Source organism: Haemaphysalis longicornis, unplaced genomic scaffold (assembly GCF_048455015.1).
Source record: "Haemaphysalis longicornis isolate Haplotype H1 unplaced genomic scaffold, Haemaphysalis longicornis Haplotype H1 scaffold_1, whole genome shotgun sequence".
Classification (NCBI taxonomy): domain Eukaryota; kingdom Metazoa; phylum Arthropoda; class Arachnida; order Ixodida; family Ixodidae; genus Haemaphysalis; species Haemaphysalis longicornis.
In genome coordinates, this window is record NW_027526203.1 from 328,492,190 (window position 1) to 328,636,368 (window position 144,179).

General features: G+C 48.0%; 1 long non-coding RNA gene across 1 annotated transcript; it reads right to left on the reverse strand.

The window, feature by feature from the left end:
• Positions 1–83,877: 83,877 nt before the first annotated feature.
• On the reverse strand, positions 83,878–88,169 carry LOC144151981 (uncharacterized). Its single transcript, XR_013319027.1, has 5 exons — positions 88,034–88,169; positions 86,654–86,795; positions 86,306–86,465; positions 86,096–86,218; positions 83,878–85,607 (listed from the first exon to the last, which is right to left on the reverse strand). It is a non-coding gene; the product is annotated as an uncharacterized LOC144151981 (long non-coding RNA).
• Between the last annotated feature and the right edge of the window lie 56,010 nt (positions 88,170–144,179).

The window sequence follows — 144,179 nt, forward strand, 5'->3', positions numbered from 1 at the left end:
GGCGCAATCGGATAGATGCCGGCTTAGTGACGCGAAGGACCCAATTAGGATTCCGCCTCTTTTTTTTTTTTCTTTCACTTCGGCATTTTGGCGTTACAGGCGCCATCAGTGAGAACATTAAACCTTCGCTTTAAAAGCGAATAAAGACGGGTTCAGACTGTTGTCGCAACTGTCGTAATATCTCTAAATAATGACGTCATTTCACGTCTGAGCCAACCGAACTGTGTGAAACGCCGTCGTTTTACGTCCATAGCGCACGATATGGCTGTTACGTCGGTAGTCTGAACATAGCCTAATGGAGTGGTATGCAGGTTTGTGTGCTGGGTTAATAGGTAGGAAAATAGTACCAATATAATATGCAACCAATTCTAACACAGTAGCATATAGGAAATACGTTCTCTAGCTCTTAAACCAATCGGCGATCGCACAATTGGATTTGGGGGCAGGTTCCAGTAGTTTATGCTATTGAGACAGATTAATATTTGAATACACTGATACGGCACTACCATGGTTTAACTTTTTCTAAATTGTCTTTTCTTGCTGACACATAATCAGGTGGTTTTAAATAAGTATATCTACCAATTTCATTTAATCCATTCCTATTGTTATAGAGAAGCTGAAGTCTGAAATTTTGGCTTCAAGTGCACAACGTTTGCAACCCTAAGTTATCTTAGATCGCAGAGCTTCTTATTGTAAAGTTGAATTTCTCTGTAACCAATCGCGCTACGCGCTTTTCTACCTTAACTTTTTATATACAGTTCCGTATACGGATCCCGTGCTGCACATGCGTATTTGGCGGAAATAAAGTTTCTTTTAATGATTTGAACGAATATTTATAATTTATATGAAAAAGGTACAAGAGCCGAGAGGCTTTCGTAGCTGTTGCAAGAAAATGGTCGGTCCAGACTAACCTAGTGTTCAATGCCACACACAGATATTTCACTTCGCCTCCTGGCAGAAGTTTCATTTTCGAATTAAATTTTACACGGTAGCATTTAACTATGCTCACATTTATCTGCCATTGTGCACACATATCTGAGACTTTATATAAATCTGATTGCAAGACAGATACAACATCAACTCTCTCTAAACTTAACAGGATAGTACAACACAGAGTCGCCAGCGTACATTTTAACATTCGATCAAATTTCGCTAGGCAAATAATTGACAAAAACAAGAAAAAAATGGCTCCGGCTTAGCTCCGATAACCTTGGATATGCAAAGCAAAAGCTGGGCTTAGTCTGGCTTACTCTGGTTGAGTCTTGGTTTTGCTTGGTTAACCTTAGATTTAGCTGTATTGTCGACCACGTCTCAAAGCCGTTCGGTTCCGTGCAACGCTCACAGAAGGAGGCCGGGCGAACGTGGCGCTCCTTCATGGCGAACCCACCGTTCCTCTTCGCAGGGCGCGAGACGAGTCACGTTGCCCGAAACGACCCAGCGCCTCATGCATGGGAGGCTGCGGGGGTGGTTGGCTGCCTCGGCCGCAGCGGCGGTGGCGACCGCAGTAGGCGCCCCCAGGCGCCAACAGCGGGCCCGGCGAATCACGCGATGCGCTTCGAGGGGTGTGTGGCCGGGGGTGTGTCTCCGGTCAAAACGTCATTTGCGCATCCTCCACGAAATCGCTGGACGAAAGTAGTAGAGCTTTGCTTTAAACTCGAGTTAGAAGTTTGAAGGAGAGAGAGTCTCAGTGGCTAAGGCGTTGCGCTGCTGAGCACGAGGTCGCGGGTTCGATTCCCGGCCGCGGCAGCCGCTTTTCTAATGGAGGCGAAAAGCAAAAACGCCCGTGTGTGCGAGATTTCGGCGCACGTTAAAGATCCCCAGGTGGTCAAAATTAATCCGGAGCCCTCCACTACGGCGCGCCTCATCGCCTGCGTTGCGTCGGCGCGTTAAACCCTACAATCAATCAAGGAGAGAGAGTGGGGCTGCATTTATTTCGCTCGTAGCAGAGGGGGCGGTTAGGGAGCTACTGCGTGAAACAAAGATCAAGTGATTACGGTGGGCATCTACTAGTTGTTTTATGCCATCTGCACCATTGTACATATGCTTTCGTACGATTTTCCGCATCCGTTAAACTTGTTATTTATTTATTTATTTATTTATTTATTTATTTATTTATTTATTTATAGTACCCTCACGCCCATAAGGCATTGGAGAGGGGAGTGGTTAGATACAGCAAATAATGATAAAAACAATAAAAAGGTGGTTAAAAAAATTTGTTCGAGTCAAACCCTGCCGTAACCGGCATGTAGTAAGTGAAACGATTCTGGCCAATCACCCAAGTGGGTATGCGCCACAAACTGCGCAGGAGGCCGCCTGGTTCTTGCTGCGGCAGGAAACTAAACATCCCCCTCGCGAGGGGCACGATCAAATGCAGAGCATTTCCGGGGGCGCACGACGTTAGGTAGTTTGCGTTACGTTAATGTTGTTGCACTTGTTGCTGTTGGTCGTTGTATTGTAATTAAATGAGGAGACATAATTACGTGGTCACGTGACATCATTGATTAGCAGGTGGGTATGATTATTGTGGCGCAGTGGGAAGAGCACCATGTACCTCTCGTTCCGCCCACAGGTAGTGAATGCGTTGTATCAGCAGCTTCTTGACGTAGTTTGGATGAGTCAAGGATATAAGGCGCGTTCGTAGCCTTCCATTCGGTGTCGGCTTTGTGGCGCAGTGGGTAGAGCACCATGTACCTTGCGTTGCGACCGCAGGGTCGTGGGATCGAAGCCAGGCGCCGGTAAGTATTCTTTTTTTATATAGTGTAGGGGGAGGGGTGCGGACTACGATGGACAACTAAACTAGAACGGATGACATCGTGAGTTAAAGAAATGCTCTGCATTTAAAAAATGGCTTTAAGACATACAATCATAGCTGACGCAAAGTAAGGCAAGTCGAAAGATAACAAGTTCTGTTATATTTATACAATATTGGCTAATTCATAACAATGTGACAGAAAAAACAAAAGACCCTGTAATTATACAATGTGAGCTGTTGAGTTATTGAATGACTTATGATCAATAATGGCAGAGGTTGATGGAAGAAGGTGGTTCCATTCGACTGAAGTCTTGGGTTAAATGACTGAAAAATGCATTTGTGGTTGACAATTTCATTTCGACTTTATTAGCATGATCCAACCGAGACAAGGTAAAACACAGAGGCAAAATAAGCTGATGGCGTAGTTGTGGGTGATAAAATATTTTGTAGAACAGGCAGAGACAGCACAATTTTCGGCAACAAGATAATGGTGGCAGTTGAAGGCTACATTTCATGGAAGTTATGATAGCAGGGCCATTAAAGTTAGAAAGAATGAAACGAACACAGTTATTTTGTACCATTTGTAGTGATTATGTTAGAGTCTCGTAACTTGGACCCCACACTGATGCGGTATATTCAAGCTTGGAACGAATTAATATTTTGTACATTAGTAATTTATGTGGTGAAGAGGCTTTTGAAAAGTTGCGTCGGAGGCATCCTAACGTGCGGTTAGCATTGACAATTACATACTCTGTGTGAGTGGTTCATGCGACATCGGCTGAAATGGGAACACCAAGGTATTTAGAAAATGACACATTATCTATACAAGAGTTATCCATATAGTAAGTTGGTTACTCGTGAGCTGTTCTAAAGACACGTTAAGGCTTACATTTGTTAGCATTCAGTTTCAGGAGCCAGACTTCTCACCAGAAAAAAATGGCGTTAAGATCGGACTGCAAGGCTGTTATGTCATGGTCACAAGTTATTTGCTGGTACACAACACCGCCGTCGGCAAATAAATTAATGTTCGAAGAAACCCCCCGGCTGTGAAGATCTTCGCGAATGGAACGCAACCCATCCCCACAGTGTCCAGTATACGGGTTCTCGGTCTCCGAATAAAGGCTCAATGGGCATAACTCGGAGACCCTCCTCGCACTAGAAAAAAGCGTCCATCAGACTACCCGACTCATTTCGCGAATCGTTAACCGACATCACGGTATGAAGGAGAGCAATCTCGTGCGATTAATTGAGGCCTTCGTCCTCAGTAGGATAGCGTATGTCACCCCTTTCCTACACCTAAAAAAAGATGAAGAACTCAAAATTGACGCCCTCATTAGACGGGCCTACAAGCAGGCCCTAGGCATCCCGTTCACTGCTCCGACCGAACGTTTCGAGGCACTGGGGCTTCACAACACCCTTAGTGAACTAAATAGAGGCTCAAAGGCTAGCTCAATGGGAACGGCTTAGTTACAGCCAGGCGGGTCGGCATATTCTCGGCTCCCTGGGGATCAAGTACCCTCGAACCGGCACACACAAGGTACTCTTGGCACCTGAAGTTCGGGAACAAATTCACATTCCACCGATCCTTTAAAACATGCACCCGGTCCACAATCTGGAGCGCAGACAGGCAAGGGCGAAAGCCCTACACAAAATTTGGAGGACGTGGTTTATGTGGACGCGGCCGTTACCCTCGTCGCGATGCCATGGCCCTAGTGGTAGTCAATCTGCAGGGTAATTCCATAAGGTCCGGGTCGGTCCGCGCGAGCGAACCGGAGGTGGGCGAAGAGGCGGCCAATACCTTGGCGTCCATGACGTGCTCCGCAAAATCAAATACGTGGTGAGCAACTCAGTCTGCTATTATAAATTACACAAGGGGGCGCATCTCCCCAGAGGCGTCCGTCTCAGGACTGGACTTCACAATGTTCAGCGGTACGGCAAGATATATCTAATATGGTCACCTGCACACTCCGGCTTGGTCGGGAACGAATACGCGCATGACGTCGCTCGAGGATTTTCAATCCGAGCTGGTGATGACCACAGCACTCATTCGCTTCGCTGTTCAGGCAGGGATCGGCTCGTGTCCTTTAGAGATATCACTCATAACTACAGGCTAGAGCGGGCCCGCTTCCCCCCAGCTCATCCTACACTCAGCAAATTTCAATCCGGTAGCGTACAGCCACTACTACCCTGGGCAATATTATGATAAGTGTCACCGGTGTAAGGAGAGGGCAGACCCAGCACACATGTTGTGGGCCTGTCCACAGGCGTCAACGTTAGCCAGAGCTTGAAATGGGGCTAGATGGTTTTTTACTCGGAACATTGCTGGCGCTAGGCGGGACAAGGACGACGAATTGCGCTTCATTTGTGTGCAATTCGTCGTCCTTGTCCCGCCTAGCGCCAGCAATGTTCCGAGTTAACGTTAGGTCGCTAAATCGTTAATGTAGAGCAATGGGAGACCGTATTGCTCATCTCGGACACAGCGGATCACGTCTGGCCGTTCAGCTGGCTGAAGACGCTGCCAGAGCCCAAGGGCTCTTGGCCGACGTCTAGGATAACTGGCTGTCACGCAATGAAGTTATTTCTCTCTCTAGGGAGGAAAAGCATGCCGGTACATCGTTAATGTAAATAAGAAAAAGAAGAAGATTCAGCACTGAGCCTTGTGGGGCACCGGAGGGGACAGGTATTAGCTCAGAGTTAAAAATATCAGCGGACACAAATTGAGAACGGTTGGTAAGAAAAAGCTCAAGCCAAGATGAACGTTTGGAATCAAGGTTAAGCTCATACAGTTTAAACGACAATAATTTGTGACACACTTTATCAAATGCCTTGGAAAAGTCCAGAAAAATGAAGTCAGCAAAAAAGGCCTGGTCAAGAAATGTGTGCAGTTTATGAGGGAATATTGCAAGCTGCGTTTCACATGAATTCCTAATTCTGAAGCCGTGTTGTGATAGAGAAAAAGAAGAGTTGGGTTCCAAAAAGTTTACTAGATTAGAGAACAATATATGTTCAATTACTTTGCATGGAATACTAGTTTGGGAAACAGGGTGGTAATTAAGGGGTGTGTGTCTGTTACCGGATTTGTAGAGTGCAACCACTTTCCAGATTTTAAATTGAGCTGGTAGGGCCTCATCATCAAGCAACTGCTGAAAAAATCTTTGTTAGTATTATGGAAGAACAGGAAATAGTACAGATAAAAAATTTGAATTCGTCAGGTCGCAACCAGGAGCAGTTGATGCTTTAATGACGTAATAAATTTTTCTACACCACAAGAGTTGATGGTATGAGCAGGCATCTGCCTGTGATTGTGATTGCGAGGTAAGGGTAGTAGGGCATTACTTTCCGAAAAGTTGAATGCAAAGACTTTGTTCAAAACCTCAGCACACCGGTTAGATGGAATTGAGGTATTACTATTCTCAGAAACGATAAAAGCCGCCAGCTTTAGCGGGTTTACAACGCGCCAAAAACGTTTTAGCGTCCGTCGTTAATATCGACGCCAACGTATGAATAAAAAAAGTTGCAGGTGACATCTACGTTTAGGTGTTAAGATGTAAGACGCGATAGCGTTACTTCGACTCCCAGGAGCGTTTTTGAACGCAGTTGCTGTATTTACGATCTATGCTTCACGATAACTGAAGGTAAGCGAAGAGAAAAGGACTAGCAGAGAGGAATTTTAATCGTCGTTGCCGAGGAAAGACAAAGGCCCTCTGCGCTTCTGTTACTTAAGACGTGAGCGTGAAAGGAAGGAAAATGTCTACGATAATTCCCAGGGCACTGCTTTGCTTTTTGAGGCTAGAGCAGGTTGCTTGCGAACCAAGAGCTTTGTGGGGAAGTATTCACAATATGATGGGGCATGCGTGGTCTGCGGAAAAGAAACAGAAACTATGCGGCACATAGTGTTAGAATGTGAGGGTATCCATCCAAATCTACATGAGGGAAATATTCGGCTTCCAGAAGCCCTAGGATTTAAGGGTAGCACAGAGGAAGTTAACTTCAAGGCTGTCGAGGGGACGAAAAGATTAGAATGCTGGTGGACGAAAAGCAGAGAGGGGAATATTGCCTAGGACAGTTACCACCTGTAACAGAAAAAAAAGTATTTTGTGCCTAATAAGCTTTTTGTGCCTGCCCTAAGCAGCGCTAGTATTAAACCAAGAGTATAAAACGTAGGTATATTAGACCTTAAGATAGGTATATTACACCTTAAGATTAGGTAAGATGACATGTCATCACCGCGCTACAAAGGGGAAACCAATAGCAATCATCATCAATCATCATCAGGTTGCAGCTGCAGGGCGTTGGTCAGTTTGAGCGAGAAGGTGTCAGTGTCAGTGTTTCAAAGTGTTCATTGTATCATGTCTAAGCCGGAATGAAAATTTTTGTTTTTTGCGGAGAGAGACTGAAGATCTCTGTTACGGAAGAAATAGTTGGAGTAGAGAAGCGGGTAAATAGATGGCAGGGAGCTCAAGGGTAAAACCTGAAGTCTAGGGCTCTGGATGGAGCAGTTTCTTCCCTTTCCCTCTCACCAGCTCGCGCTGATCTTGAGGTAACAAGCTGGTAAAAGCTGTCTCCCATGTCTTGATAGAAGTAGAATATGTAGCGTTTGAGTTGCTGTCCATTGAGCAAACCCTTGGACTTGGCTAGGTTGCGTGAAGAGGGTCCACACAACCTAGCGATTCCGTGATTTTAGCAGTACTGTGTGATGTTCCCACTGGACATCTTCGCCCATATATATTCCCACTGGACATCTTCGCCCACACATATATAACTTGTGGCGAGCGTTTTAGTGTAGGCAAACCAAGGAATAACGCCGTAAGAGCGCGTTCCACTAAAGAGGTACAACGCCTTCGAGAATGAATACGCACGCCTCGATTGCGCGGTTTTAAATTTTGGCACTTTCGTCGCGCGCTCAACAACTGTCGCACGGATTGAACATGGCCGCAGCAGCCTCCAGATAATAGGCACGCCTATGGGGCGTTTCAAAAGAAAGAAAGCAGGAGGCAATACCGACAGCTCTTGTCAAAGCCTCGTGACAAGGAGCAGCCCCCAGATGCCTGGCTTCCTCGGTTGTATTTCTTTGTGACTCAGGTTTCGACCGTCCCGATTCCGTTCCTTCTAACAGCAGAGCTGTTTAGGCCGAGCTTTGTCCGACCGTCGCTCCAAAAATCCTGGAAGCCAGGCATCTCCACTAACCAAAAATCCTGGAAGCCAGGCATCTCCACTAACGTGAAACCTGGGTAGGGGGCGAAGCATGCAGTGTATACGTGCGTTCTTGGCGCCTAGGCCTTTTTACCCATGGAGATGAAACCGTTGGAGGGTAGAGGATATAGCTTTGGTGTAAAAGTCCCGTGTCTTTGGAGCACAAAGCTTTCTAGCGCGAGGCATTGGAAAACGAGTGTCCCGGTGTGTTTTTAGTACGCGTTTTCGACCACGGAGATGAAACGTTCTAGCGCGAAGTGTTCGATTACGAGCGTCCCGGTGTGCTCTTTTAGATCGCATTAGGTTCTAGCGCGAGCCGTTGTAAGACGAGTGTCCCGGTACTTTAGTACCATGACTACATCATACGAGATACGACCACGACCACAGGAGACGTCGCCACACCGAGCCCCCAAGGGGTTTCGCCCCTAACAATGTGGTTAGGGAGGTCACGGGAATCAAACTCGGGACCTTTGCGCCGTGAAGCCGGCAACCAAACAACTGGGCTACCCCGAATTCCCGAGGGGTACGGGGTTAGCAGCGGTGGGAAACAACAACGTATGCAGCCAATTGGAAAGAAAAACATGGCCGCGTATCTGCTCCTTTCGTTGCAAATGTCGACAAAAGACGATATCGACTGGCGCCCCTGCCATGTAAACACCTCCGTTCTCGTACCCCCTCACATCTCATGCTGTTCCTCTCGGCCGTCTCGTTCCTCACAAGATAACACGCTAGATGTTTGCTCACATAAATTTAAATTTAGCGCGTTCTACTGCTCCAGGCCGGGTGCCTCGATGCCAGCTCTGCAGTACGGCGGAGACGCGCGTGATTCGAGGCACCCTACTACAATGTTTATAGAACCACGTTCCCCTGCTCCACGTGCATTCCAAGCGGAACGTGGAATCTATCTAGAGGAACCTATCGTTACTGTTGCAGTTTGGTTTCTGAAGATTCCGCCTGCAGCTATAGTGGCGCGGAAACAGCAGGTGACGATTTTCTGCAGTTGATGTAGTATTTCATTTGATATCGGAAAAACACAGCAGCCATGAAATGTTTAATAAAGGAACACTGGAAATATCACTTATGTATTGATTATCTGCATCACATGTGCGTAATGTTTTTTTCTTGTTCAACAATGTTGACAAGTATGAAGATTGCCAGTGGACTGTGGGTATATATATTCGGCTGTGGGTATAGATTCGGCTGTGGGTATATATAAGGCTATTGCGCAGATTCAGTTCCGAGCACGAGGTCACGGGTTCGATTCCCGGCCGCGGTCGCCGCTTTTCTGATGGAGGCGAAAAGCAAAAACGCCGGTGTGTACGAGATTTCGGCGCACGTTAAAGATCCCCAGGTGGTCAACATTAATGCGGAGACCTCCACCACGGCGCGCCTCATCGCCTGCGTTGCGTCAGCGCGTTAAACCCTACAATCAATCAATCAGATTCAGTTCCACTTTGGCCGGGTGGCTGAATCGAGTCACCGATAGGAAGACCATAATTTCTGCGTTTAAGCAGCCCAAGAAAGACTATCATCTTCAAAAAAATTGACTGGTGATTACGATACTCCCTACTGCGATATTTGGACGCAGCGCTGAGGCAGCACTTACTCGTGGGTTCTCTCAACGGCAGCAGAGAGAGAGAGAGAGAGAACGAACTTTATTGAGAGCCTGCAAACGGTAGGGCTACCCTAACATGGGTGCCGAGTTACCGCGAAGCGGCCTGGACGTCGTCACGTCAGCGCCTTTAAGACTGCATCCGGATACTATCCGCGGGTTGCGGAAGGTTTGCGCCCTCCACCGCTGAGTTTCCCGGTCGCTGTCTAGCAAGGGCCGCCGCGACCTGCTGGACGGCCTGAAGTTGGGTGTCGTAGTCTCCACTCCGCGCTGCAGCTTCAAACTGCGGCGGGATCGTTGTCATCGCACTTACCTCACACGGATTAAGTTCACAGTTCCACAGGATGTGGACCGCAGTGGCCCGCTCCTTCGCGCATAATCTGCACACGTCGCTCTCATACACCTCTGGGCATATATGTTTAGCAAGCACTGGAGTAAGTAATGAACCTGTCTGTAATTGTCTGTAGAGCACTGCCTCCGACCGGGTGAGACCCGGGTGTAGAGGCGGCATAGTTCTCCTGCGTAAACGATGCCATTTCGCAAGGTCGTTGTAGGTGGTCATGGGGTCCTTGTTAATATCGAAGGGCTGCCACTCCGAGGGTCCGGTACTCATAGCCGCCGCGCGGTTCGCCAGTCCTCGCTCAACAGCGTTGGCCGTCTCGTTGTGGTTTGCGTTCCCTTTACACGAAACACTGGGACCCATATGGGCCGGGAACCACTTGATATATACTGCACCATCACGCACACACGCACCGCAAAGGACACGCGCCGCAACGCTGCACACATTGTTCCGAGCATAGTTCAGCATGCTGTCCGAGAGTCACTTAACACCGTAGTGCACTTCGGTTCCGCGATGGCCAGGGCGATCGCCACCTCTTCTGCCTGATGTGCTCTGCTGGCCCGGAAGCTCGCAGCAGACTCGGTATTGACCGTCGCAGCCGCAACTACTGCAGCCACGAAGGTACCGGGTTGGTTCTGATGTTTCGCCGCGTCTACGTACACGGCACCGGTGTCGTTGGCATGAAGATCGACCAGAGCTTTCGCTCTAGCCAACCTCCGCTCGTGGTTGTTCTCGGGGTTCATATTCCGAGGGAGGGGACAGACAACCAGACCATCCCGTATCTGATCCTTGGGCTCCCGATTGTCTTCTGTGGATAGTAGACCCAGGTGTTGGAGAATATGACGACCCGTCCGTGTACCGGATAGGCGTTCGATCTGGGCGATTCGTTGGGCTTCAGCTATCTCTTCCAAGGTGTTGTGGACACCCAAGGCCAGGAGTTTTTCAGTACTTGTGCTCTGGAGAAGTCCAAAAGCCGTCTTGTATGTCTTGCGGATGATGGCGTCCACCTTCACCCGCTCGCACTGCCTCCAGTTATGGAAGGCAGCCACGTATGCGATATGGCTGATGGCAAATGACTGTACGAGGCGGGTGAGGCTTCCCTCTTTCATTCCTGCTTGACGTGTGGAGATACGACGGATAAGATGCACCGCCGCAGCAGCCTTCGTCGCTAACTTGTTGACCGTTGCCCCGTTGACGCGGTTACGCTCCAACAGAAGACCCAAGACACGTATCTTGTCGACCTCGGGAATCACTTGGCCGCCCGCCGTGCACACTGTGATGGAAGTTGTTGACTGTGTTTTCCGCCGACCCTTAAGTGGAATGATGAGAAGTTCTGATTTAGAAGGGGAACAGATGAGGCCCGTCCCGTCGATTTGGTCTTCGATAACATTCACTGCTTCCTGGAGTGTATCTTCGATGTGGCCGTCGCTGCCACCCGCAACCCACAGGGTAACGTCGTCGGCGTAGATGGTATGCCGGACGCCCTCCATGTGTTCGAGGCATTTGGCGACTCCAATCATGATCAGATTGAAAAGCAATGGGGATATCACGGAGCCTTGTGGAGTGCCTACACTGCCTAGCTGCTTAACTGGTAGTTGTAGATTGCCGGCGCATATCTGCGTGTAGCGACCCGTGAGAAAGCCACGGATGTAGTCGTATGTTCGTTTCCCCATGTTCAACTTGGACACTTGTGCCAGAATCGCAGAATGCCGCACTTTGTCAAAGGCGCTCTGGAGATCGAGGCCCAGTATCGCCTTGTTGTCTCGGGTGTTCGTGACGTCGTCGATGATTTCGTGTTTGAGAAGGAGCATTGCATCTTGTGTACTCAACTTCTCCCGGAACCCGATGATAAAGTTGGGGTAGAGTTCGGTGTCTTCTAGATAACGTTGCCAGTGATTCATTAGAACATGCTCCAGGACTTTTCCCCCACACGAAGTGAGCGAGGTCGGTCGGAAGTGCTCTATGCTGGGTGGCTTGCGTGGCTTTGGAATTAAGATAGTCTTAGCCGTCTTCCATTGTCATGGGAGTCGACCCTCTTGCCAGCACTTGTAGTAACGCGTGAGGGCTTCGATGGCGTGATCGTTAAGATTCTTAAGGGCCTTGTTCGTTACGCAGTCGGGGCCCGCCGCCGACTTGCAGTTGAGGGCTTGCAGGGCTACTCGTACTTCCCAAACTTCAATGTCACGGTCTAGCACATCGTTGTCCGTTCCGGCGTATTCCGGGTGACGGTCTGTGGGGGACACTGGTAGATACTTGGCGTCCAAGCGCTTGCCAACTTCCCGTTTTTCCAGTTCCGTGATGGCTCTGTGTAGACTCCGGGCAAGAGTGTTGTGGTGACAGCTCTTCAGCTTAGTCTCGGCGAGTAAGTGCCTGAGCATACCCCACGTACTGCCCTTGTGGAGTTGCTCATCGACCTCGCTACACACTTTGTGCCATTGCTGGGTGCATAACACCTTGCAGTGTGCCTCGATCTGCCGGTTGAGAATCGCAATCTTCTTGCGGAGACGTCTGTTTGTGCGCTGTGTTTTCCAGCGCGCTTTAATGGACCGCTTGGCCTCAAGTAGGTGAGAAAGTCGACTATCCATCTGATCGATACTGTTGTCCGTCTCGATCTCTTGAGTTACAGCTGAAGTAGTCTGTACGACGGCCTCTGCCCACTTCTCGATGTCGTCTATATCCATGCGTTCCTCCGGGAGACACCGGCGAAGCTCATTCAGGTCTGTAATACGATGTTTTCGGGTAGTGGGGATACTCTTGGGATCGATGAGTGGGACGACAACTTCGAGGACGTAATGGTCGCTACCGAAATCGTCGCCCGTGTTCAGCCACAGAGCCCCTCGCGAGGTTCACCTCAATCTTGATGAAGGTGAAACGGCAGCAATGATGACCCTTTGCGTCGGCGGCGCGAAGTGAGGCTCAGGAAGGGACCGGAAACTGCGTCTTAGGCGTATGCACATCACAGTCACGCGAACGCCCCCCCCCCCCCCCCCACCCCCCCCTCGCCCCCTTTCTGTTTTCGCGCCGAGGGTCGCGCCGTCGAGCGCCTTGTGCGGGCACAGCATACTTCCCCCTCCCGATCCCCCACCGCGCACTTTCGGAGAGCGCTGGCTCGCGCTGCCACAGCGAACCGCCCTCCCCTCCCAATTTCATGACATTTTCCTGCTTTGCTTTCTTTCTTCGTTCGCTTTTTTCTTTCACTCGTCGGTATTGCTTTCGTTCACTCTGTTACGCCGACAACGCAGCTCAGCCCAGAGACGGCCGCCAAAGGGCAGCGACCTAAAAACGCTTCCCGTGGTCGGAATCTAGCTTGAGTCGCTCGCGTTATAAAACCCGCGTCTATCCGATTCAGCTGTCATCGAATCCCGGGCGCACGGCATTTCCTTTGGGTTCGTAGTGGCTTCGTAACGCGGGCGTTGCGCCTTTGGATTGGCCACGGGTTCTAGCGAATGCTAACGCGGTCCACTTTAGGAGAATTGTGAAAGCCTGCGGACGAAACGATCCGGGCATGGAGAACTTTCAGCGGCAAGTTCGGAAATAAATGTGAGGTGCAACAATCGGGTCTCCGACGAAGAGAGAGGGGCGCCAGCTCTGCTGTTTCTCCAGCCTTGAACCTATAGTGCAAGCTGCGCCAATTTTTTGTGTTGCACATTTCCTTGGATGAGGTATCGGAAATGCCAGCCTTTCAAATTTGTGCGCTTGGATAAAGTACTGCTGAGTAAAAAAATAGTGCAGCAGGGCAATCGCATATTTTTTGACGCAGCTAAATGCCTGGTAAAGCTCCAGTGTAGATTTGCCTTCCCGGGTGCCAGTGACGCGGTTTTTTTCGGGGTTGTTCTCATTGTCTTTTGGCCGTCTAGCCAAAACCATTGAAGTACATACTACATACCTACATACATACATACAAACATACATACATACATGCATGCATGCATGCATTCATACATACATACATACATACATACATACATACATACATACATACATACATACATACATACATACATACATACATACATACATACATACATACATACATACATACATACATACATACATACAAACATACATTTTATTTGTGCTTCGTGCCGTGACCGACCCGATAGAGCTGCAGCACAGTGTTTTCAACAGTCACATGTAATACCAGTACAGTGTCTGTCGGCCCAGGCTTAGGGTTGGCGTCTGCCGAGGGCGTCTCATCAAGAGGATCCCTCCGGGCAACGCTTAATTTCGCTTCCTTGGCGGGGATGTACAAGTCGACTGCGGTGGGTGGGTGTGTTGTCGTGGCGTGCACATCTCAAAAGCGCATAGCCCGATTTGCCATCGGATTTTAAGTGAAGAGCACGTTATGGGCTCGTCTTGTCGTCTTGGCTTGCTAACGGTCGGTGCGACTGCCGGAATCAGGCGGCGCAGCGAGATAACGGACCCAAGTAGAGTCTTGTGTCCCGGCGTCAGGGAGTCACGCTGAGGCTTCGAAAACCACGCGGTTTAAATAGTCATAACCGTTCAAACCTCGAGAACCGCTGGCGCTTGTCATACATCTCACTGTTATTTAGCTTAAAGGAAACTGCAGGTACACGAGGCAAAATCTGTGTATATAACCGGCAGCTCCGCGTTTATTTAGTAAAGAACGCTGGCTGGTTTGGTTTTGACGATAGTAAGCGAAAAAGCGGCCGCGCAAACATGAAATGGCGCGTTCGAACTGACGTAGAAAGGCTCCAGCATACGAAATTAAAGCAAGCGCAAAAATAATGGCCGTGTTCTGCTCCTTTCATTGCAAATGTCGCCGAAAGACGATAGTCGACTGGCGCCCCCTGCCAAGTAAAGGCCTCCCTTCGCTTTCCCGCTCACCTCTCATGCTGTTCCTTTCCCGTCTCGCTCCTCCCAAGATAACACGCCAGAGGTTTGCTCAAGCGTATTTAAATTTCCCCCGTTCTACTGCTTCAAGTCGGGGGTAGCGATGCCAGCGCTGCCGTACGTCGGAGACGCGCGTGAATTGAGGCACCCTACTACAACATTTATAGAACCACGATGCCCTACTGCACGAGCGTTTCAAGCGGAAAGTGGACCCATCTAGTGGAACCTTTCGTTGCTATTGTCGTTTGATTTCTTAAGTGCCACCAGGAGGGTGCACTTCAACAGCAGGTCAGGGGTTTCTGCCGTTGACGTAGTATTTTATTTGCTATCGAAAAACCAAGCATCCATTAATTTTAGGGGCGAAGCTCCTTAAGGCGTGGGTCTGTCCATCCTCGACGTATGTATGTAGCCACCTCTAGTTTAGTTTAGTTCTTGGATTGTTTACTAGATGGCGGTACTTGTATATGATGAAAAGATGCGCTTGGATTGTTTACTAGATGGCGTGGCTACCTCTAGTTTAGTTCTTGGATTGTTTACTAGATGGCGGGGAGCGTTGTAATAAAATCCGTTCGCTGTTGGCGCGCGCTCGGAGTCGCCCGATGGATAAGGCTGCAGATGTGCGAGCCCGCGAGGCAGAAGCGCTCCGTGAAGCTGCGCGACGCCGCCGCCAAGATCCTTCCGTACGAGAGCGGGAGGCCGAAGCGTGTCGTCTGGCTACGCGACGCCGCCGCCAAGCTCCCAGCGTTCGAGAACGAGAGGCCAAAGCGTCACGGCAACGGCGCGACGACCCTGCCGTACGCGAAGCGGCACGGCTGCGGCGCGAAGAGGATCTCCAAAACGTCAGAGAACGGGAAGCGGCGAGAAAGCGTGCGTATCGGCAGGCAGACCCCGATGCAGTGAGAGCTCGTGAGGCGTCTGCAAAACGCATCAGGCGAGCTCAGCCCCAAAGTGCCGACGCGCGGTTAAGGCGAGACTTTCTAGACGTTACGTTCGGACACAGATGTAGTGGGTGAACTTTCACTGAAGAGTCACGGTTTTACCGATGATTTCCCCTCAGGAGCTTCGCCCACTCATCATCATTCACCCCGTGGATATGCTGTGAATTTTTTTAATAAAGGAACACTGCAAATAGCAGTCATGTATTGCTTTTCTGCCTTATATTTCTGTAACGTCTTGTTCTTGTTCAACAATGACGACAAGTACGAACACTGACACTGGACTTAGACGTTTAGATTTGGCAATGAGTATATAAGACTATTGCGTAGACTTTATTCACTTTGGCCGGGTGGCTCAATCGAGTCACAGACAGACAGGCAGACAGACAGATAGACAGACCAAAATTTCTGCGTTTTAAACATAACTCCCGCTGGCGCAGTTTCAGGCGGGGGGCGCGCGAGCACTGCGAAGGCGGGAAATTTGAAATGCATTGGGTGGCAGCAGTAAGCAGATAACGGCGCTGCAGCCCATTATGGCGAATCACTGCACTGCACTTCAGAGAGCTTTCACTTTGAGCGGAACGGCTTTAATTTTTTTTTTCATGGAGGCTCAGCGGTCTGCGTGGAAGCCCCCATTCTGAAAGAACACATCGTCCTCACACGCCCCGCCGCGCAAGTGACCTCGAGATTGCCACGCGGCCCAAGAACCCTCTTGGGCATGCACGGGCTAGGCTGTTCGCAAGGCTGTTCGCGTTATCTGACGACTCATCGCCTCTACGCCTCAGTGAGAGTTCTTTTGTTCGTAGGCATTTGACTCTGCTTTAAAACTGTGGAGGCAAATTTTGTGCGTTCAGTGGAGACTGTAAACGCGCTAGTCTTGGGGAGAGCGTGTCGGTGCGTCTGACACAGAGCTCGGGGTCGCTACTCTGCCCGTCTGAGTTTTCAGGTATTGGGCACGCCAGTGTGCTACTGTAGCATTGTTTTTTTCTCTACTCGCCATGCATGAAATAGTTAAGCTTGGCCTTTGGCACATCGTCGTCACTCTCCTGCCACTCTCCTGCAAGTCACTCTCCTGCAAAGCCACTCTCCTGCAAGTCACTCGCCAGCCATGCTGCCACGACGGGACGGGCCGTTCTAGTGCGCCTTCAACCTGTTACAATGGATGATAGGTTATCTGAATTCCTAAATATTCGTAAGACGTAACCAGAATATTTGGAACCTTGCACGGGGTAACTACAAATATAATTAGCGCCATCAGTTGGCAAGCTCCTCTTGTTTGATGTTCATTAGTAGTTAAGGGGGGCTCACCTTTAACATCCATATGGGGCTTGCTGTTTAATGATCCACGGACTTAGAAACTGTCGTGCACGAACACGAAAAGCTTTACAAATACATATCAATGTTCACAACGGCCTAGCTTGCTTATTTTAGAGATACGCGTATTGTGTACAAAAATAAGAAAATAAAGCGCTTGCTAAACAACTAGTGCCATCTAGTGAAAACTGGATAAACCAAAATGCGTCTCTTGTATAATTTCTGTCTCAGGAAATACGTAATATATGTCTAAAAGAAGCAAACTAGGCTGTCAGGAACATTTCTATGAATTGTTATAGCCTTTCTTGTCGGCACACGATGCTTTTTAAGCAGGTAGGTTACGAATTAGTAAGCCCCATGGGAACATGATCAGGTGAGTCCCCCCTTAAAGCGATTTTACACGTGTTATGGAAATTAAAAAATATTATTTAAACGAGACTGCGTATTTGAAGTCAATTGGGCAAGTCATTTGAGGTTGACAATGGGGCCCTGTTAGAACTAATTTTCCCTGTGAAAAGTACACCGGCCTACTTTATCCGGTTGCACTGTGGTGAAACAACTGTTGGTGATGCCTCTCCTATTTTCCATGTCAAAACTCCCTTTGGTGAAAATTTGATGCCCAGTAGACAAAGGGAACGACGCAGAAATGCGACAGCCCAATGTTAGGTCCAACGTCGCGCCTTGAAGTCTGACGTCGTAATACGGTATCCGCGGCTCGTCACGCCATGAGTAGGATGTTGCTTGCCACGTCACAAAGCTCAACGGGAGTGCTACCTAACGTCAAGCTGGAACATGGGACATTAGGCCTAACCTCGCACTTTCAGACCTAACGTCCTCAAACCGGTACTTATTAGGAAAAGTACCCATTCTAGACACTGCACTTTAAGCAACCGGTACCGATTCAAGGCGCAAGGGTTGAAATGTCCACATTACATTTGGCGTTTTATGTTTAGTACTAACGTTACGTGACCATCAAGTTCAGCATTACGACAGGTCAAGAAACGTCATACTCGATTGTACATCGAGCTACCCGGGCCCCGGCTGACGACGTTAGACCTGAAAGAATGACGTTGGACCGATCGTACGGCGGTCGCATCTAACGTATATTATTACAGCCAACATCACGGAGGCCGCATGTGGGCCGGCACATATTGGGAAGAAACATAGCACAACACAGCGGCATACACTTTATTAAAGGCATTGCCAACGTACAATACACGCAATACACAACATCACAAGCATAATACACGTATACGTATACACCACAACATATAGTACACTTTTCACATGTCCTCATGATCCCAACCCACAACTAAACATTGCAACGGTGACAAAGTATTTATAACCCTGATCGCCGAGAACGCAAGTAGGAACAATGAGCTTGTTGCTTGTTTCGATAACCCACGGCAGTGCGTAAGCCGTAGGTGGGTTTTCTTATTTCATCAAATGTATCCCATGAAATTGCAACCTTTTATTAATTTGAGGTTTTGTAAGAAGCAGTAAAATAGCTCAAAGAAGAAAAAACGTTTCACGAAACAGTATGGCAGGCATGTTTGGGTAATGACACTCATTGCCTCGCCTTCGCTCGTTTAGCGTAGAGCGCACCGCTGGTCTGGCAACCATTCAGCCGAGATGTTACCGAATGGGGGCCTTTTGTTGTTGGTAACTGATGCGTCAGTATGCTTCGGTCCGTGCTCGTTGACAAAAAAAGGGTCAGTTTGCTATCATCGCTGACCTCTTTTACCCTTGGGCGTCAGTATAAAACGTCCACAAATGCAGTGGTGACGTTGAACAGGGCGCAGGTGAGTCGCACACAGCAAGCATGCAGCGGTGCCCACAAAATGTGCTTCAAACACGGCTGGCGAGCCGTGCGTTAGCGTGGCGAGCACATGCTAATAATAAAGTAAAGCCGGCGAGAAAACAAGCAAGCAGCACACCGCAGGGGTGGTGTTGCTCGTAGTGGTCGTATGCGCCCGATCGGAGAAAGCCACAGTGCAACGATGAACGGTTTAGTTTTCGGCGTCGGTGCCGACAGCAGATTGCAGACGACAGGGGGGAATATTTGCTCCCTCGTTTCGGTGTTTCGTAGAGGCCGTACAGAGGACGCTACGTGTAACGAGCTAAAGGGAGAATCTCGCTGGTCCGGGGGAGAAAACCCTCGATTTTCCCCTTTTTTCTACCCTTTTTTCTTAGAGTGTATGCCCGCATAGTTTTTGGATACATGCGACTTCCAGGTGCCATCCACGTTTTCCGGTGTTTTCTGATTAGTTCAAACGTTAACGTTTTCTGATATGTTGACAATGACCGATAAGCTGACGCTCATGAAACGCCGGATCGCCACGAAGACACGTGGCATGCAAGAAGTGGACCTGCTTCGGCTCGCCCAGGCCTTTGTCGTGTCAAGGATTATATGCGTTTTACAACACGCTCTTGTGACGTGCGGACGTTGCCCCCGGGGCCACCGTTCGTACCACTCCACGTGCGTACAATGCCGTCCTCAGCGGAGACGAGCCCAAGCCGACCTTGAAGCACCCGAAACGCTGGTGAAGGCGTCTGTCATGAAGTGGAAGGGTACGACGATGACGAAGACGCTCTCTACGGGGTATGTGCTAAGCGCCCCGAGGCCACCATTCTCATCAGCGTCTTCCAGGGTCATCCATCCCCCACTTACGAGCCGGCAAATGAAAAGCGGCCAGCGACAGCGGCTGGCGGCAGTGGCAATCTAGTAGGGGAGAACAGCGAGATCGTGCTGAAGAGAGACCGGAATGCTGGCGGCCGGGTGCCCTGACCCGGGCCACATCTAAGAGGTCCTTCACAAATGAACCCCTGACGCCCTCTCCTGCAAGCGATTGTGTCGTCCGACATCGGCAGAAGGCAGGGACGTTCCAAGAGAGCTGCCTTGACTCTTCAGCGACGGGAGCTCGGAGCGCGTTGCCCTGTATACCTTCAGCCACGAGATGTCATGCCCTGACTGTGCTCCCGGGAAGTGAGGTGCGGCGGGCCATTTACGGTGACAAACACGTACTTTCTCTCCTTTTGTTTGAACTGCAACGTTTTGCCGATAGTTAGCCACGCTCACCTTTCGTTATTCCTTCATCACTGTATCCGTTTCTGTTGTGTGTATTTTGGGTGGTTTGGAGCAGTAGAACTTAGTCTCGTCTAAAGTTTTTCGTTCTCTTATTATTATTGTCCCGAACCTGGCAGCGTCACGTACTCGCGGGGAGTGAACAATCTCCGGCCGGACCTCCTTTGTCCCCCAACGCCCCGGAATACGGCCCGTTCGTCACATGGCGTTACGTCATACGCCGGTTCGTAATAGGCCGTTTGTTCACAAAGGGTCATTCGTCATAGGCAGGTTCGACACATGGGAAAGTTCGTCATAGGTGCACAAAACGAAAGTCCACGTGCTTTATTTTTTTTTTACGCACGTGGGTCTCAGGGAAGTAGGTAGGATGGTTCAACACAAAAGAAAGAAGCGAGGCCTATATGTTTTCTTTTTTTCTCACTTTTCGGCCGTACATCTGGGAAAGCTCAGCAAAGAATGCAAGCCGGAGTGGGCAAGTAGGGTGGTCTGGGTGGATCAAGAATATCGATACGAGTTCACCAACCCGAGACAGAAAAGTGAGGCAGGGGCGTAGCCTAATGAAGTTCTTGGAAGACGGGCTACAAAGAAGAACGCGCGCACCCCTCTTCAGTGTTGCGGCGGGCTTGGGCACCCTCCATGGCAACATGCCCACTCGTCAAAGCCGACTAGTCATGGTAAAACCGGTCAAAGAGGCATCTAGTTCTAAGTGGTCCCGTAACAGGGAAAGTGGTGCCACTGACCTTCTCGTTCTTGGAAATTTCGTCTAGAAGTTTCATTTTGGGCGGATGTCAAGAAGTGGGGGAGGGTGTTAGTGGCTTAAACTCTGATAATTCGTACCAGGTTGACCCTTTCGCAGTTGGTGGGTAGGCCTTCCATTTTACGTTTTTGCAGGTGGTGGTGTAATTAATTTTTTTGGTTTAACACGCTCTCGTACCTTACTTTTCCTTCCAAAAGAAATATGTCACACGGGTAGGGAAAGATATAGTACAAAACGTCTTAACTCCACATTGTTGAAAAAGGATTGCGAGAATCACGTAGTTTGTGAGAACAACGTGTGCAAATTAGTGATAATTACACTTTCTTACTCAGCAACCATTATGCAACATGTACAAACCACAATGAGTGATGCCTCATCCCCACTTACGTCTAAAAACACGCTGCGAATTTTGTTTTACCATTCCTGTGGAGAACTTTCCTAAGTGACAAAATGTCCTATGACGAATGTTCCTATGTGACCAAACGGCCTATTACGAACCGGCCTATGACGAAACGCCATGTGACGAATGGGCCTACACCCGTTTCCACGCCTTCTTATACCATCCCCGGGTTGCGTGGGAAGAAGGGATGGGGCGTTGGGGTGTAGGCCCGTTCGCCCAATCCCTTTTTCCCACGCAACCCGGGGATGGTATAAGAAGGCGTGGAAACAAGCCCCCGCCGTTCCCTTCTCCACCTTACACCAAGCAATTCCGCCGGAGGAAGCCGCCGTAGCAGAAATCCGTAGCAGAAATCCGATAGAAATCCGATAGCGCTTCTGCCTTTCGGCCCGAGAATGAGCCGGGAAGAACGCCCCTCCATGCACCTTCCGTCAACACGGACCAGCGGGCCCGCAGCTGCACTCTGAGATCACCTCCAGAGCCCAGCGGAGTGCGCGTACCCCGGGCTCGAGAGTTCGAGCCCCCAATCCAGCGCTGAGCTTGCGCCTCCCGTACACCTGGGCGCGAGAGTGAAGGGGTCAGGTGGAGAAGGGGACCCCGGAGGCTTGTTCCGACGCCTTATTATACCCTCCGCGGGTTGCGGGGAGAGAAGGGATGGCGCGTTGGGGAACAAAGGAGGTCCGGCCGGTCATTGTTCGCCCCCGTGCGTACGTGACGCCTCCACCAGCATAGCGGGTGCTTCAAGGTCGGCTGGGCTCGTCTCCGCGAAGGACGGCATTGTACGCACTTGGAGTGGTACGAACAGTGGCACCGGGAGCAACGTCCGAACTCGAGACCGGTGAGGGAGCCGGCACCATTTAAAGCCTGAATGATTAAACTTAACTGTTATTTGTTTATACCCGTTCGTGTCTGTGTCTCTTTTCCTCTCAACTCTGCGTGGACCCACCCAAATGGGAAACAGTGATCCAGCCGGGCCAGCCCCTTAAGGGCCATGACACTCTGCTAAACATCACTGAGATGCAGAAAGTCAACACAATGATCTGCAAGGCATACAAACAGGCACTCGGGGTACCGGTCTCCACCTCCACATTAAGGCTTCTTCGGCTCGGTACCCATAACACTGCCGAGGAGTTAATCGAGGCTGATCTCACCAAACAAACAGCGGGGCAGGGGGTAACTGAAACGGGGAGAACGATGCTCTCCCGCGTGAGACTGTCGGCTCCCATAGACCACCCGCCTACACTCATGGGAAACCTCCCCTGCGCGCACCCCGTGCACCACGTCGATAGGAGGGAAGCCAGAGAAAAAGCCATATACAACATCTATGGTCACCAACCAACTACGGCGTATACGGACGCGGCGTCTTATATGGGTGGGTCCGATATGGTATCCACCGTAGTTGTCAAAAACGAGCACCTTTGCAGTCGTAGTGTTGCCGGCGCCAATCCTACACAAGCGGAGGAAGTGACTATCGCCCTCGCCGTTGTACAAACTAGCGCATCGGTCCCTGTCCTTGACTCGCAGCAGCATTGTCGAAATTTCACTGCGAAACAACGCTACCCATCATCCAGCAGCAGCCCCCGAAGAGGCGAATCAAGATTGTACGAGCTCCGGCACATCACGGCATCGCCGGCTGACGCCATCGCTCGAGAATTGACCCACCGAGCGGGCGCCGAGAGCGGCGTTGCCGAACCCGAGCGCATGCAGCCCTTGACCTCTTACGCAGACATCACACAGCACTACAGGCTGTCACGTCAGACACTTGCTAAGCTGAATTTGTAGATTCCGCGTGTCGTTCGCAAGAAATGGATAAAGCAGGCGTTCGTGAAGCGTTTTCTGCCTTCGGAAACAGTCCGCGCACACGGCGGCCGCGCCTGCCAGCTCGGCCGCACACTCAGCGGCTCGAACCGGCGCAGACCACGGTAGCAACCGCTTTTCGCTGCTCTTCCGAATCAATCTGATCGCTAAAAAGAAGTTCCACATGCGAGAAAGAAAAATGTTGCTAGGGATTGTTATCAGGGCTTATTTTAAAGGCGGCTATCAAATATCTGCCGCGATCATACGCTGACCGGCGGCGGAGATCAGGTCGCCGCGGCGCGCGCTGCGCCCATGGGCCGAGATATGGCGCTACCTGCGCGGAAGCATCGAAAGAGGCTACGCAGATGTCTTGGTCACCGATCCCTCAAACGGCATTTGCAGCTGAAATAAAGTTCCAAATGCGAGAAAGGGGATGATAGGGTGGTGAAAAGTTGTGTTACGGATTGTCATTCGCAGTTGCACAGGTAGCGGCGGTCAAATATCCGCCAGGATGCTAAGCCCAAAGTTCCCATCTCCCGAGCCGACCCGAGCAACGCAAGCCGGTTGCGGGGTTGCGGGCTCATAGGGCTGTCATTGGCTGCGGCCTCACGATAATCGCAACGATGGCACGACTGCATCTGGCTTGCCAGTCGCACGACGTAAGTCTCCTCCGACCAGCGAACGACGCCAAAACAGGCCCTAACGATCAATCGTAACGATCAGTAGCATGCGAATATCGTGCACTAGTCGTACATGTATCTCGCGCTTTATAATGCTACTGCCGAGCTCTGGGAGAGCGCCTTGGCGAGCACCGGCCTGGACGACCAGCTTCGGCTGGCCCAAAGGGCTGTCGATGCCATCCGCGCTCAAGGCATCTTGGACTGAGGACGCCGCTTTGAAGCTTCAGTACAAGCCCATCTCTTGATTTTTAATAAAAGTTTATTCTCTCTCTCTCTCCCAGATAAGCGCGCTTGGTCATGCCACCTGGGATTACGAAAGGAATACTCCCATCTTATTTTTCTTACACTTTCCAAAAGGCACTCCAGCATTGACTCGATCATGTCCTTCTGATTCGACAACGAGCCTTGGCGTTTTCTTGATCAATCCACTTAGAAGGGCAACACCGTCCCGGTAACCCACCCCTTTTGTTGCGTAACAAAAGACACCCCTCCTACAAATATTGTTTAGGAACGGTTTTATGCGTGAATGGGATTAGTGCAGGCAAATTTTTACCGGAGACGCTAGATACAAGGACAGTGAAGCAGTTTCACTCACTAGCAGTGTACTCGATACGAACTAACTTTGTTTCCACATGGCCAACCATGCGAGTTGGCAGCGTATCGACGAAATTGGCACCTCATCCACGCGGCGCAGATATAGGCGAAGAGCGTTACTTGTATGTACCGATACGTACACGGAATGTTAATAGCTTTATTTTTAAGGAAGGCACAGCATTCACATAGTCAAAATGTTACAAATATAAGTGATCGTAAATCTTTGGAGTGTCGTGTCTGGCTTTATACAATAACATTCTCCACCTTGCGACAGCAGAACAAATTCTTGAGCAGTGGCTCACTCTAGCTCCCTGTTTCGCGCTGCCGAGTGCTAATATGTTGTCTTTTCTTCAACCTAGCGCATCCCAAAACGTCACCCTCCTCAAGACTTCCACGAGCACCTTGAAGGCCGCCTACAGGGGCCTTCGTCCGTTGCGTTCCGACTTGCGGACTAACTTAGCCCAGAAACTGCAAGCGTTACCTTAATTTCTTTATGTGCTTAAGCTTATTTTCCATCTTGCGTTACTAATTATTTTTATTTCTTGCATTATTGCATAACTACAGATAAATAGGCCCCTTTTCTGTTACCGCGAAAAAAACAGTGGTTGGCAGCGACGTGATCGTCAATTTCGAATTATTTCATGAAAATACGGTCTCCGACTACAGCAATCGCAGCTCCAACTATCATGTTAGAATGATCCCAACGACCTTAAAACCTTGCTACATGTATTTGTCCCGAGAAGGGACAGAGATCATACATTTCGTGTTGTTACTTTTTAAAAGTACGTTCAAGCTTTACCTAACTTCAGCATACAAGGGAAGGAACTCATATCATTGGTGCCTTACGAGGTCCCCAACTGCCTAATTGCCGAAGCAAGTCCCTGCAAGACATAAAAAAGGAAATTTTATTAAAAATACGACTGGCAAAGATAGCAGATACAAACGTTGATACGTAAGGATGAATATATGTTTATATATACAACAAGAAAGAGGTAGCAACTGCGACGCTGTCCCGGGAATTTTTCCCCATTGCGCGATTGTTATTAAACTTTCGCTCTCAAAGATCTAAGTGAGAGGGAAAGGGCTCAAATAAATGCTCCCATTAGGGGTGCGGTAATCAATAATCCGAGAATTTTCGCTACGAGCGCAATACCTTCTTTAAAGCAGAAGGTAATAACAAAAAGGAAAAGAACAAGGTCTGCGCGAAGCAATCGGTCTAAGTGTCTCTGCCCGGAAGAAATGACTGGACAAAGCTTATCGGCTACACGGCCGAGTGCGTGCGCGGATCGATGAGGGGGAGTAATTGAATATATTGGTAATGTATTGCAGCGATTCAAACCCCCCTCCTTTCTTATTAAAATAAAAACGCGACAGGAATATGCCGACCGTATCGGAGCACAGCAGCACCGAATGTATAGGATGATATGACGTGCATTATTTTCTTTTCAGAAAAGAGTTGTACAACTTACACAGCTAAGCAATTTAAAGGTGTATCGTTTCAGCGGTTTAGGTATTCAACATTGGGAGCAAAAAATAGATTAGGGGAAGATTTCGGCACGGTGGTATTGAATTGGTGAGTTACTTGCCTCGCTAGTATTCGTAGCACACTTTTACTTACTATAAGAAAGAGACAAATACACAACTTGAAACATGTCGGGGTACTCTTACGAGCGTTTACAAACTGACTCGGAGACAAACATGGGTTGAAATGCCCATGTGCTCGCAGATTATGAGCACAACGCCGCCGGTTGGAACGTGGTTGTTATTGAATATTTTAGCGAAGTAAAAACAAGCCCTGCCTATTGAGAAATTTGTAACGATCAGGAAGAAAAGGGCAGATTCCCACCAACTTGTATACTATGAGGCAAGCATTGAACCAGTCAAGCTGAAAAAAAATGCCGTGCCTTTCCATTCTGTAAAGAAGGATGACCCATATCGACAACAGGCGCGGAAAGACGTAGACTAAGAAAGAAATACACAGGAAAGAAAGAAATACACCGCCTGCAGTTCACGCCACATGGGCGTAATAATCGCTCGTATTCTTACACGAGAGACACCATCACCTTTGATGACCAGACTCTTGGCAACTTCATGTGGTTCTTTCGGTCACAAGTTGGTATTAATGAAATTTCTTGCTCTCCATTTGAATCCACGAGTATGTGCGTGCGTTGAAATATTTTCCCTGGAGTGGTTGTTAAGCGGTGGCGCTTCTCTAGCATGCGAGTTTGATTTCCAGCCACGGCAGCCGCACTTAGATTGTTTCGACGTCTAAAACACATGTACATAGACATAGGTGCACAGCTCCAGGATGGCTTAATTAATTCCTTCCCCGCTGGGGCATTCCTTGTAACCGTATCTTTGATATGTTATACACCAAAATATAAAATCTTGATGCAGTACATGAAATGTCATTAAAGTTACAGTATAGTGACTATCAGCCCTAGCAAAACACGTGTTTAAAACAATGTGTACAACTAACATCAAGAAGCGCGTAAAAGTATACTCAGAATATTCAATTTTATGCTTTTTTCTACACTTCACGTCGGAACTATTAACGGCCAGGCCTATAAATTCAAGCCCGAGTCCGGCCCGGGCCCGTGGCGTCGAGTCCGAGCCCAGCCCGGGCCCGTGGCACTGAGCCCGAGCCCAGCCCGGGCCGGGCCCGCCGATAATCGACTTCGGGCGGTCCGGCCCGGCCCCCGGGCCGGGTCAGGCCCGGGCTTTCGGGCCGGCACGGGCCCGTGCAGTGCTCTAGTTAGAATATGGGCAGAAAAAGGCTATACGGTTCATTTTTAATCGTTATGATCGAGACTTCTCACCGTCTTCACATGCTCACTTGATGTCACTTCATTCACTAGAACACCGCCGTACGCGTGAGAGTGTTATCCTGTTGCACAAGATTGTAGACAAAACAACCTGCATTCACACGCCCTTACCTTTCGCTGATGTACCAGTGCGCACAACAAGTACTACAGATGCTTTGAACCTTGTACCCTTCAGGCCTCGTTTGGATTGTTTCAAATTCTCTTTTTTTCCACGCGCGATGAAACTGTGGAATAAGCTTGATGGTGCTTTGCGTAGACTGAACACTAGAGTTCGGGAAAAATTTGATGTGTTAGTCACAAAATTGTGTGCACTATTGTTTGCTTCTGTGTTATTGTTGGATTTTTCTGCACCCGCTCCTGCAATGTCCCAGACATGGGACAGCAGTATTTGTAAATAAATAATAATAAATAAATAAATCCTAGTCATAGACAGCTTGGCTTTAAGGAGCCCTTTCCGGTATCCGGAATTTGCCATCGCACCGCTGGCAACCAGTTGTTGCATACGAAAAGGCATCCCAGCACCGAGGTCTGTCGTCTCCGCCATGCGAGGTAGCGTGTAGGTCAAGCGGCCAGCAAAAGTTGCTGCCTTGGTGACTACGACAAGAAGCCAAAGGCAAACTTAACTGGTTTACTGCATGGCGAGGGATGAGCCGAAGGAATACAGGAACAATACCATTCTGTGAGAGGCTGCAGTACAGGACTCGAGCAGAGTGACAGCATTGATTCGCTGCTCCAAATCGAATGCAGTTCTGCACCCGGGGCCCCGTATGTATGCCCAAAGCGCTATCGGTAAAACAACGCTCCTCCGGCTTTTGCACATGACGCGAACATAGTACAGACTCACAATGCTTTTTCCAGAGTGCGTGCGGGGTCGGTAGTCTGAGTCTGAAAGAGTGGAGGCGGAGAGGAGGTCTCGGCTGCGGCGTCCGCCACGCCGGGTCAGGTCTCAAATTGCAAATCCATTGGCTGTCGCTGCAAGCTTGAGTGACCCACAGAGAGGCACCCACTCTGAAGACACACGTAGAGGTAGGCTCTGCCATAAAGCTCAAGAGCCCTGCACGGAGCTTGCAGCACAGCGGCTCACTGAATCGTAATACCGGTCTGCTATTGAAATTGTTCCCTATAAAAGAGAAAGCGAAAACTCTGTCGGACACGTAATTGCAGGAACACCTAAACAATTCTATCCACGCTTTACGACTCTTTCAGATCTATCGTTTGCTCCTCGCAGGAACTGCGTTAGTGGGACGTTAATGCGCTATATATCTATGAATCCAAATGGTTCAGCCACCAATTTGATCCCATGGTTATCCTGGAACTGTACCATCATTGATGACAATAGCCTATTTTTGATGGGGACCTTTCACTGGATTAACGTCACAGTAGAGCTACACTATTTAAATGTCTCTGGACGCCAAGAAAAGAAAAATTGCTCGGGCACTTTTGTCTGCTTAGGTGATTTCAAGGCGAAAGTCAGCGTTTATAAGACTTCCCTAATACCTGATCGAGTTTGCGTCTCTCCTTTTCTGTCATTTTTTCATCTTTTGGCACGAATAACCCCGAGAGGCAAACCATTAGCAATTCACACGGCATCTTCCCCACATTGGGGGCTCTCCTCCGCGTGCACTTTTTCGACACACGTGCCGTCACGTATATCAGTCACGGGGGACGCACCAGGCTAATTCTTGTTTCATTCTGGCACGGTGCCTGCTTAACGCTGGGCTGAGTGCAATTGGCTTCTGCGCCGGCGACCTGGGTTCGAATCCTACAGGAACGTTAATGTGGGTTTTTTTTTCATTTAGGCAGTCTTCGGCAAGCCAGTATTCAGTGCTGACCAATGATTTTTCGGCTGGTAGGCTCCCCAGGCGGCAGACGTGCGTCAACGTTGTCAAGTTTGGCTGCACCCACGCAGCCACATCGGCCCTTCTTGGAAGCGCACAGTTTCGCGCATGCGGGCAATCCATCGACTAACCAGCCAGTCACCAGTTGGTCATCGCCTGATGCCTGTTGTACATGGAACCTTCAACCACGTCCCCTGGCGGTCAGCCTCGCCTACTTATGCGGCGAAGCCACCATGCACCCCTGCAGTCAGCGGCAAGCCAATATTCAGTGCTGACCATTGATTTTGCTGTTGGCAGGTGAGATAGTTACGCCACCAGTTTGCTTTCATTTTTTGTACATTCGCCGCTCACTGCACTGCCATGTCGTCGTGTGCAATATGCTCTAAATTGGTACCCGCTCATGGAAAATGTTTGACATGTTGTAAATGCGGAAGAAGCTTTCAACTTTGAAAGGCGTGCTCGGCTGTTTCCGAGTCGTCGTCCTCGAAAATGAGCAACGTTAAACGGGAAACGTGGCGCTGCCAGCCATGTAGGTCGGATTCGGGGGCTAGTGTGTACGCAGACACCCTTTCCCATGACAGCTGTTTTGCAGAGCAGTTCTGGGGTGTGAATGAGAGGCTTCATAGCCTCTTGTCCACTGTAGAACGACTCGCAACAAAACTGGAAGATTTGTTGTCGCTCAAGACTGTAGTTGTAGAAATACAGGAATCGATCGACCCTCTGTCCGCCAATTATGACAAAGTAGTTGCTACGATGAATGCTAACAAGGCAGAAATCGCCGTACTCAATGCACAGGCACAGTCAGTGGCTACTACAGTAGACGACCACGCAGAACCTTTGGAACGGCTGACCCCCGAACTTAATCAGTTAGAACAGTACACCCATCGATGCAACTTCGAAATTCATGGACTCGTCTTCCAGCCAAAAGAAAACCTGTCTTCTATCGTGTGCGAGCTGGCTCTGAAACTTGTCTTAAATGACATCAGTTCAACTGATATCGCAGCGGTTCACCGTCTTCCTAGTGGTCCTAACAAAATTGCGCCCATCCTTGTGCAAGTGCACAAAGGTAGGAGAAAAGAACAGTGTATCTGCGCGCACAAAGCTTTCTCAGCTGGCGGAAGAGGATACGTTTCCTCGCCTTTACATCAACGAGAACCTGACTCGCGCTAATAAAGAGCTGCACCGCTTGGCTCGGCTTAAAGGTAAAGAAAAAGGTTTCAAGTTTGTGTGGACTAGGAACGGCAGCGTGCTCGCTAGGAACGAGTAAGGTCGACCCATCGTTCATATCAAGTCGAAAGCGGACCGTGACTTCATCGTATAAAAATGAATGAAGACCACTTCCTAGTTTCTATATCATTTCCTGCAGTCAAAGAGTTTTTCAGCTGTGATTTTAGTTCGGCTCAACTTTTCCACGTCAATATTCGAAGCATAAGAAAATACTTGGACCAGTCCTTGGCTTTAACTTCATCGTATAGGACTTTCTATGATGTTTTTGTGCTAACCGAGATAAATGTTCCTTCAGACACCCTTTGCAGTTGCACACTTCCTGGTTCTTACTTACGCCCCATTGGGAAATGGGTGAGGCATACACGTGGTTGGTTTCAGAAATAACCTTTTCTTTCACTCAAGCTGAAGTGGTCGCATTGCGGTTATGTTCCCCATTATTATCTCTTGTGTTGATAGCGGTGTACCGGCCACCTTGGTGTAATGGGCGCATATTTCTGCAATACGTGAATGTGGCCATTTCTTCCCTGTTGTCTGGTGACAACATCTGTATGACAGGTGATATAAACATTGACACATTACGTCCCAACTTGCCACTAACTGGCGACTATTTGGATGTGTTGTCAAAAAGGGGTGAAGACTGCAAGCTACACGTGAAGAATTTTTGTCCAGTAAGCTCGTGACGTCTGGCTTAGGCAACATCAACGTACGTGTTCACAACTTTCAGACCCTCTGCTGTAATTGAAACTATACTTGCGGACCATTATTTTGTTGCGTGTTCTTTCTAACCGAAGTCTTCACACATGCGCAGAGTCGCAAGTAAAACAACTATTTCAGCCGTTGATCCGAGGGCACTTGATAGGGAAATCGCGTAGTACGACTGGCAGAACTTTATATGTATTACATCTCCCAGTAACATGTACGAAAAGCTCCTAACCTTGCTCGATAAATTAAAGAAAACTGCGACACGAATAGTTAAGGTCAGGCAAACCCACTCTAATGAAAAATGGATGACAAAAGAAATCCTTGTCGCCATTAAAGAAAAGGATATGCTTTGGGCTCAAGCAAAACGTGCCCCAAAAAATTCAATTCTCAGGCCAAGCTTTAAACAAAGTCAAAATAAGGAAAATACGATAATTGGTCTAGCTAAAAGCAACGACATGCGGAATAAGTTTGAAAATGCGTGCTTCGATTCTAGGAAGACTTCGTCCCTAATTAACGGCATGAGAGGTTCTAATGTACAATCTAGCGAGGACGAAAACTTTTTTCCCCATTTTTGCGGTGATGGACCGAGTATTCCCAATGGTTACAACGAATCTTTTTCGCGGGTTATGGGTGTTGCCCGGGCAATCCCCTACATTTGTGCGTTCTAGTATAGCCTTGCTGATTCGGCTTATCTACCCAACGCAGTCAAGGTGACCTCAAGTCAATTTTATTTACGCAGAAAGCTAACAAGTCGCCTTGATATGATGGTATTTTGATAAATGTGCTGCGTGGAAATTTTGACTACATTAAAGGGGTCCTGAAATACCTTCCGCCGATGCATGGATGTACATGTACCCAAATAAAGCAATGTCTTTGCAATCTCCTCCCGCAAGAATTTTGTTAAAGCGATGAGTATTAGCTGAGAAATCGTAAATCAAAAACCGCGCATTTTCGTCGCTCCGCGTTTCCTCCTCTTTTCGACTTACTCTCCGCTGTTGACGGCGCGCGAGCTTTGCCTACCATGATGCTGCGCTCCGCAGCGGTGACGTACTTCCGCTATTGCGCTGCTACGTCGTCTGCTACGGGCAAGCTTTGTTGACACCATGAATCCCGCACTTCGCTCAAGGCTGAAAAACCGAACGAAAAATCTGGCCGCATGTGTGCGGCGGCCTGGCCTTGCCCTTTCGCGGTGTTCGTTGGTGCAGTTGCTATCGGTGGCACTTGACTTTTTATCGGCGGCGAACTCGCAGCCGTACGGGGAAGATCGTGCGCTCGTTCCCTTTGATGCACCGACACTGTTTATCCAAAAAGTGCCGTATCAGATGTGGCCCCGCTGGTGCCGGGTCTTATTTTGCGGCGGTCGTAATTCCTGCCGGCGGCATGTGAAAAAGACATTTTAAATCGATACAGAACCCGTGCACAAAACCCTTCAATAATGTGACCAGTTCAGCTTGGGGCGACGCGTGGTGGAGAGCGGCAACGTTGGCAAAGCATGCTCCACCGCGGCTCTGAGCTTTCTAGCGCTGGAGCGAGCGCCACTTCTTTGAGAATCTCAAACATCGGTTGCCTTGACAACAAGGCACAAACCACTGTAGAACTCAGTTACAGTTGCGTGTTCCCGGTTCAGCTCGGGGACCCACCTCGCGACATGTGGGCACTGCAGGCGTACCACCCACTCCCATTGGGAAGTACGAGATGCGTTTGACATTACAGGAGGCGATGGTGTGTGTGTGTTGTGGACGTCTTTGTTTCGCGATGCAATGCGACGTTGTGCTTCTGCGGGTGGATAGTGCTTCCCATGGTCTGGGTTATCTTTCTCGAGCGACGTACGACTCAACTTCGCATGGGGTATGTGCAGTGTGCGTGGCTAAAAGCCATCTCGGCTTGTGCGCCGGAGTTAAGTGACTTGCTGTTCGTCCCCGCAAACCGCGCGCGAGGTGAGTGCCGAAGTTACGACGGGCAGGAGGAGGCAACCCATCGTCTTTCAATCGCGGTTCAGACTTGCAACGCATGTTGTGACGTTGTGTTCGTTCGAAACCCATCTCTGGATTGTTTTGAAGTAGAATAAAATGTATGCGTCAAACCCGGGCATTCGGCTCAGGGCGTTCTCTGCGATTGCACGAAAGAAGTGCCACGGGGCTTCAACGCTTTCTTTACGGAACGTACTCAGGTAAGGGAATATCCATGTCGTGTTATGGCCGTGCTGCATTTGATACAAACGGTTAAACGTTTGTTTACACTTGTTTCGTTTGTCGTAAAATGTCCAAGTACTCCGGCACTCCGCCGGCAGATCAGCCGGCAAGCCGACGCTGAGCAGACGACTCATCTCTTTGCCGGAAGTGCGTGAAAAAGCCGCCCAATAGCAGGATGTCTAGCTCATGACGAACATCTGGGAATCGATGATGTAGACATGTGAAGATGGCGGCGTCCAAAAACATGAAGGAAAGGGTGAGAAAAAAGCGACAAACTTTGCAACAAAAGTGTGAGCTTTCCGCTGCGCGTAAAAGAGTAATACTTGGCACAGATGACGTTGACGACTCAATCTAACGATTGCGCTAGTTCATTTAGTGTGCTCAAAACGCCTTTCAGGGCCCCTTTAAAACTGTTGTTCTTTACCTTTTAACCCATATCATTGAGAGTGACATCATTCCCATACAGTTGAAGAGGGCAATGGTTTTTTCTTTGTTTAAGTCAGGTTCTCGCACGAAAATTGAAAACTATAGACCTATTTCTGTTCTCTCTTGCATAGTTCAGATAATGGAAAAACACATGTTAAATGTTATGACCAGTTTTTTACCGACTTATGATGTTTTCTCCCCATCTCACTATGGGTTTATTGGAAGCCGAGGTACTCAAACTTTGCTCGAGGATTTTTCTGATTTCTTAAATTATACTTTCCATCGTAACCAGATTGCATGTGAATCATTTGTCTATGTCAGTAAAGCTTTCGATAGCATGTGTCATACCCTCCTGCTCACCAAACCACAAAGACTAGGTTTTCGGGGAAACTTTCTACCTCTACTTGACAATTTCTTACTTGACAGAACTCAGGTTGTTTGCATTGGTGAATTTTCAAGTAATGTTTCTTTTCTTAAGTCAGGTGTACCACAAGGGTCTATACTGAGTCCACTGCTGTTTAACTTGTATGTTAGCGACGTCGCTTCTGCTATATCGTCTTCAATATTTCAATACGCCGATGACACCGTGCTTGTTTTTTATGTTTCTCATTATTCTGACGCCATAAAGTAACTTGAAATTGCCGCGATGGAAACTATGAATTCGTTTACGGCCAATTCCATTGATGTTAATACAAAAAAAACAAGCTGATTCGCTTTCATAATCCGTTGAAAAAAGTTCACTTAACGCAATCTTTATTTCTAGACTCAACGGCCTGCTCTTTTTGTTCTTGTATTCCTGTAAATTATGTGTGTACAACGAAGTATTTAGGTTTGTATTACGATAGCGACCTTTCTTGGGATTTCCACCTAGCTTAGGTGTGTAAGAAAATTCCTGCTGTATCATCTATGTTGTATAAATTAAGAACATTTATTCCGTTTTTGCTGCGAAAACTCATTTTACATTCCTTATTTTATAGTGTGGTTAGGTAGACCTCGGATAGACCGAGTCGATTCATTTTGCGTTTTTTGCTGCATACCATTTCATATGACTTGTGCATTGAAAAAGATGACAATTTATTCAAAACCTTGATGTTGCCCGATTTTACCTCGCTCCTAAACGAAACTGTTATGTTAAAACACATTTGGAGTAATACATTCAAAACTTTTTACACTCCTGCTCGGTCCCTTAGACCGAAGCAACCTAACGCAATTCCTTGTTGTTCCAGAAGGTACGGGCAAAAAACACGCCATTATTATGTGCCAGCTATATTTAACACTTAGCCACCTGACGTTTTTGCGCATGCTTCGAAATATAAACTTAAAGGCTTTAAGGAGCATGCGTTAGAGCTTTGCACAGATTTTGTGAATACCGCATGGTTATCGGTACTTGGTTGGTATTCTGTGCTGTAAGGGTTTTTTACAATAACGCCTGTCGCCTGCCAGGCTATGCCAGACAAGCCCGTTGCGGCTTAGGTAGGCCTGATATATGTACATGACTTATGTGTGACTAAAAAATATTATCAATAAATGTTATTGTTATTTATTTATTTTATCTTTACAGCAACCTCCGTTTTGGTACCATTTGCGTTTACGCCGACGACGACAACTACGGCAACTTTTCGCCTTTTATGAGACATCTAAGGCTTCCGTCGTAATAAATACTCTACAGGATGTGGCAGCGCATTGTACTTTACGCGCCACTTTCAGGCTGTAAATTTAAAATAGCACTGGCCAACGGTCAAGAAACGTTTTGTAGACGGCTTACTTCACCAAATTTCAACTGTGCCAAACACAGTTTTTTTTTGTCCTTGGAACTAAAACTATCTGCTTGTGCACCGCTGTAGTCATTTTGAGGGGTCTTGAATCACCGAGAAGTGCAATGGCAATAGATTAAAGGATTGTGGAAAAGTGTAAAAGCTGTTTCAATCCTGTTTTCGTCTGGTTCCACGTGTGTGTCTCAAGGGAGGTCAAATGGGACACACACCAAAATACCTACAAGACTGAAAAGGGAGCCTGCCACACTTGCCATTACCGTTTTCACTCGTCCCTTCGTGCCTGAAACCACTGAAAAAGCTGTGGCTATGGCCATTTGAGAGCGACACAGCGGGATTTGACTCGTCCGAGCAAATACGCCTTATAGTTTTACTTTTAGCTGCGGTTAATGGGAATGGAACTTGTTTTAATGGAACAAGTAACTTGTAAGTGTTCCGCTAGTGAATGCCACAACCTTATTTACGAGTGTTCTCGGAAGAGAAAACACGCCAATGTTCGAGGGACCCTACAAACTGTTTTAAACTATGTTGTAAATCTAAAACGCTTTCAGAACAAACAAGTGCATTCAGTACTTGGATTATAGGGTCACAAAGCACTTCAACCAAAAATTTCACCTCCACAGCCGTCAAAGAATTTATAAACTTGCTCAAAAGAGTTCTCTGTTTTCCGGCATTTTGTTTGAGGGAAAATGACAGAATTAAGGAACTGTCGTATATATATATATATATATATATATATATATATATATATATATATATATATATATATATATATATATATATATATATATATATGCCGGAAAACAGAGAACTCTTTTGAGCAAGTTTATAAATTCTTTGACGGCTGTGGAGGAGAAATTTTTGGTTGAAGTGCTTTGTGACCCTATAATCCAAGTACTGAATGCACTTGTTTGTTCTGAAAGCGTTTTCGATTTACAACATAGTTTAAAACAGTTTGTAGGGTCCCTCGAACATTGGCGTGTTTTCTCTTCCGAGAACACTCGTAAATAAGGTTGTGGCATTCACTAGCGGAACACTTACAAGTTACTTGTTCCATTATACACTAGGTACTTAGTAACTGAAGATAGTAAATGCAGCACTAGTTAGGGTTACTAACTGAAGCGAGCAGTAAGCACCACTACCTTCACTACTAAAGTCCTAGCGATAACATACGCTAAGCTACATGCGTTTACTAAGTGGTCATGCATAGCCAAGTCATAAGCATCACGTTAATCTCCTGCGTTCTCCTTCCTACACCCAGTTAATTTCGTAACCATGCAGTTACTAGTGGCAGTGCCTGTGTACCGTACCGCGGCGTAGTAAGGTTCGTAAGGAGTTAGTAAATACCGCCGTTACTACCCTTTTACGACATTTTTACTGTAAAGCAGTATATTCCTAACCCCCAGTTTTCATTCCGGTGTCATCGATTTACTTGGCGCTGCTCCGGGTCTCCTCCTCACCACCGCTGACACCTCTTTCAAAACTCTTTCCCCCTCGCCTCCACCGATGACCATTTGTAAAGTTGCGCAGTCGGCAGATAACGGTGGTATTGCAGTTATGAGATGATTGTGAAAAATAATCAGAAGCACGGATGGGCGTAAAAAATGCACTGACGATTACTACACTCCCTCATATGAAATTTGTGCGCAGCTCAAGCTGCAGTCTTCTCAGTCACGGGGCATTTCTGCTTCATCGCAGGAAGCTTGTTCGCGTGATCAGCGAACGCACGGCGGCGTGCGCTATTCCTTGCTACATCACAGAGCGCCGCCGCCGCCGGTCAGCATGTTCCAAATCCTGTTTGAACCACCCGCGCAAATGGCACGTGGTTCGGCTTAGCCCTGCACAAGGGAGCAGCGAGCATTTGTTGCATATCGTGTTTGAACCTCCCGCGCCAACGTCACGTGGTTTGGATTAGCGAAGAATGGAACAGCGTCTGGGGAAAGTGTCAGGGGGAGTGCGCTCCTTGGTGGCAACGCATGAGACGTGTGAAGCCCGTTCTACATGGTGCCTTTTTCGCCTGCGAATTCGGTGGAACGAACATTCGCACTTGCGAAGTTCGCAATGCCTGGAAGTGTCGTCTACATGGCCTGCAAACGTCGCGATTTTCGCACTTCAGAAACACATTGTTTGCAGACCGAATTAGGTCTGCCATGAGCAAAGCTTGTTGAGATGTTAAAAAATAAGTTTCATTGTACTTTCTTGGGAACTTGTTTCAGATTGTTTTGCAATAAATATGAGTTTATTAGCGGGTTCATTTAACAATCGCCAATGATTTTTCAATATCCGCACACATAGCAGAGAAGGCTAACACAGCAAGCAACCCTGGGTTTGCTTGTTGTGCGTGCCTAGCACATTTTGGTGTACCTCGGACGGGACTTCTTCGGTTCTTATGTACTTCTTCCGAACTGCTGTGATGTCCGCGACATGCGCGGACACCGATTAAGCATTCGTTGAAAACGGCGCGCGACATCGTGTTGTGAAGACGCGTACGTTTGTGTTGGTGCGCCCGCGCTTACGCCGCGCGTATGCAAGCAACGCCATCTGGTTGCCAAGCGTGCAAATGGTGATGCCGTGACGTGGCCGTGGCGTTCACCTAGCTGTGTTCCTATTGGCCGCAAGTTCCGGCCCCTCTACCGCCTCCACGCCGCAAGAGCGGCGTTTGCCGGGGGTGCTCGATCGTTCCAAACATTTGGCACTTTGCCGCAGCAACGAAAAAGGTCGTTTTGCCGCACGAGCGGCGCGGCATCTGCGAATTCGCAGGGAAAATCACACCATGTAGAACGGGCTTGAGGGAAAGGCCGTGAGAGAAATGACGCCGTAGCCGCACGCGTCGTACTCCACCTCACCCTTCGCTAGGTGCTCCTGTCCAGTTTCTTTCTTTCGTCGCTGCTGCGTTCGCTCACTCGGTTACGCGGACACAAACAGACGCCGCTCCCGCGAAGCCCAGGTAACGGCTGCCAAAGGGCTGCCCCGAAAACGACCGGAACCCGCCGTCGCCGTTTCCGCTCAAGTACTACTTCGCCAAGTACCAGCGAAACTTCTCCAGTTGGAACGCCGGCTTGAGCCCATATTTCTTTTTCAGCGACATTTTCCCCGGTGTCTTTCACGCATGCGCCATCGCCGGTTGCCGGTTTATGCGTGCACGGTTTGCGGGTGGAAAAGGGGGGCATGCACGCACAGCTAGGCTTCATACCGCTACCGATTAAATGCTGGTTGTGCTGGTGGGAGATGTTGATGTTTAAATTACATGGTTTAATGTGGTCAGTCGGCTGTTCTCCCTAATTGAGTGGTTCAGGTGCGGGTTGATGTGTTTTACAGGCATCTTACACAAGCAGTAACATGCATACGAAGGGGAAGAAAACGGACAGCCACATGCTTGTACGGGAGAATAGAGCTCGAGGACTTCCAGGTTTTAAATCGTTATGAGATGGATGCATACCATTCGTTTGGAAGAAGAGCAAGAATTGAAGCGTTGGCCCGAACACAAGCGCGAATGGGCGCAAAAGCGAGGGAATGCTGCTGGCGCCATTGTTACCGCCTCAAGTTCAGCTCGTCGAGTAGTGGCTAATTCCTCCAGGTTGAACAGTAACTTGCCCTCTTAGAACGCCGGCGTGAGCCAATATCACTTCTTCAGAGGGCCATCAGGGGATATTTTCGACAGCGTCTGTCACGTCTAAGCACGCGTATATGACCATTTTTTTCAACAATAACTTTATTTACAGAAATAAATATGAGTACAGTTGACACGGGGGAAGGAGATAGGACGTGAAAGTGCAAGAGCGCCTACAAGGCTTATTTGTACATGGACATACAGGCACATAGATATACAGTAGAAAAAGGTCTGGGCTACAGGTAATAACAAGGCTTGTAGCAAGAAAAACAAATTTCACAAGGCAGCAAGAAAAAATGCCAATAACAGGTTGCGGACTCTGCGGTATATATACAAAGCATGAATCATACTAGATGAGAGAAATCAAAAGAAAAGAAAACGGAAATAAAGAAATGGATAAGGTAAGTACTGCCACCTGCAGTAACTCGCGTGCGTGCCTTCAATGCCCCTTGCAACCTATGTGCTAGACGGGATAAGTAGGCGAGACAGACACGCGTTTATCTCGGCGGATGGCCTCTTTTGTTTGAAAGGAACTCGCCGCCTGACCACCTTTCTGCAGTGCTTCGCGCAGTGTCTCGCCCGACTCGGGTCCCTCCAGCGCACTCGTCATACAGCTTACTTTTTGAACGAAGTGGCGTTGGGCTGGTTTTGGGCTCACCGAGCACTCAACCGAGTCTATCCGTGCCCTCTAGAGAGAGTGGAGGCCCAGGACCGGAAAACGGTCGCGAAGGACTGGAAATTCCGTCTCCGCGCTTAGATACTTGTGTCTCGACCAAGTTATCTTTAATCGGGTACCATAGAATGACTAAAATTTTCCCAAAAGTAGTGGGCAGTTTTGCATGCAAGGAAGGCATGCTCAGGCATCTCAGTTTGTCCGCACTGGATGCATCGTGCGCCATAAGGCATAAAGAAGCCCCACAACTTGTGCCGCCGCATAACGGGCAAAACCCCGACGTGAAAGAAAAAAAGAAAATCTTTAGACCCGGTGGGTACAGGAAGAGCTCGCACACACCTCAATACGTTCGTGCCTGGCGCGCTCTCGGACGGCTGCCCATAAAGAGGAGGCGGGAGGACTTTCGCCAAGGAGTCCCAGGAAATCCTTCGTAGGCTAGCGGCCAGGAGGTATTCGCAGGAAAATTGCTCCTCCAAGGTCATGAGTGCAACGGTTACCTCTGTGTAGCCCGTGGTTAAGCTTCTCTGACGTGGCGACCCACCTGGCTGGGTTTCCGGAGCCGAGGTGCTCCAATACCGCGCGGAGGAAGGAGTCCGGCTGGTCGCGGATATACAAGAAGCGCTGTACAGGTGCCGTCAGAAGTAATTGGAGCACGGGAGCTGTGGCTGAACCGCATAGGAGCACCGTGTAGCTGCACCGGCTACAAATGAAAGGACGAGAACACGCATGCGCGCCTGCCGATGGCGATAGCCCACTTATACATCTCAAAACACTTCTTTTAACCTGGCTTCGAGCATTCTTGGCAGCATACTGGTCTCGGAAATGGCGCTGATAGCAGAGACACATCTGACAACTTCTTTGGCACACTTCCAGCGCACGCGAGCTCCCGGAGAAGCGGTGCTTTCACAGGGATATGCAGTGACAGTTTTTTTTGCTCAAATATTTTCAGGTGTGTATGCTATCAGCGCCATCACCGAGACCAGTACGCTGCGAAAAAATTCTCCAATGCAGGTTAAAAGAAGTGTTTTGAGATGTATAGGGGGGCTATCGCTGTCACCAGATGCGCATGCGGGTTCCCGTCTTTTCGTTTGCTGCCGGTGCAGCTACACGGCGCTCCTATGCGGTTCGGCCACAGCTCCCGTGCTCCAATTATTTCTGACGGCACCTCTACGATCAGCTTGAACTGCACGTTCACAAGGCCTACACCTACTTTCTCCAGGCTCCAAAACAGGTTGGACCGACGCATAGGTTCAAATGTTCAACGCCAGGAAAAGACGGCCCATAACCGGTGGAGTGTGAATTGCCGGTTTATGCGTGCGCAGGTTTGTAGTGGAGAATAGTAGGAGGGAGGAGAAAGGCGCGCCCGCTGTGCTGATGGATGGTATGCCCGTTGCGCTGGTGCGAGGTTTAAACTAGCGTCACTAAATAAGCTACGCTTATGAGTACTGCCAATTCGTTCACCCGGAAGCGTCTGGGGGTCATTTTGTTACTGCCTTGCAGTGTTGTCATCTCTCCCAACCAAACCGCCGCCGGTTATGACGGGCAGAGTTCGACTGGGCGTTCTAGCGTCCGCGCAGCAGAGAGAAAGATAAAAGAGACGCCCAGAAACAAAATGGCTGCGCTCATATGTAAATAAATATCACGTGGTGCCGACGGACCAATAAAAATCTTGGCGACACATAACAATGAGAGAAAAGAGTGCTCATATTCTAAAAGCCTTTATTTAGTGACGCTGGTTTCAACGCGGATGTTAAACATGGGACCTGTCCGGTGTCCATAGTGGTAGAGCGGATTGGGTTTGTGTGTTAGGCTATGTTCAGACCTTAACGCAAAAGCCGTATCGTGATCTATGGACGTAAAAAACGGCGTGTCACGCAGTTCGGTTGCCTGAGACGTGAAATGACGTCATTCTTTAAAGTTATTACGACAGTTGCGGCAACAGTCTCACCCCGGCCTTACACGAACAGTAAGATGCTTACCAGGCGGTAGGGACACAGGGAGTTCCTTGTTTATCTGCAAGAACAAAGCTTCGATCCTTCAGAGGTTCATTCAGCTAATTGGATAGGAAGTAAGCTCCTCCATCGCAAATTACGACAAACGTGTTCTGTTTCATGCACTACGTGGACTGCGTCCAACTTTGCAGGTCATCCTTCTTCACAGAGTAGAAGGGCACTAATTTTTATTTACTTTAGCCATGACCGATTCCACATCTCCGTAGAAGTGTTCAACTACCTGGTCGTCGTGGCTGGATGTAGGTGCGTAGCCCTATATGACCTTGAGTTTGTACCTCTTATTACGCCTAATTACAAGACCGGCTACCCTTTCGTTAATGCTATAGTGTTCTTCGATGTTACCAGCTATGCTTTTATTGACTGGAAATCCCACTTCCAGCTATCTTTTGTCCACGAGATGATAACGTATAGGGCATGTCCATTTTCAGCACCGTTAAGGCTTCACCTGTCCTTCCTAACCTCACTAAGCCCTATTACATCCCATTTAATGCCCTCTCATTCCTCGGACAACACCTCTAGACTCGCTGCGCTAGATGAAGTTCTCGTGTTAAACGTTGCCAGGCTCAGATTTCAATGGCAGCCTGTCCAGCTCCAGGGATTCTTAGCACGCTCTCCTGCGTCACAGGTCTGACCGCCGTCATGGTCAGTTGCTTCGCAGCCACTGGAGACTGACGACCGTGAGTGAATTGGCGTATTCATGGTAGGTTGTGGCCATTACTACACCAGCGTGGCCAAACCTGCTCTGGTGAGGGAGTGCGTTACCGGCAATGGTTGCCGGGGTCAGGCCGCACCCCAAGCCTCATTCTGCAATTCCATCAACACGCGGATATTTTTTAATCCGGTAGGAATTGTCCGGCATCGAGATTCGAGCCACAGTCCTTCTGCACGCTAGACAGATGCTCTACCTCTACGCCACCGCTGCAGTGCTACGCTAAAACGTTGAAGTAGAGTGCCTCAATTCACGCGCGTCTCCGTCGTACGGCAGTACTGGCATAGAGACACCCGATTTTGAGTAGTGAAACGCGGTAAATTTAAATTGACTTGAGCGAACCTCTAGCGTGTTATCTTGGGAGGAACGAGGCGGGAGAGGAACAGCATGAGAGGTGAGCGGGAAAGAGAAGGGAGGCCTTTACTTGGCAGGGGCGCCAGTCGACTATCATCTTTCGGCGACATTTCCAACGAGAGAAGCAGATACGCGGCCATTTTTTCTTTAAATTTTATTCTTGGGGCTTTCGTATGTCTAGTCTCTATTTCTTCGTTTATGGAAGAACATATTCGTTACACTCACATCAAGACCCACCGCATATCCAATCAGTCGATCAGCTCAGGTGTTCTGACTAGTATTCCAAAAATTTCCGCAGTGCTTTCACCCCGCTGCCTCTCTGCTATATTTGCATTAAGGTGTCCCATCCCTGTCGTGTACTGAGAGATCACCTTATTCACCGCCGATTATACGTCCTCGTAGAAGCGGTCGATAGCCCCATCCTTGTAGCTAGACGTCGGTACATAGGCCTGTACTACCTTTAACATTTAACTCGTTTATAGCTTGATAACAATGACCGTGAACTATAGAGAATTCCTCCATATTCCGTGCTTCTTTGGCAGACCAAGAATCGTGACCTGAGCTCCTTCCTTTGCCCATGCCCGAGGTACAACCAATATGCCCGCTGTTCGACGCTTTCACGCCCTCACCCGTTTCCCTAACCTTGTTATAATGCTTGAGAGTCTTTGAAAGTACATAGCTGTGCAGCTCTCGCTCCTCCTACTTCCAGTGTTGAACGTTGTCAGGTTCAAATTCCAGTTGGCGCCCTGTTAGCACGCAGAGGTTATTTGCACTGTCTGTAGTATCGCTGATTTTACCACCGCATGCGTGAGAGGATTCAGCTTCTGGGAACTGAGGCTGCCAGGGCTGCCAATACTAACCAAAGCTGCCAGATCTTGTTCTCGACAGGGGAGTCATGCTTGAGTCCCTGAAAGCCTTCCGTACGATTGGACTATCCAGTGCAGCCTCACTGGTACCCGGGAACGTTATGAATGCCAAGGATTGAATGGCTCATCGATAAAAGGCCGCCGGCCAGAAGCGCGGCAGCTAAATTCTCACTAAAGCGGAAGCCTTAGGGGTCTCATGAAACGCGAAAAGTTACCTTAGTCGTTCTCGCCGTCGTCGTCGTTGTCGTTCTCGGTGTCGGCGTTATCGTCGCCAACGTCAACACGAGTAGTACCAAAATGACCAACGCCGTAAAGAGAAAATAAATTGTATTAGAGGGCGATTTGCGCCCGGGTCGCCGGGGCAGCAGCCAAGTGGTCTAACCACAGCTGTAACCATACCCTGAGGCGTGCGCCGTGACAAATGCACGTGGCGGAACATGCATAGAACGGTTGCACGAGAAAGATAGTTTTGACTGTTGGGAAGTTGCAGCACGAAGTGCGGCCAACCAGCCTGTCGGCCTATTCATCTTAAAAGACGAAAAAAAGGGAGGGCCGTAAACATGATATAGAACTAAAGAAATCTTAGCTAATTGCTATGCTTTCGGCTTCAAACCACGTAAGGAGACTAAGTGCATGAGGAATGTGTGGCTCTCAGAAACGCGGCTTCAAAATTCCCATTCCCATTCGTGGGCACTAATTAACATTGGCTGTTAATTAACATTAACAGCCGCTTGAATTCGGGCGTAGGTTGATGCGCAACTGACGTAGTGGGCGACTTGCGTATACGACGGCACCAAGGTAGGTCTGACGTCCCGCTTTGACTTCAAACATCGTGACCTGGCACCAGTTTTCAAAAGCTAAAGTGTACATCAAACTATACGTGCACGTAACGTTAGGCCTGCGTAACGTTAGGCCTGCACTAGTAAACTCTGGCGCTTACGCGACAGTTTGTGCTGTATATACCCAAAGAGTGGCACATGCTCGCAATAGTGTAGGGGAGCACGCTTCATAAGAAACATGTGCCGATACTCTGAATCGGAAAGGGTGGAGATGATAATGAGAGTAGAAGTTGAGAAATTGGACCATAACGCTTTCGTATTCACGTCACAAGCAGCTTCTGTAGTTTCAGCGCACGAAGAAAGACATGGACAGAGCACGGAGCAAACGAAGATAAGCGCTGAAACTAGAAATGTTTTCGCGCGCTCAAACTGCATATATGGAATACTGACTAGCTCGAATCCAAGTCAAGCATAAGGAGTGCTCAGATGTGCTAGGATGTTTTTCGGCCAGACCAGAAAATATACCCCACAGGATGCGTTCCTATGACCTCCGGTGTTTTGAGGGGGTCTTTTTCCTAAACTGTATTCAGAACGGAAAAAGTGAGGAACTATGCATTTTTTTCCAGAAAAAATGGGAGTGAGGATCTTTGCTGCTAGCATGCTAGCATCAAAGTTACCCCTGCGCATGCCTGTTTTGCTCAACTCCTGCCGCTCACTATACGCTACGAACAACGCCTTTTCACCGCGCCTATGTTCTGTGGATTTTGCTGAGTGGAGACTCACTGCCACTGGAGTCTCTAATAAACAAATTTTTAAAACTGGATCCGAGCTTTTTTTGCCGTAGCAGAAGTGTGCGTAATGCAATTGCCTTCCCCCTTCCCCTCTTTATCGCAAAGAAAGTAAAAAAAAACTAGTCTGCCAAAACCAACGTCTGCCAAAAGCACCGAGCTTCACCGTGCAGCCAAAACTAGAAAACCTATCAGCACAAACCCGGTCAGTGGCCTATTTGTACAGGTTCCCGACTGTTTACCGGCACCTGGAGTGCAGCCAGGCGGCGCTTAACTCATCGGCGTAATTGAGAAACGACGCATGGCGGCGCGCCGTTCACCCTTGAAACCCCACGCCGCGTGTTTCGCCACTGGCGGGCCCATTTGGGCGCTGACTGAGACGGGGCCCTGACGCGCACATGCGGCACCGGGGATCGAAGCTGGGCCGTCCGTGACCCGAAGTCAGATGACGGGTGGCCCAGAACCTGACATCCGTGCGACGCTGCGGAAACAAATGTCAAATCCCCGCACCTCTCACCAGCTTTTCCTCAATAGTTGACAACGCTCCCCAAGGCGCTGGCTTGACAGCAGCGCACGCAATATGTAAGCGGGAGAGTGTGCCTACGTGTCCGCAGCGCGAGCTTTCCAACACATGTACGCTTATAAGGAAATAAAAGAAGGGTATGATGGCACCACGCTCCCTAAATTCTAGTGAAATATTCCAGGTGTAGGATGTGGAGACGCTAAAGCTTGTGTGTGAGGGTTGCTATTGTACGGGGTTAGTGAACAGGCATAACTGTGACAGTGTTACAGTCTTGCTTCCCTCATTTTAATCTGGCTGCGCCAAATTTTCACAATATCGGAGGGTGGAGTTTAAACAGGAGCTTACATTCCCGGAGAAAAGAGGTTATTGTCGGCTAATAATACCCATGACATGATGGGTGTTATTAGCTGGCTATGTGTGTCAGCGTGGTCGCGGAAGAATCCATTGAGATGAAAAAACCCGCCCGCATCTTCCCACAGGGGGAACTCGAGTAAATTCGTCGCAGAGTGGTGGGAGTATCGCGTGAATGTTGCGTAACTGGGTATGGTTTGGGAATGCTTAATTGTTATTTCGTATGTATTATTCTTATTTATTGAATGAAGGAGAAGCGAAGGCAAGGAGTGTAAAATTAAAGTCTGTCTTTATTGCTTGGTGCCGTCAAGCAAAGCGTTAAGTCAAGCGAAAGCCAAGAAAAGACGCCCTTGACTGAATTCAGAACGCGCGCTCCGCCGCTTATATACACACCGCCCGCATTCGAGGGAGAGGAGTACGGGGGAGAGACGCGCATGCGCTCACTTCCATACACAAGCGCGCGAACTTTCCACGCACCCACCACGCCGTTATCACGTGTACACGCCCTGCCGCCGTCACTGTTGAGCGCGACGCAGTGCACGGGTAGCTACGACTCATGCGCGCACAGACGCGCTCCCCCCGCACCGCCGCAGCTGTTGTTGAGAGCGACGGAGCGCACGGGGTACACGCTCTCCTCCCGCACCGCCGCACCTGTTGTTGAGAGCGAGGAGGGTACGGGGGAGAGAGGCGCACCTGCGCCTCGACGTGACGCGCATGCGCAGTGAGCGTGTGGACGGCGCCGACAACATCGACGAGTGACATCGCGAGCCTAAGAAATGCTCCGCATTCAAAAATGGAAAGCCATTTCTTTCGCAGCGGACGGAAATGATCCACCTTAAAAAGGGCAGGCTAGGGACGGCGGTCCCAATGAGCAATACGAGGTGCTCCACAACAGCTGGTCTGGGAAGCGACCTCACTGGTCGGTTCATAGGGAGGTTGGGGCCAATAATTTCACGAAAGTTGCCACCTACTGGGCGAGTGTGGGGTTGGTCATTTGTGTCCAGGGGTGCATTCGTAATGTCATTCCACCTGATTATAGCTAAGCCTGATGGTATCCACAATGTTTTTTTTACGGCATGGCAGTTATGGAAAACACTTGGGCTGTTCATCATGTCACTGTCACTATAATAATCATATCCCTGCTTCGCGTGGAGAGGTGAAAGTGATAATGACTCACGTAATGTATCAAAATCTACTTAAATAAGAATGGTAATTAATTTTCTTATAATTATAATACATGCTGGATGCATTGGAAGCTGCAAGGCAGTAACCACGCTGAATAAAGGAATTATTGTGTAATCGTCCGGTCAATTATTTTAAGCACCAGGCAAAACCCTTCACGCTCAGACAACCTGTGGTGCGTGACCGATCACAGCATATTAACCCGCGACCACCATCACACAACTCTGGCATCAGCCCTTGCAGCGCCGACTTTCAATGCCCGCAGAGCAGGAACGGACCTGCGTACATGACGTGACTACACTGCCTGTGGGCGCGACAGAACAAGGACAGGTAACTGACCAAGCCTCATGTACTCAAGTCCCTATCATCCTAAAAGCCTCAACGCTAGCTTCGCACCCCCACCCCCCATCATCATCGTCCAAATTCACTCTCAACTAATATAACACATCTTCAAACCTACCCTCTAGCGCACCCTGGCCCCGCTCCTCAAAGCGAATGAAGAATATCTGCGTGTCTCCAAGCGGTTCAAGAAAACTTCCAAGCTCACACCCCCGTCCTGAGTAACACAGCCGTCCCCACAACCTACGCCTGCACAAGACTGAGAATCCGCCCACAATGGCTCAAAGTTCATTATTTTCGAGCGCATCCCCCATACTCCCCTACTTGATATTACGCCAGTTCAATTGTAGACCACTCAGAAAATGGTCTTTCTTCATCGCCAGACATGCATTCTGTGAGCGTGTATTATCCTCCGCCTCCCCGGGAAGAGTTGAAAGTGGCATTGATAACCCTTACTTGGAACTCGTTGTTCTACATTACGGTACTTTTTAAATCAGTACTTCTAGTTCATCTAGGTGGACCAGGTTACATTGTGGCGTGCACAAGTATTTACATCATTCAAGGCGATGACACAACAAAACAATCCGATCGAATATTGTGGCAAAAAGTGTCAGTATACCATGGTCCTCAATAAAACTGGTGGTCTGCTGACAATTGCTCCTCACATACAACAAATAAAATGAACAACCAACTGGTCTCCTACTGAAACGCGCATCCGGGCCCTTTAATTTACGCGGGAACAAGATGGTACGAGCGCGCTCGAGACGGCAAAGATCCTCCTACGAATTGTAAAACCCCAACACATGACCAAGCATAGCCTAAAGAAATACTAACTAAAAAACACAGTGAAAGTAACCATAACTATGCGAATGTTTCTCGCGTATCTCTACCGCGTATCCGAAAATTCCAGCTCTCTATGATCAAAGCCACCCTGAACAGATGCATTTGTGTGGAACTCAGGGTACCGTCGTATTCCAATCTTTTCACAGCGTCGCTGTTATTGGCCGATTCCCCCGCTTTATCCATCTTTTCTTTTTTTTTCTTCTTTTTTTTTTGGGGGGGGGGGGGGGGACCGATGCGGCGAGAGGGATTCGTAGGTCGAGAAATGATGCTCTCATCCTCCTCCTCTCGGAACACCCTGTATCTTAGGCACGAAGTAAGAACAACACAGGAGAGAAAACATAGCTTTCTAGGGTAGCCAGATAACAAGCACCTGGAGCAGGTTAAGCTAGCGGAATCTGTTTGAGAGAAGAAATTGCGCGGGCGTCGTGATCGGCATTCCCTTGCCCAGCCACGGAGCGATTTGCAGCCCCTGTCATCTTGTCAATCACGTGCCGCTAGTATCTACTTCGCCATCGCAGCAGCGGAGCTTGGTAGTCCGCTTTAGTTTTCATGGTGGCATTATCCGGTGGCTCGACCACGCCCGCCCCAATGGGTGTTTCGCCTCTCATATATATTGTTGCTCCGTCGCCTTCGGCCACCTGTTCGCCTCCGGTGCTTCCTGTTTTGGTGTATGATGGGGTATACTGCCGCAGAAAAAATGTCTTCCCAGCAAAGCATGCATATTTAAAAGTGAAGCCAACTTCAAGAAGATTACTGTAAGCTGGCTTTCCCCCATTTCTGTTGTACAAGGAAGCCCAGTCATTGTTCCTCGCTTCGGCAGATCCCTTCCCCCCGGCCATCTGTTTGGCCTCGGCGCTCCATATTTTTTATATAAGATGGCGTATATTGCCGCCTAAAATGTCTTCCGAGCAATGGATTTGGGTTTAGAACTGAAGCAGAATTTAAAGAGGTCGGTGTACTCTTGGTTTTTTTGTAAGCTGGCTGTCCCATAGTATGTGCTGCACAGTGAAGCCTACTCACAATCCCCCTGAACACTTCCCCAGCGCTACGGCTAGCTTAGAGCGGGAGCTTGTGGCCGACCAATAACACACATGCAGCTCAGCTGGTTGTCCCCCTTCGCAGAGTGGAAGGGCACTGGACTTGTTTTAATCGAGAGCAATCCACTACGTGGTACTCGGGTGGAGAAAGCAGCAAGACATCTCAAAGGCCAGAGTCATCATGCAAGCACATAACTTTAAGGCTGAGATATCCTGGGGAAACTAAGATACCTCACCTCCCGCCTATATGCTCCAAACCCCACCGCCCTGGAATGATTTACTTCGTATCGGAGTTCTTCTGATACCACAAAACATTAAAACCGCATAGTCAATCAGCCCAGAAGTGACTCTGAGCTTGCTGCACACATACTGGGCTCACTCACACTTACTGCCCCGATGCTTTCTCAAACCCAGACGCCCAAACTGTATACGACTCAATGCCACGACTGCATTTTACTTTTACCTGGATCAATTCCGTTCTCTTATTAATTCTAGATTTTATTTAGTGCCTTTCAATTTCTGCTCACGTTGCAGATATTTCACGTTTCTTGAAAACGCACAATAGTGTTACCCGCTTTATTTTCTTTAAAGTGCGCCAATTCCTCTTTGACGGGTGGTATATAATGTTAAAAGATGAAATTGGTTGCGCTGGAGTTATTCTGCAAAATTCCCGAAAAATCGAAGCATCAAAACGTCCCTTAGTTCTCGAAAAAGGTCGGGGCTTCAACAGTTGCTTCGCCCCAGGCTGTTTAAACCTCTAGTTGACCCCTATTAAAAAATTCAGCCGCGCAGAAGTTAGGCGAAACGCTTTTCTTCGGCTATAATCTTGAAACCATCTTAGCGTGTTTCAAAGATTGAAGGAAAGAAGGAGAGCTCCGCAACACCCTGATACCATATTTATTTGAAATTGCAGTGGCATGGCCTGGGGTTTCAGCTGGTGCCCACATTATGCAACATGATCACCGAAAACGCGTCATACAGGTTGGAACCAAGAATTTTCTTAACTGGCCATACAATATTTTGCGGTGTTCTATTGATCGAAGTGGCTCCACATGGTTCCGGACTGGTCTCAGCCTTTTCGTCTGCGATGACTGACATGCAAGGTAGGAAAAAGCCGGACTTAACTAAATAAACAAATCAGTCGACATTGAGAGCTGTATAATGTACCAGCTATGCGAGAGAAATGCATGGGATGTCGCCGATGGAGTGACCGCACGGGGGCGAAATACTCAATTAGGTTGTAAAATTTTCATTGAGACAAATTGCAACTGGACGCGCCAGCGACGGTGATGTCTTAGCAAGCGCGCCCCATGGCGATTTCTCATTCGAATTGTACTCGAATGAGAAAGCTAAGAAATTCTTTCTGATTTCCCTTTCTACATTTTCATTTAACCTCGCTGGATCATACCGGTAGCCAAGCGCACGCCGTCAAACGTTTCCACCTGCGTCTCCTTCCTGCAGCGGTGTCGCTGCTAGCCGCTGCTTCGCCCTCACATAAGCTCTCAAGCAATTAGTTCAATTTCGCCAACAATGTGTTCCACTCGCAATTTTCGGGTCGCTGGTTTAATGCCAGCCAATAATAGCTTTTATTTTAAGGACAATAGGATTCCTTTGGCTGCCTAAACGCAAAACGCTTGGTCAGTCAATGTGCGTCAGTCGAATCTGTAGCCAGCCAAAGTGACAGTCTTTGAAGACGGGATATATGTAGGCAGGACCGTTTCAAGCTATTAAAAATGCTGGCATGCTTCACATATGTCTATATTATTGAAATCAAAGGAAGCTTCGGGCATATTTGACGTAAAATGGAAGTGCATAACCCACAGAACACACGTTAATGAGAAATACACGTTGGATTGGTTTTTACCATGGCACATTTAAAAAAAACACCAATTACGGTGTCAAAGACAGGCGAAATAACACGAAATACTAAAACGAAATACGCGCGCTCCTGTTGATCCAAGCGGAACGAAGAAAACAACATAAAAAATGCAGGGGTGCACCCAGTAGAGGGGACGCGAGCAGCAAGGCCGAGGAAAAATCGAACAAACATCCATTGCATTGAGCATGGGAGGAGCATGAGGGGGGGGGGGGGGAGAGGAAAGGGGGTTACGTGGCAGGGGCCGAAGAAGACCATTGTCTTTCAGCGTCATCTGCAGCGAAACCAGAAGAAACACGGCCAATTTGTTTACGCGTCAGGGTTGGAGACTCAAATCCGCGGGATCTGTAGGTGAGAAGTGGCGCCTCCGGAGCGGGGGAAGCCTCCGCCGCCGATAATCAAGAGCTGTAATCAAAAGCTGTTCGGAACTGATGGCGGGAGTCTAGTGTTCAATTTAAAGCGATGCCGCGGCCACACTTTACGGTTACTGAATCATGAGCTTGTGAGAGCCTTCCCAGTATGGTTGCACCATATAGTATAGCCTTGCTGGTATACGGGAATGTTATTTGCCGCGTAACAGGCAACACAAAGTACTACCCAAGTAATACTCCTTCACAAGTACTACTCGGAAAAAGAAAAAGACTTAGAACGCATAAAACCCCGCATAATTAGAGCATATTTTACACAGAAAGCGGAACCTATCGACCAGCTTTAACATTAACTGACTAAGCGGGTATTCATATATCTTAACTACGACCTGTCACACTCCGCTTCTCACAGGCAGGGACTCAGGGAGACGTAGACGAAATATCGGGTAAACGGCAATCGGAACGCGAAACTCAGAACGCAAGAACCACCATGAATCAGGTCGTTTTTGCGCACTGAGAAAGAAAGCTAAGAAATGTTTTGCTGCCAGGATCACAGCTAACTAAGCAGGTGCGTATTTGGGTTCGCTACGACCACTAAGACCACTACGACCGCAGTGATAAAGAGAGAGAGAGAGCTCTTTATTAGAAGAAAGCAGAGAGGTCTGCAGGCATGTATTCGCCTACATGCTAAGCTGCGGGGATGGGGTGAAGGGAATAAAGGCCCTAAAGGAAGCAGGGCGAAAGAGAGGGGAAAAAAGGAAGACATAAAAAATAATGTACCATGGAGTGTTCCGTGGGTCACGTAAAAGTCCAGGTGGTCTTACAGGATGACGACGCATAGTTCTACATTGTAAAACAGTCCATCTAACACTTTTCGCTGGGATGATGGAGATGACCATGGTCCAAGAAGAGCTTTCAATGAGAAAAGTCCGTTGTTGAGGCACTCGATCTTCTGGGCGAGGTGGTTCCTTTCCTCGTTGTACGCCGGAAACTCTAATAAAATGCGACCACCGTGAATACAGATTGAGTGGAAGATAAATATTGAATAAACGGCCATTGCCGATAAAGAGAAATTGTAACGAAAAAACTATGATGGAGAAGGCAGTGTTTTTATAGAAAGACGATAAAGAGGGCCCTGGCTGTAGGCTTAACAATTAACTAACCAGGTACACGCATTTGGCTACACCACAACATCTCACTACGTGCTGCTAGTAAACGAGAGTGTGAAATGCAAACTGATTTAACGGACACCAAAATCTAAAAATACCATATAATGCGAAAACAAAATGCGATGTAACAGGCCGCATTTTTGCGGGGAAAGATTAAAATGCGGATCCTTGCTCGCAGCATCGGGTTGAAGTAAACAGGTACAGATTTGGGTCCACCAGGACCTCTGGATCGTTGCTGCCAGCATGCAAGGCGTTAGCAAAAACGTGCTGATTCAACGGCCATTGGAACCTGAAAATAATTTGGAACGCGAAAAACGGGACGAATTTGGCCATATTTTCTCAGAGGTAGTTATTTATTATGATGTCTTACCGTGGGGTTCTTTGCATCAATATGAAGGTAATCGTATTTTTGAAAGCTAGGTGTTTCAATAAAACAAGAACATGATATGTTGCCCTCGCGGTCTCTTTATTTCCCTGGGTTTTGGAAAAGAACGAGCGCACTGTTTTTTCTATTTCATATATTGTAATTATGTTCTTTCTCTACATGGGTCATGCCAGCTCCACCACTGAGAACTTAACACCGTCTTTTCATTTCAGCGTCAGTCAGCTAAATTTTCCGTCGAGAGCTTTTAACAGATAACTGCATTCACTAATGATTTAGACTTGAAATTGGCTTTCCGATTTGATTGAAAATCAATGCGATCACCCTTACACAGCTGCTTATAACGCGTTTCAAACCGCATTGTTCCTCTGTATGTTCGTGATATGTTCTGCATAGAGATTTTTAATGTTCCTTTACTAAGCTGTGTTTAATATTTACCTTCATGGTTTTCAACTGATGGTCTATACTTCACCAGACCACCTCCACCTTTGCACGTTATTACGTAGCACCCCGTGAGGGGTACAGTGCTAATTAATAATCATAACGATACACGGGGCGGGACAATGACTGTTTTCCGTATACGCCCGAAGACAGCTGTGTTGCCCGTGCACCAGTCACTCAGTTTCTGAGGCGACGCGGACTCTTCGGCGCGTGCCGCTGTCTGACCACTGCGGCACGGCGCCGCCAGCGTCTGGGTCGTGTGCCACTCTTCTGCGGCTCATCACACGTACGGTGGGGGCAGCAACCAGTTGTGGGCACAGGCCATGGGCCTCTAAGCAGCAGCTAACCGAGCGCCGAAAAAAGACGGCTTGTTTACGACCCCAGCCGTCCACGGTGGCAGCGACACTACCGAGGCTTGCGCGCCGGACATCTGAGACAAGGAATTAGTGCTTGCTCTTGCATCTCACTGATCGGATTTACACCAGCGACACCAATTGGACGCCCTTGCGCCCCCGTCATGCGCCGACAAATAACAGCGGCCCCTACTGCTCACTGAACCCTTGCTCTTTCATCAGCCGCCAATTCGTATAGCTGCTTTTTCTTTGCCGCCTTCGATAGAGGGCATTTAAGGTTGTTGCAATGAACTGCGGTGTCTCGCTTGCCGCGTTGTTTAGTGGCGTTATCATTTTTCTGAGGGAGCCGGATAGTAGCACGCCTGAAATCAATAATGTGAGACATTGAGCCAATACTGCCCTGAAAGTGTAGAAAGAAAGGTGGCAATGATTTAAACAGGAATGTGCCTGTCTTAAAAAAATTGACCGTGCATCCGCTGTTGGCTGCAAATGATGTGGAAAGATGATAACGTTTCTTCCACTGCTACTGGTAACGCCCTTCCCCCATTCTCCTCCTCTTCTGTCCCCCGTCCCCCTCCACCTGTTCCTCACGCTCAGCTCCTCTTCTCTCCCCGTGTGTGCCGTTCCTCCTTGCTTCTTTTGTTTTTCTCCCATCTGCCTTCCCTCACGACCCGCACTCCTTTTTCTTCCTTCTCCATACCGCTGTTGCTCTCTCCATACATCTTTCCCCTTATCTCCCCCTCTCCTCCTCTTCCGCTTTGTCTTCTATTATTCCCTCCCGATTCTTTCTTCCCTCCTCAGACTTCCTACTCCTCCTTCCCTTTTAAGTCGCCGCATAGCGTTACCCCGATACCTTCCTCATTACTTCCTTCAACCCCCGCTCGCCTCCTCCCGTTTCTAGTTCCTCTCCTCCCGCTACACTCGTACTCCTATGCTCCTCTTCCTCGTTTTCCCCCTCTCGCTACCCTTCTCTACGCTTCCCCTATCTCACACTGCCTCCTCCTGTTCCCACTTTCCCCTTCTCTCACTAAAAGAGTTCCTTCCTCCCTCATCTCGTGACTCACTGGTGGCGCACGGGTGGGTCACTGATTGGTCACTTCTGTTGTGAACCAGCGCTCCATAAATTGCAGCGAGTAAGTGACCCAACAGCCAACAGCCACACCAGTACCATTTCTGGCTCATTTCGGAGACGGATGGACGGACAGACAGACAGACATAAAGCTAAAGGGCTATAATATAAAATAAAAGCCCAACCCGTACCAGATACGTATCACGGGTGACGCCAATTAAAAATAAACAAACTGGACCGAGGTCAACTAGAGTTTTGAAGAGAAGGAAATACCCACCGAAGTGGAAAATAAAAGGGAAAAATGCTACACAGCGACACCACAGCCAGGAGAGCGGGCCCGGAGAGACTCCCCTGATCTCCCCTGGGACGGTAGCAGGAAAGGTTGGGATGAGGGATGCGGATGGTGGTAATAAGGAATGGGTTATGGGAAAGAGGGTGAGAATGGGGACAGCGAGGTTTTTGTTCTAATCCTTAGATGTCTGACTCCTAAAATAGGCCTGAAAACTCAGGATGGGCGTCAGACGGTGCCAATTGGAATTCAGCGGACCCCACTATAGGTTCCAAACATCTGAGCTCCGACATCGAAGAACAGGGAGAACCTGCGACGGAGTGACGACACCTAGTCTCCGGACCCCTTTCACAACCAGCCCCCCAGCTAGCACCCACCAGGTCCCCCGAGTACTCAAGAGACCCTGCCCAGCCTACATGGGTACTAATCCCCCTCGTCTCAACGGTTTCGGATACTGGTAAAGCTAACTGTCCGACAGACGGGGTAAACTGTACCCTGTACGCATCCGTCGATCCCTATCTGCACCTGAATCACCTATCTCCATAGGAAGGCCTATGTGACTTATAGGGTTTCGGTGGACCTCTTATGTGCTCCTATGCCAACCACTCACCCACCAGGGAACCCCTCCCCATACGGGCAGCAGTCATCAGGTGGAAGGAGTAATCCTTATAGAGTACGACCAGCCCTACTCCCGATACTGAGTTCGAGAAGCTTCCCTAAGAAGTGAGCCAATCCCTCTTTCCTCGGTCCTAGCAAGTGCGCGCCTCCTAGACTGGTCGCTACTAAAGACCAGAGACATTGGCCATCATGAGCACCTATCGAAGGCCCTGAATCCTGTTGTCCAGGAACCGTCGTGTCGGCAGCGAGGTCGTGCCCGCGTGGGGTGACTGCGGTGGTCCTTTAATAAAGGAACCTTTTTCACCGCTTTTTGCCAAGTTCCCAGAGCCAACCTCGGTAGCCACCCAGGCTGTCCGGGCCTGCCTCCGCGTCCAGCATCGGCTCTGGGGCAGGAACTGGCCCATACAGTTCCAGGGAGTCGCTGCCACTCCCTTGGGGTTTTGCATCCCCGGGTGAGACCTGGCCCTCACCCACCGCTGCCGTTGGCAACCGACCAAAGCTAGGCAGCCGAAACCGCCTTTGCCCAGCCAGCTGGCAGGGGGGACTACGAGCAGGTGGCAGTCAGATTTCCCCCCCAGACAGACAGACAGACAGACAGACAGACAGACAGACAGACAGACAGACGACAGACAGACAGACAGACAGACAGACAGACAGACAGACAAACAGACAGACTACAATTTTCGCCTATGAATAGGCGAAGAAAGACAATCGGCTCTGAAATGTGTAGTTTAGGTCGAATGCTTATAACCGTTATAATTCAGCGCAGCTTTGTCTGCTATTTGAAGGGGCCATTTATCTTTGCTATTTATTGCTCTGCTATTGCTCTGCTATTTATCTTTGCTCAATTTTATCTGCTTGAAGAACCTTTTAAGGAGGTAAATCCGAAATATTTACACAATCTGTTGCTTCTGGAATTCAGGAGATGCCTTTAAAATCCTCGTTTTCAGGCACATCGTAAGCGACCATGCGAAGTCGTAGGTAGGTAGCGTAACTAGCAGTGACCTAATGTTAAGAACATTCGAGAGTTAAACGCTCCTTGTGCATAATATTTTTTTTAATCTATAAACCTATATTTTAAAAATAATGCATCTTTTATTGGTTGCCATAAGAAGTTTTACATCCACGTGAACGGCCGCACAACCGCTTAAGTTGTGTGGCAACTATTGCAGCCGAATCCCGACCTACTGGCTGTTTGTACTATGTTTCCCTGCTCAAGTTCACTTTATCTTGCCAAAATGTCTTTAAAATCTTACCTTTTTCGTATTAAACGGCACAAAGCCGATCAAGCAAAAATTAAAAAAAAAAACTGTTCCACGTGTGATCCGAACTTGCGGCCGCCGGGCCAAATTGGAAATAAATTCGGACACTTTACCCACTCGAACACAGACGTAAACAGCATTTCCTTGGCAACAGTAACTTTATTTACAAATATAGATACGGGGCCGTATGGAGTGATTGCATTTACTCCAGAGTACAACAGAATATGGCTTTACGAATGCATAAAAAAAAAACGTACGCGTTCTTGTATAATGCGAGCAAAGGGGCAGCACGTTTTTCCAGGTAAGGGCAAACCAGTCGACGAATAATGCTAATGAAGCCGCATAGCGTTGGTGAAATCAATGCTAGAGAGATTAACGACAGTGCGACGGTGTCATTTGAGTAGTTTGGAGTGATCGGGAAAGAGGCAAAGAGAGGGAAATGGAGCTTTTGAGGAAAGTCATGGCTGGGTGGTAGCAGGCTCCAGTGTTTCCCGGTACCAGCCCTCAAATATCATTTCATTTCATTTGTTGTACCTTCAAGGCCCGAAGGCGTTACAGAAGGGAGTGGAGTTAATACATAATGCAAACACAGGAAAGGATATCAAAAACTGGAAAAATCGAGAAAAAAACAAAAACGCGGATTAACGCAAGTGTTTTTCTATAGCATTTTTAACTGCAGACAAATCGGTTATGCTAGCAGTTGAGGTGCTTCCATGCAGTGGTAGTTTTTGGAACAAATGAGTAGAAAAATAAATTCGAGCGGCACTGCGGAAAGAACAATTTATGGAGGTGATCAGTTCGAGACGATATATATGAAGGTGCAGAGAAAAGTTGACTTCTTAATTCCGGACGTTAATAGTAAATTTTGGGCAGTAGTACTAATCATGCTAGTTTCCTATGGTGTGAGAGGAGAGGAAGGTTTAAGGTAGCCTTCATAGATGTTACAGTTGCTGTCCGTGAGTAGTTAGGTAGAATAAAACGTACACTACAATTTTGAGCAGATTCCATTGCATTTGTTAGATATTCTAGTCCAGGGTCCCAGACAGAAGAGGCATATTCAAGCTTAGGGCGTCTTAGTGTTTTGTAGAGAAGTACCTTTAAGTTAACTGGGGCCATTGAGAAATTGCGACGGAGGTAACCTAGCATGCGTTTCGCATTGTTAGTGATATGGTTAATGTGAGTTTGCCAGGAAAGGTTAGATGTTATGTAGACGCCTAGTATTTATAAGAGGTGCCCTCTTCGAGTGCACAATCCATAATGCGATAATTGTGTAAGTTAGGCGGAGCAGTACTGCGGGAAATTCTCATTAGTTTGCCCTTTTGGCTGTTAAGACGCATCTTCCAAGTATCACACCAGGTAGAAATCTTATCTAGGTCAGACTATAATGTTAGAGTGTCAGAATTTGATGATATTACACAGTAAATGACACAATCATTGGCGAATAACCTTATTGAGGATGTTACGGAGTTAGGCAAGTCATTAATATAGATCAGAAAAAGCGAAGGTCCGAGAACAGAGCCTTGCGGAACCCCGGAGGTGACAGAACAAAGCGCAGAATCAAAATTGTTAGCAGAGACAAATTGTGTTCGGTTGGACAAAAAGTTTTCAATCCACAAGATAATATTATGGTCAATGTTGAGGGCACTTAATTTATGACAATGTAATTGGTGAGAAACAAGTTCAAATGCGTTAGAAAAGTCTAGGAAGATGGTGTTAATATGGAATCCATTTTCTAACGCGGCACAAAATGCCCTGCCCCTATTGCTGCGGTGACATTAGAACACTTGCTAGGGACGTGTTCAGGGCTTGAATCAACCCGAGCTCGACACATGGGGCCCACAGGACATCGTCCAGGCCGACCTCCCGATGTTCATCGGTGGACGCACGGCCCACTTTACAAGAAACTATTGGAATTTATTTCCGAAACTGGACTCTATAGTCTCCTGTAGTGCGCCCCCCTCACATTGTGTGTTTTCTTTTCTTTTGTTTGCTTGCCTTCTGTGCCGTACCCCTGTTGTGTTTTGTCCATTGTTTTCATGTTACCTATGCCCTGTGGCAAAATGGCGCAAATTAAAAAAAATTACACGTGTAAATGAAATAAGCTGGGTATCACAAGAAAATTATTTACTGAAGCCGTGCTGACTGGATGAAAAGAATGAATTGGTTTCTAGAAAGTTAATAAGCATGGAGTATATTGTCACGAAGACAAGGACGATGCAGTTGTGTTGAATGAGAAACACGTTTATTGGAGCGAACTTGTGCTCCCCTAACAACTCAAAAGAATACAGAGGCGGCGAAGCAAGGGTCAACAAAGTGACTTGCACAGGCGAGTGTCGTCGAATCGAATGCCCCGGCGTCCGCACTGCAGGCTTTTTATCTTTTGGCGCGCGTGGTTCTCGAAACGTCGATTCGCATCGAGAACATAGTAGATCCAAGAAGATTATTCTGGGCTGTTCACGTTAGATCGGAATGCTCTCCCTATCACAACAGATAACACATGCGGCACAGAAAGAAAGAATGGAACACGCGCTTCCCTTGGCGCAGAGATAACACAGACCGGCGCAGCCGGGCGGTAAAAGCAAAACACAAATAAACAAACCCAATGTATGGTTCGCGGCATTACCCCCCCCTCTAAGAGTGCATCGACCCGATGCTAACATAAGCGACAGTCCGGACAAATGAAAATAAAAGTTCGTCATCGTCCGTAGAAAGGTTTTAAGCGAACCACGTGGACGACTTCAGGCCGCGTGCGTCGTCGTGATGTGCCGGAGTCACCATCGGGGATCACTTCGTAGGTAAGTTGGCCAACACGTCGTAGAATCTGGTAGGGTCCGAAATACCGTCGCAGGAGCTTCTCACTGAGTCCGCGTCGTCGGATGGGAGTCCAAACCCACACACGATCCCCTGGTTGGTACTCGGCGTCTCGGCGTCGGAGGTTGTAGCGGCCCGCATCCACCAGCTGCTGGTCCGTTATACGAACTCGAGCGAGCTGGCGGGCCTCCTCCGCACGTTGAAGATATCCGTGGACGTCGGCGTTGAGGTCGTCGTCTTCTACGTGCGGAAGCATGGCGTCGAGCATCGTAGTCGGCCTTCTACCGTAGACGAGCTCGAACGGCGTCAGCTGTGTCGTCTCCTGGATAGCCGTGTTGTACGCAAACGTGACATACGGGAGCACTTCGTCCCAAGTCTTATGTTCAACGTCAACGTACATTGACAGCATATCTGCGATTGTCTTGTTCAGACGTTCTGTTAGTCCGTTCGTTTGGGGGTGGTACGCCGTCGTTCTTCGGTGATCCGTGTTGCTATAGCGTAATACTCCTTGCATCAGCTCCGCAGTAAATGCCGTTCCGCGGTCTGTGATTAGGACTTCCGGGGCTCCATGTCGCAGCACAACTTGGCTTATAAAGAACTTCACCACTTCTTGTGCAGTCCCCCTCGGAAGAGCGGCGGTCTCTGCGTAGCGCGTCATGTAGTCTGTCGCTACGACAATCCACTTGTTCTGTGATCGTGACGTAGGGAACGGGCCTAAAAGGTCCATTCCAATCTGTTGAAATGGTCTCGATGGGACGGCGATCGGTTGCAGAAGTCCGGCGGGTCTTGTCGGCGGCGTTTTTCGTCGCTGGCAGTCACGGCAGCTCCGGACGTAGTGGGTGACGTCAGAGGTAAGGCCGGGCCAGTAGTACCTCGCCTTGATTTTTCCAATAGTGCGGGCTGTGCCCAGATGTCCGGAAGACGGGTCGTCGTGGCACGCTTCCAAAATTTCGTCACGAAGGTCCGCGGGGATGACGAGAAGGTAATTCGCTCTTGTCCCGGGGCTGAAATTCTTCTTCACAAGGACGGAGTTTCTCAGGCTGAATGCTGGTAAGCTGCGTTTGAAGGTCCTAGGAACGGCAACGTTGCATCCCTCGAGGTACTCGATTATGACGCGTAAGTCGGGGTCGGCACGCTGCTGGGCGGCTAGGTCGCTCTCCGTCACGATACCGAAGAACGCGCTGTCTTCATCAGAGTCTTGTGGTGGTGGGTCGACGGGGGCGCGGGACAGGCAGTCGGCGTCGGAGTGTTTCCTGCCGGATTTATAAACGACTGTAACGTCGAACTCCTGCAGGCGCAAGCTCCACCGCCCAAGACGGCCAGAGGGGTCCTTCAAATTGGCGAGCCAACACAGCGCATGGTGGTCTGTTACAACCTTGAATGGCCTTCCATACACGTATGGGCGAAATTTTGAAATCGCCCATATAATAGCCAGGCACTCTTTCTCAGAGGCAGAATAGTTTTTCTCCTCCTTCGACAGACCACGGCTAGCATAGGCGATTACCCTTTCGCAGCCGCTTTGCTTTTGGACAAGGACGGCACCCAAGCCTATATCACTGGCGTCCGTATGCATTTCCGTTTCGGCATTTCCGTCGAAATGAGCGAGCACGGGCGGGCTTTGCAGGCGTTTTTGCAGCTCGCCGAATGCTTTTTCTTGGTCGTTTTCCCAGCTGAAAGGGGTGCTATCTTTCGTCAAGCGCGTGAGTGGCTCTGCAATGCGTGCGAAGTTTGCGACGAAGCGCCGGTAGTATGCGCACAGCCCGAGAAATCTCCGCACGCCCTTCTTGTCTTTCGGCCTTGGGAAGTTCGCAATGGCTGAAGTTTTTGCCGGGTCAGGTAGGACTCCCGCGGCGTTGACGACGTGGCCCAAGAACTTGAGTTCCCCGTATGCGAAACGGCACTTTTCAGGCTTCAGCGTCAACCCCGACGTACGAATGGCCTCGAGTACAGACTCCAACCTTGCAAGGTGTTCGTCGAAAGTCCGGGCGAATACCACTACGTCGTCGAGGTATACGAGGCAGGTGTGCCACTTAAGGCCAGCTAGCACAGTGTCCATGACTCTTTGAAACGTCGCTGGTGCTGTGCACAGCCCAAACGGCATCACCTTGAATTCGTATAGGCCGTCTGGGGTTATAAATGCAGTCTTCTCTCGGTCTCTCTCGTCCACTTCAATTTGCCAGTAGCCGGTCTTCAGGTCCATCGATGAGAAGTACTTCGCGTGGCAGAGGTGGTCGAGGGCGTCGTCGATTCGGGGGAGGGGGTACACGTCCTTTTTCGTGATTTTGTTCAGTCGCCGGTAGTCAACGCAAAACCTTAATGTGCCGTCTTTTTTCTTTACGAGTACGACGGGCGCAGCCCAGGGGCTTTTCGATGGCTGTATAATGTCATCGCTCAGCATGTCGTCGACTTGAGTCCGGATGGCTTCCCGTTCGTGTGACGAGACGCGGTACGGTGACTGTCGGGTAGGTCGGGCTCCATCTTCGGTTCTTATTCGGTGCTTCGCTAGAGGGGTCTGACGTAGTTTTGCGCTCGACGAAAAACATTCGCTATAGCGACGCAGCAAAGCCAATAATTTTTTTCGTTGTTCTTGCGGTAGCGCCGGATTCACGTCGAATGGCTGCGGGAGCTTGAATGTTTCTACGGGTGTGCGTTCAAAGTCGGCGACTGCGATCACATCACTTGCTTCTTGCGTTTCTTCGAGGAACGCAATTGCAGCTCCCTTGTTTAAATGCTGGTACTCTTCGGTGAAATTAGTGACCAAAACGTGAGATTGGCGTTGCTTAAAGTGCGCAATGCCTCTTGCGACGGAGACACCGCGGTCGAGAAGCAACCTTCGATTACTCTCTACGATAGCGTCGATGTCAGAAGCAGCATCCTCACAGTAGACGGCGATCATCAAGCTTGCGCGGGGTGGCAGGGTGATGTGATCGTCGGCGATCCTGACAGCAGCACGGTGATCGGGGTTCGGCTGCGGCGTCGTGGAGTGATTGGAGGAAAATGTTATCGACTTGGTCTGCAGATCAATTATTGCGCCGTTGTCCGTCAAAAAGTCCATTCCGAGAATCACGTCGCGGGAGCAGTTAGGCAGAACGACGAACGCCGCAGGGTACGTTGTGCCGTGTATGGTGACGCGCGATGTGCACGTTCCACTTGGCGTCACGAGGTGGCCTCCTGCTGTGCGTATGTGCGGACCGTCCCATCTGGTCATAACTTTCTTCAGTTTAGACGCAAATGGTCCGCTCATTACGGAATAGTCAGCTCCCGTGTCTACGAGGGCGACTACGTCAAAGCCGTCGATGGACACCTTGACGTCAGATGCAGTCGTCCTCGAGTTCCGGGTTCGTCGGGGCGTCGTATCTCTGCTTGTACGTGTTGATGGTCGGGCACTGTGCATCGTCGTTGTCGTTGTCTTCTCAACGAACGTCTCGGTCAGGTCGGGTACGCGTCGCGCCGTGTAGCTGTCGCCGTGTTCGGGAGTCTCGTCAGGGTTAGGTCGGGTCGTCGGGATGAGGGCATGTCGTGAATCACTGTCTTCAGCGCGTCCTTGCGTCGTTGGAGGGTTTCTAGTTTTTCGCCGTAGAGCAACTTCACCTCCAGAAGTTGCCGCCTTTAGTTTCCCCCGCGTGGGCTGGGGGACCTTCCACGGGCGAAGTCAGCGTTGCTACGGCGGTTCGGCGATTGGTAGGGGTAGGGCGACGGCGAACGGTTGAAACGCGCTGGGCCACGGCTGGTTTCAGATAGATACTCGTCGATCTCACGTGGTCGTTGGCCAGGGAGAGGGCGAGGTGCGTCGACGGAGAAACCACGCAGTCCGAGTCTCTTGTATGGGCAGCGACGGTAAATGTGGTCGGCCTCTCCGCAGTGGTAGCACAGAGGACGGTTATCGGGAGTTCGCCATACGTCCGTCTTCCTCGGCGTCTGGTTTCGGGCTACCGGGGGTCGGGCGGGTGACAGTGGGCGGCGGTACGGCGGGGCCTCTTGACGGCGTGTTGGAGCAGGGCGGGGTCGACGAACAGCCGCGGAGTATGTCATAGCTTGTGGCTCTCGGGGTACCTCGGATGGCGTAGAAGTTCCCAACGCTTGTTGCACTTCTTCTCTAATCACGTCGGTGAGGGAAGCGACTTGGGGCTGCGGCGGCGTTGGGAGAAGTTTCCGCAGCTCCTCTCTCACTATTGCGCGGATAGTCTCGCGTAGTCTGTCGGCCGGGATCCGCGTGCTGCCAAAGTCGTTCGCATTGGCCGCGCCAACAAAGTTGCGGTCATACTGCTTAGCGCGCATTTCGAGGGCTTTCTCAATGGTGCTGGCTTCGGTCACGAATTCGGCGACGGTTTTGGGCGGATTTCGGACAAGTCCAGCAAACAGTTCCTCCTTCACTCCGCGCATTAAGAAGCGCAACTTCTTTTCTTCCGTCATTTCGGGGTCCGCGCGGCGAAATAGCTGCTTCATCTCCTCAACGAAGATCACGACACCTTCGTTGGGGTGTTGCGTGCGCGTTTCCAACAAAAGGGCGGCTCTTTCTTTCCGCACGACGGTAGTGAAGGTCTTAGTAAACTCGCTTTTGAACTGAGCCCAGTTTGTCAAGGAGCTCTCGTGGTTCTCGAACCAAGTGCGAGCCGAATCTTCCAAGTAAAAGAAAACGTGCCGGAACGTTTCTGCGTCGTCCCACCTGTTGAATTTCCGGACGCGCTCCAGTTTCTCCAACCATTCTTCTGGGTCTTCTGCGGGGGCTCCTCGGAACGATGGCGGTTCCCGGGGCTGCTGCAGGACGATTGGCGACGTTGTTTCTTGCACCATGGTGTTGGTTGCAGCGTTCCTTTTCTTGGGCCCTTCTGGCATCAAACCGAACTCGGGCGGTAAATCTTGCAGGCGGGGGCTGGCTCTTGTTGGACTGGCTTGGCGGCTTTTCGAGGTTGTAGTGGGCATGAAGGGTGCGTACCCAGCACCTCCACCAGATGTCACGAAGACAAGGACGATGCAGTTGTGTTGAATGAGAAACACGTTTATTGGAGCGAACTTGTGCTCCCCTAACAACTCAAAAGAATACAGAGGCGGCGAAGCAAGGGTCAACAAAGTGACTTGCACAGGCGAGTGTCGTCGAATCGAATGCCCCGGCGTCCGCACTGCAGGCTTTTTATCTTTTGGCGCGCGTGGTTCTCGAAACGTCGATTCGCATCGAGAACATAGTAGATCCAAGAAGATTATTCTGGGCTGTTCACGTTAGATCGGAATGCTCTCCCTATCACAACAGATAACACATGCGGCACAGAAAGAAAGAATGGAACACGCGCTTCCCTTGGCGCAGAGATAACACAGACCGGCGCAGCCGGGCGGTAAAAGCAAAACACAAATAAACAAACCCAATGTATGGTTCGCGGCAATATTATATGCTCTAGAATCTTGCATGGAACACATGTTAAAGAAATAGGACGGTAATTTAGAGGTGAATGCATGTCGCCAGATTTAAACAATGGAACCACCTTGCCGGCTTTAAAATCTTTCGGCAAAGAACGCGACAAAAGAGACTGCGAAAAAATATTGTTCATAATTATAGATGAGTACACTTCAGTATTTTTCAAGAACTTTGAATTGATCCATCTATTCCTGAAGAAGACTAAATTTTTAAATTACGGATCAACTTCGCGACACCATCATAACCAATATTCAAGAGATCCATTGCCGAGAAATTGAGTCCCATCTCCTCTGCTGTTGCACCGTGAAATTCAAAGAGCTCGCGAGCCCCGCGCCTGGGCATCGCGCGGCTCAGGCTGAATCAGCCCATCAAGGGCGGCCACTGCCCCTTGTACTTTCGTTGAAAACTTCGGCATAAAGCCGCTGCATATTTGTGAAGTCCAGTATTCCGCTTTGTTTTCGTAAATTCTAATCTACCGAGAGCTTTAACCGCCAACTTGCGGTTGAACGCTTCTGCAGTAAGCCATAGGGGGGTATATACAATTGACGAAACAAAGTTACAGCATTGTTCATTGCAGGAAAGCAATCGAACTGCGGGATGGTGGGCCTCGTCGAGGGGCTGTATCACTGTTTACCGCTCGTTATTTTTACGCTTGAAAAGTAAAACACGGGTTGAATTGTAATTTCCTACTGCTCGAAGTTCCTTCGATAAACGTGTTCATGCAGCAAATTCCCATTTTAAGCTTTCGGTCTTTCACCTCGTCAGCTCAGGAAGTTCACGTTCGCATATCTCACGTTAGAGGCTATTGTTACGATTGAGTGCGCAGCTACCATGTACGCACGTGCTGAAAGTTGCGAAGTGCTACGGTGCCGTGTAAGAAAGCTGCTTCGGACAGGTTACAGCTTGTCGGAGCACGGCCGGCGCGTTGGCGCCTCGATCGCTTTTGGCCTGAATGTCCAACGAAACGAAAGATGCAACAAGTCGAAAGGTCCCATTAGTCACGTGATCGGCGAGACGAAAGATCCAACGAGTCTGAAGGTCCAATCGAACCTGAATGTCCATCGAGATGAAAGATCTACCGAGACGAAAGGTCCAACAATGAGACAAGTTTAGTGCGCTCATTCGGATAAAGCAGACAGCATGGGTTTGAATCAGTTGTGTAAAATATTTCCCCATCAAATTTAACTGACCGTTCTGACAATATTGTTATTCTTATTCATGTAGGACTCAGTTTTGCGTCCATGTAACCTGTTGCACGTGAGCGTATTGATTGCTTGATTGATTGAGTGTGGGGTTAATGAGCCGACCCTACACAGGCGATTAGGCGCGCCGCAGTGGAGTGCTCCAGATTAATTTTGACCACCTAGGCACCTTTAACATGCGCCGAAATCTCGAATGCACGGGCGTTTTCGCTTTTCCCCTCCATCTGAAAAACGGCCGCCGCGGCCGTAAATAGAACCCGCGACCACAGGCTCACCAGCAGAAACGTGAGCGTATTGTCCCGCGATATTCAGTGGTCAATTTCAGCAATATGGTCTGTCAATAAAACAAGCAGTAAAGTTTCGTTTTGAGTACTGCAATTCGTCAGGGTCTAATTCGTTGGGTTCCTCACACACAGAGAGGTATCATCACTAAATACACGTAAACGTTGTTGTCAGATAATCATATTTGGATAATTTCCCGTAGGCTAGACAAACAAACTTCTGGCACTTGCCATTTTCTTTGAAATCAACGCATGATCTATCCTATTGAGTTGGCCGGTGCACCAAAAAAACTTGATTCAAGTTAAGCTTGACGGGAGTTAACGTGCAGACAAAATCAGCTCGAGAGACAGCGGAATGCATAATTGAATGGGTTCAGCATCGGCAACCAGCCCTGTAACTCTTTCGCTCCGTTGCTTCAAATAGAACTGCCCATTATTTTACAGTTGTAGTGTATTACATGGGCGGAAGGCGAAAAGTGATCCGAGGATGACAAACATGTTCAAATTGTTAACATTCACTTGAAACTGGAAATTTCCGTGTAAAAGATACTGTGAGGCTTTTCGGACAGCCGTGGGAGGGAGAGGAGGGGCTACGGACCAATTTATGACGCCTAACTGATTTGAACGTGCTCAATACTTGAGGTACATATACGTTTTTGCTGATGGTACTTTATCATTCTGTTGCCTTGTTTTTACTTGATGGGAAAAGCGACTGTCATTGCCAGGAACCAAGTCGAAACATCGTGTTCACTAGTGCAGTACCTTGTTCATGCACTGAGCTGCCATATTCTAGAGATAAAATGGTTTAAAATGATTTTGTTATATAAATGCATTTCTAATATCAATGTTTGCAAAGCCAGCAATACCGTTACACTATTCTGTGCTCCGCGCCGAATCGTCACATGAATGTGTGACTTTCTCGCATTTTCGCCAATCATTGAGCTGCTTGGTGATAGTTGAGCCCACGAAGAGTACTGTGAACATTGCACGCGACAAGAAAAAAAAATCGAGTTGGAATTTTTAAATTACCACACACCCGAGCTAATTGGTTTCTAAGTAGCAACCAACCACTTTTTTTTTATTTGTTTAACTTCTGTTTGTGTTTGCATTGCTGGACGGATGCAAATAAACATGGTTTTCTTCGTTTATGCAGTCGCTAATACCGTACTTGAGTTTTAAAGTCCGAAAGAAGAAAAAATACCCTGCGAAGTCTGCGGCGGCCACAACAACTGCAGCAGTAACACGAAATGACGCAAACCCATCTTGCGATGTAATGGACGACGGCCAAGATTTTAGAGTTCATGCGTGCGCACCTGCGTTTGTGTAAAGAATATTTTTTTTTAGGAAATACTTTAGTGCAATTCGCAACAAGCGTGGGTCGGAATAAAGTTATTGTGGTTTATTTTCGGGGAGTTCGAACTAGTTTCGGTTTTTGTTTCACCGGGAAACACGCCAATAGTTTCCAACGATATCTGTGATCGTGCATTAGCCATACTTCAAGAGTCACCATGACCCCCTAGTCACATGTTTTTGATTTCAGAGACGGGCTGGATAAACCGGATGAAATAAAGAAATTCGGGGGTAAACAGTGGACTTGAGCAGCGCAGGACAGGAGCGGTTGGAGGTCAACGGGAGAGGCCTTTGTCCTGCAGTCGACCTGAGTAGGCTTATGATGATGATGATGATGACCGTTTCTAGGGAGCAAGTATTGTTTCATATAACTGGCGTACAACGCTTCGCCGTAAGCTGCATATGCCTGTGCGATGGGTACGCCTGTAGAAAATCTAAAGAATTAAAAGCGAAGTAATATACGTAATAAGGAAATGAAACCAACTGAATTGGTTTATCGTAAACCGTAAAACCATTTCGCAGGGTGAAACACCAGACCGGTCTTGAGCACGACCACACATTTCCGTTCGATAATGCTGCCAGAAAAAGCGTAATAGCTGCTCATCAGATATTTGCGGGGGCTAGGGTAGAGCCTATTGCACAAACGTTATTCAATCAATGCTCAGCTTAGCAGCTCAAAGTACTGTAATCCAACAAGTAAACATTAATGTCCGATGCAATGTTGGAAGCGCCTGTCCTGTCCTCTTTCTTGCGTTCGCCTATTGTTACCACTAAAAACATGTCGCAAATGTCCGAAATGATGGAGGTGGGCCTCAACATATCTACTTGTTATTTGTAAGCCTCGTTGCATGTTACCGAAGCCTAATTTAATGAAGCACGAAGCGTTGGCATCCACTGTGTGGGTTCAAATCTAGGGGTAGAGGCCTTTTTTTATTGGCCAAATGTGTTTAATTGGCCGATTCGCCGAGGATGCGGCGGATAGTACGGAGAAAAGGCCGGCAGGTGAGATCTGTAGCTGCGGGAGAGACGCCCCGCGATTCACCATCTCCCATGAACCGGAGCACCGCAGTTCAGCCACTGCGTCCATCTCGGCTCGGCCTTACTGCATGAAACAATACTTGTTAGCTTGAAGCGGCGCAAGGACGTTTATGCGGCCGATTTTCTGCAGTCAATAACATGTGAATAGCGGATCATGTAGATTTCTGAAGTCTGACCAATGCGCGATTACAGATAACGTCAGAACCCGTAGACGTATTGCACGGCGGAACCGAAACCAAAACTGTCTCGAACCCCAACGAAATGTACCACAAAACTACATTCTTACAATTTCACTTCATGCCAATAGCACTAAAGGTTTTCCTAAAAAAATAGCATTGACAAAAGCGCAATTGCGTATGCATAAAATTTAGTTCGCTAAACAGCGTCCAATCGTATTTCAAGACAAATTCGCCTCACAGGAAACGTCACGCGACGTGCTTGGACGGCGCCCAGGATTTTAAACATTATGTATACGCAGATGATTGCTTGTCAATGTTATTGTTTTAGAAGTAGCTCTGCTACTACTGCAACAAGCACATGTATAGGAATGTAGTTGTTGTCGTTTATTTTTGGAGAGTTGTTCAAACCAGTTATGGTTTTGGTTCACCGCAGCAACATGCTTGACGTCCAACGTTAGCGCTGGTTGGATGTCGTTGTCGGCTGCATGATAGGTCAGATAAGGATGCCAGACGCGCTTAAAGTCGTAACGTGTGCTAGATGAGGCGTTCCCAGTGGCTGCACGCCCGGCAGTCGGCGGATTCGGCACTGTGCCTCCAAGCTGCCGGTGATATATCAACACCACGCCAACGAAAACTCGCCAGCGCGTCAGTATCTGTCTGCACGCAATCTTTAAACCCGCTAACAATGCAATCATGATTGCATCGCAAAATGGTGAATGCAGTAGATAAAACGTTATCTATACAAAAAGAAATAAACTGCCCTCCCCCCCCCTCCCCTCCAAAAAAAAGAACAAAAACAAATTCAACCGGAGATTCGAAACTCGTGCTACGATGCACTGCATCTAGTGCTTCAGAGCACTCGTCCATGCTACATTTCTTTCTTTTCTGCATGAAAAACTTGCGGTTATTATGCAATACAAACGTTAGCAGTTATCCAAGAAGGATAACACCACAGCAGCTACAATAAAGCCGCCAAAGCTTCAACAAGCAGACACGCGCGTCCAACAGGTGCAGCCACTCTGGTGGGTAACTTTCTTCGCCTTGCGAGACAACGGATAGGGTGAACGCGGGGCTAGGACGAAGACATGGAACACCACAACGAAGAAGCAGCAAGACTACCCACAGAGACAAGGTCCAGCACGTGCCACGTTCCCCTAGGAGCGTGAGACGACCGGTGCTCGCCTTCGGGCTCGCAGCACGGCCGCCGCCTCCGTGGGGCAAGCGGGCACGCAAGAGTCTCCCCTCCCACACCCCCTCCCCCTGAACTGCCGGATCGATTCAATGAAGTTGTTTCTCTCTCTCTCCGCATAGATGCTCTCCACCAACGCAGCCATAGTTGGGCGGGGGAGTTCTGCACGCCGGTCAGTCATGCGGCACTTCTACAAGCTATACAATACCATCAAAAAATATATCATAGGGCACTTCAGTAGTATCTAGAAAAGGCAAGAACCGCATTGTGTGAAGGGACATGGACACGTAAACGTGTCCTAGTCCCTTTTAACAGTTTGTTGCAAAACATCCCGAAAACCACCGCATCCCGGCACAAAACAAAGCAACGATTAATGGCTTGTAGTTGATATAAGCGGCAATTATCCGAGCAAGAGACAGACATTCTTTTGTCACGCAAGTATGTTTTCACTAAGTGTTTCGATGTAAGTCGCTTAAAGGAAACTTTTTTTTTCGTCCGTCAAATCCCCACTAGAGACTGCTTTCTTCAAGCGGGAATAAAGAGATCGCACATGTGCGATCCTGCTGCTGACCTCGGTGCTTGCTCACCCTGCGTAAAAAGTGTTTCCTGTACGTTGGATTTACGCTTTACAAAAAGAGTATTTGTTGATTTTTCGGCTTATTACTTACATTAAATTGCTCGGGGGGGGGGGGGGGGTCCCGCGTCCGTACCTCGTCCGCAGCGCCTATGATGATGATTGTGGCAGGATGCCCCTAGGGAGTGGCCAATCAAAGAATCCATCACGGGATAGCTTCGCGTTCAACCACCGTCATCATCTTCCCGTAGGGGAACCGCTGAAGACGAAGAAGGCGAAGACAAAGCTGCGAAGAGGAGGGAGTTTACGTTGCTCTCGCCCCGTCCGCAGCGCTTCTTATGGTGATTTTGGCAGCATGCCCCTAGGGATCGGCCAACCAGAGAATCCATCACGAGACAGCCTCGCGTTCAACCACCGTCGTCATCTTCCAGTAGGGGAACCGCTGAAGAAAAAGAAGGAGAAGATGACAAAGCTGCGAAGACGAGGGCGTGTACGTTGCTCTCAGCCGGTGCACCAACGTCAACAACCTTTACCTTACCAACGCTGACGGAGACTACCGATTCTACCACAGAGACGACAACATCGGCAAGAACATGATGGACGAGTTTCGTCGCCTCGAGCATCACCGCCTACTACCGTAACACAAGAGTACTTGCGTGCCTTTGCCACCGGTGTGGACCCGGACGTAGAATTCCCTCTGGCGCTACTAAGCACCAGATCACTCAGCATAACGGCAACACGCCAGCTGCGCTATAAGCGCGCATGCGCGTCTCCTCTCTCATCTCCTCCTCTCCACTCCATTTTCTCTACATAATAAACCCGGTCCGCGCGCCGCTTCCTCAGTTACTGCTTCGGTTGAGACACGCTGCACCGTCCGATGAGCTGAATGGACGCCAACAATTCTGCTTTGCATCACCAAATAGTTCCCTTCGGGGAGATGGTGTAATTTTTTTCTTTACTATCTCTTTCATCACCCCCTTGTCTCCTCTCTGGTCTTTCAGTCCCTCTTCCCCCTACCCTCACACTGGGTTGCATGCAGGTGAGCTCCCTGCTTAGCTCAATAATATCCCTAGTGCACTTTCTTTTCCGATTTTCCACTCAACCACTTAGTAGTAGTAGTGGCGGCAGTGAGAGAACGAGAGCTCGCCTGTGCCGATCCCGCGGCCCGGGAAGCAGAACGTGGCCGCGATGCCAAGCGCAAGCGTCAACAAGTCGTGCCGATCCGGCCGCAGCGGGAAAAGCGGGCCCTCGATGTCGAGCGCAAGAGACGGCGTTCAGATGGCTGCGATGCTGCCGCAAGAAAAAGTTCATCTAAAATGTAAAGTACATGTAGTTGTACCCATAGAGTTTCATACTAATATACACTAGAGGGAAATCTGGCGCCACCGTCTAGGGAAGCCGCGCTTCAGCGAGCGTGCCGTCATGTACCGGGCAGGCACCATGGCAGGCACGTTCCACTTGTCCTTGGCATGGCTCATGAACAGGGTCAAAAGTTGGCTTTGGCTGCAAAAATGCAACAATTATACTGTCGCAGATTAATAAAATTTGTTTTATTATTATAAAATTAAAGCTCCAGAAAGATTTATTTGTCAGGGATTATTTAGAAGCTTCATGCGAGATGAACAAAAAAACAATGTTACCCCTTTTGGCTTTAAAGGAGCCATGAAGAGAAAACAAAAGTTCGTTTTATTCGAAAGATTAGGTGTTTCATAGTACCCCAAGCGCTTTCCCGGAAGCAAATGATGCTTTATTCACTGAGAAATAAGGCAATTTAAGCCAAAATTTTAAATCTCCCGCTAAAATTGAACATTCCGTGACGTGTACAATGGCGTCATAGAGCCGGTCCATGAAACAGATACTTAGTATGTCGACTCCATATAGCACCCACACGCGGGAGTCGATCGAGACGGCGGCCATTTTAAAAATACTAGTAAAACCTAGTGCACCCGCAGCCCTAGTCATGGAATCGCCTGATCCGGAGAACAAAACTCTCGCCGAGGAGCTCGGGCTTGCATTTAACAACCTCACACTACAAAAACGCTCAATGCTTCTAAGTGCACGAGCGGCAAGAGTTGTGGGATACGCGGTGGACGGGAAAGCGACCATTCCGCGATAGCCACAACAGACGAACGCCCAGCCGTCGGCACCGCTGCCTCGTCAGCCCCGTCGCGACGGACGAATATAGACTGGTACGTATGTGCCGTATTTTGATTACGGTTAATAATAGTTCAATTTCAGTAGCAGTATCACTTATGCCAGTTGGCCGGTGTCGTGTATGGAAAGCCGTTCGCGCGAGCTCTCTGCTTCGACCAGAAAGATACGAACGTCAATGCGCGGTGTTTACGGCATTTTTTTCCCCAAGGTCAGAGCGATTTGACGAAGTCGGCGACGAGCGCCAGCATGTCCCAGGAGTGAGCTAACGTAAGGGTCCCTGCCGTAACTGAACAAACTGAAGTTTTCAGTGGTTGTAAACTGGAAACGAGCTCGTAACGACAGCAGCAAGCCAACACCATTCGAAACTTACGCGACGACTGGCACTATCTCGTCGCTTCTTGCTGTTCCTTACTCCCCTCGTTTCTATTTTTACCTTTGCTGGTTGGCGATATGACGGCCAACCTCCTGTGAAGGGATTACGATACGAAGCAAGGTCGCGGCTGTGCGTGCTGGAACGGTTCGTTGGCCCCGAAGAGCCTCGAACCCGAAAATTCGTCTGCGCGACGGCGAGATGTCGAGCTCGGCCGCGGCGCTAGTTTCGTACGCATTGGCGCACACGCTTGCGAGTTCGTTCGGACCTTCAACCGTTTACTCCACCGTTCTTTGTCATAAAAAGAATGTGCAGTATGTTTCACGGGCATTTAGCTCGCTATGCAAGCTGTAAGCCCTGCCTAACATGCGTTTGCTTTTGCCGGCCTCCGCCAATCGCAGAGCTTAGCCCATGTGACGGCATAGGTTCTGTTGCGGAAAATGAGCTGGTGGGTCGCATGGTCATTTCCTTTTTTCCTAATTATGTAGCTTATTTGAGCGAAGTTTGCGTTATAAGTGGTGTCGCTATGGTTCTAACGAGGCAATCTTTCGAATGAACCAAACTTGTGTTTTCTCTTCATGGCTCCTTTAAGACGAAAAAGAAGCCATGTGGCTAACCAAGCCAAGGAGGCGAGGAACGTCGCTAGCTGCAATGGCGCCGCCCACGGCGGCCCGCGAATGCAGCGCCAGATTTCCCTCTAGTATATATTAGTATGAAACTCTATGGTTGTACCGTCCTGCTCCGGCCGCAGCGGGAAGAGCGGGCGCTGGACGTCGAGCGCAAGAGACGGCGTTCAGATGGCTACGATGCGGCGGCAAGAAAAAGTTCATCTAAAATATAATGTGCGTGTAGTTGTACTGTCCTGCTGCCATGTCGCCAATACAGCTTCGCTGGTCAACCACCTTCCCAAAATCGAATGGCTGATGAATATTTGATACTTTCCTCATTCGGTAAAGTTGATTGCCAGAAGGCCACAAGGTACACGATGGTTTGTTTGTTCCTACTCAAAGGTACACTCGAGCTCCTATTATGCGTTAAGGCTAGGAATGAGTGCCACATATTTACTCCAACGATTGCTGAGCATCTTCAAAAGGCACATGATTATGTTCGCGTCGTAGACTTTCAATGGTCCCCAGCCATAGCGGCTTGCTAGGAAATTAGAGAACAGACCGTCTTTCAAAGCAGGCATACGACCAAGGGGGCGAACTCGCCCTTTCACTTCTCGCCGATGATATTAGGAGCATCATACGGAAGCTGTGTGGGAAGCGGTCGGCAGAGGCATGGTTTGATATGGCCACGAACCGCTCCTTCCTGTACGCAATAGACCCAGCCTTGCATTTCCGATTGAAAGTGGAGCTGCCGTGAAACGAGGAAATGCTGTTCCGTCGTATACGGCTCGGCGTTGCATATACATTTTTTTTCGTTCAGAGTTAACTGTGCGGAGAGCCTGAGGGTGATGTTTCCCACGTGTCTAGCCCCAACCTAACCTAACCAACTGCCCCTAACCAACCATCGTACGGTGTGTCTAGCAACTATACGTATATGGCCTGATGCTCGTTTTCAAAATATGGTTGTCTGTGAGTTCTTAAACCGGACAGGTATTGACTCAAAATACTAAGCGACAGGGTTTGTAAGCTGTTCACCTCTAAACCCGTGAATACGAATCCAGGATATCATTTTATGTTCGCCAACTTGACCTTACGAACTTTTTGTCGTTATGTGATTTTTTCAACCGGTTGCACTACCGTTCATTTAGTGCAATAGAGTAGCCAGTTGCCTATTGGCTTCCAACATTTTCATCGAACAAATCAGTTAACCTGCTACTGAACCTTCAGAAAGAAAAAGAAGACGGCCACAAAAGAGAAGATCAGCGGCTGAAATTTCCGACATAGCTTTTATTTACAATGGCACTCAAACGTACAGTGTCTAGACTTCCATCTTCCATGCTGACCAGGACTTAGAAAACCTAGAACAACGAAGCAATGAGGCTACAGAGGCAAAATGCGCCGGGTGTTTGCATAGCAGATCGTTTCCGGAGAATAAGTTTTTTTGTTTCCTTTCTCTATGTAAATAATACCCAAAGGAGATGGCATGTATGAGCCAGAGCTGTAGGGGGGAATTAGCGCCAGGAGAAAATCTACTTTTTTCCCTGTCTGCAAACTCCAGAAGTAATCTGGAGAGGGTGAATGGCGGCGGAAACAATGAAGGCGCGAGGGTTCATTCTCTTTAGGCAGCGCATAATAGGACAGTCAGAAAAAGGAAGCGCAGATGAGTGGCACTTCCTTTCAGCTGCTCCTAGGGGAAACGGGTTTTTCGGGCGTGCGAGGATAAGTGCTTGAAAATTGCATGGACACCATAAGAAAACAGATCCCGGCCTCTACCCGCATAAAAAAAGCCCAAGCAAAGCGAATCCCGAGCCCGTGCAGGGCTCCAGTCCACATTAACGTCGTTAGTTGGTTCGAGCAGAACGGTCAATACAGTTCCCAGCACTGCCCCTTGGAGTACCTTATAAACACAGTTCACAGTCATGGTGTTGTTATTAGTACATGTCGATGGACGTGCAACAGTCAATGTGTTTGCTGATAACGGCACTTCGTAGAAGCGGTGACTACAGTGGGTCGAGAACAGGCCCACTCATCACATCACAACCAAATCATAATTGAAAAACTTGTCACAGGTGAACCGTCAAAAGGGGCCTCTGGCTCCAGTTGATCCCTTAGTAACAACAGTGGTCGCACTGTCCTTTTTGTTCTTGCAAAATTCCTCAACCATGTTTTTTTAAGAAAGGAGAGGGAGTTTGGCTTCTATTTATAGAGTGGTGGTACTGACCCATTCGAAGTTTGCAAGCTGGCCTCTCCATTCTTTTTTTTTGGAAGTGGTAGCGTGAATAGGCTTTTTCAGTTTAATATTAGTTTAGCGGTCCTTTACTATTTCCAAAAACCCCAAAGGGCATGCCAATGTGCCGACGGCATAACCGTGGCCCTTTTAAAGGTTGGAGGATATAAGTTACACTAGAAAAACTTGCTTAGCTATTTTCCAAATTCCTAAGGACTTTAAAGGCGTCCATAGACTGGAAAACGCAAACACAATTCTGATTCAGAAGAAGGGAAATACCAAAGATCCGAAGAATTTCGAATCCATCAGCCTACTGTCACTTTCATGCAATTAAGCTGTGTAGAAAGGTGATAGTTAACCGCACAAGCGGCAGCTTAGATTTCCATCAACTCCCTGGAGGAGGCTGAGTTTAGAAACGGATAGTGTACACTAGATCACATCGTTGTCATCAAGGAAATAATATAACGTACCTCGTAGTATAATAAGACCCTTTACATTGAATAGAATATGAAAAAGCGCATGGTTCAGTAAGCACCGCAGGAGTGCTGGAAGCATTGAATGACCATGGAATACAGGAGACCTACATAAGAATCTTAGATGACATATATAAGTAATTTACGCGCAGGATAATCCTTCACAAAAACCGCGGGAATTTCCAGATCAGAAAGGTAGTACCGAAAAGATACCATCTCCTCAACAGTGTTCACAGGATGTCTGGAGGGGATATTTCGGAATCTTTACTTGCAAAAAAGCAGGACTATGGTTAAACGGGGAATACTTGAGACAGTTGAGGTTTGCAGACGACATTGTCTTGCTCAGTGAGTCTGCAGAGCACCTGCAAAAACTGCATCAGGAATTACAGCCAGAAAGCTTGGTCATGGAGCTACAAATAAATATGAAGAATTCTGAAGTAATAGTACATAAGCATGTTGAAAGCTCCGTCCTCATGTTAAGCAACTCACCGCTAAAACAAGCAGAAGACTATAATTACCTTGAACAGGTCGTCAGTGCGGATCCCAACCACGAGAAAGCAATAAGACGCTGAATAGCTATGGGCAGGGGTGCACTCGGCAAGCACTCCCAAATAATGAAAACTACGCTAACGCAGTCACTAAAAAGGTAGTATACAACGAATGCGTGCTGCTTGTGATGAGGCGGAAACTTTTCGCTTTTCTGAACAACTTGAAAGCAAACGTAGGTTGGCTGAACGGGCCATGGAACGAAGGATGATAGGAGTAACGGTCAGAGACAGGAAACGAGCTTCGTCGATTACGGAACAAAGTCGAGTGGAAGACATTATAGTAATAATTTAAAAAAAATAAATGAACTTGGGCTGGCCATGTAATTAAACGAAATCACAATCGTTGGACAACCAGAGTAACTGAGCGGCTACCCTGAGACGGGTCTAGAAGCAGGGGAAGGCCACAAACTCGATGAAGGAATGAAATAAAAAAACGTCGGAGGCAAGAATTGGACTCGGGCAGCCTAGGATAGGTGCGGTTAGAGGTCAATGAGAGATGCCTTCGTCGTGCAGTGGACGAAGGTGATGGTGATGATAGGATGGTGATGATGATGACGCGTTCGGTTTGGGAAAAGAGTCAAGGTTATGTCGGCGATTAATGCCTCATTATTATTCAATAAATGAATATTAAATGAAGTTAATTGTTGCAGCCTAATTCACAAACGACAAGGTTAATTAAACAAGGCATTGAAACTTATTGGGCATGCAAAAATATTTGCCTTAATGACTGCTTTCCAAAGAAGTGCTAGTAGGCAGCCTGTTCACAATTGCCGGCTGGCCTCGTGCCAGGTATCACTCGGTATTCTTACAGTGGAATCATAATTGTTTCCAGAAAGAAGTATTCTCGTTCTTCAACCTTAGATTCATCCTAAGCGGCAGTTTAGTTAAAAAAGTGCATAAATGGCTGAAAACATTGGTGAAATTGGGAAAATATGTGGTTTAGAACGGTTTTTGGGGTCTAAGTAGATTTATGCACGCAGGGTCCCTAGATGTGCCTCTGATTTGAAAGCAGTGGAGCGGTCCGTGCCTTCCTTCTCATAAAACGTTTTCTGTGTACACGCTAAGTGACGTTTTGGACGTTTTAGACGTCCCCGAGAATGAACACACGATTGTATGCTCCAATAATTTACTGCGCACCTTGATTTGCGGTTATGCACCTATTGAGTACCGCCAGTCCGTGGTTCAGCTTCACTGCAATGCACTCTAGTTACCAGTTAATGCCGCCAACAAAGCGGATTCGGCGAATGACGGCAACCCGCATTCGATACAACTCATAAATATGATCTGAGCTGTGTCAGTGCGCAACGCAGAACGGCATGCTCGCAGTTTGTGATGACACATTGCAGACTTAACTTTTGAGTCAGATCGGGAGCTCGACATCGCCATTCGCCGAAATTTCATCATTAAGTGCAATTATTGGCCGAATGAGTGCATTGTAGTGAAACCCAACAACGGGCTTGCAATAAAGAGTAGCGTCCCCACGGGTTTATGTTTTCACGGTTTACCCCTGTGCAATAAAGTTCATTTATTTGTGAATGAGTAAATCTGCTTCACTTTTTTTAGATTTCTTATCCAGATATGTATCCTGCAATTCATTCCCAGAACCACCTCCTGTGGTCTGTGTCAGCGGTATTTCTTTAAGGAGGCTGGCGACCACGGCAAGACAATAGAGATAAATCTGTGGAGTTGGCGCAGGATTTCAGTTACTTGTCGCATGTTCACAGCGGAAGTGTTTCTGCAGCCATATATGCATCAATGCATGTCCATATTTCCTACGAAGACAAATTCATGCCCGCGTTATTCTGCCAGCTAGTATGTGCGCCGCAAAGTAAGAAATCCACACATTAGTACATGGCCGCTGTGTTTTGAATATCCTAGCCCACCTGTTCCCAATGAAATTAACTTTATTTAAATGTGGGAGTAAATTTGCTTTAATGCTCAGATAAAGTGCTGGGCTAGCCTGAACAAACATTTACTACAAGCGCCATTGCTGACATTCATGACCAGTTGTGGTCGTCATTCCCACCACAACCCGTTATTTCTTCCGCCATGCTCCACCATGCCACGATTCCCGCCCTGCCCCTTATTCGCTATGAGAGTGTTCCCGCTACAATATATTACCTACCACCAGAGGGGGTAGAAGTTGCATCCATGTCAAGCATAAGTAAATATGTGACGGGGACTTTCAAATTTCAAGTCTCCCAAGGCCCAGCGGTTTGGCCTCGGCGAGGATGAGTCGGTCAGTACGCCTGTCGGTCGGTCGGTCAGTCGGCCCGTCAGTCAGTCAGTACATCAGTCAGTAACACTAATTCGCCTTCATTACTATAAGTTAAATGTATTATTTTCGCTGTGAAATACCTTGATTCACCCCCGCAAAGTCGAGTCGCTTCCACTTTTGCTACAAATAGCCGCAAGCTCTTCAGTGGGTTACTGTGTTGCAGGTGCACAACTGTAAATGTAAATGAACAGATTACAAGTGGGCTAGTTCCGGATCCTTTCGCGCAAGAATGACGCATCATGATACGCATGGTAGGAGTTATTGTGTCGCTTTTAACCGCCTGTCATTTTTAAATAGACGAGACACGTCAAGAGGCCGACGGTCAGTGGAGACGGTGGACCGCTAAGGTGTAGTAGCCCCGGCACAGCAAGGTCCAAGGTCAGGCCAAACTACTTTTGGATTGTGCCAGCGCTGTCGATACTTGTCTGCAAAGGGGGAACCCACGGACGAGCCATAATAGCGTCGTTCCAAAAGTGTGCTGGTCGCCACTGCCTCGAGCTCAAAATTTGGGAAAGTATACAGGAGCGGGGGAAAGCAGGGTGAAGGGGATGATAGCTGAGGGAATCATTCCGGGGTTCTGCTTTATCCCCGATTACACACTCGTACCATTTTCTTTCATTTTACTTGGGAGAAGAGAGGGAGAGAGGAATAAGTGTATACAAGAAAGGTGAACACGATAAGGGAGCAGCGGCACAGGACAGACAGTCCGCCTGACTGTGCCAAGAGGCGGACAGCCGGGGGCGTAAGGCCGATCAATTTGCTTATATGTGAAGCAATGAAGCGTCTAGGGAATTCACCAAGCGGGATAAGATCTGACGGATGCGCGCCTGTTGTAACATAATGGGGCATTATGGGGCGGCACTGGAGGATTCTACATGTACTCCGGTTTCGATTTAAATGCATATTCATGCTCTGGAATGCGCGACATATGCGCAGTTATTGCACTTCTGTCTGCCGGGATGTTACCGACTAAGACGAAATGAGGAATTATGTCAGGTTCCGTCCATAAAGGGGGAGAATGAGGAGCAACTCACTTTCTCGCGCTCGTGCTCTCCTCTTTTAGTCTGGATTGACTCCTACGTTCTCACATGGAAGCTGACTGAGAAGTGAGAACGTAGCCTAGCATTTAGCGTTTCGTTCTTCCTGGCTAGGCAATGACGCGGGAAGGTTCAAAGCCCTTCTGCCACGATGTGCGTGCGTAGCAATGAAATTATGATTAATCACGACGCATGGTTTTTACCACTCGACCGTTATTCTCACTCCATGGAGACAAAAGTGGACCACAATGGTCTGAGTACACTGCGTCGCCACTGAAATACCGATGGCAAGACAAACGTTATCATATGTAGGGATGTAATCAGCTAAATTTTCCCACTATATCCATTATACGATCGCGATCGCGCGTTCGCGTTCTCTTTCCCGCAGACAACCTCTGCGCAACGCCAACTGTAAATGGCGAAAGTCCTGCAAATGAACCGTGATTGGAGAACCTCTCGCTCTGGGAAAGGGGATGAGGCACGGTAGACGCCTATGCACTGCTTTATGGAACTAAATCTTGGAATCTTAACAATCGCCTCGAAGCTATGGTGAAATAATTATTCCCCAACTGCCCTGTAAACAAGGCATTATGCTTTATGTTTAAAGGGAAAGTGAAGAGGATTTAGAATTTAAAAAAAAATTGATTAGCCCCAAGTACACATTGAATAGTTCCCGTGTACGAAATATTTTCGTAATACATGCAATAGAAGCGGCGCCGTACGCAAACAAAAGTGGCCCGATGCCCCGCCACCATCTCGGCGCGCGATGCCGGAAGACCGAAGAGCGGAAGCGAAAACCGACCGGAAAACGTCATACCTGGACTTCCGGCCGGATCGGACGCCTCTGCCATGCTCTTCTCGCTGCGTTTCCTGTAGAGGCTCGCCACAGGAAGAATGATACTTGCTGTTGTTGTTGTAGATAGCACTTATTTGTACAATTTTCGTGTTCAAAAAGTATGCACGAACGCCAAACGAAGCATCCGTTATTATGCCGCATTCCTAAGCATGATAATACCACGCCGGGTTGTTTTATAACATACGGAAGCGGCAGCCGAGGTGGCTATGCTTGATGACAGAGAATATACTACACTACGTTAGATACTTTGTAAAACGCTCAAATGCGTCCCCCACCCCCCTTTTATTTTGATGCGACGCACATGAATGTTCACATTAGATGCTAGATTTAGGGAGGATGGTGAATATTGCTGTACCTTGGCCCGGGATGTTTCGTTAAGTTCCAGAAACAAAGTCACATTTGTTCAGGAAATACCTGTTTCGTTAAACGCGTCGGTTGTATTTCCCTGATGGGTTTAGAACAGTGTTTAAAAAACCAAATTTTGGCGAAACTAAAACAACGTGCCAATCCTGATGGAAGTTCTCTCCCGGCTAATAGGTAAACAGTATTCCTACAAAGCAAAAGAACCAAGACCACCACATTACTTATTTTGCAAGTATACATGCCTCGAGAAGGTAATATTTGTCTGGAATGAAAAAACACCGCTCGGTATCACCACCGTACCACAATTTGTGGGTGACTGCGGGGCCTAATTATTTGTCCAAGATTCCGTGTGCCTGCATATTATAACCTGGCAAGCACTTGCTGCCGCTGGACCTCAACTGTGCTCCAGCGATCGTCGTTGATATATATAACGATTAGACGAAAAAAAGTAGGAGCGAAAAGTAAATATACGGCCGTTGTCCGACTCGTGCGGTAAATGCTTTAATCAAGAAATGCTGAAACAGGCCAACGATTCATTACCACAAATGTTTGGTGATTGTTACCTAAAGTAACGTAACTACAACGTAAGTGCCTTGTCCGACTTATCCGTTAATTATAACGAGGTGGCCGTATAACTGTAGCAGAATGCGGAACGCACACGCGGAAATCACGCCCTACTAGAGCCGATGATGCTGCGGAGGCACCAGTATTTTCAGAATAAATGCAAGTCCAGCACTAAGACGCCCCTCATCGAAGTGCAGCTAGCGATCGCGGAGGAGCCTTAGCGCCGCTGCCCAAATGGCGCGCGCGCGCGCCTGTGGGTGTGAGTACGGGGATGCGTAAGGGGGTGGGGTGGGTGACAACGAACAAAGGAAATTCGGGAGCAGAGTCCGCTTGTTGGTTTATGCGTGCACCGGTAATATATGTCTCGCATATACGTTAACAGCGCATGAACGCTATATTTTCGCGCAGTGGACGTACGTGCTTTTCGTTGGTACATTGTGTATAAAACGCCGCTTAATATTGGGCATAAATGGTTCCGTATATACACTCTTAATCTGGATCCACATAAGATCCACTTAGTAACTGGAACTTTTTTGCAAAAAAGTTCCACTTATATATTTGGAACCGTGTTCCACATATCCTGAAAATGTAAGTGGAACAGTGCACCACATATTTTTGCAGCTATATTATCTGGATCGGCGTTCCAAATAAAAATATACGGATCACTGTTCCAAATAAACTGGTAGTGTAAGTTACTGGAACACTGATCCACGTAAAATGATTATGGATTTATCCGGTGCGCCGTTCCAGGTACCTTCAGACCAGCTGTTTATATAAAACGGTGTTTCGATAGACGTTGAGAAGCTGTCTATGGGACTCCACTTTTCCAACATATCTGCTTTCCTGTTGGTATAAACTGAGGTCATTTGCCAGGCAGGCGGATGCATTGGTATCAGAAGGAAACCGCAAGCACTATTCTAACGCAGCCTTGACATATGGCCCACAGTGATACCAACAATTGGAAAACAGAAACCGCCGCAGCAGTGTGGTCCCTGACAGTTCCCAACAGTTGCCTATCGGAGCACAGTTCTATATAAAAGTTGGTCTGAGATACCTGGAGCGGCACACAGAGACTTTGGCTTCATCCGCCGAATCCTGTTCTGGGTTTTGGCTGCATGTAAAAGAAACAAGACTCGCATTAAAATACACACCAAACCAACTATTAGCACTGATACAATGCTTTTAAAAACACTAAGGAAATTTTATTCGCTCGTATTATTGCGTACATTTGAGATACGGAGACATATCTGTTTCCACTTGGGCAGAAAATGACCAGCGTACAGGATCAAATACCAAAACGATATCAAGTGGCCAAAACGATCTAAGTGGCATTTTCCTATTTTTGCTAATAGTTACCATTCTTTTTTACTAAAAACACGTGGGTAATAAAGATGGCTTTAAGCGCAACCGCGTCACAAACAGACTTGTACATCTACCCTCGCAGTAACTCATAAAGCATTACACAACAGTGAGCATAAAATATGCTGTTTTATGACATGAAATCAGGTACCGCAAATGCGGAAGTACCCACAGCGCTTGCCATACCATGTTTACGCATCCCGGTTTCAAAAAATGCAGTTTGCTATTAAATTGTAGGGAAAAGCTAAAAATACAAGCCATACACGGTTGGATTATCACAAGACCTGCAAGAGTGTAGGAAAAGAACACCGGAGCCAATACTAACAATTTAACATTTGCGCAGAAAAAATTACCGGAAGCATGTGGCACTATTGCACAACTAAAACATACACCATATATCAATATCAAGCTAACTGTAATATCAAGGTAACTGTAGCCAAAACCGACTATATACGCGCCCTGAAAAAGCCTTTCACTGAAGCCGCGTTCTTTCCCCGACAATTTGTAGTTATTTAAAATAACTTATCCAAAAAAAAAGCTCATAGCACCCAGTGTGAATCTTACAAAATTTTACAAACCAGATAGCTCGGAGCATGTTACGCATTTTAAAATTTATCAAGCAGCCTAACTCTAAAGACGTTATTAGTTCCCTCAAGAACAATTCAGACATCCCAAATAACCAAGCCAGGTAGCGTTGAAACATACAGGTGACCAATTTTACCAAGCGAACTTGGAAGCATTTTTCCAGCCGAAACATTTATCTGAGGTAAAATTCAGTTGCGTGCTATACAAACCCTACTATCATGACGACAGTATGCTTGTGACCAAAGCACTGCCTCTAACAAGCGAGAAATGCAACTTTGTCCAAAGTAAACAACTTTTTCAAGCCAAATATGTATATTTCGCATTCTTCTAGGGCGTAGGTGTCAGCTAAGATACAGTAGAAAAATTGATTAATAAAACCCCAAACCGTCTGTGTAAATAATTACTCTCACGTTTGCATCCATCAACAGCAGCACTGCCATGGAAAAAAATTTCGAGCTGCACTTGAATAATAAAAACGTTACAGTGCAGTGCCATTAGCTACATTAACAGAGTAACAGAGCAGCGGCAAAGGCAGCCTGCGCTTTGTGCCAATAATGAAAAATTGCAAAGGAAAGCACGACTTCACTTTTGCAGTTGACATGCCGCTTGCATCTACCAATCATTTGAACCACGACATATCTTTCCGAATAGGCTTAAACGTCTACCAATAATTTAAAACCCAAAGTAGAGTGACCACATCAAGTCTTTCAACAGAGCTTTAAACTTAAATGACACCAGGCCACTGTTAAATGGCCAAGAACTCTCTGCAAAAGTTCCAAGAACTCTCCAAAGTCGCATAAGTTTCAGGAGATTAAGATGAAATATACGGCGAGGAGGATGACCACATCTTGATGCGACAATGCAGGGGGAAAATACATGACGTGTTTCTTGCAGACAATATTTACGCTGCCATTCTCTTCTCTCAAAATAACTGGACGTCGAGAATAACTGGACCACGTCATGTACCTTTAAGGAAGGAACAAGAAAATTTTGTTAGACGATGGCTTTAAATGAGTGAGTTGCTTAGGATACCCCTTTTATAGCACAGTAATTGATTGAAATATCAGCGATTTCTTGGTTTCTTTTCTGGGAATGCTGCTAACAATGTACAAAAAATATTAGCACAGACTGTCAATGGCAGTTCTCTAATTTTGAAAAGCAACCGCATTGGGCGTGGCCGTGGCGCCGTATTATCACAGCAGCAACTCTCAATGTGAAAGCAAAATGTTTGCAAAACTTGAATGCAAAATAATAGTTTTTTTGTCCACATGTTGCAGCATCCGAAACAGGCTGAATGTGAAGGTATTTCCCAATTTGGAGTTCACGATTTATTCTTAACAGTAAGATTTTGCTACAAAGAAAACTACCACAAATTCAGTCCCGCAAAAATAAAATGCCAGCTTCAATAAACACTACCATAAATTGAGTCCCACAAAAATAAAATGCCAACTTACCCAACTAAAATTAAGATGCAGGCGTTCCTGGCAGGGCCTCCTCGGAGTGATTTTCCAGGAAAGTTTTGCCAACGTGTTCCCAAAAGCTCTTACTGTCGTTTTCACCTACAGGTCAAGTTGTCACTGAAATGGTGTTCCGAAGCCATTACGTATAATGCAACTACCTAAAAAGGGACCATCAAAGTTCCAGAACTGGGAGTGCGTACTTACTTGTAGAATGCAATGATTTCATCCCGTACAACGGCTTTCACGTGTTTCCTTTTTGTGAACACACGACTTCAAGAACGGTGAACACACGCCGTCAAGAACCAGGAAAATGGCAGTATGCATTCCTTGTTCCATTGTTTTAAGTCCCGGTCCGCCCTATTTCCTAGAAATAAAAACAGTATAAAAATATCGAAGCATAAATTTACGCTTCCCTCTAAGAAGGGAGTACTACAAGATCTCGTACAAGGCCTGATTAGTTGTGCTAAAATTTATTTTGCATCACGAGCCCTGGTAACGTTTTCAGGCGAAACAATTTTAAATATAAAAATATTTGAACATTTTTAGGCTCACCTGTCATTGCTCCATGCGGAGTGGTGAACGTCTGTATAATACGCAACACTCAAGAGGCACTCTTTCGTGGCTTTATGACTTCCACAATGGATTCACAATCTGTCACACTTGTCACGACGACGCCTCGGGGTGCCGAAGATGTCTTCAGCCACAGTGAATGCCACAGCCATGACTTCACAGGTATATGTAAGGAATGGAAATAATTCGTTTTAATTTCTGTTCTTCAGACAAAGGAAAACAATTGTCGCAAACTACCAGTGTAGAGACAAATTTCTCCACAGTCAGCCATAGTCTGCATCTGGACAGGTTACACAGATCGAATACAGAATGTAGCAATCTGCTTTCGCAGTATATTTTCTAAGTTCAAGGAAGCACAGAAATGGGTTAATGTTGGGTGCACATAGTGATGCAAGAACTTATCACCGGAGCGTTGTCGGAAATTATTTCGACTCTAGGGTTACCACCGACATTGACGGCATAAAAATGCAAGAGTGGCTTATTTCTAACGCGGTTCGTGAAGTAGCAACCACTAATTATGGATATTGGATAATTATCCTGAAGTCTCAAGTTACCACTGACATTACCAGCATAGAAACGGCAGCACACTTTCTATATACCCGCTGCGTGTTTCCACATATTTCTTCCCCTCTACAAAAGAAACGTTTGTTACTGCGGTACTGCTAAGACAACCACTGTCCCTTCCATTTCTCTACACTTCAGGCAATGTAAAATAGATCATCTCAATTGGTCAAAGGAATTGGAAGAAACATGGAACTGCATAACACACTGCACAGATAAACGTAAGCTGACGCCTTGAAAGCACATCAACACAACTCGAAATAGCGTCTACCTTGCGCGCAACGGGCAAGGTCGAAGACTCCCGGTCTGGTAAGCACAGTAAATGGCATTCTACTCATCAGACTAACACAACGCCGCAATTACCACGCAAGTTTTAAAAATACCAATAAATCTAAGGACGGACGCTCCGACAAACTTGCTTGGAAGTTGTACACGTGTGCACGCGCGATTATCGCGAGCGACTAACCCGAGAAGATTCGCTACCGCAGACATACACAGCTACCGTCAATATACAACTAAGCAAAGCCACACAGTAAGGAAACATCCACTCATGAAACGCGCAAACCAGGAACTTCTGACGTACGCAGTCAGAAATGTCCAGCCGACTCTGACCCACGAACACGGGAGTTTTGGTAAATTACGGCTGCAAACGTTTCTCCAACACAAAATGTTACACGCCGCGACCACAAGCATGAACGACACACGAACAACGGGCATAGACGCGGTATGTTTATCGGACGCAGTTAACAAGGATGTCTCTGAACAACAACCGTTACCAGCACATAAATAAGCAGCACTGACCTTTTTTGCGCCTCCTGGCAAAACTCCACTTCGTCGAGCAGGAAATACAGCCCAGGGATATGAAAAAATTCGCAGTTGCACGCCGCAATCAACCCAATTTAACCCGTTTAAACTGCTAACGGCGCTAACGGTTCTCGCCAGCGTGACCGAGAATTTCTTTAGTAAATATCACGCGCATCGCGCGAGCAATTGAGAAACCCGCTTGGGGATGCCACTGGTGGCGCTGCATGCGGAAGTCCGTAAAATTAGCGGAGGGAATCCTGGAAGATGGGAGCGCTGCTGTCGTTTAAAGTGTTGACGCAGTCCCGATTTTCATCCGTCGTCATCGTACCCGTTGCAGCCCCACTGTACTGTGAATCAACGCAAAAACAGCTCTGCCGTGCTGCTGCTGACGCATGCGCATTGACAGCGCTACTGGAGTGGCGGTCTTTTCCTCATGGCTTCGGCGTACTTTCGTTCTCGCGGAGGCTTTGGCGATGCGCCCGCATAAGAACTCATACAAACTCGGCCCACGTGATGGCCTTTATTGGATTCGGAAAACGGGCGTATGCGTCTAAGCGGACGTTTACGCCCGCGAGGCCGAAACAAAGCTCAGATAATAGCCGCGTTAGCGCGTTAGTACTGGCTAAAGTTGTTTCTCGCGGAGGGCCGTGAGTGCGTGCGATATCCGAGCTTAACTTTGCATGACAATTTCTCCGTTACTGTTTACAATGAATGCAAAAGGGCGTGGCTTCATTTACTGCTTTTCTTGACAACAAGCCTTTCCTTAGTCAATAAAATATACTGCGACGCTCTTAGATACCCACGTTATATAAAGCTACTTACAGCTAATTAGTAAGTAATAATACATCGACCCGTTTCCCAGCCCTTTTCCCTCCTGAACACCAATACTACAGGAAAACAGCAACTGGGGAAGCAGCTGGAGAAGGCGGGTCATTCAATGAACTTCAATTACTATGACAAGACACAACAACAGCAAGTTAACTCTGCGTATTTTTGCCGTTACTGCACAGCATAATTAGGAATTACAATGTCATTTCAACATTAATACATACAAAATAATGCAGGTATCACGTGGTATATCTAGGTTTAGTTCCGTTCACCCAGTCAACCGCTCTTTGCAAAGAGGCTCTTGTTTTTGCTTGTGGAAATTAAAAGGGACTCACATGTTAGCCTTCCTATCGGACTTACTACGTCATGACCAACGGACTTCAAAAAATCGTGCACCAATACGAATAGGTTTACAAATACATACCGATATTCACAACGGCCTAGTTTGCTTATCTTAGATATATATCGCTTCTCTACTGAAACAAAGAAATAAAACTCTCGCATGGTGAGACCGCTAGCACCTTCCAGTGAAGACTGGATAAACCAAAATGCTTTTCTTGTTTTTTTTTATCTCTGCAAAGAAATGATATACAGCAGACTCCCGTTAAGACGAACCCGAACGGACCGTAAAAATGTATGCGTATTATCCGAAATTCGTCTTAAGCGGAGGTGTATTGCATTATGGACGTTACAAGAGAAAAATGTTGTGGTTCTTAATCAGTGTTCGTTTTAACCAAGTTCGTCTTAACGAGGGTCTACTGTATTTCTAGAAGAAGCAAACCAGGTCGTTAGTGTCATTTCTGTGAATTTGTAAAACTTCTTGTATCGGTACATGGTGCTTTTGAATTAGTAAGTCTCATGAATTTGCGTCATGAATTAGTGAGTCCCATATGAATTGGATCAGGTGAGTCACCCGCATGCACGAGACGAAAAATGCTAACGAACATCCAAGCATATATAACTGCATTCGTGACTTGCTGCGTGCAGTGTAAAATGCGGCACAGTCGGTTAACACTATGTATATACCGCATCAGGGCATAAATAAAGTGGACTAAGTACCTATTTTGCAGCAGATTGTAGCCATTCATACGTTCCTGTAAAGCACTTAAAATTGTGCACGTACTACAACACAGCGAGCTGATGGCTGAGCATTGAGCAAAAAACAATGTTTCTGCGACGCTTTGGGAACCAAATGCAGAACTTGCAATAGTCTCAACAACTATATATATTTCTTTATGAGGTATCCACAAAAGCCCAATGAATTCTTCAGCACTACCACGGCTCTATCCCAAACGCAGAAGGAGAACCTGGGGACATCTGGTCCTTCTGAAATTCAAGTCATTGGTGATTTCAGACGTACTGCGCGTCTGCAATTAGCAAAAGACGATATTCACTAAAGCGGTCTGAGCGCCGCAGACAACCTGAAAGGGGTTCGTGAAATTTCTATTTTCGCTAAGATACCCTTTTCTCGCACCTTTCATGCTTTGTACGGTGTTGTTATAGCAGTGGACATATTGTTTTCTGTCAAATAACGTCACTAAAAATACGTGTTAGCCGTCTTATATAAGTAAACTGCTCTAAGACAGTTCCATAGATATCGACGAAGTTTATTAAATTTTATGTGGTGCGTGCGTGTGTGCGTGTGTGACTGCATGCATGTGTGTGTGTATGTGTGGGTGCGCGGGTGTGCGTTCGTGTCTGTATCTATGTCTGTGGGCGTGTGCGTGCAAGTGCTTGTGCGTGCGCTTGTGCGCCAAAGCGCGTCAAATATATATGTGGTTCATTGTTTCAGTTAATGCACGATTCAGTGCATACTTCACTGCAGCGCACAAGTTATGTGGAACAAGACACGAGCAAAAAATATACAAAAGCACTGTCCAAAATTTTTACTGGGACATAAGTGGAACAGTAACTGGAACGGCCGACAGCGCATCCCCTCATTTATTCGGTTCCACATAATAAACACAAACCTAAAGAAAACAAATGGACAGTTCCAGATAAGATCCACTTATATCTCTCGTTCCAGTTATTCTTCGTTTGGATCCAGATAAAAATATGTGGATCGCCCCGTTTAACTGGAACTTACATGGAACCAGATTAAGAGTGTAGTAAAAGCAGTTCAGGCAGTACCTAATATTAACATGAGGAATAGAAACCCCTATGGTGGTTGCCCAGTTACCCACCGCGGTGCTCGTGGCTAAGGCGTTGCGCTGCTGAGCACGAGGTCGCGGGTTCGATTCCCGGCCGCGGCGGCCGCTTTTCTGATTGAGGCGAAAAGCAAAAACGCCCGTGTGTACGAGATTTCGGTGCACGTTAAAGATCCCCAGGTGGTCTAAATTAATCCTGAGCCCTCCACTACGGCGCACCTCATCGCCTGCGTTGCGTCGGCGCGTTAAACCCTACAATCAATCATGGTTGCCCAGTTCAGAAATATTCAGACGGAACCCTCTAGCCGACGCCACAGTCACTGCTTTGGGGTTCTCGGTCGTGTAAAGCAAATTCAAGCTCCAAGATACTTGAACCAACAGGACGGAAAGTTGGAAAATAAACTTGCAGTCATGTGCGAACGCTAAACTGCAAGCTAAATTGCCGAAAATGCAAGCGCCGCTGCTGTGCGATCGTTCCCAATGCTTCCGACAACCCGCGCGGCCGAAGGGTGTCCTCCTTTGACGTTATGACGGGCGCAACCAATCAGAGGCGTCAAAGACGAAGAGCGGGCGTCTTTCAAACGGGACCGCGCGTTTTGCAATATAAATGCCGGTTGGACTCAAGTGCGATAAAATTCAATGTTATATTCGGAGTCAGCGCGCAAGAAACTATATAAACGTGCCTCTAACTCAATTTTTTGGAAAGCGTTTCAGCTTCCCTTTAAGCGCGAAATGACCAAGACGATACACAAAGAAGAAGAGGCAGGACAAGCGCTAACTTTCAACTGAATTTATTCACCGGCGGAGCCAGTAAATATAGAAAGAACTGGGGCATGTCCAGCATGCGCCACCGTGAGGAATCGCAAGTGTTACAGTTAAGGCAGAACGTTGGGCTAGTTGCTTATCTGACTGCATTTTAGTAGCGAAAAAGAGACGCGGACGAAGAAAAAATACACAGGGCACTCGCTAGACTACAACTGAAATCTTACTTAGCGTCCGCGAAACAAAGAAAGATAACATATCACCACGCCCTTCCCCTACACCACCCCACACACGACAGCCTATGTCTCGCACATGCGCCCTCGTAGGTAGCCCATCTCCTTATCTGCAAGAGTGATTGAAGGAGTTCTCACACAATTAACTCCTTCCCTGTAGATATAAAATGCCTCGTTAATCTCTCGACTAGGTTGGTAACGTGCAGATTCTAAAACACGTGCTTTATCAAACGCGGGCGTACAACCAGGGCACCGCTTGCAATGATCGGCCAGATGGCCCCCCGCCGCAAGCGATGAAACTGCTGCACGGTACTCTCTCGGTCTGTCGTTTAAAGGAGCCATGAAGGAAAACACAAGTTCAGTTCATTCAAATGATTGCCTCGTTAGAATCATTCTGACACCACTTTTAACGTAAACTTCTTTCAAATAAGCCACATAATTAGGAAAAACGGGAATGATCATGCGACCCACTAGCTCATTTCCCGCAACAGAACCTATGATGTCATACCAGACAGCTCTGCGATTGGCGGAGGGCGGCAAAAGTAAACGCAAATTAGGCAGAACTTATAAGCTTGCCGAACGAGCTATTTGCTCTTAAATTTAGGGTACATTCTTTTTAAAGCCCTAAGAATGGTTGGACAAACAGTGGAAGTTACGAAAGCACACGTAAAACATAGACGTACCGATGCCTATACTGCTGTTGGTACTGCGCGCCGCACTATGCTTGGTTTAGCTGTACAGGACTGCGGTGTTTTTGGGTTGTTTCAGACGACACTGGCCGATTGACGCAAGCGACATGTCTTACGTGACCATATTTGTCGAGCGAGCACCATGTTTCACGAAACGATTGTCTCCATGAACAAAACAAGCCAGGTACAAATACGTTCACAAACACACCAAAGGCAGAAAACGGCTTACCGCGGTGTGTTGGCGCCATCTAGGTTCACTAACGGTAAACAAAGACCTGTGATGTCATTGCAGACAACGAAAATGCAAGATTTAGCGGGAAAATCTAAATTTTAACTCACATTAATTAATTTCTCAGTGAATAAAGCATCGTTTGCATATGGACAAGCTTGGGGGCACTTAGAACACGAAATCTTTCGAATAAAATAAACTTGTGCTTTGTCTTCATGGCTCCTTTAAACACCGCCCCGTCTGTCCCACGTAGCATTTGCCACGGGACAGGGGAATGCGGTAGATGACACCTTCTTTGCAGGTGACAAAGCTGGTGGCATGTTTTTTGGTGCAAGCCTGGCGTGGCTTCTCGTTAGCGAGTGTCCTGCGTACTTCTTTTTCGTCCGCGTCTCTTTTTCGCTAGTAAAATGCAATCACGAGTGCGCGTATGCATATGCGCACTAGTGACTTCGCACTGTGGTGGTTGAGTAGCAGATGTGCTGCTCAAACGAAACGCTCTAAAATGATTTCTCGGAGTTAAACAGGGACACCGATGTATCACTGATACAGTTATGGTCTCCTTGCTTAAAATAAAAGGCTTCTAACAGTTCGTTTGCTATTGCATCTCTTCTCCTATCCAGAATCTTTATCTCCCTGAGAAGTGGCTCAAACTTCCTCGCAGGAATGCGCGGGTAAGTGCACATTTCCTTTATTTTTATCGATAATTCATGCTCCTGTGCTCGGCCGTTGAGACATCGGCCAGTATGGGCAACATGAGCTTCCCGCATTTAAGTGGAATTTCATAAACGGCGCCTGTAGCGGAGTCCACAAAGGGCCTAGCATGCTTTTAGTCGCGCCCTTACTTTTTGCGACAATCGCAAGACGTGCGAGCGCGAAGTCGGGCCAGCTTCCGGAGCGCCGAGAACAGGATCGGAATCCCATGCCTGTTGGCCATATTGTTGAGGTTATGGGCGACTTTACATATGTACGGCACCACTTCGGGTATTGCCATTTTTTGCGCAGGCTCAGGCGTTCTTCTGGTGGTGCCTCCTTTGAAATTTTTGGGGAGGGCCTCGGTAACGGCGTTCAAAACCGTGCGCGGGAAGCCAGCTGAAAGCAGCCTTTCTATTTGCTGATCAAAGCTAGCCTGCATAGCGTGGGGACACGACTTAGAGACAGTCGATTCAAGCCACGAGTGAGCAATGGCTCTTTTCGCCGTCTTTGAGTGCGCGGAGTCGAAAGGGAGGTGCTCTTTCTGTGCCCGTGGGAAATAACTCCTGCAGACATGCTTGGTACCTAAATGGATATTAATGTCTAAAAACTGCAACGACTTCTGTAAAGAAATCTCGTGCGTAAAAATTAAACTCGTGCCGTGGTGCCGAAAAGCGGCTAAATTACTGTCAACACTCTGCGTCCATCGGGGTGTTATGTTTGTTGAAAACCAATAAAAATTCTCCAAATATCTAAAGACTTTTAGGACTAACCTGTCGTCAAATCCTTTGTTCAAGGCACGGTCAACTGCAGCTAAAATATATTAATGATGACAGGGGCAACACAGGAACCAATACGTATCCCTTGTCTTTGCAGAAAAAGACCGTTGTCAAAGGAGACGAAAGTCGACCTTAAATAAAACTCAAGCAAAGAAAAGTTGTCCACTGACACACCAGCCGAGTTATGAAATCCAACGGCACCATTTTCGTCAATTCAATCTCTAACTGCCGCGAACAAATCACCATGCGGCGGCACAGAATAAAACAGACCCTCAACATCCACGGAAAAAGCCTAGCCAATAGGCGCACCGCCCTGCAAGAAACCCTTCACCTGCTTTGAACTCTTTGTGGATCGGCAATTTCCAGACAATTCAGGTTCCTGAGAAGGTATTGGCTGCAGTAAGTGTTGCCAAGAACCCTTTTCACTGACGATCAAACGGAACGGGAAATTTTGTTTGTGCGTTTTGACTGAAAAGAACACATCTAGACAATGGCACTTACAGTCACTAACGTCCTTGGCCAACTTAGTCAATTCAAGGTCCTTGCACACGGCAGCGGCTTTGCTCTTTACTCTCGTAGCGCTTGCCTTCACAGGAACGAAATTCTCGGCTACCGCTTGACCCGCCTTCTCGAGGAACACTTTTTCAGGCAGGGCCTCGAAACACCTTCTTTATCGGCCTGTAGCAGTCGCAGGTTTTTGTGTTTGAAGATTGATATCGCTTGGCCGTAGAATTCTTGGGGTTGGAAGTGACGGCCTGGTTCACTGTTCTCAAAACGACGTCCGCACCCTCCTACAGGCACCTATCTCTATCTCCCTGTAGCGCCTTACTTGCGACGCGGCGATTTACTGCCAAAACTTCATGCGCTGGCATGCATGACTGTTCGCTGAATTTGGGCCCTTTTTTCAAGAGGCTCGACACTTTTTAGGGTGCAGCCACGTCTCCCATTACCAACAAGCTGCTCTTATCCTTGTTCTTGCTTTTTTTGGAACTTATATCTTCGTTAAGGCAACGAGTCCACCAGACTTCAGTCATTTTGCCCGCGCAGTGCAAGGCCGACCGTAACTTAATTGCTGCGATCGAGACAGGATCTAAGGCGTACCACGAAACGCAGAACCTGTCTTTGAATCGACGAACTGGTGGCTATAGTTCTGACTTCAAATGTTTGCAGATCTGTTTGAAAAGGCTAAACGACGGGTTCAAATAACCGAAAAGGGCACTCACGTCGGCTGGTATAAGTTCTTTTCCAAGGTTGAGTTGATGAAGCTTTCCCGGCACGATGAGGCGACGATGAAGGGCATATATTAGTTGACTTGTGTCTGGAAATTGCTGGTCCATTTGCTACCAAGAGTTCGAATGATATGACGGGTTTTTTGCATAGCGGCACGGCTATTGGCTGCGCCTTTTTCGTGGATTTTGAGGATCTGTTTTGTTCTGTGCCTCATGGTGATTTTTTCGCGCAAATTAAAGATTCAATTGATGAAAATGGTGCTGTTGGATTTCATAACTCGGCTGGTGTGTCAGTGGACAACTTTATTTCTTTGCTTGAGGTTTATTTAAAGCCTACTTTCATCTCATTTGACAACGGTCTTTTTCTGCAAAGAAAAGGCATGTGTAATGGTTTCTGTGTTGCCCCTGTCCTCTTTAATATATTTTAGCTGCATTTGACCGTGCCTTGCACAGAGGATTTGACGACAGGTTAGTCCTAAAAGTCTTTAGATATGTGGATGATTTTTTATTAGTTTTAAACAAACATAACACCCTGAATCACGCAGTCTGTTGACAGTATTTTAGCCGCTTTTCGGCGCCATGGGAAGGGTTTAGTTTTAATTATTAAAAACAAAGGGTTAATTAAGGGTTAATTATTCACGCTGTTATCGACCGTCTAATATGCCAGTTATGATTAGTGCGCTCGCAGGCACCCGTAGCAGCGAAAAAAAGTTTACATGAAAATTTCGTGTTAGTACTCCTTTAAGAATTATGCACCAACTAGCCCCCCAACAAGTTTTGTTGAATTAAAAGGCGATATGCATCGCATTTAGAGACAGCAAGGGCATCGTAGGCTTTTAACCGAACTAGCTTCGTGGTCAGTTCAGAATATGAGAGGTACGTACGGCCCGATATGGAACGCTGCTGCGTACGCTGTTACGATTCAGCTGGCTTCATCCCCCCTCCCGCTCCCCCTTGAACCTGCAAAGCCTCTGCCCGCTTGTTTCACGCTCAAATTCGACTCACGCTTCTAACGATGGCGTCCGAGTTCAAGCACGTCTGAGTTCGGTACGCACACACGTGAGCCTGGGCGTTTTGCATTCCGTGGTCCGCCCGGTCGGTCCGGACCTGGGTGCATCAGCTGCGAACCGCCTGCACAACATCCTGAAGAGCCCGCGCCTTCTCGCAGCGCTCCGACCTCGCTGCTTCGACAGCGTTGTTTACTCGAATATCTGGCGGTGCGTGTCTGAGCAGGTCTGCCTCATGTGTCCTCATGGGTTAAACCCGGCAGCAGATACTAGTTCATTTTGGGCAATGCTTATACGCGAACCGGAGGTTGATGTATCGCATTTATGAAGAGTCGTGCGTTGACCCCGCCTCAGTGGCCTCAGTTCTGTTGGCTGTGCGGCCAGTGTTTGAATCCCTCCGTCTCAACCCCGTTCACTTTAACTTCGGGTGGCACTTCATTTCATTGTGGATCAAAAAGATGAAGCTTTACCTGTGGCTTCTCGTAGGCTGTGCGGAGTCAACTATCTCGCAAGAGGTCAGGTTACCCGGACTGGGTAGCCAGCAGCGAAATGAACCCCTTTACAACCACCAATGCCTAGGAGGCGTTGCAACCACGGACAACAAATGGGCGTTGCCAATAATAGCGTGGTTACCAAGACATGGTACTGGAATTCAAGGGAAGTAAAAAATGAATAGTTGGGAAGGGGGAACGAATAAGAAAATTAACTGGTGAACGCTGATTTTTTTCCAAGCAACATAAAACAGGATGGAAGCCATCAGAGGCTCTCATACTTCTATGAAAGCCAAATAGGGCTCAATGAAGCACTGGTGCTTGTATGGACGCGGGTGAGGATTATGGGGGTTGATGATGACAATAACAGCAACGATGACGATGATCATGACCATCAGCTTGGCTGATGTGCACAGAGGAATTTATTTACGCTACATTGCACCATAATCTTGAGTTTTCCAAAAATAAGTCGTCAAATATTCGTGTCTGTGGCATTGCGCTGGGAACGACCACTGAGACAACAAACCGCGACACTTAATCAAGGCTCCGGAAAGCTGCCTTGTTATCGAGCCATTTTTTGCGGAGCTAGGACAACTGTTGCCCTCTTCTTATACCACACCATGCGCTCGCAAAACCTAGATTTCAAATTAATTCGTTCATCATCTGAAAAGCAAAGCTTTTGTACACAAGAGGCGGCACGCAGGCAGGAATATATACAGTTCGGGGGTGGATTTCATCGCTATGGACAAGGATCACAAAACACTGCGCAAGAAAAAAATTGTAAGACGAAAATTGAGGCAAAAACAACGAAACATCACTTCACAATACAACGCAATAACTTCCGGGTCCAGCGGGAGTACTCTGCATAACGTTCATATTGTTTTATTTTTATTTTTCTTACGGTATACTGCAAATGGCTGATCATCGTGACGAGAGCAGACGTCAAAGTCGAAATGCGTATTGTTCAGTGATTTTGGGCTGGAATAGCATGAGATAACCGACTTTCGGATATCCTTAATGGCCAAAGCCTTGTTTGCGTCTTTCGATATGTTGGTGAGTTTTTAATAATGTTCCTGTCCACACCCCGCCAGCTACACGGGTGGTCACGTGAAATTGTCCCCATGTTTAGACACCCTTCATGATTTTATCTTAAAGGAGCCATGAAGACAAAATACAAGTTGAGTTTATTAGAAAGACTGCTTAGTCCCGATAACAATGATACCAATATCATCGCAATCTTCGAAGAAATAACGGAGATATTAAAGAAAACGTGTGAAGCAGTCGCGACCCCCTAGCCAATTTCCCGCAACTTTTCTATGACGTTACGGAACCTTGTTTGTGCGATTGGCGGCTGCCTAACTGACCTGTCGCGACGACAGATGACTGGACGTCTGTAATGGGGCCTCTAGTTCCATTTGACCGCATCACTTGAATGCAAACGTGCAGTTAACGCACTGAAAATTACTGTTTTATTGTTGGCCCGTAAGACGTCATTCTTGCTCATAAAACGTCACTGTGGCGCAAAATTTGAAAGTTTCTAAATACTTCTTGCTTTGTTTTCGTTAAAAAAACATCTTTTGTGGCTCTAATGGGGCTGAGTGAGACACTGAATCCTAGTTCTTTCAAATTAAACGAAGTTGTATTTTCTCTTCATGGCTCTTAAGATATGAGCTACCGTAAGGTAAGCACCTCAGGTTGCTGGATCTTGTGTTGTCGTTTCGCGTTATGCATGTTTGCTGGCAATACGCACCTAGTTTAAAGGAAGACCCTTCTGTAGTTTTCATCACCGCGTGTCAGTACATTCTCGGTAATGCAAAATGGTCTTTACAGGTCATGCCTTCATGGTGTGCACGGCAGCTTCCAAAACCAGATTGGAATGCTGGATGATGCAGGTTTTTCGCGCCAGCTTCTCACAGCGCTGGTAGAGACTCTACTATCGGAAGAACACGAGCACCTCACATCAAGAATAGAAGGGGATAATCGGGCCCGATCAGTGCGGTGATGCCATATGTCCACCGTTGTATCCCGTAGGGTCGCCACGGGCTTCCAACATCGCGGAGAACGATGTTGAATAAACATGATTTTATTTTATTTTATTTTATTTTATTTTATTTTTGGCGTCGTATTCCCTTTCCTGCACCCAGGAAGCTTAGCGGCAAGTGCAGTGCGGTGAATGCGGGCCCACCAAAAGCAAAAAATTAGTGCCCTTCCGCTCTGTGAATTAGGATGACCTGCGAAGCTGGACGCAGTCCACGGAGTGCGCGAAACAAAATACGTTTGTTTGTAATTTGCAATTTAGCATAAATCCTAGCCAATTAGCTGAATGAAAACTTCGAAGGACTCGAAGCTTTATTCTAGCGGACAAACATGCAGCTGTCTGTTTCCATACCACGTCGTAGCAATCTTACTATTTGTGTGACATACTCGCACAATCCGCTCGACCACGGAGAACCCCGGACAAGTCAAGTGCGATTGACCCGTTTGAAGTCCTCGTTTAATCTTCCCTCCAGTGCAACGGACATGTGATCAGTAAGGGAACCAATTTATAGCTGCGCGTACACACCACCCCCCTCTCTCCACTCCCCACCCTTGCACGAATGAACCGGCAAGCGGTTATGTGCGCGTGCTTAGACTTGAAACGCGCCGTCGAAAATGTCGCTGTAAAAGTCCTTGAAGCTGTACAAGAAATATTGGCTCACGTCGGCGTTCCCAGCGCGGCAACGGCGGCGGCTGAGGTTTTGCGTTGCTTTCCGACCATTCGCGCTTCTGTTCTGGCCGACGCTGATTCATACCCCACTCTTCTGCCTCTAAGCGAGCGACATGCGTCCATCCAATACCTGGAAGGCCTCGAGCTTTAATCTAGCAGAAAAACCTGTGGTTGTTGGTTTCTCTCCCCGGTAGTTGGCTTCTTACTGTCTGACACACCAACCCAGACACCAAACCACTTGATTACGGAGGACCGCTAAGCCGCGTGACTTCCGTGTTGAAATTTCCCACCAGCACAACGGGCAAGTCATCGGTAGCGGCATGAAGCCCAGCTGTGCGTGCATGCCCTTCTAGTTCATCCCCTAACCTGTGCACGTATAAACCGGGAACCGGTGATGTGCGCATACGTCGGCGTGAAATGCACCGGCTAATATACCGCCCGGAAAGCCTTTGAAGCTGAAGAAAAATTATGCGGTCACACGACCGTTCCAACCGGGCAAGTTGCTCTTCAACCGGGAGGGATTCGCAATAAAGCCGACGAGGTGAATACAAGGCGACAACGTCGGCGGCGGCATGGTCTGCAGCGGCAGCTTTTGTTTGTACGCCCATTCGCGCTTCTGTTGATTCTCCGCAATCATATCATAACGGCGCTACCCCCGTTGTCAGCCGATTGCGCAACTTTAGAAAGAGGCATTGGTGGTGGCGATGGGAATAACAGTTGTGAAAGACAGGTCTGCGCTGGCGAGGGGGAGCCCCGGAATTGCGCCGAGTAAAGCGGCTTCGCCGGAATGATAACTCGCGGGGTGGGGTGATACATACTCTGCTTTGCAGTAAAAAAACACAGCAAGAAACATGTCAACCGCTTCACAGATTGCGCAGAAGTTGTTGTGTTTGAAATTGAGCTGTTATGTAGCAAAACGTTAGGTAAGGCAAACAGGCCAATGCATCAACGATCGGGTCAGGGAACACCCAAATAGTCTACGAACACGCACTGGAAGCAATTTGGTTGCTATTTGTGTCAAATGCTTGTGCTCGCCAGCCTTTGATAGCACCGTCGTCTTGGAGGGCTAACTCGAGCAGCGCATCAGTTAGCTTCACGGGGGTGGTTTACGGAGGTGCGGTGTGTGAGTCCACCCTCTCGAACTTTTCGAGAAAGATTAACTGCCGCAGATTGTTATCGATCGCCTATACCTAGCTGTTGTCGCAGTAAACTTTTCAACTTTCCCTTTCTTGTTTTTGCAATGCTAGCACGACATATAAGTTGTTCTTCAAAATGAAAATCAGTTGGTAGTCAGCGTAGTGTTCGTTTTTTCCTCCGTTCGGCGCTTGTTTTAGCGCCGTTTTTCTAAGTATCACCCACCAACTGCCCCGCTCAGCTCACGCAGCATATATAACGTTATTAAGGTTAATTATTAAGGTTTTTTGGTCTCGTACGTTGTCGTGGAGTGCAATTTGCCTTGAATAGGAAGCGGCCGAAGTCCAAAATATTCTGTTGCCGCTGAGTCGCAATATGCATCCACCGCCCGCGTATTTTGTCGGCGTCGTAGCTTGGCGAGAATTCCAAGCATTCTAGTTTGTTAGGTGGACTGCTTCTTGCTTCTTAGACCTACGGTGCTGGGGGTGCATCAGCCAAGTTGGTGTTGTCAGTGACCTTCAGGATTACAGTTCGGGGCGAGAGTAAGCGGGAGCCAGTAGTGTTTAGGGTCCCAGGCGATTTGGGCGATGGTATGGTGCATGTTCAGGGAAAGTGAGGCCGCGGCAGCGGCGACGCCAATCCCGGGCGTCCTTTATTTAGGCGGGGTTCAGATTATTCAGCTAGACTTGGCACTGACTCGAACATTGAGAATACAGGAGTGGTATGCCGGTTTTAGGCATCCAGGGAGGCAGAAGCCGTTCACACACCCCTGGGAAAACGAGGTGCAGGTTTCGAGGTCAGGAACGGAAGAAATTTGCGTTTGCTGAACAGGATAACAGCGGCAACCGCAACAGGTTTGATCATCGTCCGTCATGTTTGAGCGGTTTGCTGTGTCACGCATCATGCGTGTAGTATCTGCGACTGCGTCTGGGCGCGGGACATGCGCGTAGAGCATTTTCGCTTGCAGAAGACACTTCACGTGGTTCCGCCTTAAGGGAAGCGGGTGCACAACAGCGTCATGCAGCATTCCTCTACGTGCAACATAAGAGAAAGGAGCCGTCTGAGTCAGTCATTTAGTCGAATCAATGGAGTGTTGACATTTTGTATCTTCAAAGGATGCACAAAGCAAGGGACCAACGGTCCGGTACAAAATGATACACTGAACCACGAATAAGCAAAGTATTGCGGACACCGGTAAGACAAAAATACCTCTATTTGAAAGGCATGAGACAGATTATATATATATATATATATATATATATATATATATATATATATATATATATATATATATATATATATATATATATATATATATATATATATATATATATATATATATATATATATATTGTAAGGCGAGGGAAGACCGCACACAAGTCGGCAGCAGTACCAGCAGTCTGGGTTTTATTACGCCCGTCGGTGACTCGACAGAACAAGCCACTCGTGACGATGATTATCTACAGATGATGATTATAATGGGTATGCACAGATGAGAGATCTACCAACTGACGGCGATTGGCCATAGCATATATAAGGGTCCTACAGCGAAGCAAGTGCTCATTAACGTTGAATGCACTCACCCACGCCCACAATATATATATATATATTATAATGGGATTTATTAGCAAACGGCTAGAGCGTGGTAACGGGGGCTGGTTGTGCCAGAGGCCAAGCTAGCTCGGGAGTCCACGCGCAGGTCTCTCAGCAAGATCGTTCTCGATGGGGCTGCTCCGATGACTGAGCCTTGCACATAGACCCAGTTGGGGGATTGACGCTACCTGACAGTCAGCTTCGGTCTCAGCTGAGCACACACCCCTTTGGCCACACTGGCGCGCCTTCTAACGGCCACTATCTCTCTGTTACAATGTATATATATATATATATATATATATATATATATATATATATATATATATATATATATATATATATATATATATATATATATATATATATATATATATATATATATATATATATATATATATATATATATATATATATATACATATATTAATGTGTCTGCGATGTCAGCCGAGCTAAAATGCCTAGCTTGACGACGATGATGTTGATGAAGTTGATGCTCATGGATTCATTGAGTTATTTGCATGGGGTGGAGTGAGGACCTGTGTTTCTTAGGTACACAGAGTTTTTGTAGCGCATGATGCACGTTTGGGACATGACCATGGGCCCAGTACGTCCTGGAGTGGTATTGGAAAGCGGTCGTCCCAACGAGCCTGTGAGGGACTGTCTTTGAGCAGCTAATCGCATATAATCGCAGATCAGGTGCTGCAGAATTTCGCGAACATCGCAATTTGGACAGAGTGGCGAAGTGTTCTGATTTAACTTGACACGGAAGTATCGAGTATAGGCATAATTCAGTCGCTTACGATTTAGTATCGCTTCCTCACACTTGGAGAGTCGAGGCGGCATCTTGATTTAGCAGTGCAGGTCAATGAAATATGGGGGTGCGTATTGACGTGACGCGTGCAGTTGGGATTGGGGTGCGCGCACACTTCGGACCTTGCGCCATACTCTCGAAAGCGGCATCCGCAGGTCCATCTGGGAGGAGACGGTCTCCCACTCACGCTTCGCAAGCTTTGTCATGTGCCTCCGATTCCGCTTTTGCGCTCGCCTGGAAGCTCGGATATCCTCGGGCGACAGCGTCCAGCGCGCTCGTCTTTCTGCTCCTGCATGCAATGCGTGAAACTCCCCAAACTCCGAGTCTGCGGCGCTGTATTTATGCGGCAGCCTCGGGGCTTTGGCGCTCCACTTCCGGGCCCTTGCCATCGCGTCAACGACGCCATCATATATGCTCACCGAGTTCACGGCCTTCTCCATCGTAGTTATGAATGCCTCCCAGTCGGAAGAGTGAAGTACACGCTGTGGACGAGATCCCGGGAGACCATCCACGGCAGTGCCAGTCGCCGCGTGGTCCCTTTCATGCCGTTCAATGTCCGCCTGCCACTTTGTCCTAGGGTAAAGTTGTGGCGAAACAATAGTGACGTAGAGGGCGCTTGACATGCTGCCTCGGTGTGTGAGTGTAAGACAACTAAATAACCAATGACAGCTTCATCAAAAATGAAGCTGAGACAATGATTACCGCGGCGCTGCTAGGAATAATAAATCGCAGGTAGAGTTAGTAAAAAGAGGATGTCAACAAGTATGTGCGCGCGTTGAGTCATATGTAAGTGTACACTGAACTCCAATGGTATGCAATGTCAGCGTTTATACGCATATCGACGTGGTCATGAAATGCGTGGCAATTCACGCCCCAATGCCAACAAATCCGTAGGGTCATACTATAGCTTAAAAAGTTTTGAAGCTCTTTGACAGAGTAAGGCGACACCAATCGATCCCCTCGTTCGATGTTTCGATCTGGAAACCAAATATATTTCTGACTGGCCCAGCATCTGAGAACGCTTTTAGCGTCACTCAATAAGCACGCAGTGGTGTGCAAGGGCATCGGCATAAAACAAGTAAAGTACATCAGCCTTTCTACTCCGAAGTCCAGCAAGCGATGAAGGAACCAAGAAGGAAGCATTAGAAAATATGTTTATTGATCCCAGACACAAGTCCGCCATTGAAGCAGAGTTTTCGCCTCTACTTCGTTTTTTGTTGATATCCGACCCCTACCGAAAAAAGTCCGCAAAGGAAAGAATTGAGTGCCAGAAACGCGTAGCGACAATGCTCCGGAACAGCGAGTTTTTGTGCGGTCGGGCTATTGCACCAGTGGTTGGAGTGTTCCAAGCAATCAAAACCCCTCATTTGATCAATAGAAAATCATCGAAATCGCGTTGGAAGGCATTCCCTAACAAATCAGAATCGCTGAGACGATTACTTTGTTCAACGCTGGCCCTTCCGGATGTCTCTTCCTAGGATGTTTTTTTTTTCGGAATCACACACAGCCGAGCCTAATGTTATTAACCTTGCGCAACATGAAGTGAAGTAAATGCATTTCATTTGAAAAGCTCGAACAAATGCTATCATCACTGCAATCGGCCTTCATATATAAATAGAAATTAAAACATTGCTCAAGGATACACGAACTATTTTTTATTTTTTGTAACATTGATCCTGCAACGAGTAGGAAAATATCCATGGAACATCTTGAAGGAGCTGCGTGGAGAAAGAAAGTCTATTGGGGCATCACTAATTTCGACTCGTAGATCCTCTCCCATTGTACATTTGGTTCCCTTCTGGTTCGCATAGGATATTACAACGACTTCAGGATGACCCGGCCAGTGGGGTCCCAGTTGTGTTTCTTGAAACCATGGCGTTTATTGGCTATTCTGGCGATTAGCCATGCGAGTTTCACGTGAGGCTGTGTTGAGCAGAGATTCTGTGGGGACATTGTTGGCTCCGTTCTCCTGCATTCTCAGCCCTAGAGTTCGTATGCGTTCAGTCCGGGTATTGGGTTCCCCTGTAGTAGAATTTGTATGCTAGGGTCATGCTCTTGTCCCTTCCGCGCCTGGCTGGATTAAGAAAAAATGTGTTAGATTTTTGTGGTGAACACACGAGGCTTCTCCTGGTTACGTATTTTACTTCCCTGTCAGCGGCCGCTTCAGGCGTTTGAACACAAAGTACTATAGATTTGATGCGAGATCTAACGCGTCGAAGCTGCTCCTGGCCTACGAGGCGCGGCGTAGTGGAGGGCTCCGGATTAACTTTTACCACCTGGGGATCTTTGAAGTGCCCACTAAACTTTTTACACCCTTTTGGCTGAAGAGGGTGTAAACATTTTGGCACATGGCGCACACTTTTAAAAGGTGTTTCAGCGAAAAAGGGTGTAAGAATAAAAATGGGCGTGCTTGTGAAAACCCTAAAATAAGGATGCCAAGTTACTACACCCAAAATGAGGGTGCGGGCGGTGCAGCTACGCGTGACAATGTGGATCGTCAGAGCGCTCAGCATGACATACTGACACATTCAACACGCACAAGTGACACTTGGACCACAAATGAATTGAGCAAGAAAACCGACGGGATGCACGGGGAGAGCGAATCCATACTTATAATTACATCTGCTTTTCGTGCTTTTATAACCAGCCGAGGAAAGTGCTCTGATAGAGTCGGTGGATCTGTCGCAAAAATCAGGTAATTTAGCGTTAATTTCGGAATTATGCATTTCAATGTGAGCATATACAAGTCAGCATGGGGATTTACAAAATCTTTTAATCATTAGGTGGTTAGTATGTTTACTAAGTCATGGAATTTCATTAAATACCAAACATGCATTCCAAACAAGTTTAAACACCCAGCAAATACGGTGTTCAAGATTTCAACACCCTTTCTGCCACATGGTGTAAAACTACAAAGTAGGGTGTTGGAAACTAAAAAAGGGGGGGTGAAAGACTTCCAACTAAGAAAAAGGTTGTAAGAGAACTCCAACGTTTGCGGTATTTTCTACCCGTTGTCAGGGGTTTACTTTCACGATATTCTACGAGCGGGGGGATGCTTTGTACATCACATGGTTTAAAACAATATGAATTGGTATAATCTATTACCAGCGGAGCTGTTTAAGCTTGGGCTTGGTTCAGTGGCGTTATAAAAAAAATTGGCCGCGTATCGGCTCCTTTCGTTGCAAATGCGGACGAAAGACGATAGTCGACCAGCGCACCTGGCAAGCGAATGCCTCCTTCTCTTTCCGCTCACCTCTCATTCTGTTCCTCTCTCGTCTCGTTTCTCCCAAGACAACACGCTAGAGGTTTGCTCAAGTTAAATTTACCGCGTTCGACTGCTTCAACTTGGGTGCTTCGATGCCAGCGCAACGGTGGATACGCGCGTGAATCGAGGCACCCTACTACAACGTTTATAGAACCACGTTGCCATGTTCCACGAGCGTTCCAAGCGGAACGTGGAACCTATCTAGTGGAACAGTTTGTTGCTGTTGCCGTTGGAGGTTTTTAAATGCCACCAGGTAGCGCGGGGAACAGCAGGCGACAGTTTCTGCAGTTGATGTAGTATTTATTTGCTATCGCAACAACCAAGCATTCGTGTATTTTTTTAATAAAGGAACACTGCAAATGTAACTCTTGTATTGATTTGCTGCCTGATATTTGTGTAATATCTTGTTTTTTCCAACAATTTTGACAAGTATAAACATTAACACCGCACTTAGCCGTTTAGATTTGGCTGTGGGTATATAAGACTATTGCGCAGTTTCCGTTTCACTTTGGCCGGCTGGCTGAATCGAGTTACAGACAGACAGACAGACAGACAGACAGAAATACAGACACACCAAAATTTCTGCGTTTATGTGGCCCAAGAAAGACTATCGTCTTTAAAAGTACAAAAAAAAAATCTGCGCGGCCTGTAAAGTGTGCACCACCGCACATAAAGGTTATAATGGTGAAGCCGTATTTCGCGACTACTCAATTGTGACAATAAGGGGCGCATGCGTATGCGCACCTTTTACTGTACCATTTTAAAGCTGATAGTCTTTTTGGGCTGCTAAAACGCAAAAAAAAATGTTGGCGCAGCTTGCATTAGCGGTGCAAGGAATAGCCTTGTAAAATCGGCTTCACTTGGCGTCGCACCTCAGCACTTAGCCTGGCGTAGCAAGAACATCGCAAAACCAGACAAAAATTAGCAATTCCTAGCAAACCCCAGCAAAACGTAGCAACACGGGAAGAAGCTAGGTCGACCCCCAGCTCGCTAGGTCTTTTTTTTTTACACCTGAACACCTATTTCACACTCTTTCGACACCCCACGGAAAACCTGGGCTGTTGCAGTCGGTCAACAATCTTTTTTGCCTCACAAAAAGGGGGAAAAGCTGCAACTTAGGGTGTTAGAACCTGAGAAAAAGGCGTAATGACTGCCCAACACCCTTATTCCACTTATACTACACGTTTTTTAGGTAATAAAGGTATAAAAACGTTTAGTGTGTGCGCTAGAATCTTGACACGCAGACGTTTTCGCTTTTCTCCGCCATCACAAAAGCAGCTACCACGGCCGGCATCGAACCCGTGCTTTCGAGCTCACCAGCAGAACGCCTTAGCCGCTAAGCCACTGTGGCGTGTAAGTACTATATTTAGACAAGACAATTCCAAATATTAAAAATGGTGTCATGAACTGTGTATTCAGAACAAAAAAAAAACTTCAGAGATCTCTGAAGCAAAACATAAACCCATAATAGAGAGTCCCAGAGCTCTCTTAATTCAAAATACACGCAAGGTTGGTTTTTACTTTACCAAACGAAAAAAAAACGTGTCAAAAACGCTGTCTGGGACAGTCCAGGTAAAAGGAAACACACACAAAAAGTGCACTAAATTCGCAAAGCGCACAGAAATTCGTAACAGATAGCATGCGATGTCGATTAATTCAAATTTAATTGAGAAAAGCACCACTGCATTCGTCATGGGAGAAGGATGGGGGGACAGAGGAGCGGGTTTTTACATGGGAGGTGCGGTAAAAAGGTCTTTCGATGCCATTGGGAGCGAATCTAGCAGATACGCGCACAGTTTTTTTTTGTCCGTGAAGCTGAAATGACAGACCAACAGTCGGACAGACCACCGGACAGACGGACATTGATAAATAGGCATAGGCGCCTACCGGCACTACCTGAGTATAACCGGCGAGGGGAAAAAAGACGTAAGAGAGACAAAAAACTGTTGAAAAAAAAAAACAGGACATGGAGGAGTGTCTACAGAAAATGTACATACAGATGAAAGAAGAATGAAGGAGGGTTTAGAGCGGAAGAAGGACTAGGTGAGAGAGGAATCTATACCACCACGAAACCAACAGATCCAGGGAGGGGCCAGAAAAATTGCGGCATTTTTTGAAATATCCTAACCAGAATTGTGGAACTGCAGGTTTGAATAAATCTATTAACGTTAATCCACTTTTGATGTGTAATGGAGGATAACCGCTGGGGCTCCGGGTTTTCGGAGTGCATTTTTGGTAAAATTCGGAGGTTGCTTTTCGGAGATCATTTTTTAGCGAAATTTAGGTGTTTTCCAGAGTAAATATCTTGTAAATACCCAATTCTCGGAAATTCGGTTTTATTCCGTTCCATTTTAATTATTCCAACTTATAAGTGAAATGCTATCTGAACACGAACCCCTGAGACCGCACACGAACAGCACGCTTTCTGCGATCCAAGCCCATTATGGTGCTAAAGCTGGGATAAGAAAAACCAAACCTGTTTCGCAAAACACTACCACAAAGCACTTAAAAAAAAAAAGACACGTCACTTTAAAAGCTACCAAGGTTCGCTTGCGAATAGCATTAAAACAGTGTCTGCACAAAACTGTGAAAGAAGCATGTCAAGCCCTTTGTTAGATGTGCGATAAGCGTGGTCTACGAGATTACTGTTGACCTTTGGTAAGGTTCACATCGGCCAAACTAACGCGAACATGCCGTTCAGATAAAAAGTGGGACATTGCCACAATTTTTCGTTTGTGTAAAAGATTGTAACTGTGCACCCGACCTGCAAAAATAGTGAAAAAGCAGGCATGTCACGGCACGTGGTGTCACAAGAGCTATTTGTGTTCAACCAGGTTAGCGTAGATAACCCATGTTTAGACAAGGTCACTGGTCTTGAAAAAGGAAAAAGGAGCCTCCTTGTGGGAGCCGTGGCCATACGTTGTTATCGCCGAAAAGCGTGAACAGCCAGTGGTGCTGATAACTTGCCGGATATCGTGGACTACGAACTTCAATCGTCATTTTTGCTGCCGTGTGCTCTAAAATCGGTATTTTATTACACTGGACGCGAAAACGCACCGGGTACGCGAAACGCGCACTGAGCGAGCAGCACGGTCACTGCGCAGGCGGCTGCCATGGCCGCGAAGTTGCGCAGGCCGGCGCAGGTAGCTCGAGCGATAGCTTGTTACCGCTGCACGAAATGGGACTCAAGTCCCAAACACGGCAGCACATACAAGAAAGGATTTAATGATGAGATGGCGAATTGCATGATAAATCGTCATCTGCACCGCTTACGAGAGCGGCAATCTAATATCCGCCGCAGTGTCAAGCCTAACAGATCTGTAGGCAGACCTGTAGGCAGACCGGACGGCTGCTCCCAGCGCGCGTCGCCCCACCCACTGTCTCGAGCGTCGCTCGTCGTTCTCTAGCCATGGCAGCAATATGCACTCGCGGCGCCTGCATCACGTCCACTGTCGCTTTTTAATTAAGTGGCTGGCGAGGTCAGTAGGTAAAGGCATTAACAGAAACTGCCACCGCGGCGGAATCGAAAGTGGTATGGCAGCTCTGCTCTGTGATATCCGTCCGAAAGACACGTGGGCAGCTTTGTTTATACCAAATCCCGCCTTTCGCCGCCCCCTCTGAAGCCGAAACTGCGACTGGCCGCATTAAAAACGTCTTTAATTAAACAATCACCGCGCGCTGAAGTAAATGAGGTTTCTACACGTGATAAATAGGTCATTACCCACTTATCGCAAAAAAAAAAAAAAAAAAAAACAAGATGCAAAATTTTTGTGTCAGTGCTCCATTGATTTTTGAACTCCAAGCGCATGCACAAGGCGCGCATACGGCCGCTACGCGTGGCGTGGGCGGCGCGCACAGCGGCGAGAGAGGCCGCGTGACTCTATGACGTGGCATTCAGTGAGAACTCAGGAGGCAAACAGGCAGATGTGCTCGGTGATTGTCCCGTCTGTCTCCCTCGTCTCCGGGTGGGCTCGCACCTAAATCGGTAAGACAACGCGCTCTCGCTCCGTTTCTCTATTCGTTCCAGGTTCGATTCCTGGCGGTGCCAGTAACTTGTTTTATTTGTTTGCGGGAGTTTTCTGTTGACACCAACGGTCGCGACAGAAGAGTTGGGGATTAGAGGTAAAAAGCTTCGCTCTAAAGAGGTCAATTCTATGTCAGAGTCTGTGGAAAGCTGAAGGAGAAATGGGCACTTTCTTGCACTTTTCTACCCTTACCCTTACGTGGATTCATGAGACCGTTACCTATGTACACAAACCACGACCCATACTACGCTTAACTATGAAGACAGACAGACAGACAGACACTTTTTATGTTTTGTAGACCAAGAAACCCTGCCGCCTTTAAGAAGTGTTTCCAGCCTGACCTGCGCACAACCAATGGCTTACAGAATGTCCTATTCAATGCACATTAAACTCTGTAACACCTCACGAAGCAAGAACCGATATAGGAGGCGAAACGGCCCCTTGCGGCGGGCGCGGGAGAGCGATCAGACAACGTCACAACGAAAATCAACACTGAATCCAAAGCTTCGTCGCTGTGACGGCGAAGGAGAGGGAGCGGCGTCTGTTGGACGAAATGATAGCGGCCACGGTTCATCCCGGGGCTGCGCACGGAAACGCCGATCGCAGCGGCCGCGCCGTTTCTTCTCCAGCAACAGATGCCGCTAGCTTAACCCATAGAGTTTCTTAGTAAGTATACTAGATAGGAAACTGCGCCTCGTAAGCCATGTCGTCGTGGGGGTTCATGGAAAGACCCCCTTTTTGACTTGAACTTGGCATGACAACTGGATTCTTAAGCGGTTTTGGGTATTTGCTTTCTTCACTATGCATTAACACGTTTACGAGCTACAAGGAAGCCGAAATCCTCCCGTTTCTGTGGCAGCCGTGTTCGGTGAAACAGCCGGCAATGCGTGATCGCACCTGACGTTGCTCATGCCGCAGTCGAAGGATGTATGACTGAGCGGGTAATATGCCGCCGCGAAATTTGTAGCCGGAGAAAAGAAGAAACAAAACGTACTGCGACGAGGACAAGATACGACAGATACGGGCGCTTGTATGCGTCCTATCTTGTCATCGGCCACGACTGTTTAACGCCACGTTTTCTTTTAAATGCAGAGCATTTCTTAGCCTCGCCTGTTCCTGCGTCGGACGGTGTCAACAGTTTCGCGTCCGCAGCAGGTGCGCCTCTCCTTCCCTCCTCTCTCTCAACAGCAGCTGGCGCGCGCATGCATCGTAGTCAGCCCGTTCGCTCCGTCGCGGTCTCGGCCTAACAGGTGCGTGATAGCAGCGCGGTGGGTCGTGGAAGGGCGCGCGCTGCTTGCGCATGCGCGCTCTCCCCCCTGCACTGCTTTCCCTCTACTGCGCGCGCTGCAAATATAGCGGCTAGCGGTCGCTCGTGTTTCAGTCACTGCGTTGCTCCTTCCTTCCTTGGTTGACGCTCGTGCCCACGTTTACTCGTGTCTGCTACTCCTGCATCACCGAAGAAGCGATGGAAGCAACACTGCCTTCAATCAGTACTGAGGCCCCAATGCTCTGCATTTACTCGTGTTCCCCTCGCGGAAAGGCGCGGGAATTTTTTTCTTGTTGAACTAGCTGGTGGTCAGTGCACTGGTTCACCACGAAGGCAACGTTTTCATAGGCAAGCTCAAAAAACTTTCGAAACTCTTCAAACAACTTATTATTTGAAATATAGGTAAAATTAATAAAATCACAGTCTCTAATGAGTTACCCCCAAATATTAACATTGTTCCTAACTACAACCTTGGCCTTCGGAATAGCAGGCACAACCGTTCCGGCAAGAAAACGCCTTACTTCCTTTTTCCTTAGTTTAAAAACAGCCTGTTTTTATTTTCCACTTACATAATTGCACACTATTCTTCGTGTTTTTGTGGCACTTTGTTTAAATTTGCGGTCACTAAAACGTTTCAATCCAAGCCAATGACGAAACTAAGGCGAGCGCGGTGTATAATGGCGGTCCATGACGACACAGACGACCTTGATGTGAGCCGCATAGACGCTAGCGCCAGATTTCTCTCTAGTGTATACTGTAAGAAACTCTATGGCTTAACCTAGGTGAAGTGCTTGTGACGCCACCTGGCCGCGCTAGGAAGCGTCGTTTCCCCACCTGTCCTGTTCTTGCTCAATGGTAACACCTATTACCTCATTCTTAAAATGCTTAATATCGTATTAAAAATGTTATGGAAATCCAATCATCACAAGTTTATACTATCTGTCATCTGTGCTCCTTAGTCTTGATTAATAATAAAATTTGAAAGAATATGCTCCTTATTGTTCAAAATGCGCATTATCTGTGATTTGTCAAACTATGGTTATATCTCGTTGACGGTTTTTTTTTTTGTTGCTTCAGAGAGTTAGGGGATCCACGCTCATTCGGGCACGCCGCTTTTTTCGCATTCGTTTACGGTAACCACTGTACGCAATATTTCTTTATACTACGCTGTATTTTTTGTGTAAGTTCATTGTTCACAAGGTGCAACCAATGCTTCTTACGCCAAGAGTAATGTAAAAATTATGTGTGCATGTATTGAATAACAAAGGGTGCTTTTATTGTATTGTGTGCTTGTATCGAGAAACAATTACAATACCTTATCCTTGGAGCCTTTTCTGTTCGCAACTTCATTCACATTGAATATAGTACCAATATACTAATAAACTGAACTGAACTGAACGTATCCGCTTATCGCTGGTGCGTTCGCCAGCGCGCCTATGAATAAGTACACGCCGCGATTTATCTCCTATAACGCGTGTCACGGAGAGACCTAGTTTTTGATGCGATAGAGTTATTGGGCTAATTTTTCGATTTCCCTGTAGCTGTTAGCCGTCCGCTATAACCCGTGCTGATCAAGCGTTCGCGGAAATACATCATCGCTGCCATCCAGAAGCTACGGCTGAGACAGCAAGATTCGAGGGCTATCCTGGACCACGATCGGCTTTATAGATAGCCACCAGGGCACACGTACCGTTTCCGCATACCGAATTTGTTATTTTTTGTAGCTTTTTTGGTTTTCTTATTTCTTTCCGATGCACCTGCACCGGCTAGCGGTGCATTTTATCCCAATTTATCCGCTGTATACGCGTTTTCTCGGCCTGGCATCGTTGTCATTTCGACTTTCTCTTGGTCCGTTGTGCTCAGTCTTTGCCGATTAACACTGGGGGAAGTGCACACCTTCTGTGGGATCGGCGGTGTGCTAAAATAACTCTTTTTTAACACGAAATTGTTACTCGGCTAGAGGCTGGCGGCAGCACACACCCAGCCGGCTTCCACCGAATGCCCACCCACCCGAATATCATCCGCTAAAAAACAGTTCACAGCTGCCTACCCTTTGCTAACGCGTTCGATGACATTCCACGCGTTTGGTAGCGCACGTACACTCGAAAGAATGAAACAAAAGTATATTCAGTGCGTATCGTTCTATACCATGTAACAGAAAAAAAAAATGAACAGAAACAGGCACTTTGCTTACACGGTTTACACTAGTGAACCAAAGAAAAAAGGAAATTCAGATCAGAAAGAAACATTCGGCGCGATGAATTCCCAATGGCTTACAACGTACAGCACGAGTAAACAACAACAAAAAAAAAAAAACTAGTGTGCGAGAGAATTTCACCCGCAGTCTTCGTTAGCCTTCAGCTTATGGGGCAGTCTAGCAGCAGCATGAATAGTGATTCTTGAAAAAGTGGCAGCAGTGAGTAGCTGCAGGGAAGTTAAAAACCACCCTAAAATAGTTACGGATGTCTCCCCAGAGAAGAGTGACGTAAGAATGCTCGGCATGGCTCTAGAGCCAAGCAGCAGAGCCGAACTCACAGTAGCCAAAAAAGAGAAAATCCTTAACCAATTTCCCTCACTATAAAGTGCCTAAGCAAGAGAAGAAGCAGGAAAGAAAGAAGAAGAAACGGTAGGGCTCACTTAGCCACTGATCGTGAGCCGGACATTACAGAGCCCACCGTACCACAAATTTATCTGCACTGAAGAAAATCAAAGAAACACCATCATCAGGACAGCATATAAGGCAGTCCTCAACCTTTCAATTTTGACCGTGAGACGAGACGACAGCCGGTGGACCGCCAGGGTAACAAGATGGACAGCTAGAGACGGATCTAGAAGAAGGCAAAGCAGATTAACTCGATGAAATGATGGAATAACTACATTTGGAGGCAAAGCATGGACTCGGGCAGTGCAGGACAACAGGACAACAGCCGTGAAGGCCAATAGGAGAGGCCTCCGTCGTGCAGTCGACCTAATAGAGGATGTTGATGATGATGGCGATGAATACGCCCTAAAATTGTGTCTTCAGAACGATTTGGAAGAAATTAGAGAAACCACTTTCCTAGAGCGGCTGGAAAAACAAAATCGGGTCGGGCCATCGTATGGAAAACAGCCCCCCCCCTCCCCCCTCCCCCCTCCCTCCCCCCTTGAAAAGAAACGACTGCACGCCGTGATAGACATGTCACTGATCCAGCGACCCCGAATAAAAACTCTCATTTACCAAAAACATGGATTTACCAACAAACAGACGATATGGCAGGATCAAGTTCATTTGAGCAAAATCTCAAAATCATGAGGCCACAGTACACACCGTCTCAGGAATGTACGACAGTACGAGGCAACAGTAACATGCTCTTGAAGGTGAATTGCGCTTGTTATGATAACAGAGACGGACACAGGAAAAAAACGTACATTTTCACAAGAAGACGGTGGCGCCTTCTGGTGAAAGAGTACGTTTTTTTTTCCTGTGTGCGTCTCAGTTATCATGACAAGCGCAACTCACCTTCAACAACAATTGTCGTAGTTCACTATACTTTGGCAGTCTTTGTGACTGCATGACTGTTCTACATACAGGAACAATGAAATGGAGGCCGGAGACATCCTCTTGGCAATCCTACTAGCGGAGCTATCAAATAGAAGCTTAAACACCATAACAGACTCTCAAAGGGCATTAGACTGCAGGCTGCAGGCAGAAACATTTTGGTAAGATACTTCCACCCACAATGAAGAAAGTTAACAGCGTCACCAGGACACCTGGGCCCAATGGTTTGAAGCGATCGCGGCACTGACCAAGAGGCACGCGAACTCACACTGTTATACTTGCGACCACGACTGCAGCACTCCCCTCCGCGAGAAAAGTTAATAACGTCTCGTAATCTTACGCCTATGAACACGATCTTCCCCCCGCGCTACAAGTTTAGGAACTCTGTGGAGGACATAACATCGCAAGTATCTGCAAATGAGTATGTGCGAAGATGTTGAGTGGGAACGCGATACATTAACTTAAAGCTCTCCTAAATTAGGGGAAACACCCACCCTCTTCCATGAAGCCTAGGCATGTGCAGGGGTATGCCAGAGGTTGAACAAATGAAACATAACATATTCCACTTCGATCGAAATATGGGAGGCAGTTTGACAAGCTCGTTATCTCAAGATCAGTGCGAGCTGATTGGTACGCCAAAAGAAGAAGCATCCATGGCTCTAGACTTCAAGTTCCCCCTTTGAGCTCTCGGACGTCTGTTTACCACCTTAAAACCCCCAGTATTTCTTCCGCAACCAAGATCTCCACATTCTCTCTCTCTCTCTCTCTCTCTCTCTCTCTCTCTCTCTCTCTCTCTCTCTCTCTCTCTCTCTCTCTCTCTCTCTCTCTCTCTCTCTCTCTCTCTCTCTCTCTGTCTCTCTCTCTCTCCGCAACAAAGTAAGAATGTTAAGTCTGGCACAGACATTAAAGAATAAACACATTGACACAATGACACTGCCACCTCCTCTCTCACGCTGACCGACACCCCGCAGCCGCAAACTTTCACGCTCACTTCTTAAGCCACAGAAGCTCAAAGGGCCTCAGCCTATCCTGGGCCATGGCGATTAAACACCCTGTCTGCCAGTCGTTCTCTCTTCTCTGACCTTCAGTGCTCGTGAAGCACACATCGTAAACGCAGCCATTTCGTTCCAAAACGCCCCCTTGGAGCCGAAGTAACGCTATCGCGTCGTACATCTTAAAGGAGTCATGAAGAGAAAATACAACTTCGTTTAATTTGAAAGAACTAGGATTCAATATCTCACTCGGCTGCATTACAGCCACAAAAGATATTTTTTAACGAAAAAAAAATCAATAAGTATTTAAAAACTTTCAACTTTTGCGCCACAGTGACGTGTTATAAGCAAGAATGCCGTCATACGGGCCAACAATAAAACATAATTTTCAGTGCGTTAACTGCACGTTAGCATTCAATTGATGCGTTCGAATGAAACTAGAGGCCCCATTACAGACGTACAGTCCTGTGTCGTCGCGGCAGGTCAGTTAGGCGGCCGCCATTCGCACAAACAAGGTTCCGTGACGTCATAGAAAAGTTGCGGGAAATTGGCTAGGGGGACGCGACTGCTTCACACGTTTTCTTCAATATCTCCGTTATTTGTTCCAAGATTGCGATGATATTGGTATCATTGTTATCGGGACTAAGCAGTCTTTCTAATAAACGCAACTTGTATTTTGTCTTCATGCCTCCTTTAAGACCTAACGTAGATGTCATCTGCGGCTTTTTTGAGCTGGAGTCTGCTTTTGAGCGCAAGGCTATGGTTGGTTCTCTTTTCTTGTCTTAACTGAAAATATAATACAATGATTCAATAAGCACCGCAGCAGTGCTGGAAACATTGAAAGACCCGGGAATCGAAGAGACTTACATAAGAGCCTCGGGCGACATATATGAGGGATGTACGGGCAGAATAACCATCCACAGGAAGAGCGGAAAGCCGAAGTAGAATAAGACAAGGAGACACCGCCTCATCCAAAGAGTTTACAGCATGTCTGGAAGGGATATTGCGGACGCTAAACTGGGAGAACGCAGGAATACGGATAAACGTGAAGCATTTTAGCCACTTAAGATTACAGGACAACACAGTTTTGTTGATTGAGCTTGTAGAACGCCTGCTAAAATTCTTTCGAGACCTTTACTCACAAGGCTTGGTCATAGGGCTAAAGATATGTGTATAAAGGGAAAGTAATCCTAGACAGATGTGCAGGCAGCGCTCTCTTCAGCCTAGGTAATGAACTGCCAATACAACTGGAACTGGACGAATATAACGGCCTTGCACAGCTTTGCAGGGCTGGTACCTACCGCGAGAAGGATATTCAGCGCAGAAGGAAATTCGGCACTCAACCACCGCTGTCAAATAATGAAGATAGGCTACCTCCGTCACTAAAAAGATTGCCATGCTACCGATGCGTACTGCCGAGCGCGACCAATGGGTCAGGAACGCAGTGCCTTACTGTATACATGGGAACAAAACCTAGGTTTTTAGCAAGAAAACCTAGGAAGGAAACCTAGGGCAATGTAACGAAGGAACGCTTCTGGACCGAAAACTGGCGTCTTGAAGAAAGGAAGAAAATTAGGTGGGAGATAGTATAGTTCAAATTAGGAAAAAGATATGGAGTTGAGTTGGACATATAATGCGATAAAATAACAATCGGCGGACATTTTTGCGGGCGAGGCCAAACTTTATGCCACACTAGCAAACTCGCAGGTCTCTCTGGCCTTTTTGATTGGCTAAAAGCTAATGGGAGTAGCTTAATAGCGTTGCTCCTGCCTGCAATGCTCAACTCGCTACGTTGTAATGCAAACGGGGCTGGCCACAAAACAAGCAGTTTAGGGAACATCCAGCAAGCATCGCGTGAGGGGAATGTCGCAGCGTTTCCTTTTTGATGCGAGCTGATCGACCTTTCGGCTTGAATGCCATTTCACCCAATTCTTTTTTCTCAGTGCATGTTTCGCTGTCTTTTATCTCCTGGCAGCGGCTGGACATGAAAAACGGCGTATACGTGACGTTTCAGCTGCGACCTTGCTTGCCTTTGCTCCCAAAATACATAGTGGCGCCAGCCGGTGGCACTGAACGGCGCGGTTATTTCTGTGTTTGCAAACAATTGCTTCCCTTCTGGTCGGCAGCTTGATGGTGGTGCGACGCTATCGGAGCCTAGAATCTTCCTCTCTCCACCTCACGTGGCAGAGTGCGCGGAGGCAGCGCCGACGAATGGGCGCCGGTGATCGAGCCGAGCAAAGTCTTGGCTCGCAACACATATTGATTTCAAAGCGAGCAATTGTCGTGGATCGATAACGGACGTCACACACAACCGCCGCGTTTTAACGAAAAAGAATGGGATTGTGAGCCCAACGTTTTAATCTAGAGTCACGAACTCGCGGAGGCAGCATGCAATATTAAGTGCTAAAGCGACACATTGTAACCCTCTAACCCCGAGGGCACAGCATTCTATACCTCAGAGTCACGTATTCAGTTTCCAGAAGAAGCAGCATGGTTTAGCGGACAAAGAAAAAATAACAACATCCGCGAATGGCAATTTTTCTGAGCTTTTAGTATCAACTTTCAGCGTACTAAAGGGATCCAGATAACTTCCGGAGCGCGTGCTTCGTGAACATGTACTTCAAGAGGACTGTGATTTGAGCGAGTTGGTGAACGTTCATGAGTAAAGATCAGCGCGGAAAAAACACGGCACAAACGAACGAGAACAAAGAAGGGCTGTCCTGTCTACTTCTCGTTCTTTGGTGCGATTTGTTCTCGCGCTGATTTTTAATCATATTCGTGGCCATTACTGATTCTGTAACAAGAAACTTCAGAATTTTCAAGTCTACCCCTCTTTACATACAACTTCCTTATATAAGATTTTAAGAAAGATCTTACAAGATGCCCTCACTGCACGCATCAATATACGAAATCGTGTGTTGGGCACTTGTCACCTCAGCTCGAACATTGGCCAGTTTTGGAAAGCGTAGCATCACTAGATTCCGCGCTTCCATTCTATGAATTTTGTTTGAACATCGGCATAAGCTAGGCTAATACCAGAACGACCACGTGCTACGCTCTTATGATTAAATGCTTGTGTGACAGTGTTTTGGACAATCACTGAAAGGTTAGTTTGTATACATGTCAAAAGGGGATTATATTCTTGGCGTGAAATGTCATAAAAGTAAAAGCATATCCTAATGACATACTTAATGAGTAATATTCAGCCAGGTCGGTTACGCTTGATGCATTGGAAATAATCATAAATGAGCGAAAGTAAAGCAGACAATGTCACCAAACTCAAGCAAAAAATTGGCGCAGCTTGCACTAGTGGTGCAAGGCTGGATAAACAGCAGTTGTGGCGGCCCCTGTCCCTTCGTCGGATACATGGCTGTTGTACCTCACATGGATTTCCGAATTTGGCGCTGAAGGTTCTCCATGACTGGCAGGCCGGGATCGTTTTGTCCGGAGCCTTTCACAACTCTCCCAAAGTGGACCGCGTTAGCACGCGCTAGAACCCGCGCCAACCGCTTTCGCGAACTCGGCGTCTGCGATCCCCACTTCAGGCACGAATGCACGTGAACTGGCGAAGAGAAGAGCACGCGGGAGATCATGCCACGGACGCAGGGTAGAGAGTTCTAGAAAGTCGAGCTGGCCTACGCCGGGCGCTCCGCACGAGGCACACGTTCACGTGCACTGGGTATATTTCTGGGTATTTTTTACAAGCTCCTTTACGTGGCGCAAGCCCACGCGCTAGAATGGACGACGCCGGGCGCTCCTCACAAGGCGCATGCTCGCACGCGGGCGCTCGGATGGGCTGAGTTTTCTGGTAACGCTCGAGGTCGGAACTAGAAGCTTAAACAGCTGGGCTGTTAAAAAAGTGCGTGACTACATTTTCAGACCGCGAATAATTCGAGGAACTAGCATGTACCGCCATCAGAAATCCTGTCTGGAGAATGGTACAGTCAAGAAGAAATACTGCCATCACAGTCAGGGTTATAAAAATAAAATCTCTTAATGGCTGAAGGCGAAACTGACTGGTCTTACGTTATTTCATTCAGCATACTGTTTAGGCTCCACAGCTTAAACATAACACTTCATGCCCTTTTTCTGATTCAGCTCAGAAGCTACGGTGCTGTGGTTATGTTGTCATGCAAGATGATCCCGCTTATATATATTCTCTAAACTCCCAATGCCCGCATATAGAGCTCAGGCGCAAGGTAACCCAGATTGCAAGGCAAGTACAGGCAAAGCAAGTACCCCGCCCGCATCAAATTCAATACGTTAGGGGTTAAGGTGAGTTACACTGCCGCAGAGTAAGAGCTACCGGTAATCGTTTCTCTTTTTTGTCCGTAACGGTCGACCCACAGACATACCACCTCGCAATTCTCAAGCGCCACGAAGGTGTATACCAGAGCGCGGCGAACTATTGCTAGCATCTTAAAGCCATCCTTAGTTACTACCTTAGGCACGTAATTAGTACGCACGCTCTTCCTATTTTTACGTGCAGACATGTCTATTTCTTTTGGGCCTACATATCGATTTACTACGTGATTTCGGAAGAACTGTAGCCCAAATGAGACTGAACATTCAGGCGCACGTGATGTTTCTGCATAACTGCTTTGGTCTCGACAAGTCGTTTCTTCACTCGGCTGTCTCCCTTTTAACAGTAGAGCTATTTAGGATCTTGGTTCGCCGTCCATACCCCGATAAAATACCGAGAAAAAGCCGAGCGCATGTGCACATGCATCTCGTGAGGAGCGACCGGAAGACATATCAAGAAAATGCCGTGCGCAAAACTCTATGAGAAGGAAGAAGCCGTCACTGGTGCACTGCGTCATCTTAACCCGACGTATGAAAAGACGACGAATAGAAGATCGCGTACCCTGAGTGCTCACGCTAATATTACCGCTCATTAAATCATGCCTTCACCTGCCATGCATGGTTCGTGTGCTACATTCTGCCACCGCGCAACATGATTTGCCACTACTTGGTCAGAGCTCCGGGAGAAAGTAGGGCCCCGGTTTTTTTGCTTTGCGATAACAACGGCGAGAAGTTGTCGTTTCCGAAGATATACCCAGGTCCGGCGCGCAAGATCAAGTCTTTCCAGCCGACCCCGTTCGCGATGGCCGGCAGCAAGATTAAGAGGACGAAGCAGGACATAAAGACGCGCGCAAACGCATTCAAAAGCTAAAGGACCTACTGACTGGAACACACGACGTTCTATGACATCGAACAGTTCTGACACCACTTTGGCGGGCGCAACGAGGGTCAGCACTTCGAGATTCTCAGAGCCGGAGCCAGTCGTCCCTGCGTCTTGTTCAAGCGGCGCCTCGATCATAAGTGGGTCAACCCATTCAACCACTGGATTGTCTCTGAGCTCGACTCAAACATGGACATTCAGGTCATTCTCGATCACTATGCCTGTGCCACGTACGTCGTCGACTACGTGAACACGGCCGACCGTGGAATCCCAAACCTGCACAAGGCCGTGGCCGAGATGTTGGGGGAACGCGGGGACACGGGTTACCCCGAAGGGCTCCAGGTAACCCAGATGTCGGCCCAGAAAGCCGGGTGGTTTCGCCTTCGTCAGGACATGTCCGAGGAGAGTCGGGGAGTCGTTTACATTCCTACGTGCTCCCCAGAGGAGCTCGTTCGAGTCCGCAAGGCGAAGAAGGAGCTCGAAAAACTTGCTCCTAGGTAAGGCCGCCAGCTCTGCTGTTTCTCCAGGAGGCTTGCACCACTAGTGCAAGCTGCGCCAATTGAATCGCATAGTGGTATATGTGGCGCATGCATTAATTATTCCTTTGTATGGGTTTCCAAGTGTTTTTTTGTGTTAGTGTGTGTGTGTGAGAGAGGGGGGGGGGAGACTTGTGATGTTGCAGAATCCAGAAATTCCTATGGGCGCTTACTTAAAGGGACCCTGCAACACCCTTTGAGCAGTGCAAGTAAAACTGCGCGACGTTCAAATTACACTGCCAGGAATACCTGGGCGAAATATTACACGTGGACGTGAAGTGGTGAGCGCGCAAATCGCTGTGGAAGACGCGGAAAAACCAACCGCGCTCTCTTCAATTTTCCTCGTGGTGCAGCCCTGGCATGGCCTAAACGACGACATTGATGCCATGGCTGTCCTATTGGCTGTCGCTGGTCAACTTCGCGGCTTATTTCTCGCATTTCCTCTGACGGTCCGCCATCGCTGGCGCTGTGTACCAACCTCTTCTACGCCTGAACCTGTGCGCACAGTTTTGGCGTTTCTTTTGTGCTTTGAGTGTGCGCAGAGTTTTAGTGACGAACTCAATCCTCCCCTTTCAACGATACCACTCGACAACAAGCTTTCATTGCTTCAAAAACGCCCTACCAGCCTGAGCGCTTGCTTGCGTGCAGGCAGCCATGCCTGCTTTTTTGTGGTACCAGACCGGACAGAGATCCCTCCGCGTTGCGGAGGAAAGGAGAAAACTCACCGGACTGTGATGTATCGAAGGCCGCCGAAGAGAACGCCGCGAGCCGCCCCCCTCTCCGGGAGAGAGCGCACAGCTTTCGTCGCATTGTCCGCAGTCGAGCTGAGAGGGAACAATTATGCGCGATTTCTCATCACGCGAAGTTTCAGTGATAGTGAACAGATTTTCATAATTCTTGAGGGAGGAGATTGCTGGGACAATAGACTTTACCCCGAAATACGTTCCGATTAGTCGATGGTAAGTGGTGCAGGGCCTTTTTAAAGCACCTTGAGTATTTTTGTTGGCTCATGATATCTTCAAAAAATCCCCATGCCACCTTACTGGAGCAGCGATAAGACTTACGCTTCACGTTTGCTTACCTAATACACGGCTGTTTGTGAAGGCTGTGCGATACCATTCCGCACGCCTCAGAGAAACAGTAAGTGTGCCTACTCTTGCTCTCTTTAGCGCCGTAACCCCGCATTCGTGTTCCTAAACCAATATAGCCCTATCTATGTTGCGAAAACCTGTCGACCCTGTCGTAGCGGGGCGGGACGCCCGCTTCAGGTGTCGTGCGTTCTCTGTTAGCTTCAAAATGTTGTATATACTTGAATTACACGATGTAGCAAATTTCAGATAATTCAAGCCAAGACCTGTAAGCGCTGTTCATTTTGATTTGATTATGAGGTTTAACGCGCCGACGTTACACAGGTGATGAGGCGCGTCGAGGGCTCCGGATTACTTTTGACCACCTGTGGATCCCTAACGTGTGCCGAAATCTCGAACACACGGGAATTTTCTCTTTTGGCCTCCATACTGTGAGTTCTGTTAGTACGTAACATTTTTTTCCCAGCACCGCCTTAGCCCCAACCTTGTTAACGCCCTGCATTTGCGCGAAAATGTACAATTGGCGGAATAACACATTTAATCATTATAGTAGCGTGAATTAAAATAATCGGTCGAAAGATTGCAAATACCAAGCAATACAAAAAATACAAATGAAAAGTGACATAAAATGCACCCTATACACCATTCCACAAAACGAAGCCAAATAAATAAAAAAGCCCAGAAAATAAGACGAAAACACCATGGAAAAATCGCGGGAACAGACCAGCCATGTAACGTCCTACATTTGCTCAAAAATGCATAGTTGACAGAGTTAACCAATTTATTCGTTATAATATAGCGTAAATTGAGATAACTGCTCGAAGGAAATTTTTAAATAGGGTCTTCGCTGTACTTGATTTCGTGGCATATCGGCGGGAGTTGATTGGTGTTTATATGCACCTATCGGGCTTTTCGGTAGGTTAATTTACTGAAGCGGAAGTAAACCGCAGTAACTTGCTACTGGCAAAAGTAGGCAAATGCACAGTTTCCAGCTGATTTTATTCTAAACACAAAGGTCACTGGGACCCATCCCGTCCTCAAATGAATATCAAGCGTGTGTAACGACGACGGACATCCTCGTCGGCAATCCTTGCGCATTTTTCCTTATCTATATGTAACGCTACATTTTCTCTTTGGGCTCAAGCTTAGCGCTAGAACCTGAGCTTGAAGCCAACGCTTATACATCCCCAGTTATTAAAAAAAATGCATCCCCATTATTCATGCATCACCAGTTATTTTAGGCAATAGACCAAGAAGTGCGCGAAAGCGACTTTCTAAACAGTAAAATAATTCTATAAATACAGTGCTATCACATAAGGCTTTGTTAACGTCTGCTGAAATAATGCGAGTACGTCCCTGTCAGTATATCCGGGGGAAAGGGGGAAGGGCGCAAAGCCCTATTTCGTGTTTTGAGGCCCTCGTTTTTGACACAGACAGCAAACAGTCGTTTTACACAACGACTTTCATATGCATATGACATACGTGGAAACGTTTTTCAACGAAAGATATGGTTTTAGCGGCTGATGACTAGCATTGAGAAGCACCGTTTTTACTTCAGGCTAAACAGGGGCATCATAAGTTCAGACAGGGTTTTTGAACAACAGGAGTTTTTAGCAGGAAATGAGGGATGTTTGGCTTTCTGTGGGGGGCGCTTTAACAAATATGTCCGTCAGGACTTGTTGTTTGGTTTTTATGTCAGAATTGCGGCACTCATCGGTATGTAAAGATAATGTCTATATTATCTAATTACAATGTATCTGGTTAACAAGGGAAACTATTAATTTTCAATACAACCAACTATTTGTCTTGAAAAATGTTATACACAATGTGGACCAATATACAATTAACGATGCAGGTGTCACTTGCCCCTATTCTTATGAAGCCATTGTTTACGTGCATGATGGATGAATATCATGAAAGCAATGAAGATTCTCAACTACTTAGTAGCTAGTTGGTCTTGTCGGTTCTCCCAGCGCGACGTTGATTTCGCGATCCAAAACAAGCGGACATCACACCACGTCACCCACCATGCATTAAAATTGTTATTTCTTTCCCCAACCGCAGCCTGATGATGAAACAGGATGAAGGCATTGTATCTGTGTGAAGCCAACCTGGCAGGGCCGGATTAAGGAATATGGAGGATCGCGGCAAACACCCGTGTGAAGCCACCTCCCCGCCCCGCATTCTCTCGGCCTTCACCTTCACGTTCAGTACGTTACACTGGAACCCATCACAATTTATAAACGCAAAGAACGATAGTATCAAACGTTTGCCGTTCTTCGCATTGTTTGTGGGCCCACTTTGGAAGCCTTTTTGCTCTTCCGGACGCGTAATAACACGCAAGTACGTTTAGTGTCAAGTAATTGATATTTTATTAAAATTGTACACAACACAACACCATCACACAATTTCATATGAATGTTACGGATAAATAAATCTAATTTAGCAACTTAAAGCTTTATCAAGAATAGGAAGTCAGTACATGCAGATTAGTATACTCAAAATTTGAATGCAGCCTAAGCTGTCCCCTACAGTGCAGGACTTCCTTTTGGAAAATCAGCTGCACTTTACCAAAAAAGGTCATACAGAAAATTTCTTTCAATGGAAATGATAGTGACAGAATTGAAATTTCCTATCAGAAGGCTTGAGCTAAGGCGATTTTTTATTAGTTTATGGTGTAGTCTATAGTTTTTATAGTTATATAGTTTATAGTTTATATAGCTTTTATAGTTTAGTTTTTTTAGTATAGTTTTTATTATTTTATACCTAGAGTTCCGTGTTTACGGAGTTTATTTTTGGTGAAATTTGGAGGGTGTTTTTCGGAGTTTATTTCTCGTAAATTCCCAATTCACCGAAATTCGGAGTTTTATTTCGCTCTATTCCAAATACTTTAAACTTTTGGATGAATCGTTATCAGAACTCGAACACATCACAACCGAAGAAAGGGCATTTTGATTCCATAGAAGGTTTCGTTGGATGTATACAAACACAGAAAACAAGCACAAATATATATATACTTGGATACAAAACATGTGTGTATGTATGTATAAACGTATGGTCAGGCTACAGCTTATTGCGACTGACGCAAACATACTTTAGGAAGTTTTTATCGCTGATAAGAGCGCGCTTCTTCCGAATGATGACTCTCAGCACTGAAAACGCACTTCCAACGTTTAAGCTAGAAATAAAGAGTGACAAGCCTCAGCCCGCAGCGAGAAAGCACTGGGCCCTGTACAGCATGAAGCCTCCAAGACGACAAAGGTTCAACAATGATACAGCTTTCATAACATTGATAGTTCTCGTACTCACTGGTAAGCCGGCTCATGCCGTCAATTTCCAGAAACACTAACTTGGAACATCGGCGGGTAGATTTGGAACGCACGATGGAGCTCAAGCTTCACATTTGGATTCAGAATTTGAGCGTTGCACCAGAACAGGGAGATAAGGTAACAATTCATTTGTCTGGTGTCTTACAAAAAGGAAAGGCCTCGGGGCGCTGGCCATTCGCACCCATTGCGGAGAAGTGGGAACGGCCAGCGGTTCCCGTAAGGTGTCGGACATTCCAAACTGCGAACTTCCATCCTCTTTTTTTAGATGCGAAGCAGCTTATGGTGGCGCCTGTTCCCTCCGCCGTTGTGTGAGCGCCGTTGTGCGGCGTCCACAACACCACTGCGCATGCCTGGCCAGGCACCACTGATGATGATTGTGGCAGGATGCCCCTAGGGATTGGCCAACCAAAGAATCCATCACGAGATAGCTTCGCGTTCAACCACCGCCGTCATCTTCCCGTAGGGGAACCTCCTCCCACAACACCGCGATGAGTGCCACGGGCAACGCCGCCGGTAACGCCACCTGCAACGTCAGCGTCAACGCCAGTGTCAGAGACGCGTACAGCGCCGCGCAGAAGAGGGCTCGAGCCGCTGCCACGAAACGGCAGCGGCGACCGGCCGATCCAGAACTTCGGGCTCGCGAAGCCGAAAGGAAACGTCAACGCCGCCAAGAAGCTGCTACTGATGCAACGAGGGCTCGCTCAGCTGAAGCCGCACGTCTACGCCGGCAAGCAGATCCTGAACGTCGGGCTCGGTAAGCTGAAGCGGCACGTCAACGTCGCAAAGACGATCCTGAGCTCCGGGCTCGGGAATCTGAAGGGCGCCGTACACACGTCAAGAAGCTACGGATGCAACGAAGGCTCGCGAAGCCGAATCGAAACGTCAACGCCGAGCAGCGGATCCTGAAGCGGCGCGGCAACGCGAGTCGGCAAGGCAGCCAGCCGCTTAAAGCAACTACAGCGACTCTCTCTTTTTAATGCATCTCCACTCTAACACCCCCCCCCCCCCCCCCTGCAATAATATTTCACCATCTTCCCGCAGGGGAACCCTGAGTAGTACGCGAAGCAGCCATGGGGTCAACCCAAGTTCCCATTTCGTAGTACCGGTAAGTGAAACGTTTGGTAGTTACTATGGAAATGAAACGGTAAATATAACGGTAGCTACGAACCTCAACTTAACGGAAATGACGAACTGAAAACTAATGGGAACTTGAGTCGACCCCATGGCTGCTTCGCATACTACTCAAGGTTCCCCTACGGAAGATGGTGAAATTTTTTTCTTTCCCCATGCCCCCTAAATTGGGAGTTTATCGGATGAATCCAAATTGTCGAATATTTTAACGGCAGTGTTTTTCGGATTTACCCGGAAACACGGAGCCTTAGTAATACCTCAGAAAACGACCCATTGCGTTCACAATTTACCACGTGTCTGAAGAATAGCTAGGTTGGGAACAGGGATTTAACAGTTTTCATTAACTCATGTCTTCTCACTTATAATACGCAGAAGCTGTTGTCATGACTTTTTTGTTTAACATAAGATAGCCTCGTGGCAGTTTTTCTAAATTCCATGCAAATTAGACGGCGTTTCTTCAGGCATCCACGTGCATTTTCGACCGTCGCTTGTAAAAGAAGAATGGGGAATTTTTAAAGAATTCACAAAATGAAGATATGGCCCGTGTAGAAAAAAACAGAGTATGCAGTGGTATTGGCCATAGAAAAAAAAAATCACAAGTAGAAAATGATCCAAGCACAACAGAGTTCGTTGCGTAAGGTTAGTGCGCTTCCCTGCCGAATTTTCACAATGTATTACCCACGTGAATGTTCAGGCAGGATCAATAAAACACTTCTCTCCACCCTGCTTTCACCAGCGGTTTCAAATTCCTCTTGTGCAGATCATGTGCCATCCAGTGACGCTCTAAAGGGCGGGCACCGCTATTAAATTGGAGCGGCTAACTCCAGGGCTTATCCCCCGCGCTCCATACAGGCGGCGTAACTGCCGCCCTCCGGTTCTTCGTTATGCGTTCTTGGTTGCCGCTCCAGAAAACGCTTGTTGAAAGCTCAATTGCCTAGGTGAGTGTTTCCTGTTTTGTGGTCATGGGGGCGGTGACACCCAGAGATGACTATTTTTTTGCATTCAGAGGGAAGAGCTCCACCCCCTCCCCCTTCCCTTAGCTATATCATTCAAATCATTCATGGACCGCAATCCTGATTGTTAATCTACAAATGAATGAAAAAACTACAGTTCCGAATGCGGTGCTCACGAGTACGCTGTGAGAGGGGTTACTAAAAGCTACAGTTCCGAATGCGGTGCTCACGAGTACGCTGTGAGAGGGGTTACTAAAAGCACCGCTCCAACGAAAAAAAAAAAATCTCGGGACTTTAAGCCTCTTAAGAGTTCTGAGTACGAAAGCAGTGACGTCCAATTGTACCCTTAAGACGCTTTACTTGCGCTCCGCGTTCTCGAAGGGCTCCATCCTCTTCCCTATTGAGACGATATGTTTCGCCATCCCCTTCCGCCTCACGCTTTCCAATGCCTTTCATCTGTCTCGTACGCGTTGCTCTGCTGCTCGCTCCTGGTGCCATGTATTCGGGGAGTTTACGACGATGGTGGATCTCGCTGCCTGTCTGCTCACTCGCTTGTTAGCGTTCGTTCGCTCCCTGGCATCATCTGCGTTGTGCTGGGGAGGGGGGGGGGGGGGGGGACGCGCGACCTTTTGCTACTGCCGAGCTTAGGCGCGTGAAAGGGAATGCCTCGCGCTATGAAACGCTTCTAAGACACGTGGTCTAGGAGCGTTTTGCTGTTACAGACGCCCACGCCGGCGCTAAAGGCAACGTCGACGTCAAAGCCGACTTTCTCGCTCATCAGACCCTTTAATGCTTTGGCATGAACAGAATCTTAAAAAGAGCAGGCATTCGTCGCGCGTCGACATTGCGCGCTTGTCGTCCCGCCGGAGGGTTCACGTGTCGGGGGACAGTAGTGCGATGTATCGCCTGCCAGGGGCGATATAATGCGTAGGCTGGCGGCCCGCGGGCGCTTTATGTGACACGGTGGAAACTTGGGCGGACTGTTGTAACCGCATCGGGAGGAAAATAATGCACCTGGTGGTGGCGACAGCGACGCACGCATCGATTACTGCCTGTTCGTCGAGTGGGGGCAGGAATCGCGCCGTCGGGGCACTGCACTTCATCACGGCAGCCTTTGGCACCCGGCCACGGACGCCCCGACATGCTTCGCTCTGGTCGTCGGCTGTTAGGCAAGCGCACCAACTCGCGTTTGAGCGGGGGCAGCGGGGCGTCCTAAAGGAAGCTAGATTCCTCAGGCTGAACTGGCTAATCTTTCTTGAAATCAGTTTAGCTCTGCAATTATATTTGATGTCGCCATGCCGTCCCATGAACATGGTCGACGTCATTCGTACAAGCATGGCTGGTGGTAGGCATTTTCCGCTCGTACGAAAGCAGGGAGATAACGCGGAAAAAATATTGCAAAGAGCAAAGTACCCCCCTTGTATGACATGGGGAAGTCATTATGCTACTTTTCCTCCTTATATTCCAGGACCATCTTCCCCTTCACGGGCCAATGTTCTCGCCACTCTTTTCTAGAAAGTGGGTAATATTTCCATGAGGCAGGTTTTTCTTTCAGACCCTCGTAATGTGCGGCGTCGACAGTGTTTCCGAAGAAATGAACTTATGAAAATGCATGTAGATACGTGTGAGACCGGAGGATCGCTCTCTAGCAGCGCCCGATAGCCCACCGCTACCTCTGCGTGGGATCACTTGTCCCAAAATTATTCGAAGTGAAGCCACTCGGGCCTAAGGCACCTCCTCCGACACCCCTCCTCCCGGTCGGCTACAGCTGTCTATCGCGAACCTCTGGCCGACCTTTTCCGTTCACATTCAACTGTCCTTATCAGATACTGTAAGGGTTACAAGTTCCTTAGAACAGTCTGGCGACAGAAGACGTTGTGGTTTGTGTATTTAGAAAGAAAACTCCTACGAAGGGACGTTGACTTTAGGCAAGAAATGGCTGTATCAGAACCAACCTTCCAATTTATACGCCGCATGTGTAGCTGGTAGCGGAGCCTGTGAACGCCCACATGTATAGCATAAAGTAGAATTAAACTCACGAGTTGTAAGTAGTGGGATTCGAACCGATGCCTCCGGGGTTGCGAAGCGAGGATAATACTATTGCGTGGGCCCCACTTGTGCTCAGTTAAGGGCAAGGCGATGCATCTTGAAATATGACCAGATGTAGAAATATAAAAGGCGTACCACTGAGATTTGTATATGAAGAGCGCCGCAAATTTTAGGAGCGAACAGAATTAAAGGCAGTCAGCTCTAGAGTTTCACATAATGCGTCGAGCCTAGATTTGACAGCGACTGTTCTAGAATTAATAAACAGAATACTGAGGAGCCGTATTAAAAGGACAGGGAGGTAGATAAGTAGCCAGAAGTGAAAGATTCGACCATTCGCTGTAAAGAACTGGATGTGTCTCATTCGAAGGCGAAGCAGTAACTGGAAGAAGCCCTAGTATTCTATTAGGGATCTTATGAATGGTAATTACGATCATATAATTATTCTCAACAGTATCTGCACAGTAAGGATTGTATATGATTACAATTATGTCTTGCTGCCCCTCCACTTCAGTATTTGGGCGGGTCGAGGTCATTTCTTATTTTACACTGAAGCTAGGACTGCCACTTTCTCATAGATCTTCGCTATAGTGTCATTGTCATCCATCAAAACACCCTATTACCTAAATCCAATCCGCTCATAACCACTAAAGCCAATTGCCAATGACGTCTATAGCTGCCATCAGAAGTTGCAGAAGTTAATGAATTCTCCGAAGCGGTTAAAGGCCGATTCACCCGCACATCACTAACGGGATTTATGTGCAGGGGCAATGAGAAAATGGCGAAAGCTGCCTACAGTAGTTTAGGCCGATAATGGTCCCCCGCATTGGTTGCAGTCAACAAAGATTCCGGCCTCAAATGACCCTAAAAGGCGGAGAAATTGTACTGGAAAAACTGGCAAACCTGTATACGCAATGCCTAATGACCGCAAGTGTACCGAAATCTTGGAAGAACGCGAACATCATCCTAATTCATAAGAAAGGCGACATGAAGCACTTGAAAAATTACAGGCCGATCAGCTTACTGTCAGTCGTCTACAAGGTACTTAGCAAGGTTATCGTTAACAGAATTTCTGCAACCTTAGATTTCAGTCAACCTAAAGAACAAGCAGGGTTCCGTAAAGGTTATTCAACAATGGACCATATTCACACGATCAATCAGGTGATATAGAAGTGCGCTGAGTATACTGAACCCCTATATATAGCCTTCATAGATTATGAGAAAGCATTTGCTCGGTCGAAACCCTAGCAGTCATTCAGGCATTACGGAACCAGGGGGCAGATGAGCATTATGTAAGAATACTAGAGGATATCTACACTGGGTCTACAGCTACCATCATCCTCCATAAGGAGAGCAGTAAAATACCTATAAGGACGGGTGTCAGACAAGGAGACACAATCTCTCCAATGTTATTCACAGCATGTTTACAAGAAGTATTCAGAACGTTGGATTGGGAACAGGTGGGAGTAAGGGTTAATGGAGAATACCTCAGTAACCTCAGATTTGCTGATGACGTTGCCTTGCTAAGTAACTCGGGGGACGAATTGCAAAGCATGCTTTCCGCACTGTACGAACAGAGTAGAACCGTGGGCCTGAAAATTAATATGCAGAAAACTAAAGTAATGATCAATAACCTCGGGACAGCACAGCGGTTTGAGATAGGTGGCGAGGCAGTGGAAGTGGTAAGGGAATATATCTACTTAGGCCAAGTTGCGACCTCAGATCCCAACCACGAGGCAGAGATAATTAGAAGGATAAGAACGGGGTGGGGTGCATATGGCAGACATTCTCAGATAATGAATAGCAGCCTACCATTGTCGCTGAAGAAGAAAGTGTATGACAGCTGCATCTTACCGGTGCTCACCTACGGGGCAGAAACCTGGAGGCTCACTAAGAGGGTTCCACTTAAATTGAGAATGACTCAGCGTGCAATGGAGCGGAAAATGATAGGTGTAACATTAAGGGACAAGAAGAGAGCGGAGTGGGTCAGGGAACAAACACGTGTTAAGGACATATTAGTAGAGATTAAGAAAAAGAAATGGACGTGGGCAGAGCATGTAATGCGAAGGCAAGATAACCGCTGTTCATTAAGGGTAACAGAGTGGATCCCTAGAGAAGGCAAGCGTTGCAGGGGGCGGCAGAAAGTTAGATGGGCAGATGAGATCAAGAAGTTTGCGGGGATAAATTGGTCACAGTTGGCACAGGACCGAGGTAAATGGAGAATAATGGGAGAGGCCTTTGCCTTGCAGTGGTCGTAGATAGGCTGATGATGATGATGATGATGATGATGATGATGATGATGATGATGATGATGACCCTCCTATATACAGGAACGAAGAATCGGAAGTTGGAGCCATCCTCTTGGTAATACCACTAGCGGAAGTATCAAATAGAAGACTAAACACTATTACAAACTCTCAAAGGGCATTAGACTGTTGTCAGCAGGGGGAATACTTAAACGCTTCGGTAAGATACTCCCATCGACAATGAAGAAAGTTAACGTCATCTGGACAACCTTACACAAGCGTATGTACGAGAACGAGGCACCGACCAGCAGGCACGCGAAATTCACGTACCGTGCGCATTGCGTCCCCGACCATCGCACTCCCCTCCCAAAAGAAAGTTAAGAGCGTCTCCTCATCCTACGCCTAGGAACAAAATCTTTCCCCGTGCAAAACGTCAAAGAATTGCTAACTGTGTGGAGGAGAATCCAGCAGAAGTATCTGCAAATAAATGGGGGCGAAGGTGGTCGGTGGTGTTACGAATCGGCCAGCGCCGCAGTACTTCCCCGCATCACTCCTCGGCTGTGCAGCGAAGCCACTCGTGCGCCTTTGAAAACACGCGCCACCATGTCGGCAATAAGTTGCGACAAGCAGCGTCAGACGCTTTGCTCTCGGCGCATTTCAAAACTTCGGCGGCTGCCTGCGAGGCTCGTCTCCACGCTCTTCAAGGACACAGAGGCCCCGTCGATCGCAACGGAGTCCTCCTCTCTCCCCTCTCTCGGACTCAACGTGCCCGAGGCTATGAACGGCTTACGAACTCTGGAAATAGTGTTGTGTGTGTCTGTGACGTTCGTGGCGTGTTGCCGCTTGTTTCGTTTGACCGTTATCGCTTTTGGGTATAAATAGAGCTGCCCAAGCGTTGTAACTCATTCCTGTTAGAGCAGCGAATCGATGTTGTCGCTCTGCTCGAGTCCTGTATTGTAACCTCGTCCGTCGGGGCATTGTTCTTTGGCTTCGGCTCACCTCTCGCTATAAAGTAAACAGTTACGTTAGCCTACGGCTTCTGGACTTCTTCACGGCTGCAACAGCGGCTGGCCGCTCGCATCATACATGCTACCACTCGTATGTCGGAGGCTACGGAGCTCGGATCGGGTGCCCCCGCCCGGTCGCAACAACTGGTTGGCAGCGGTCGGATGGCAACTTCGTAACATCTGAAGCCAGCGGTGCGAGACCCAACACCACGGACGTCAAGGCGGCTGCGGACTTCGCAGAATTCACGGCGGTCAAGGGTGAGTGCGGGACTTTTCTTCACTGAGTTTTACCAGGCTTCTGAGGATATCTGGTAGGGCGTGTGTTTTTGTCGCGTGGGTTATTCGCGCAAAACATTTTTGAAGCAGTGGGAAAGCAGTACTCTAGACCGGCCATGAATTTGAAAGCGTTGAAAAAACCGCAGTTGTTGGAGCTTGCAAAAGAGTTGCGCTTGGATGTTACGGACGCGCTGAGAAAGCCAGAGCTGATACAGGCTATACTCGCTGTCGGGGCTGACGATGAGGAGCTGTCGGAATGCATTGAGCTGATCAATGGCAGGGAGACCACGAAACGTCAGGCCGCCGAGGCAGAGGCTGAGGCTGAGCGCCAGCGTGAGGAGTTCGAGAGGCAGAAACTAGAGCAGGAACGCCAGGAAAGAAAGCGCAAAGAGGAACGCGAGGAAAGAAAGCGAGATAGAAAGCGACAGCACGAAAGCGACAGAAAGAAAGCGACAGCACGAGGCAAAGATGCGATGGTACGACCTCGAACTCGAGCGCCTTGAACAGGAAAGACAGGAGCTCGAGGGAGAGAGACTCCAACGGGAGAACAAGCACCTAGAGCATGAAATTCAACTCGAGCAGGAAGAAGTGAAGCCCGAGTTAGAATTGTTGCTCGAAAAAGACCTCGTTGTCGAGGAAAGCACCGTGCCAGCGCTGCCAGTTGCAGACGCTCGGGAGCGCGAGTCAGAGCGACGGTTGCGGCCCAGCAGCGCGGCATGGTTGCTGAGAGAGATAACGACGGCGCATTAGCTCAGACTGTCGGCAGAGGCGGCAGAGGGCAGTGCGTGTCCACTGAGTGCGATAATGTGCCGGCGTTTGTTTTGGAGATCTCGGCGGAGCGTTCGGACGGTTCAAATTCGCGGGAGGCTTTGGGAACGGCTACCGGCTTGAACGTGAACATTTCGCGAGATAGCGACGTTTCGCAGGAATGCGTAAACGATGAGGTTACCGAGAGGCCGCACGAGTCCTCTGAAACGGAAGTTGTTCCTTCGGACGGTAGTGCGGAAACGAGCGACGTGGTGGGAAAGCCTGCAGCCGAGGCAGCGAACGGTTTGCATGGTTCAGTTAGGAATCGTGACGATCTCGCCACTGATCAAGCCGATTCCGTCCTGCCACCAGCTCAGGTAACTGACCTCGAGCAACGGCCAGCCGAGCTCGTAGAGATTCAGGTGTCTGGGGCGGCTGAGCCGTCTTTTGAGACAGAGCAGCCTGGTTGTAGTGTAGTTCTGGCAGTGAGGAAGGAGAACGGGAACACGCTTCAGTCTTCGCGTGCTGAAGCTGTCTCCGAAAGCGCGAGGGGCAACGAGGTAGTGACTGTTCGAGGCTACCAGGTGTCTAATGAGCACGTCGTGCCCTTTTCACTCCCAGCTGATGCTCCCGATGATAGGCCAACATCGGCTGAGCTAGTTGAGGTTCCCGGGTCGCCTGTGGCTGAGCCGAAGTCGGGAACCGATCAGCCTAGAGAAGAGAACGTGAACGCGTTCCGATGTTCGTTTGCCGAACGCGTTCGCGAAAAGGCGAGCAACGAGGAGAGAGAAAAAACTTCCGCGCGTACTTGTGGCGCGTGTTTCAGTGCGGGCACGCGAAGGGGCAAAGTCGTGAGCTCGCATCGCGCCAAGGGAACGCCGCCTCCAAAAAGGAGTGCGCGCCTCTCGTTTGAACGTTGGAAAATCTCGTTCGCTCCTCCGCGCGCTCGACCTTTGTCGAACAAGACCGGTGTCTTTTCACGCGGTCGCAGCAGCGTTCAGAGAACGGGCGCACCTAAGGTACGGTACAAAAAGGGGAAACTGAATAGCAATGCTGATGGCTTAAGTCGGAGTCCTTAAGGCAAGAAATGGCCTGTAGACGCCTGACTTTCTCAATTTCATTATTTTTCCTGACGCAGGTTTCGCCCTTTACGATTACATTTTTTTTGTGTGTGGGACATTTCCAATCACGCGAAATGTCACCTTTCAAGTTTGTCACTTGTCTGAAGTACTGCTGGGCGAAAATATAACTAGAGTAGTTAGTTATTAGCGTATTTTATCGCAAGTAAAAGCCTGGTACAGCTTCAGTGTAAATTTGTCTTCGCACTTGCCGGCGATGCGGTTGTGTCTTCCTGTGTTGTTCTGTTGCTTGCCTGACCAAGCCAGAGACGTTCTTGGGGAGCTACTACTCGTCCAGTGACCCGCCCGGTGAAGCTCCAGCATGGTGTCGTACAGCCAAGGCCTGGAGTCGAGCGTCTGCCGAACACTTCACTTCGACAGCATCCCTCCGGACAACGGTTGAAAACCCTTATCCATCGGAATCTCGGACCCCCGGCGGAGAAGCTGTTACGAATCGGCCAGCGCCGCAGTACTTCCCCGCATCACTCCTCCGCTGTTCAGCGAAGCCACTCGTGCGCCTTTGAAAACACGCGCCACCATGTCGGCAACAAGTTGCGACAAGCCGCGTCAGACGCTTTGCTCTCGGCGCATTTCAAAACTTCGGCGGCTGCCTGCGAGGCTCGTCTCCACGCTCTTCAAGGACACAGAGGCCCCGTCGATCGCAACGGAGTCCTCCTCTCTCCCCTCTCTCGGACTCAACGTGCCCGAGGCTATGAACGGCTTACGAACTCTGGAAATAGTGTTGTGTGTGTCTGTGACGTTCGTGGCGTGTTGCCGCTTGTTTCGTTTGACCGTTATCGCTTTTGGGTATAAATAGAGCTGCCCAAGCGTTGTAACTCATTCCTGTTAGAGCAGCGAATCGATGTTGTCGCTCTGCTCGAGTCCTGTATTGTAACCTCGCCCGTCGGGGCATTGTTCTTTGGCTTCGGCTCACCTCTCGCTATGAAGTAAACAGTTACGTTAGCCTACGGCTTCTGGACTTCTTCACGGCTGCAACAGCGGCTGGCCGCTCGCATTATACACGCTACCACTCGTATGTCGGAGGCCACGGAGCTCGGATCGGGTGCCCCCGCCCGGTCGCAACAGTGGGAACAACATACTTCATGATACATCTACTGTCTTCCACGTAACCGGGCCATGTTCAAGGGTATGCTGAGGGGATAGCAATTAAAACATTACATATTACACTTCTATGGAGATATGGAACGGGGTTTTGACCAGCACATTACGTCAAGATCACACGATCTGATTGAGGAGGCAAGGAAAGAAGCTGCTGCATCTGGGACCCTAGGTTTCAGGTTCCCCCCTTGAACTCCCACCAACTGTTTGCTGCCTTTTCCTAAACACCAACTCTCTCTCTCTCTCTCTCTCTCTCTCTCTCTCTCTCTCTCTCTCTCTCTCTCTCTCTCTCTCTCTCTCTCTCTCTCTCTCTCTCCTTCTTAGTAAAAAAGCAAAAACAGTCAGTGCGGCATAGACCTTAGATAATGAACAATTTGAAACACTTACCCTGTAACATTCTCGCACAAACTGACCAGCCCCCCGCAGCCTTAACCTTTCACGCTCACATCATAAGCCACAGAAGCTTAGAGAGCCTCTGGCTCTCCTGGGCCACTGCGATTAAACCCATTTCCTGCTAGTCTTTCTCTCTCCGCTTACCTTCAGTGCTTATGAAACTTAGATAATAAATGCAGCAATTCCGTCGGACAACGCTCCATGAGAGTTGATGTAACGATATCGCGTCGTACATCTTAAGATCCCAACATAAATGTCAACAGCCAGTTTTTTTCCTGCTTTAATTTCAAAATGAACATGTGAGCGCCTACAATGGGACGAGGTACCAATAAAGCAAATTTTTCCATTTATTCCCAGCACTTAATGAAATTATCAGGTCAAGTTGTATTGCTATTGAGCGACCGAAGAATGCGTAAGTGAATGTTCCTTTACCATCCCTGTCATGGTCAAGAAACTGAACTGTAGTAGGTTGTCACATCTTCAAACTAGATCGGTTGAGCTATGGCCCCGGCTATGCTTCTTCGATGTGTTCCGCAGATCTTGAGGATAGCTCGGGCTGCAAATTAGTGACGCACATGGTAGGAGTAAAGAGCACACTGTCCTTGCTTTACTGCAGTAATCATTGATGGTATCGCCGCGGTAGCTCAGTGGCTAAGGCGTTGCGCTGCTGAGCACGAGGTCGCGGGTTCGATTCCCGGCGGCGGCACCCGCTTTTCTGATGGAGGCGAAAAGCAAAAACGCCCGTGTGTACGCGATTTTGGCGCACGTTAAAGATACCCAGGTGGTCGAAATTAATTCGGAGCCCTCCACTACGGCGCACCTCATCGCCTGCGTTGCGTCAGCGCGTTAAAGCCCACAATCAATCAATGAATCAATGAATGAATCAATCAATCATTGATGGTACAAGAAACACTAAATCATTTTCGCGCCGCAGGATTTGTTCTCTTCGTTCACAGCCCTGGTGATGACGACAGCTTTTTATTGCTGGCAGCACGCCAGTAGCAGACGACACGCGGCCGCTCCGATTGGCTCCGATGACGTAATGCGCGCGATTAGTGTATACGCCGCAAGCGCTGCCTGTAGGGGCGCCACTGAAATCCCCCTAGCGGCTCGTTTCGAAAGCAGCCGCGGGAGACTCCGGCCCGCTCACCATAGTCGCCGCTGCTTTTGCGGCACGTTCATGACTGAAATTTGCCGTTTGTATGCGTTAGAAATACATAATGTTGCGCTGCTGAGCACGAGGTCGCGGGTTCGATTCCCGGCCGCGGCGGCCGCTTTTCTGATGAAGGCGAAAAACAAAAACGCCCGTGTGTACGAGATTTCGGCACACGATAAAGATCCCCAGGTGGTCAAAATTAATCCGGAGCCCTCCACTACGGCGCGCCTCATCGCCTGCGTTGCGTCGGCGCTTTAAACCCCACAATCAATCAATCAATCAATAAATCAATCAATCAATCAATCAGAAATACATAATGATGTGAAGCAGGCACCCTGTTCGCAAATGTGGTGTGTTTACGAGAGTAAAATTTTCTGACGCGGTTTTAGTGTGGTACATTGGGCCCGTTTAAGCGCTAGGTGTGTGTCACAGGCCGGCGCCGCGAAGCCGGCGTATGCATGTAGCTGATTGTAGTTCCACTGCTCTCAAATTTACTAGCAGTGTCATCGTAAGCAGCGTTTCCTCAGATGGTCATGCTACGGCTATACCCTACTTTGTAAATCTGTTTTGTGTGTGTGTGCGGAGCACTCATACTTGACAGCACGCCAGTTACGCTTGCCAGGATTATACCTCAGATATTGATCACTACCCCGGACAAGCCAATAGGGCGTAAATTGCACGAACACTCCATGAAAGAAGTATGATGGATAAGGCTAAATGGTACTTGGGAATCAGCACACGACAAACTTAATGCTGCGTCTTGTTGTGAGGTGAGCACTTATCTCTTACATTTATCCTTCGCGAGCAGCACGGAGACGGGATTATAGAGTATTCCGGGTCCGCGACTAAAGACTTCTTAAAAACATCCTCATACGACACACGGAGCCTGCAGAATCTATCACAAACTAAAATGCGAGGGCCTTATCAGATACCACACACTTCCAACGACACCTTTTACCGCTTGTGAACTTCCTACCCTGTATTCTTCAAAAACTGCGTCCTCCCGGCGATCAGCCGTTCGTTGAAGTCGAAAAACAAAAGGGAAGTGAGCCCTGTTATGACTCACCGGCGCCATGTTTGCGCGGGTCAGTCACCCGCCGGTCGACCTCCCCACCGCTTGTCGACGGAAACGAAAGGAAGCCGACACCGCGGCGGCGGCCACTGATTGACAGCGGCTTTTGAGCGGTGTTTAGTGTTGTTGCCCAAAAGGGATTAAGGAGCCGCCGCTCGTCCCCCGGCCTGAGCAACTGAACGCGTGTGCGCGTGAAAGCCCAGACGGCGACGACCGGACAATGGGACCCAGTGGCGGCGGCAGCACAGCGAAGAAGGCATGGCAATGGTCAAGCCATTAACCCTTCCGAGTGATTCCACGAACCTTGTTAGCTCCCTGGGAAGTATGTGTGAGAACCCCACCGTGGGAACGCAGCGCGCGGCGGACACCAAAAAGATACGAGGCGCTCGCGCGTCTTCCGTTCTTCCCCTTCTACTACAGCAACACCGACTAGATGCTCCTGACGAGTGGCAAGGGTGTGTGTGTGTGTGTGTGTGTGCCGTGCATCTGTCGACATACCTGAAAGGCGTGTCCCTACCCGAGGGCGGTGCTTCACAGCGAGGAACTTACACCTCACCATTGGTCCGCATTGTTTTGTATGGGGATCCCCAACCTAGGGAACTAGGGATCGGGGGTCAACAAAAAGGGCGTGCTGCGGCCCGCCAAGGTCTGTCTTCTGTCTTCATCTCGACAACTCGCTGTAAAAATGTAAATAAACCCGTTGAGTTTGCTCTAAGCTCTCCCCTAGTCCTGGCTCGACGAAGCGACGGCGACCGGCCCCGCTACCAGCAGACTGCGGTCGCTACAACTCGCTACAAGACGCAACAACTGGATGGCAAGCGGTTGGATCTGAGCCTGGAGGACGGAGAATGATCAACACGCCGAGATCACGGAGACTGACAGCTGTGAACTGGTGAGTGCTGGCTTTGGTTTTTTGGTTGCCAGGCTGATAAGATAGAAGTGCAATCTTTTCGCTGGTAGAGGCTACCACAGAAGCAGTTGTTTCCAGAACTTCTGGGTAGAGAGTGAGCCGCACCACACTAGTTCTCTGTCATGGATTGGAAGCGTTTGTTGAAGAATCAGCTGCTGATTCTGGGGGAGGAGCTGGGAGCAGAAGTAGATTCGGGGATGAAGAAGGACGAAATTGTTCGCGCTATCGAGGGCTTGAATCTCACCAGTGAAGATATCAAAGAAACGTGGAACGAGATTCAAAAGCAACAGGAACAGGAGCGCGAGCAAAAGCGGGAGCAACAGGAGTGCCAGCTAAAGCAACAGGAGTGCCAGCTAAAGCAAAAAGAACTGGAAGTAGAACAGCTGCGCCTGGAAGTGGAAGTGAGGAAGATGGCTGAGGTTCAAGGAGTAGAGGTAGCAGGAAGACAAAATCTTTGTGATTTATCTAAGCTAATGCAACCCTTCAAAGTAGGGCAAGATGTGGGCCTCTTTCTTGTGAACTTCGAGAGAACCTGTGAAAAAGCGAAGCTTGGCCGTAGCACATGGGCTCGAAATTTGTTAAGTTTGCTGCCATGTGAAGCAGCGGATGTGATCGCGCGGCTTCCGGTGGAGGATGCGGACAATTACGACAAAGTGAAGGATAGCCTTCTAAAGAAGTTCCGACTTTCGTCAGATGCGTTCCGGCAGCGGTTTCACAATCTGACAAAGAAGCAGGGCAGCACGTATTCTGAGTTTGCCTACGAGTTGAAGGTAAACTTGGTAGAATGGATGAAGGGAGCCAGCGCTTTTGGAAACTTTGAAAAGGCTCTTGAACTAGTGGCTCTCGAACAGTTTTTTTCTAAGCTTTCCGAGCCAATGAAGCTCTGGATCCAAGATAGGGCCGGAGTAGTAACAGTGCAGGCAGCTGCCGACTTGGCTGATGAGTACGCGTCACGCCGGGGAGAAAGGGACGAGGTTCATCCCGCAAAAGCGGGAGATAAAGGAAAACCTTGGACGGCGAGGCAGGGGGCTGGCACAGGTACGACGGCACAGAAAAAGGCGGACTTCGCTGAAAGTAGTCAAGGATCACAAAACAAACAGGAGGGAAAGGCTTCGGAGACTTCTTCCAAAAAGAGTCCTTTTGACGCGCGACAACCACCTACCTGCTACAAATGCAAGGAGGTCGGTCACATTGCCATAGGCTGTCGTAGGTCCAGGCCAGCCCTTTCGTACACTTGTGAGTCTGCTACTAGCGAGGAGCTACTTAGTCCGTACCTTTTTAACCTAACAGTGAACGGAAAGCCATGCCGCGTCTTACGAGACAGTGGGGCAACCATTGATCTGGTGCACCCGGACTATGTGGCACAAGCAGATTACAACGGCAAGTGCGCATGGATTAAACCGGTTTTGCATGAGGGAAGCATTTGTCTCCCGGTAGCTCGAGTAGTCATCACTGGGCCGTTCGGAGAAGTAGAGACGGAAGCGGCGGTGTCAGACAAGCTGCCCTCGCAGTACTCCTACTTGTTCTCGAATCAGACCGACCGTCTGCTTAGAGAACCAGGGAAAAGTTTTCAGGAGGGAACAGTCCAAGCCTTGACTAGAGCTAAAGCACGCACGCCAGCAGCCGAACTAGAGCGGAAAGAACCAAGTTTCACCGGAAGTACAGCAACACCGGCTGGAGTCAGCACAGCGGAGTCTACTATCCCGTCGCCTACTGAAAAAAAGAGAGAGGGGTCAGAGGAGGAGACTCGCGCTGATATAGCTGAAGGGGAATCGGAAGAGGGGCTGCTCGTGTTGCCTGTATCCAAATCACTAGGCAATGTACAGGGGAAAGTGACAGGAGACGAGCTCATCGAGCAGCAGAAAAGCGATCCCAACCTTAAGGAGATTTGGAACACCGTCAGGGAAGGGGTGGCGAGGAAGAATGTCAGTTTTCCCGTCAAAAACGGCATCTTGTACCGCCACTACCAGGATGCAAAAGGTCGCACGTTTGACCAGATTGTAGTTCCGACTAAGTATCGGCATTACATTGTTGATCTCTGTCACGGAGTTGGTCGGTTGGGGCATTTAGGAGCTCGGAAGAGCAAAGATAGGCTCCTAACAGAGTTTTACTGGCCAGGATGCTTCACCGAAGTTGAGAACCACGTAAGAGCGTGTGAAACCTGTCAGAGAGTGGGAAAACCGCACGAGAAGGAAAAGGCGCCACTTGAGCTGCTTCCGCTCATTTCGGAGCCCTTTCGCCGGCTGGTAATAGACGTTGTGGGACCACTCCCAGCGACAAAATCAGGCTACCGGTATTTCCTTACCGCTGTTTGTCCAGCAACCAAATTGCCAGAGGCGATCCAAATGAAGGAGCAGAGCTCAGTAGAAGTAGTTAACGCACTACTGTCTATTTTTTCGAGAGTGGGCTTTCCTCACGAGATACAGTGCGACCAGGGCTCAGTGTTCACCAGCGTACTGACCGCGGGCTTCCTGGATAAGTGCGGGATAATGCTGATGAGCCGAGTTCTGCAGGGGGCTGAAGAATACCCTGTTCTCTACTTAGTCGACCTTGCTATGTGCTACAATACTTGGGAAGACCACCTGTACCATCTTAGCGATGTCCTTAGACGTTTGACACAGGCTGGACTGACAGCGAAGCCGGCTAAGTGCCAGCTGGCTCGCGCCGAAGTACGGAACCAAGGGCGCGTGGTAGGACAGGGCAGGAGGCGACCTGACGAGTTGAAAGTAGAGGCGGTTAGCGAATTCCCGCAACCAGAAATGGAGGATGCTTTCCAAGGCCTCAAAACGGCTCTTGTAAACTCGCCCGTACGGCATGCACCGAACTATGATCGTCCCTTTACTGTGCAATGCGATGCCCGCAACAGAGGCTTAGGAGTAGTACTCTGCCAGGAGGATGAGAACGGGAACGAGAACCCAGTGCTGTACGCCAGCAGGAAACTCTCAGTTCGCGAGGAGGCCTACAGTGCGTCAGAAAAAGAATGTGCCTGCATTGTGTGGGCCACCCAAAAATTGGCCTGCTACCTTTACGGAACTTCTTTCGTCTTCGTCACTGACCACTGCCCACTGACGTGGCTGTCGCAAATGTCGGGAAAGAATCCGCGACTACTACGCTGGAGCCTTGCGCTTCAGGAGCTTAACTTCACTGTGAAGTATAAGAAGGGTTCTGCCAATGCCAATGTTGACACATTAAGCAGAGCCTTCTAGCTTTTCTTTCGCGTTCTTTTGTTTTCAGTTGAGGAACGTTTTCAGTAATGGTTTTGAGTAGTGTTGTGAGTAACTCAGTCTAAGCTTTTAGCTGTGAGCAAGAGTATTGGTGTGGTTGCCATATGAAAAAAAAAATTGAAAAGCGTAGGTGCATTGTAGCACCTTTGAAAGAGCAGCCTGGTTGCCGAAAACTCATTGCCGGCTCTTGCTGG